The following is a 139,941-nucleotide window of genomic DNA, read 5'->3' as shown; positions in this document are numbered from 1 at the left end:
AGCAGGGAGCTGGATCGGAAGTGGAGCAGCTGGGATATGAACTGGCACCCAGATGGGATGCTGGCACTGAGGATGATGGCTTTACTGGCTATGCCACAACACACACACACACACACACACTTTTTTCACTTAAGACACTTCTGAGACCTTCGTGACAAGAAAGATGTTCCAGACCCTCAGGGGACTAAAGATCCTTCCAACAAACTCACGGTCTCAGCCTGAAACTGTCAAATCAAATCTTGAAAAAAGAAACTGAAACTTTATCATTATCCAGAACTGCTCCGGAGGTGTGGACGCAAACTCCAAACATTCAGGATGAGGCACATGTTCACTGGCTCCCAAGGGGGTGACATCCACAGGAACCCTCAAGGCCCCGTCCACACTGGAGAAGTCAGTGATGAGAGAAGGCACAGTTGCCAAGCCTCACTCCACCCTCACCCCAGCAATGCCTGTCAAACTGACAGCACAATGGCTGTTGTATCAGTTGGTGTATGTTTGCAGACACACTTCAACTCCTAGCTCTCTATAGCTCTCCATGCACCCCCACCCCCTTCTGGAACCACAAAGAAGAAATGTGGTGTCTGGATCACCACCCCCCCCTCCCCCTTGTGAGCTATTTGAGGCCAACACACCCAGTTATAAACTGAAGACCAGAAGAAACTCCACTCTCCCTCTGCATCTTGGCTTCCCTCGCTCCAACTCTACCCCGAGGATAAAAAACTTGGAAGTGCAAAGCAATGAACGTGCCTCAGAAGCACATCCACGGGTCTCAGTCATCCCCACCTTCCATGGCTCAGGCCAAGGTGGCTGCCTCTGTCTAGGGCAGGGGTGGACAGGGCCCGGAGCACTGTGCACATCACTCAGTGGCTGTTCTGGCACTGGTGGCTGCCATGGTTCCTTAACTCTAGGAGGTGAGCCCGAGCAGCAGAGAGAAGGCAGTCCCCATGCCACAATCCCTTCCTGCCCCCCACCCAGCTCCTTCCCCTCCCGCCATGCCGTGAATGTGTGTCTAGCAAGAGCACAGGAGACTCGCACTGCTCAGGTGCCAGGGCCGCCTCCAGGGAGCTTGGCCCACACCCCCACCCCTGGCAGCAATAAGCAAGGAGGGAGGCAGCACCACCCGTCCTGGTGCACCCCCGGGAGCAGGACCCAGTGCTCCGAGGAATTGACAATGTGCCATGGGGTCTCCAAGCACACATGGCAGTGACCAGTGCCATGGTCGTGCTTCTCTGTGGCCTGGGCTGCCTCCAGGCCACTTCCTGCTGGACCGATTGCACTTGGAGCCACACATCCTCGTGTATGGAGGACGCCACACCTCACTGTCTGAGCAGAGGGTCCTAGATCCTGTGGGGAAGGGTCCCCAGGCCTGGCTCAGGTGGGAGCATCCTCACCTCCCGGCCTCCAAAGCAACACGATTTCCTGGAGCTCCCGAGGCAGCCAAGGAAGCCACAGGAGTTTTCTGTTCGTTTCATTTCTGTAACAGACCTCCCCACCCCACATCAGCACAGAAACTTTCTCTCTAGCTGGCCAAACCTCCGAGGAGAGGAGGGAAGACGGACACCGGTGCCCTCACCGCCTCCCCTGGCAGTGCTAGTGCTGTTCCCAGCGAGCTCCTGTGCGGCCCTGCAGCTGTGGACTGCTGCTCCTCCCGCCCTTCTCGCTCTTGCCCGCAAAGAGGCCAGGACCTGGCCGAGCCACACAGCAGGGGCCATGGGGCACCCGCCAGAGAGACCCTGGGGCAGGGGCTGTGCACAGAGGAAGAGGCTCGCTGGGGCTCCAGGCCGCCCCTCACTCCCCCCACCCCCACACCCCCAGCGAGAAAGGACAGAACTTTACAGCGGAATTCTGAATCTAAGTCTCTCTAAATTTCCTTAGGAAAGCCGCGTTCTCCCAGACCTGGCGCTTCCACGGAGGCCCTGTTGCAGGACTCAGGGGAGAGGCTCCCGGCACTTCGCCATGCTGCCGGCCTCTCTGCGGCCCACACACAGCCAGGGCAGCCAGCGAGGTCAGGGAAAGTAGGGAAAAGCCACCTTCTTCCCAAGCGGTCACTCGCCCCGCACGCCGCCGCCTCGCAGTCCCCAGCTCCGCGCCCCGCACGCCGCCCCCGCACGCGCGACCTCGGCTCACAGATGATCTCGGAGACGCTCCGCGACGCGTGGCTGCGATGCCGGGAGACAGAGAACGCTCCCGTTCACTTCACGGTGCAGGATGCGCTCGGCGCTCCTGGGGAACCCGCGGCACAGTCCTGGACTGTGGAGAGCCGGGAGAGCCCGGCGACTGCGCCAGGCGCGGCAGCGGGAGTGGTCAGCATGCTAACTGTACGTAATCATGAACATAACAAGGATTTTAAACTCAAGTTTAGGGAAAAAAACAGAGACTCTATGAAAGAATGATTGGTAACATTTTCCATTGAAGAAAGAATTCAGGCAGAAACAAATGGCACCACGATGAACTGCAGTAAGGCGCTAACAGAGGTACCTTATTGCAACACATAGATGCACCTGTTTCATGGTTCCCATTTCCTTCGACTACAGAAAACTGCACTTCTTCTAGTTCATTGTATTGAACATTCAACTTACTTAACTGTACATAATGTTACTTAGTCTACATTTTATGAATATTTATAAATGTCACCTCGACTGTAAGATGACAAGTTTAAAAGGGCTTCATATCTCTTAAGACATTTGATTTACGCTAATGGTCCAGGAGTGTTTTAGATATAGAGGATATAGATACATGCATACATATTTCAACAAGCAAGAAGTGTAAAAGATTTTCAAAAAGAAATCACAGCACTCATAGCTGCTTTATATGTGAAGTACTTAGGATCATTTAGGCATCCAACCATTACACTTATATTTTTAAAAAGACTGACAGTGGCACACCAGAAAACGTACTGAGAACTTATTTCAAATCAAATGTGTTTGGACATCTTTATTGAAGAGATGATTTATTTAGAAATCCAAAACATCAACCATAAAAAAATTTATAATGTATCTTGAAATCTGGGGGAAAAAAAGAAGAGGATGATGTGGCCCTGCACCACTTGCCTGTGGTTGACACCTGGCTTCAGCTCCTGATCCAGCTGCCAGTGCAGACCTGGAGGCAGCAGCGACAGATGAAATTAGGTCCCTGCCACCTACATGGGAGACCTGCAGATTCCTGGCTCCCAGCTTGGACACAGCCCGGTGCTGGCCACTGGGCGAATTGGAGGGAGTGAACCAGTGGAGGAGAATCTTCCCATATTTTTCTCTCTCCACCTCAAAAACAAAGATTTTTTAAAGCTTTTTTTTCAGGGTGAGTATTGTGGTGATGACACCACCCCCATTCCATACTGGAGCGCCTGGGCTCTGGTCCACGTCTGCTTCCAATCCAGCTCCCTGCTAAGGCACCTGGCAGGCAGCAGGCTATGGCTCAACTACTTGGGTTTCTGACACCCACCTGGGAAATCCAGAAGGAAGTTCTGGCTCCTGGCTTTAGCCCTGCCCAGCCAAGGCTGTTGCTGGCATTTGGGGAGTGAACCAGCAGACAGAAAATCTCTGTCTGTCCCTCTGTCATGCTTTCAAACAAATAAATAAAACTTAAATGTCTTTTACCATAAAAGCAACATAGAAAATCTATAATCATATTGCTGTAAAGAAATGTGGTACTTAACAACACTTTCCACGATGAGCAAATACTTCTCCATATTGCTTCCAGTGGTAGATATTTTAATATTAGAAACCTCTGGCAGGGGCTGGCACTGTGGCACAGCAGGTTAAGCTGCCATCTGCAACGCTGGCATCCCATATGAGTGCCAGTCCAAGTACAGCTGCTCTACTTCTGATCCAGCTCCCTGCTAATGTGCCTGGGGAAGCAGCAGAGGATGGCCCAAGTGCTTCAGCCCCTGTGCACATGTGGGAGACCCAGATGAAGCTCCTGGCTCCTGGCTTCAACCTGGCCCAGCCCTGGTAGTTGTGGCCACCTGGAGAATGTACCAGCGGATGGAAGATCTCTCTCCTCTCTTTCTCTCTGTCTCTCCCTCTCTCGCTGTAACTCTATCAAATAAATAAATAAATCTTTAAAAAATTGAAAAAAAGATTTCAGGCCTTTTGGAAGCAGGACTTAACCGACTCCACTGCAGAGCCTGGTTCAATTGTTTCAGGTTTACACACCCCAGATGATGAAATTAAAGAGGCAGAGGAGCACGGCTTCGTTCTGCCACTCTTGGCACCTGGCCAGGAGGCTCTGAAGGCTGGCAGCCTTTTCTAACGCTGGTCTTGCATAATCGTGTGGTACAGGTTCCCTGGAAAACACATCAGCTGCCGTCATACGCAGACCCGGGTGAGAACACAGCAGCTGTGTGACCGGCTCACTATCACTTCGCTCCAGTCACTCTTGAGTTTACAGCCAGTGCCATAAATAAAGCTCTTCGCCAAGGCATCGTCACATCTAGCGTATCAGGCGCACATGGGCACGCAACGGTTCCTTGTGGAAGTGAACAGGTTTTCCCTGCTGTTCGTCCACATCATAAACGAGGCATCATCATCGGCTTTGAAACTTTCTCGGTTTTTCTGAAGAACGCATGTGTAAGAAGAAATACGCGTGTATAATCTTGTGCGTCACGAAACTGACTGGAAGGACGGCAGCCAACGTGGCGCCGCCAAACACTCACGAAGACAAGATAAATCCTGACGGATTGCACCGGTATAGACTAAACAATCCACTTCTGGATCAGACAGTGAAAGGCAGGTGAGCCGCAGGTGCCAACATCCTTGTTGTGAACGCCAAGGAGGACTGCCGGGCCAGCTGTCCTTAGCAGCCACTTGCAGAGTGACGCAAGGGGCTCACTGCTCTGGGTCTTGGTCTGCAGGGGCAGGCAGGACGCCTCAGGTCTCAGGGTGGGACGCATGAAATCCCGATTTATGCCAGCCTCCCGAGATGTCGGGAAAGCGGCCCTGGCGGATCCTGACAGCCTCTCATCCACAGGGCGCGCCCTCGGCCTCACACGGCAGGGATTCAGGCCCTTGCTCCCTGGTCTGTGTGGGAAGGTGCGAGGTTTCCGGGCACCACGGCAGGCAGACCCCCGCGCTTTGCTGTCTCCTCCTGTCTCCTCTGCTTGCTTCCCACACAGGTCGCTCTGGCTCTGGCCTGCTGAAGCAGGCGCTTGGAGAGCTGATCCTAGATCTTTCCTCTTCTGCTCTTGCTCAGTGAGATTCCACTGCTCCTGTCGGCTCCCACATTTTGTAACTCGTATTTTCACTTAAGTCAAAATATTGTTAAATTTCTCTTGAAACTTCTTTTATCCGTGTGCTTTAGAGGTGTGCTGTTTAACCTCCAAATATTTAGGATTTGCCAATTTTCCGGTGTTGATTTCCAATTTAGTGCCATTGTTGTCTGAGAACATTGTATAATTAGGAGGGTGCATGGGACAGACGCTGTGGTGCAGCAGGTCAACGCCCTGGCCTGAAGCACTGGCATCCCTTTGGGCGCGGGTTCGACACCCAGCTGCTCCACTTCCCATCCAGCTCTCTGCTGTGGCCTGGGATAGCAGAAGATGGCCCAAGTGCTTGGGCCCCTGCACCCGCGTGGGAGACTCAGAGAGGCTCCTGGCTTCGGATCTGCGCAGGTCCAGCCGTTGTGGCCAATTAGAGTGACCCATCAGATGGAAGACCATTCTGTCTCTCTGCCTCTCCTCTCTGTGTAACTCTTTCAAAAGTAAACAAATCTTTTTTAAAAAATTAGGAGAGTACTTCAAAAAGCTGAGACAAAAAAAGGAGATCCAAATTTCCAAATTTCAATTTTTTTTCACCAAAATAAACTTTTAATTGCTTTTTCCTGTCTCACGAGCTTTCTGAAGTGCCCTCCTAATTATACAACGTTCTCAGACAACAATGGCATTATTGGAAATCAATGATGGGAAGCTGGAAAATCCTAATATTGGAAGATCCGGAAGAAGCTCCTGGCTCCTGGTGGTGGCCATCTGGGACGTGAACCAGCTTGCTCGCTCGCTCCCTCTCCGTAGCTCATTCAAATAAATAATCTTTTTAAAAATTACGTATGGGGAGTGTTAGCGGTCGCGGAGGGGAGGGCGGTGGCCGGAGGGAGTCTCCTGGGTTCCTTTCCTCGGCTTAGTAGAGAATAAAAAGCCGGAAACAGTTTGCTAGAGGCAGGAATCCTCACTAGAAAAGACACTGCTATGCGATTGGCAGCGGCGGAGGAAGCTCCGGACCCAGAGGAGCCCAGGCGGGGCGCCCGCAGGGACGGCGGCTTCCAGCCAGCGCGGTTCCGAGGCGGGGCTGTGTGTTCACTGGCCATCCTACTGGGGCGCCCTGGACGGGGTCCCCATGTGTGCTGATGGCTTGGGGCTCTGCAGGTGGGGGTCCTGGAGATGGGGGGCTCACGGAGATGGGGGGCTCCTGATGGGGGGCTCCTGGAGTTGGGGGGTCACCTAGATTTGGGGGTGTCATGGAGATGGGGGTCTCCAGAAATGGGCGGCCCTAGAGTTGGGGGGGTCTCACGGAGATTGGGGTTCCTGCAGATGGGGGCTCCTAGTGACAGGGGGGTATCCAGAAGATGGGGAGTCTCCTGGAGATTTGGGGGGACTCACGGACATGGGGGGGTCTCCTGAGATGCGGGGGTCTCCAGAGATGGGGTCTCCTGGAGTTGGGGGGTCATTGGGATGGGGGGGTCTCCTAGATTTGGGGGAGTCATGGAGATGGGGTCTCCAGAAATGGGCGGCCCTAGAGTTGGGGGTTCTCACGGAGATGGGGGGCCCGAGTTGGGGGTCTCCTGAGATGGGGTCTCATGGAGATGGGGTCTCCTGGAGTTGGGGGGTCATTGGGATGGGGGTCTCCTAGATTTGGGGGGCTCCTGGAGATGGGGGTCTCCTGGGGGTCATTGGGATGGGGGGTCTCCTAGATTTGGGGGAGTCATGGAGATGGGGGTCTCCTAGATTTGGGGGAGTCATGGAGATGGGGTCTCTGGAAATGGGCGGCCCTAGAATTGGGGGTTCTCACGGAGATGGGGGCCCGAGTTGGGGGTCTCCTGAGATGGGGTCTCCTGGAGTTGGGGGGTCATTGGGATGGGGTCTCCTAGATTTGGGGGGCTCCTGGAGATGGGGTCTCCTGGGGGTCATTGGGATGGGGGGTCTCCTAGATTTGGGGGAGTCATGGAGATGGGGGTCTCTTGGAGTTGGGGGGTCTCCGGAGATGGGGTCTCCTGGAGTTGGGGGGTCATTGGGATGGGGTCTCCTAGATTTGGGGTCTCATGGAGATGGGGGTTCCTGGAGATGGGGGGTCTCAAGGAAATGGGGGGTCTCTTGAGATGCGGGGGAGTCATGGAGATGGGGTCTCCTGGGGTTGGGGGTCATTGGGATGGGGTCTCCTAGATTTTGGGGTCTCATGGAGATGGAGTCTCCTGGGGTTGGGGGTCTCCTATACACGGCCGGGCCCTCCTCTCCCGCTCCGGTCCCAAGGCTGCACCCACCCTGAGCTGTGATTTAAAGCCCCAGGTCACACGAGGTGGCCTGGACCCCGGAGCCTGTGCGGCCTCCCCAGGGCCCAGCCCCTCCCTGCCGGCTGAGTGGACGCCTGCCCCCACCTGAGGGGATTCAAAGCCGCTGGTCACACCCGCAGCACCCGGAGCTGGGGCGCCCGGCCCCGTGGCAGGGGCTCTGGCGGACACTGTCCGTGTCCGAGGGCCGCGGCCCCGCGCCCACCGGCCGCCCGAGCAGCCACGACCACCTCCGCCCAGGGAGGACCTGGAGAGCCCGAGTCCAGGATTCTCCGCCCGCACCGCCGCTCCGGGGCCAGGCCTGCGACAGCGGAGACCCGGGTGCGGAGTCCTGCACCGCCCAGGCCCACCCTGCCCGCGCCTCATGGTCCCGCGCGGGGAGAACGCGAGTGGGGAGCGAGGACGCCCCGCCCCCGCCCCGCCGCGGGCTGAGGGGCCCCTGACGCCCCCGGAGACCCCGACGTCGGGGTGGCCTCGCTGCGCTCGCGGACCGACGAGGCGACACCCTCCTCTGCACCCCTCAACCCCGCCGCCTGCCACCCCCCACTGTCAAACCGTTCCCGCGCCTGCGCACCGGCTGCCCCGGCGACCGGGCGCTGCCAGTGCGCATGCCCAGGCCCTGTTCTCGCGCCGCGGCGTTGGAGGCCGTTCCTGAGCGCCGCGGGAACGCGCATGCGCGGCGACGGCACCTGCTGGGCTCCCCCGCCGAGACCGGCGGCGGCTGCAGCCTGCAGCCGGACGAGCCGGAAGTCGCTCCGTCTCCTCGCTCCTCGGGCGGAAACCCAGCCCCGGCAGAGAGGTTCCGGGGCTAGGCTGGGCTAGCGGCGGCGGAATGGACGCCGGCAGCGAGGCCGGGGAGCCGGGCCGCCGCCCGACGCTGGCCGCCTCCTGGGATGCCGCCGGCGGAGTCCTGACCCAGAGCCTCGTCCTCGTGCGGGCTGGTGTGGGCGCCCGGGACCCGGACTGGGAGGAGCTGCTGGCGCCGCCGGCTCCGGGGTGCGCTGCGGCGGTGGGGCCGGGGCTCCGCGCTGCTGCGGGCGTCGTGCGGGGAGCCGGCGGCCGCGAGGGGAGAGGGTGCGGGCCCGGGGCGTGGGGCGGGAGTGGGCGACGCCGGGGCCTCCCCCGGCCGTGGTCGCCGGGCACCGGGGCTCGATCCGCCCGTCCGGCCCGAGGCCAGCGGACGTGGCCCGGCGTGGGCGGAGACGCGTGTTCGTCCCGGGCCGCGTCCTCCCCGGCCTCCGTGCGCGGCGGGAGCCCAGGAGACTGACGGGGTTAGCCGAGGGGCGGGTGCGGAGGGACCGGGAACCCGGAGCCTGCGGCCTCCGTGCCCCGGGCAGTGCGGGGCAGCAACGCCGGCCCTGCGGGCGCGGACGCCACTGGGAGCCGGGGCCGCGTCCCCGCCCGCTGCCCGGGCGGCTTCCTGCGCATGCGCGCCCCGGGCTCAGGTGCGGGCTGAGGGCTGGGGGCTCAGGTGCTGGGGTCCCTGCCTCCTACCTGGGAGACCAGAAGGAGCTCCAGGCTCTGGCTGCAGCCTGGCCCAGCCTTTGGAGAGGGAGCTAGGCGTGAGATTATTGCTACCTGTCATCCATCTACCTATCGTCTATCATCTATGTCTATCATCTTTCATCCATCCATCCATCATCTCTGTCGTCTGTCGTCTCTATCATCCATCCATCTATCAGTCATCTGTCATCTACTATCATCTATCATCTCTATCGTCCGTTATCTCTATCATCTGTCATCTCTATCATCTGTCGTCTCTATCATCTTTCATCCATCTATCAATCATCTCCGTCTGCCTGTCTATCCATCCATCTATATCGTCTATCTTCTATCTATCCCTCTATCATCATCTATCTACGTATCTATCATCTGTCATCTCTATCGTCTGCTATATCATCTCTATCCTGTCGATATCATCTATCCATCATCTATATCATCTATCATCTGTCATCCATCTATCTATATACCTATCTACCTGTCTACCTGTCTGTCCGTCCACCTCTCAAATAAAATGCAGTTCCCCGAGAGATGCCCGCGGCCTGTGAGCGGCAGGAGCAGTGCCCCAGCCCACGCTGAGCAGCGGCTTCCCGACTTTGTCCTCAGCCAGGGCCTGGTGCGTTTGGAGAGGAGCCCGGGCAGCCAGGACGAGGCCGCCTGCTTCCTGTACCTGCTGTGTGACCCCGAGGCCGGGGACGCCGTGGCAGCTGTCGGCGTCCTGAGTTCAGCGAGAAACATGGAGGTGTACCTGGGCCAGGAGTACTGTGGAACCAGTAGGGGCGAGAGCGTCGGTGCCGTCCCGAGGGGCAGGTTTGTGCCTTGTGCTTCTGGAATATTCTGAGCGATGGCTTAGTTTCCTCGCCCTTTGTGGAATGTGTGGATCCTCCTGACGCTGATGCTGGCCCGTGGTGGGGGGAGCGGAAGCCACAGCTGTGCACACAGAAGCGCAGGCCCTGGCATCTGGAGGGTAGATGGGCTTGGTCAGCTTTTAGGACCGTGGACATTTGGAGCTACAGAGAGGCGGTGATTCGGTAGCCGACACAGGGGTCCTTGGGATGCTGCCGGACGGTCAGCTTCAGTCAGGACTTGCCCGGGGAAAGTACAAGAGGCAGTAGGAAGACACGGTTCCCTCAGGAATCGGCCTCCCTGAAGACGCAGTTGGCTGTGGTTTTTAGAGCAAGAATGAGAATGTCCAAGACAGCGGGAGAGGAAGAGGAAGGCTCACCTGCTTGGTCGAGCCACACCTGCGTCATCGCTGCGTGTTCAGAAAAGGGTGGGGAAGTTAGTCTCAGTGAGGATCGCTGGGCGTGGGGGGGAAGGTGCTCAGGTGGGTCCTTGCATGTGTCTGTGGTGCTCTGACTTCTGTGAGCCCAGTGTCCTCTCAAAGACAAGTTCTGCAGAGGTGAGAGTCTCCGCCCAAGTCCCTGTGCCCCTGCCCTGCTGCTGCGCCCCTGCCCTGCTGCTGCGCCCTGGCCGGTCCCTGGTGCTGCTCCCTGCTCGGTCAGCTCGCCGTGGTTTGCTTTCCAGGAGTGATTTTGGCGATTAGTCTGGGTCTCTGAACACATTTTTGGGAAGGAAAACCATTACAGGTGGTGCCCACGCCCGTGCCCAGCAGCCTGCTTCATCCACAGTTCAACCCCTTATAGTTTGATATTTTCTCTGCGCTCTTAAGGAGTATTCTGTAATGAGCTCTCTTGAATATCACGCAAAATATGAGCCATTCCGTATTTCCACGTGAGAAGTAGTGGCCATTCATGGAGCTTTGCTGCATGCTGCGTGGTTTTTTGTGGATTATTTCACTCTCTCACAGAGTAGTAGCTGGCAGATCCAGTGTCAGTATCCAATCACTAGGATAGAGCCAATGGCCTTTGTCCCCTCCCAGGCACAGTGAATCTCAGGATTTAAGTAATGGCCTGGAAACTGTTGATTTTTAAATGTAAGTGCCCCAAAATAATAACCTATAAACGTGAAAACATCTTTAATTCTGTTTTGTTTTTAGCGAACAAGAAATTGTTTTCTACAAAAAATATTTAAAATTGGAATCGTCGGCTCGAGCTTGTAAAATAAAGGTAACTCAACAACAGATTTTAACTAATTTGACTTTGCAAGTGTTTTTGGATAAGAACTACTTATTTACTGTTACTTTCTTAAACCATTTAGTCCAACTCTGTCCCTTATCTCTGTGTATAAGACTATGATGACAAAATCAGATTTGGGGTTTAGCCACCTCTTATCAAGAAAAATAAGCCAGAACTTCAGACATTACAGTGTCTACACCGCAGACATTGAAGGGACTTGGATTGGAATCTTGACTATAAAAAATGTCGTTGAGATGAACTTTAGTGAGTGTAGACAGAGGACTGCGCTCGAAATCAGGCCAAAATATGGAATCCACCCTGTTGCTGACGAGCCGGTAACCTTGGGCAAACCTCTTCATCTCGTTGGTGAATAAGGGGTTGAAAAAAATCATTGCTTCATTTTACCTGCACATTACGTCCTGCAGGGTTAATCATTACAGCTGATTCGGACAGAAGGCACGGAGCTAACGTGGAGAGTGAATAGTTCTGAGACATTGTTTTAGGAAGCCCACTAATGCATTGACGGCCTCCCAGCAGCATGAAGGGCCTTCAAAGATAATGGGGAAATTGAATTAACAGATGGTTTCCCATAAACCCCTGAAGTCCCTCATGATCAGTAAGAATTGATCATGTTGCTTGTGGTGCAGTGGAGCAAGACAGAAAATACGCCGACTCAGCGAATAGAATTGTTCATTTGGTGGTGAGGGAGGCTGTGAGCTTAGAAGCAGAATATTGTAGCAAGCTGCAGTGTGCTAACGCCTCTCACTGGCCTTAGTTTACTTCAGCTCCTTGAGCAGGTGAACTTTACACTCTTTGTACCTTGAATGCATTGTTTTTAGCTTGAAAATGATACAGTTTTATATAAATTACTCTTCTGAACCGCATAATAAATTGGGAGTTCTGACTAATTTTAGAGAAAACGTAAAATGAAAATATATTTAAAGCTTGTAGTTGTTTTCCTGAATTTGATATTTAATGCACAGAAATGGCCTTGAATGGACATTGTTTAATAGAATTGATGTCCCTGAACTTCTGTTTTGTAACAGTTGCTGTCGTTGGGTGAGAAGCAGTGTGTGTTCCTCAGTAGAGTTGTGGTGCACGTGAGGTCGGTTCCGGCAAATTCCTCAACACGCTCTCCTGCTCTAGGGTCCAGGATAGACCTGGACAAGGTCCAAACCATGATGCAGTCCATGGGGTCCAAGTTATCGCCTGGTGCCCAGCAGCTGATGAATATGGTTCGGTTCCAGCAGCAGGTGAGCACAGGTGGATTTCTGTCCGCGCCTGTTAAAAATTCCCAAGCAGTGCCTTTAACAAGACCACGCGGTGACGTCACCTTCAGTCGTGACTCTGATGTAGGAGCTTCCCTCGTTTGCTCTCATAAATCCACACCTGGGGACTTGCCCTCCCACACCACATCTGGGCTACAGTCCTCGCCGTTCTGGGCTCCCGTCGTTGGTCTCGGCGGCGCTCCGTTAGCAGCCTCTCGTTGAGCAGGGCCTTGGAGGGGGCCAGAGTGACCAGTCAGTGTCCTGATGGGAGGATTTTCCAGTCCAGAGCTTGCACGTGGGGAAGGAGGAGGACGACTTGGGAAGACTCACTAAGGAGACGGAATTAGAGGAGTGGGATTAGGCAGGGAGGGGCCGGGAGGCAGAGCAGACACAGCAGACCTGGGCTCCAGCCTCCCGTGCGGGAGGACGTGGGTACAAGTTCATTTCCGAGTGAGGAAGTGACGGGGAGGCAGAAAGGATGGAGCGAGATCGTGAGAGCTTGAGTGCTGTCTGGATGTGCGCAGGTCTCCCTGTGGCTGGAGATCGGCTCCACTGAATGTGTCCGTGGAATCAGAAGACTGGGACTGCGAGAAGGGCACCCCCACGGCCCCTCCTGCAGGCGAGAGTCAGGGGCTGACCTGGGCTGTGCGTGGCAAGGACGACGCAGCGCTGGGCCTGGACCGCCTAGGACAGTCCCTGTGCGGGTTGTCTGCAGGACGGCCACACCGCTGATTTCTGGAGGGAGGGGGCGCCTGGAGAGAGGAGCTTCGTTGTGGGGACGTTGACTTTCAGGAGTGATGAGACGGTATTGCAAAGATTCGCAGGCATCTGGAGACACAGGGTGGGGTGGGAGTGAGCCCTTGCTGGCCAGAAGGGAGGTTTGAGAGGCGTGGCCGCAGGGACTGGGTGGGGAGAGACTGGGTGGGGGGAGCAGGTGGGAGGCCCCATGGAGAGCGCTGCCTTCCTCCAGGGGAAGAAAAGGGACCAAGGTGGAAGGGAGCAGCGGGAGGAGGGTTCCTGACCACACAGAGGGCTACAGCTGCTCCTGTCACACATTGGTCTGCGTCCTTGGGCGAGTGATTCTACTTTTTGTTTTTGTTTTTTAAGATTTAATTATTTGAGATACAGAGTTAGAGAGATTTTCCATCCGCTGGTTCATTTCCCAAATGGCTGCAATCTTGGAGCTGGGACGATCGAAGCCAGGAGCTTCTTCCAGGTCTCCCACGAGGGTGCAGAGGCCCACGCACTGGGCCGTGTTCCACTGCTTTTCCAGGTGCATTGGCTGGGAGCTGGATCAGAAATGGGGCAGCCAGGACTTGAACCTGTGCCCATATGAGATTTTGGCTCTGCAGGAGGTGGCTTTACCTACAGTGCCATGGCGCCGGCCACTGATTCTTACCTTTAAAAGGATGAATTCCCATCTATAAAACTTAAATAGTACTATAAAAATCACAGGATTATGTGAAAATTTAAACAATGAGCGTAAATATTGAGAGGTTTATAAATACTTGCTTGTTAACGCACTGGATTGTTGGCAGGGTTAGGAGCCCCAGGAGTGCCGTAGATCAGGAACCACAGGAGGGAGGGTCTCAGCCACGGTGGGGTCTGTGCCTCCCTCCTGGTCCACCATCGTCTCTGCTCAGCGCCACAGGGAGTTCTGACTGGGCCTCTGCCCCACCACGCTTCCTCTGCATGGCAGCCAGATTGACCCCACAGGGCCCCGGCCTTCGTCCTTGTGCTGGGTGAAGCCCCCGGCTGCTTCCTCTCACTGCAAACCAACTCGGGCTCCTTACCTTGACCTCCAGGACCTGGGCCACCTCAGCTCTGCCACATTTCCATAGCCCCAGGATCCCACTGTGTCTGGGTTTCCTTACTGACAGATCTCATCTGGACTGTTTCCTCCTCAGTGAGGACGTGAGCCCCCCGTTCAGTGGCCTGTGCCCACGTGTGTGCCAGTTGGCCGCTGTGCTGGTGTTGTGCGTGTGCTTGTTGCTGTGTGTGTGTGACGTGTGCGCTTCCTGGCAGTGAGGCTGGTCACGGGTGGGTGTCGACCTGCACTCAGGGCCTGGTTTGCAGTCCGTGTCTCCGTCGAGCGCCTGGTTTCACCCTGGACTCTGGCTGCTGCGTCGGTCTTCCCGCTAATGCAGACCCTGGGAGGCAGAGGCGACCACCCGGGTCACTGAGTCTGCTGCCCTCGTGGGAGGCCTGGACTGAGTTCCTGGCTCCCGACTTTGACCCCCCCCCCATCATTCCCGGTATTTGGGGAGTGAACAAGGGAGGGTTTCCCCATCCTTTCCCCGTTGTATACATTTGTCAGTGTTCTAGCATACATTTTTTGTTGTTGTTGGAGGTATCAGAGAGAAATAAATGAGTCTTTCCATTATGGCTGAATAAAGCCCCTAGAGGTAAAAGAAAGTTGTCTGACGTTCAAATCTTGTTAAGTTTAACAATAAATAATCTGTCTTCTCCAGGGGCATTTTAAAATGTATTCACAACTTGGTCAGTAGAACAAGATAAGTTGACAACAGGTTAACGTTTCTCAGGGGTCCAGCGTGTGGAGCAGTGAAGGGAGCTGGAGGATTCTCGACATTAGGGTCTTCCAGCCCCCACTGCCTTGGCCCTCACTGTTCCCTTTCCGTCCTTGTCTGTCCCTAATGCATTTCTCACCATCTTCATCCCTGTATTATATTTGTTTTTAAGATTTATTTTTTTATTTAAAAGACAGAAAGAGAGAGAGAGAAAGGATCTTCCATCTGCTGGTTCACTCCCCAAATGGCCAGGCTGAAGCCAGGAGCCAAGAGCTTCTTCCGGGTCTCCCACACAGGTGCAGGGCCTCAAGGACTTGGGCCATCTTCTACTGCTTTCCCAGGCCATAGCAGAGAGCTGGTTTGGAATTGGAGCAGCTGGGACTAGAACCGGCGCCCATATGGGATACTGGTATTGCAGGCAGCAGCTTTACCCACTACACCACTGCACTGGCCCCAGGGATATATTTTTAGAAGACATTCCAGTGAAGGGGTTAAAGAGCCCTGACCATGGCGTTAGGTGGCCTGAGGTCCGGTCCCCATCCTGTCACTTAGAAGCTGATTGCTGTGGCCGGGTCCCGTTGGCCTTGGTCTCCTCCCCTGAGAGCAGGAATTACTGTTGCTGCGCGGCCTGGCTTCCTGAGCAGTGCCTCCCCCGGGTGATCGCCCCAGAGCAGCTGCATAATTCTCACTGCTCGCCTTTCCTCCTTGTTCAGAACCGGATTCCCGTCGGGGAGCAGCTGCAGGTGGTCCTGGGGAGCCCTGGGTACCAGCACCTGGGTGCGCTGCAGTCTCCAGCGGCCGCAGGAGCCCCCGCCAAGTCGGCCTGCACACCTGTGCCGGTGGGGACTGCACTGGCGCCCGGCGACGCCACGGAAAGCACACAGGTGCACGGTGGAGAAAACACCGCAGCCCTGGACAGGTGCGGAACGGAGCCCCAGACCCGCCCCGCCCTCGCAAGTGAGCTGAGAACTGCGGTGTCGGAGAAAGCGGGCGAGGAGCCCGGCGTGCTGCCCTTCCTGCAGACCCTGTGTGGCCAGCTCAGCCGTGTCCGCGTGGCCGGAGCCACCGAGCGCCGGGAGGGCCGAGCGCCACTCGCGTAAGTCCTTTCTTAGGTGTGGAGGTGGAGCATTCGAGGACGCGAAGGCGGGTGTCTGAGCTCCGCTCCAGAATCGCGGGTGTGTGTTTCCGTCAGGACACAGCAGAGGGGCCTCAGAGCGGCACCTGCAGCTGGCACTGGCCGAGCTCAGGGAGCGGGGCCACGACACCGCGTGAGCCAGCAGATAGGGAGAAAAATGTCCACTCTCGTGATTTTTCCTCCCAGCCATCCTAACAGATTTCCGTGTAAATCTTGGCTGGCCTGGACTGATGTTGCAGTCATCAAAAACCTCCATCCCTAACTACTTACAGAGGGGATAGGGATCCGCAGCCCATGGGCCGTGTAGGCCGTGAAATCACTTGGCCTGGCCCTGCCAAGGCAGCCCTGGGCAGTACCTGAAATTCAGCACGTCTGCAGTCGGCTAATTTTTAAGTTGATAATTTTGTATGACCCGCAGGTGATTTTATAAATACCCAAATGACCCTCTGCAGAGAAAGGCTCCCTAGCCCTTAATTACAGTTTATAGGCCCTTATTCTGAGGTCTGATAGTTTGTGGCTGTCTTGGCTTGATTGCAAACTAGCTAAGTATTTTGTTTTTCCCCCATACTTTCCATCGCTGTAACGTGTTAAAACGTGGCCCTGTGCTAGAACTCAGGACTCCAACCACACTCCTGGCTTGTGTATTTTGCCTTACTGTGTACATCTTTTAGCTTAGTTTTTTTGTGTGTGTGTAAAGTGAGGTGCTTATATTTGTTGAATTTTTTTAAGTCTTCCATAGTGTTAAAATTTTAGAAATTTAGTAATCTGTTGAAAACAGGTCGTTCCTTCTCGCTCCAGACGTGGGAAGACAGCAGTAACTCTCGGTGGTGGGTGGGCAGCAGTGATGTGGTTGTCATGCAGATGGCAACAAAGAAGAAGAAAAAGAAAGCTTAACTGGGATTTAAAAACCACTGAGGACTCCTGGCCCAGCCAACGTGGACTATCCCCGTTCCTCGAGGTCTTCCTTATACGGTAAAAATCCCCAAACACAGCAAACTGCAAAGACTCTGAAAGGGAGAATGAAGAATCAGACAGCTTACGGGTCATGGGATTTGAAGCACAACAGAGTGGTGTTTGGCCTTCCGTGTACAGAGGAGTCAGCGCTGCAACCTGGGACAAGCAGTGGGCACAGAACGTAAAAGCCTGAACAAGTCCCATTCCTTCTAGCCCGAGATGTGGAAAAGGGAGTCCTGAGGAAGCGAGCCTTTCAGCAGCACCTGCTGAGTGACACAGGCCTGCGACCTCGCCCTCTCCCTGCTGGGTGGGAAAAGGCGGCGGTGCCTTGGTCAGCACGCTGGATGGGGAGGTGCTGTTCCATGTCGGCCACACTCTGGTTCCGCTGTGGGAGTGGTGTGAACAGAGCCGGGAAGCTGACCATCCACCCCTGCTCACCTGAAGCACGCGGGAGTGGTGTGGACAGAGCCGGGAAGCTGACCATCCACCCCTGCTCACCTGAAGCATGTGGGAGTGCTGTGGACAGAGCCGGGAAGCTGACCGTCCGCCCCTGCTCACCTGAAGCGCGCAGGAGTGGTGTGGACAGAGCCAGGAAGCTGACCATCCACCCCTGCTCGCCTGAAGCACGTGGGAGTGCTGTGGACAGAGCCGGGAAGCTGACCGTCCGCCCCTGCTTGCCTGAAGCACGCGGGAGTGGTGTGGACAGAGCCAGGAAGCTGACCATCCACCGCTGCTCACCTGAAGCATGTGGGAGTGCTGTGGACAGAGCCGGGAAGCTGACCGTCCGCCCCTGCTCGCCTGAAGCACGCGAGAGTGGTGTGGACAGAGCCAGGAAGCTGACCATCCACCGCTGCTCACCTGAAGCATGTGGGAGTGCTGTGGACAGAGCCGGGAAGCTGATCGTCCGCCCCTGCTCGCCTGAAGCACGCGGGAGTGGTGTGGACAGAGCCAGGAAGCTGACCATCCACTGCTGCTCACCTGAAGCACGCGGGAGTGGTGTGGACAGAGCCAGGAAGCTGACCATCCACCCCTGCTCACCTGAAGCATGTGGGAGTGCTGTGGACAGAGCCGGGAAGCTGACCGTCCGCCCCTGCTCACCTGAAGCACGCGGGAGTGGTGTGGACAGAGCCAGGAAGCTGACCGTCCACCCCTGCTCGCCTGAAGCACGCGGGAGTGGTGTGGACAGAGCCAGGAAGCTGACCGTCCGCCCCTGCTCGCCTGAAGCACGCGGGAGTGGTGTGGACAGAGCCAGGAAGCTGACCGTCCGCCCCTGCTCGCCTGAAGCACGCGGGAGTGGTGTGGACAGAGCCAGGAAGCTGACCGTCCGCCCCTGCTCGCCTGAAGCACGTGGGAGTGCTGTGGACAGAGCCGGGAAGCTGGCTGTCCGCCCCTGCTTGCCTGCACGTGGTGCTTGGGTTCTGAGTGGCGGATGTCACCCTTGCAGGGGAGGACAGCAGGCCTTTAATTCTGGGCCAATATCAGAGGGAGAGGAGGCGGTGTGTGGGGCTGCAAGGCTACTCGAAGCAGCCTTTTCCCAAAACTGATGAAAGGTTCAAGAAGCGGAATGAACTCTACTCAGGGTGAATCCAGAGCAATCTGTGCAGAACACGTGATATCCTGCCGAGAACTGAAGACTAAAAAGTCCTCCCAGAAACATGGGAATGCTTAAAGCTGACTTCTCATCTGAAGTGGATCCCAGGGAGAAGAGACACCTTTTCTAAGTACTGAAAGAAAAAGCTCAGTCGCAAATTCTATACCCAGCAAAGATATACTTTAGGAATGAAATAGACATCCTGGCATGAATGAAAACTAAGATTATAATTGTTTACCGCTGAAGGGTGGAGCCACAGTCAGATCCCATCGCTAGGGCGTTGTGGCACTGTGTGAGCGTCTCCGAGCACACCTGCACGGTGCTGTTGACACCCTGAGCAGAGCTGCACAGTCCTGGGTGGTAAAGGTAGTCGTGGAACATGGCCTCTTGGTGCACCAAGAGATGCAGTAAGCACAGGATATTTGAGGCCAATGCCAATGTAATGCGGCATACTATTTTACAATAAAAATTTTTAATAAGTAAAATGAATACACAGAAATAACAGAATACAGTGCATAGTCATTTATTATCAAGTGTTATATACTTGACGCAATTGCACGGCTGTACTTTTACACGGTTGACAGCAAAGATTGATCTCACCAGCATCACCGTGAACACAAGAGTGATGCGTCACACCGCAGTGTACGGTGACACAAAACAACAGTTTCAAAATACATAAAGCAAAAACTGATAGACCGAATAGGAGTAGATATTTCCACAATTGGAGTTCAACAGCCTGCTCTCAGAACGGAACAGTGCCATCAACCATCAGCACCTGGATGAAATTCATAGAACACTCAGCAACAGCAGATACACATTCTTCTCAAGTACCCACTGGTACAGACCACATCCTTGGTTATAAATCAAATCCCCACAAATTAAAAAGAATTTAAATCCAAACTCCAGCAAATTAAAAATAATCAAAATAGAATATCCTCTGACCATAAAATCAAATTAGAAGTCAGTAACCAAAAGACCACAAGAAAATTTCCAAACCCTTGTAAATTAAACAGCGTGTTCTAAATAACCCATGAATCAAAAAGGAGGCCTCAAGGGCAATGCAAATACGTAGAACTGAATGAAAATAAAATTACGGCACACGCAAATCTGTGTGATTGACCTGAATCGGTGCAGAGCAGGGTGGTGAAGGACGACCCCAGGAAGAGACCAGCAAGGTCGACAGCTAAACCTGCTCCTCCAGAAGTGGGAACAAAGCCACAAAAGATAGGAGAGGGTAAACCCTCGGATGCAATAGTGCAAGCTAAGGGAACAGAGGAAAGAGCAGTTGCAAGTGGCTGACGCAGGACTGACCTGCAAGAAACAGAAGCAGCAGAGAAACAAGCCAAGTCTGTTATCCTATAATGTCTTATCAGTAGCCCCACATCTCTTGCGTAATCCAGAAGATCAGTTAATAAATATTTATTTGAAAGGCAGAATGAGAGAGGAAGAAAAGTAGAGCTTCCATCCACTGCTTCACTCCCCAAATGGCTGCAGTAGTCAAGTCTGGGCCAGGCTGAAGCCAGGAGCCAGGAGCTCCATCTTGGTCTCCCACATAGCTAGCAGGGACCCAAGTACTTGGGCCAGGTGCTGTGGCAGCTCTCTGCTATGGCCTGGGAAAGCAGCAGCAGATGACCCACGTCCTTGGGCCCCTGCACCCATGTGGGCAACCTGGAAGAAGCTCCTGGCTCCTGGCTTCGGATCAGCGAAGCTCCAACCATTGTAACCATTGCAGGAGTAAACCAACAGATGGAAGACCTTTCTCTCTCTCTCTCTCTCCTCTTTGCCTCTGCCTCTCTGTAACTCTACCTTTCAAATAAATAAATAGATCTTAAAAGAAAAAACACTCGGGCATGTTACAGTGCTTTCCCAGGTGCATTATCAGGAAGTGAATCAGAAGCAAACCGGCTGGGACTGGAATCAGCCTCTGATGAGGAATGCAAGGATCTCAAGCTGTGGCTTTATCCATTAACTCACAACACCATTCCCCAAAGAATAGTTTTATTAACTGTTTTGCAAATGAAAATTTTTTCATCCAGTGTTTTAAGTTTACAAATGGAGAGGGAGAGAGAAAGGTGAATTCGTTAGCTGGCTGTGTATTTCTTGGGAGTCCTTGACTGTGTTGGGTGTCAGCTCAAGATTCCGTAGTGGGTGGGAGGTAGTTCTATATCCTGTATTTCAGATTGTACTCAATGGCAGTTTGGAATAATAGCCATGCGTTTAATCTGTTTTGAACACTTGAGATTCCTTCTATTCACACGTTTTTTTAGTAGAATTATTTCCTGAAGAAAACCACTCTTTTTTCTTTTTATTTGAGAGATAGAGTTATAGACAGTGAGAGAGACAGAGAGAAAGGTCTTCCTTCCGTTGGTTCACTCCCCAAATAGCCGCTACAGCCAGCGCTGCCCTGACCGGAAGCCAGGAGCCAGGTGCTTTCTCCCGGTGTCCCATGTGGGTGCAGGGCCCAAGCATTTGGGCCATCCTCCACTGCCTTCCCGGGCCACAGCAGAGAGCTGGACTGGAAGAGGAGCAGCCAGGACTAGAATCAGCGCCCATATGGGATGGCGACGCCGCAGGCAGAGGATTAACCAAGTTAGCCACGGCGCCAGCCCCAGAAAACCACTCTTGATCTTGCTCATTTCCCCATCAGAATTGTGTGTACTTTTCTAATAAGTTTGTCAGTATGAAAGATTTAAAACTTGACTGTGGAGTATATATAATATTGTGAGTTTTTAGGACTTCTGATGTAATAGCCTACACTTGAAAATATTGGGAGTTGGTATTCTCTTAAGGAGAATTTGCCTGCAAATTTTGAGCTAGAAAGTCACTGGAGGCCGGCGCCGTGGCTCAATAGGCTATTCCTCCACCTGCGGCGCTGGCACACCGGGTTCTAGTCCCGGTTTGGGCGCCAGATTCTGTCACAGTTGCCCCTCTTCCAGTCCAGCTCTCTGCTGTGGCCTGGGAGTGCAGTGGAGGATGGCCCAAGTGCTTGGGCCCTGCACCCCATGGGAGACCAGGATAAGCACTGGCTCCTGCCTTCGGATCAGCGCAGTGCGCCAGCTGCAGCATGTTGGCCGCGGCGGCCATTGGAGGGTGAACCAACGGTAAAGGAAGACCTTTCTCTCTGTTTCTCTCTCTCTCTCTCACTGTCCACTCTGCCTGTCCAAAAAAAAAAAGTCACTGGAATAACATGAGAAAACAATCCCAGTACGTGACTGCAGACTTTTGGTACAGACACTCAGAAAAATAGACAAATTGAAACATCTGTGTCCTCTTTATCCACTGCATCTCAGTTGTGGAAGAAGAATGATGAGAGCGTTGACCGCTGCAAGGGTGCAGGGAGGCTGGACCTCGCGGACGCTGCTGGCGAGGCTGTTAAACGCAGACTTAGCGCATACGGCAGAAGTCGCACTGCCCTGCTGGACGCTCACGACGTGAGACTCTGTCCACACGGAAGGCTGTGCCTGGTGGTTCATGGCGTTATCTGGAAAAGCCAGCAAGTGAGAAGAAACAACGCATCCCATATTTGTCCAACGGTGAAACAGAGCACGTACCAAGGAATAGTCCTCGCCCAGAAAACTGAACTGCTGATGCACGCAGCAGCTCGAGGGGATTATGCCAAGTGAAAAAAGCTCACAGAAGACATGCGCATGATTGCATTTCTGCAGCATTCCCCAGTTGGGGAAGAAGCCAGTGGCTGCCAGGGGTTGCGGAGGGGCCAGGTGGGGGTGTGCCTATAGAGCCGGAGCACAGGCAGAGCTTTGTGGTGAAGGATAGTTCTGTCGCTTGATGCTGACGGAGGCTGCCTGAATCTACACGGGAACATCTGGCTTAGCACCACAGCAGTCTCCCCCTCATCCCTGGCTTCACTTTAGTTACCCACAGTCAGCCATGGGCTGAGAATGCAGCTGGGAACGTTCCAGAAATAAACAGTTCACAAGTTTTCTGTTGCATGCCATTCTGAGTAGTGTGATGGGTCTCTTGTCATCCCCCTCTGTCCTGCCTGGAATATGAACCTGGCGTCTGGCGTCTGAGTGCGCGCAGCACCTGCCCATTCTCCCTCGGTAGCCGTGTTAGTCACCAGATCAGCTGTGGCTTGTGTGGCAGTGCAAGTTGTTTTACTTAATAATGACCCCAAACCCAAGAAGGGTGCAGCTGGCAGTGTGGATGTCCCAGGGAGAGCTGGACAGTGCAGAGGTCAAAGCTCTTGACTTAAGAAGGAATTCTTGGCTGGTGCCATGGCTCACTAGGCTAATCCTCCGCCTGAGGCGCCGGCACCCCGGGTTCTAGTCCTAGTTGCTCCTCTTCCAGTCCAGCTCTCTGCTGTGGCCCGGGAAGGCAGCAGAGGATGGCCTGGGTGCTTGGGTCCCTGCACCCGCATGGGAGACCGGGAGGAAGCACCTGGCTCCTGGCTTCAGATCGGCACGGCGTCAGCCGTGGTAGCCATTATGGGAGTGAACCAACGGAAGGAAGACCTTTCTCTCTGTCTCCCACTGTCTATAACTCTCTCTCTCTCTCTCACTCACTCACTCACTGGCTAACTCTGCCTGGAAAAAAAAAAAAAGAATTCCTAAAAAGCAGTATACTGAGGTTGCTTTTTGTTTTCTTTACAAGATTTATTTGAAAGGTAGAATTGGAGAGAGAAAGAGCGAGATCCTGCATCTGCTGGTTCACTCCCCAAGTGGCCACAACAGCTAGGGCTGGGCCAGGCCCAAGCGAGGACCCAGGAGCTTCTTCTGAATCTCCCACCTGAGTGGTAGGGGCCCAAACACGTGGGCCATCTTCCACTGCTTTCCCAGGGTGCATTATCAGGGAGTTGGCTCAGAAATGGAGCAGCCAGGACAGGAACCAGGGCCCGTATGGGATGCCCACTTTGCAGGCAGTGGCTTACCCACCATGCCACAACGCTGACCCGCCTACAGACATTTTTTTAAGGGTTCATCTTTAGTTGTGCACTTCGTAAATATTTAAAGAATTAAAGAAATCAATGTGTTAGGCATTCAAGACTATGATTACGTGTTGTGTGTGTGTGCGTGGTGGAGCCTGGACGGGTGTCACAAGGAGACAGAACAGTTGTGCAGGCAAATCTCAACTGTGTGTGTTGACTGCTTGTCCATATGGCCTGGGGTTTGTCACACACTTTTAGGCAAAATTGATTTTTTTAAATTTTATTTTTAGAATGGAAACACAACCTGTTTGCTCCTACTTGGAGAAGATTCTTTCCAAAAATATGGAGTTGATGGAAAAGAAACTCATGGACTACATTGATGAGCGGGTACACAGACTGCAGGAGCACGTGGACCGCCAGCTTGCCGTGGTGGTGGACCTGCTGCAGAATCCCAGCGCCCCGCCCGCCGGGCTGCCTCTGACGCGTTACGACTCTGGAGAAAGACTTTCCAATGGAGAGCGATGAGCGCTGTCCTACACGCCGTGTCCCGGGGGTATTTATTACGTATTTATTACAAAGTCAGACCCAGCGCTCTGAGAAGCAGGTGTTCAGTGTCCTTTGAAGGATCGTCATCTTGTCTAAAGTGACCTCAGTGTTCATCTGGGCCGTGCTCGTCACTGGGAATCCAGTTGTGTACACTACAAGTTCACACGATACGGTCATGAAGGAGGTTTGTCTGCAGTATTTCTCACTCTTACAGAAATTCACACATCTTCTGCGGTGTTTAAGTGTTCGAAGTGTCTGCAGGACTTCCGATGCAATACTTTAGTTTGTATTGTATGTTTGATTGAAGTACTATTTTAATTTATACAAAGACTTTATTTTAGAGTTTGAGAGTATGAAAAGAATACTTAAGAGAGTCTGATCAGTATTTTTTTTCCCATTTGATTGTTCTTGGAAAGTTGAGTACCTAGACCTGGAACCTTTCATGTCAGACATTAACTTCTCATATTGCTCTTTTCCATTAAAAAATGAGATGTTTTGCTTGTGTGAAATTAGTGTATATGGAGGCCCTCATGTGACATTGGAGTAGCAGGAAAGTGAACGTCACGCTGGCCTGTTCCTTGTTAGGATTGTAGCTTTGGATGTGGTGTTTACTAAACACCCCTTTCTGAGCCGACGGGTTCCCCTGTCCCTTTCTGGGCTGGTTCAGTGCGTGGCAGGCTGAAGCCCTGCGGTGAAGGACGGAGGCTGTGAGTCTGAGATCGGGGTTCTCTGTCAGGGTTCACATTCAGAGCTTACGGCTGCCATGTGTGTTGAAGGGTGATGTATTTTGCATCTATAAATAAAAACATGTATTCTGGAAACTACTTGTCTGAAGTAGGTATTTTTTCTTTCATTTTTTTTTAAGTTTTTATTTTTTATTTATTTGAAAGGCATAGAGACACAGAGATAGAGGGGTCTTCCTTTCTCTGATTCACTCCCCAAATGCCCACAATAGCTAGAGCTGGGCTAGGCTAAAGCCAAGGGTCCACAGCTCAGTGCGGGTCACCCCATGCATGGCAGGGATCCAGGTACTTGAGCCGTCACCTGCTGCCTTGCAGGTGGGCACTCGAGGCCAGAATCAGAGTGGAGCCAGTGCTCAAACCCAGGCACTGCGGTGGGAGGCAGGCTTCCCAAGCAGTGTCTTCATCGCTCCAGTAAACACCCATCTCTCATCTAATTTAAGATGTTTATTTTTATGAAAAAGGACATTTTATACTCATTTGATATTTTAGTGAATTTAGATCTTTAACAAGAGAACTAGCCTGTAGAGTTCATTTATGAACAGAGCTCTCCTTGGTCAGACTTCTGGGTTATTTCTGGGGATTATATTTATACTCAGCAGCGGGGAGCAGACGAAAGGCGTCTACACCACCTTCTCTGCACCTGGAGTCTCCTGTTTTAACTTCACTGTAAATGCCAGCTGGAACGCACTCCATCCATTGGCTGGACTTTAAGTCCCGTAAAATCATACAAACCTAAGTAGAATAGGCATCCTAGTCACCTTTTGTTTTTGTGACCCTTTTAGCTATAAAGTACGAACATCTTCCATGGTCACTGACTGTGTGCTTGGATCTTAATAAATGGCTCCATGTTCATCGTGTAACTAACACATAAAAATCTCCCCCACCTTCTGTAATGTTTAACTTTTAATTTGTAGCATCCCCACATTTTTGTGTCTCTTTTACATTGAACGCTTGCACCAGTGTTGGATTAGCAGCCAGACCCTGAGAATTACTGGAGGGAAATGAGAGCTGAGAAGGCGGAGATGTGGAATTGAACGACTCAACCCACTCTGTTCCGTGGGAGCTAAGAGACGTGGCCGCAGCAGAGAACTCAGAACTCTGTGAGGCAGGCGGCAGGAGAGCTGACGTCACACAGCCTGCAGCATGGAAGGCGAGTGAGTGCGCCCCACGGGGGTGGCACGAGACTGCGCTCCCAGAAGCCAGCGCTCGACTCTGGATCCCACTTCTTCCCAGCGGGACAACTAGAGCCTCCTTTCTCAAAGTACAGGGTTCAGAAATTCCTGATAGAATCTCCTGTCTCCTGAAGGTGTGTCCATAGGGTGGGGGGCTCTGGGGTGGGGGGTACTTGTTCTTATTTTGTTGGGTTTTTTTAGTGAAATGGTCTTAGTCCAGCTCTGGAGGGCTGAACTGTAGTAAATGTGCTTCGAGGGCGGGTTGTTGGTGCTCTCCTAGCTCACTGTTCAACTAAGGGAATGGCTGATTGCACGCAATTTGGATTTCCTGGAGGATTTTGTTAGGAGGAAGCACATCGCAAGGAGACCTGTGGGCTACTAGAAGGTCGGAACGAGGGACAAGAGGCTCCTCGAGGCTGGACTCTGGTCTGCCAAGGCCATTGCCCATCTGAACCTGGATAAGAGTTTGGCTGGAAGCTGGTGGATTCTCCTGAGAGCCGGTGCTGGCAGGACCCAGCTGTCAGTGGGAGAACTGATAACTTCCCAAAACCCAAGTCAGTTACAAAAAAAGGGTCAGCATATTCTCAGTATTCTTAACATTTTGGGGAAAAAAATGAAGTTCCTTAGTCTCATTTTTAAAAAAACATCCATTTGTTTATTTGAGAGGCAGATTTAGAGAGAGAGGGGGTCTTCCATCCACTGGTTTACTCCACAAATGGCTGCGATGGCCAGAGCTGGGCTGATTAGGAGCCAGGAGCTTCCTGTGAGTCTCCCACGTGGGTGCAGGGGCCCAAACACTTGGGCCATCTTCCACTGCTTTCCCAAGCCATTAGCAGGGAGCTGGATGGGAAGTGGAGCAGCCGGGACTAGAACTGGTGCCCATATGGGTGCTGGCACTGCAGACAGAGGCTTAACCTACTACACCGCAGCACAAGCCCCCATAGGCTCAGTAAGTATTTTTTTAAGATGTATTTACTTGAAAAGCAGCATGACAGAGACAGAGATCTTCCAATTGGCTGGCTCATTCCCCAAATGGCTGCAGTGGCCAGGGCTGGGGCAGACCAGAGCCAGAAGCCCGACCTCCATCTGGGTCTCCCACATTACCTGCTGGGGCCCAAGCTCGTGAGCCATCTTCTGCTGCTTTCCCAGGCTCATTAGCAGGGAGCTGGGTTGGGAGCGGAGCCGTGAACTGGTACTCAGGGTATTCTGACCTTGTGGTGCCAGCTTAGCCCACAGTGCTGCCTCCTGCCAACTCTCTGTTAGGTGTTGTTGAACTAATGTGACGAGTGATTTCTAATCCCCTCAGGAAATAAACTTCAGCAGGCCCGCTGGCTCCAGCGCAAGCCCGTTGCTGACAGTGCATGCCACTGCCCGTGGAAGGTAAAGGTTCTCCCCGTGTCTGTGCCACTGCTTCCTCCTTCCTGGACCCGCACTGCCATCCCTTGTCGTCCAGAAATGAAGCCCTTTACCCGCCCCTGGGGAGGCAGAGTCACAGCACAGGGCAGGGGGCTCTGTGGGACCCTTGGGGAGCACCCTGGGCTGCTTGTGGCTGCGTTCACTGTTGCCTGCCTCTCTGCCAGGTCGGGGAAAGATGTTTGACCTCAAGACCAAGGTGATGATCGGCATTGGCAGCAGCCTGCTGCTTGCCGCCGTGGTGCTGATAGGGGTTGTCATCGGCCTTTACATCAAAGTGTCCAACGCGCTGAAGTGAGTCACGTGGGTGGGAGTGGACAGCGCCTCCTCCCGGGGGGCCTGGGCTCGCTGCTTGGTCAGGGTCGCTGCTTGCTGCTCTGACCTCCCCCTGGCTGAGTGCACCAACAAGAGCAGGTTGGAGAGGCCAACGCAGGGCGGGTGGGGTCTCAGGTTGCTTCCCCCCTGACTTGGGCTCCTGAGCTCATCCATAGAGTGGTCCCCGCCGGGGCCGTGTCAAGTGCTGCTTTGCTGTCACCAGACCTCACTGGGTCTCTGTCAGGTGATGAACTCGGGCCGTGGCCGAGCCTCCCCCGTCCTGGGCGCTGTAGACCAAACCTTCCCTGGGGGATGCTGTGGGCGTGAGCCTCTGCTGCCTGTTCACGCAGGGGGTGGGCGAACTGACCTCTCGCCCCAGCTGGGAGCTCCCAGGGCATTCCTTGCTCACGGCCAGCGGTCCTGGGGATGGTGAGGTGGGCCCGTAAGGACAGACGCCCTACAGAGGATAGCCGGAGAGGTGGTAGGTCAGCTGAGAGATGTCCAGCGTTAGGGGAAAGGACCTTGCAGGCGTGGGCGACATTGGCTGTCGGAGCAGCCGTGTCCCGCTGCACAGAGCCAGGTGGTGAACCCCGGAGCCCGGGCAGAGCCGTCTGCAGCACCTTCCCCTCATCCCTGCGTCCTGAGCGTCTGCTCGCACAGCGGGCTGCCCCTGGCTTGCAACCTGCTCTCCCTTGCCTTCGGAACCTGAGTTTACCTGCACAGCATCGTAGGAGGGGAGGGGACAGAGGGGAACTTGGCACAGTGGCAGAGAGCTTTAACCTAGGACTGGTGTCGCCTGCTTGGCGGGCTGAAGCCCTGAGTTCCCTGCTGCCCCGAGAATTGTCAGAGAGACTGGGAGGATAGAAAAATTCTGACCCCGGCTTTGTGTTTGTCGTTTCCTAAGGGCTGCAAAGGAACCTCCTGTTTGTGGAACCAAGCATACAGCCAAGGTCTTCCCAGGAAAAACCAACCCCATGGATTCCTGTCGTGCCCTCCCATGCTGTGATGACAGTAGCGTGTATACAGATTTCGATCCCCTGCCACCTTGCTCCTGTGCAACCAATGAGGGACTCTGACTCGGGAAATTTGGGCACTAAAATCTTCATGAGCAATATTTCCCTCTTATTAGAATGTCTTACTATCCAATCCGGTTCTGTAGTATTTACATTACACGATTTCTGTACAATGTTATTTTATGTACTTTTGAGTAAATGTACGGTATTAAAAAGAACCTGTGTCTAGTGTTTTGCATTTGCTGTCAACATCCCTGTTCAAGAGTACGCGTTACCCACGAGGACCTGGAGCAAGGTGTTGGGGCCATTACACTGCCCTGAAGGAGAGCGTCCGGCTCCTCTCCACGCCCGCGAGGACAGTCCCTGTTGGTCTTGGGGCGTCTGAGCCCCGGCCAACTGTGCCAGGCTGGGGTGCAGCGCCAGGGTCCTGCTCCTCCCTGCAGACTGTGCTGCGTTGTCCTGAAGGGGGCGCCATGGGTTGGGCGAGACAGAGGTCAGGCAGGCAGGACATCTGGGGCTGAAAATGGTCTGCCCTCGTCCTGTGGGGCTGAGCTCAGCGTCCTCAAGAGAACTCAGAAGGCCTGCGACCCCTCCTGGTCACGCCTGCCTTCGCCCTGACGTGGGTCTGTGCTGACCTGGCCACCCGTGTCTGCAGTGTCACGGGGACCTCCAGCCCAAGGCCAAAGCCCAGGCTCCCTTGACCACAGCGTGGGCAGTGCTTCTGTTCTGCAGCCCCCGTGACCTGGCTCCTTCCGCGGAGCCTCCTGGAGCACACACTGGTCAGCAGGGACAGCTGGACTCCTCCTCCCCCTCCCGCTCAGGGTCAGCACCTGGCGGGGTGCCTGAGTGACCCGGCCGGACCCAGAGTGCCCGTGCCACCCCTGCCTCCCTGCCCTGCAGTCCTGGGGACTCGAATGGCTTCCATTCTTGGAGGACTGTGGAGGCCCAAGGAGTCAGCGTCGTCACTGTCCAGGCAAAGGCTCAGTCCCCCGAGCAATCTCCCAGGGCCTGCATGGGCCAGCTGCTGGGGGGTCCCCGTGCCGAGCTTTAGCTGGGCCCGGCGGCAGACCCTCCTGGGAGGGGTCAGGGACACAGACTGGCTGTTGGGGATTGTTGGTCACAGTCCAGTCTCCCAGCTGCTAGGTTCTCATGGAAGTTCGCACCTGGGTGGCTGGAGTGGACACGTCTCCCTGGACATGGCCAGGATCTTACCTGCCCAGGTTGATATGAAACTTGAATCTGCATAAAAACCGGAGGCCCCCCAGGCCTTTCAGGAGTGGAGGCTATGGGGAGGGCTCTGGCTCTTTTCATTTTTCCTAAAAGCAGATGGATTTTAGCTGCCCCAGTATACTCACACACCAATGATAGCAAGCTTGCAATGAAGGTACTGGAGTTGGCTTCCTAATTTTTGCAGGCTCAAATTCAGGCTTCAGAGAATGTTGCTATCTTGTAAAAAGAGCAGATGCAAAGGCTTAGCCACGTTAGTCTTAACTGAGGACTTAGTTTCTCTAAAAAATCTTTGGGGGGCCAGCACGGTGGTGCAGTAGGTTAATGCCCTGGCCTGCAGTGCCGGCATCCCATATGGGCGCTGGTTCGAGTCCCACTTACTCCTCTTCCAATCTAGCTCTCTTGTGGCCTGGGAAAGCAGTGGTGATGGCCCAAGCCCTTGGGACCCTGGACCCACATGGGAGACTCGGAAGAAGCTCCTGGCAGGACACTTGGCATCACCTCCTCAATATTGTTACAACTGAACTGAGACGTTCCCTTGGGCCCCTGGCCATAAGGAAGCTCCCAAAATCCCCAGGAAGAAATAAATCACTAGTGACAGAAAAGCCCCTAAGCCAGCATCACTGTGCCTCAGGTTTGTCTCCTAGACTGCAATCCACAGTTCTCAGCTAATACCTGGCCTCGCCACTGCTCCTCTGCAGTGACTTTATTTTTAAAAGATTTATTTAGGAGCCAGTGCTGTGGCATAGCAGGTTAAGCCAAGACTACGGCACTGGCATCCCGTGTGGGTGCCAGTTTGAGTCCCTGATGCCCCACTTCTGATCCAGCTCCCTGCTAATGGCCTGGGAAGTGCTTGGGCCCCTGCACCCACAAGGAAGACCCAGAAGAGGTTCCTGGCTCCTGGCTTTGGTCTGTCCCAGCCCTGGCTCTTGTGGCTAGCAATAAAAATAAATCTAAAAAACTTTTTTCAAAAAACTTTCCCAGCATATTTCTGGGCTGCAGTGCTACATTTCAATACCTATATACAATTGTATATACATATATACATATATATACATTGTATATACATATATACACATATACATACATGTATATACACATTGTATATACATGTATATAACGTGCCCTGATCAGACCAGGGTCATCAACATCTCCCCTTCGTTGACATTGCTTTGCGACTGCAGCCTTGACACCCTTTTTTCTATCTGCTCATAAAACAGGTTATTGTGAACTACTGTCACCCCACAAAGCTGTGTAGAACTGGGACCTTACTCCTTTGATCCATTATCCAGACTCCCTCTCGCCCTCCTGCCCCTCCCAGCCTCTGGTCGTCACTTCGAATACATTCACGAGACATGAAATTGTATCAGAGACACCTGCTCCACCATGCTTATTCCAGCACCGTTCACAACAGCCGAGATATGGGATCAATTAGATAACTGTACACAACCAGATGAATGGATAAAGGAAGTGTGGTACACACACAGGGGGATATTATGCATCCATAGAAAAGAATGAAATACTGTCACTTTCGGCAAAAGAGATAGAATCAGGAGACATGTTAAGTGAAACTGATGCCATTAAAATTAAGCCAGGGCTGTTCACCACTGGACAGCAGGTTCCCCAGAGGGAAGAGCGGAAGCAAGGAAACAGGTGTATTTGAAAGGCCAGCCGACTTGGAGAGAAGCAGATACTTCCTGCAGGGTCTTAGTCCACCCATACAGGATGGACTGGGCCTGAGGAAAGGTAAGTACGCCGCTCGCCCATTCCCCAGCCTCCCGATCCCGGAGACAATCAGATGCAGCGGGGAGCCAAGTCTAGCAAGAACTCATTTATTTCGCGCATAACAGAGCCTTTAATAGCACAAAACTGCAGAGTCATTGGGGCAGGGCATAAAGACAAACCAATCACTTAAAGGGTCATTTTACGGGGCAGTTTTCATAGGACTAGCCATATGTCTATACACTTGCTATCAGCTGTTGCCACTTCCCTTGATGTTGTGCAGTCAATTAGTTTTGGTGGTAAACAACGTTGAGTTCTGCCCACCTTACTTCCTCTGGGCACCATCTTTGAATTGCTTCGTGTAACTAATTTCCCTACAACTTCCAGTCTCAAAAGTACTTTTCCCAATTTGCGAGCTAGCAGGAGGGTTTTTAAAAGAAGAAGAGGGGATTGGGAGAGGCTAGGGAAGATGACGGGTTCAGCAGGTTCTCAGGGTTAGTGTCAGTACTCCTCTTGATGCCAACAGGTGGAGGCTCCTTTGACATAAGTCTGGCTGTTGGGCTGGCACTGGGGTACAGTGGGTTGAGCCACAACCTGAGCTGCTAGCATCTCATATCGGAGCACCGATTTGAATTCTGATTGCTCTGCTTCAGATCCGGCTCCCTGATAATGCGCCTGGGAAAGCAGCAGCAGATGGCCAAGTGCTTGGGCCTCTGCACCCACGTGGGACACCAGGATGGAGTTGTAGGTGAAAGCCAGGAGCCAGGAGCTTCATCTGGGTCTTCCACATGGGGGCAGGGACCCACAGACTTGGGCCATCTTCCACTGCCCTCCCACACACATTGGTAGGAAGCTGGATTGGAAATGCTGGCGCCACAGATAGAGGTCCAACCCCTGGAATTCTTAAGCAAGCCCCGTTGATCTGTTGAGCCAACCTTCTGATTAATGACAACATCAGCAGTTAGCTTTTGTTAACTAGGATGTGAAAAGCTGCAGGGGTCCGAGGAGTCCCAAGGTTAGAACCTAAAAGGGGAAGGAGGATGTATTCATTATGGGTTCAGAATATCCCAGACACACCGCACGTTCTTCCTCTGGCTGCTAAGCAACCTGAATGTAGCACAGCGGCTCCTCTTGAACGTTAACCTGTCTCGAGATCAGTGGTTTCCAAAGGCACAGCCAGCCTTACGTCTGTAGGAGAAATGCCTCATTCCTGCCAGAAGCAGACTGGGAGCTGTCAGGGCGCTGGGCCGGAAGTGGAGTAGCCAGGACAAGACCTGCGCCCCGGGATCAGGCACTGCAGGCAGCGGCTCTACCCCACAGCACAGCCCCAATCTCGCTTACTTTCAGAAAGTAGGGAACGTGAATCCCAAAGCGCAGGGAGGGTCAACTTGCTCAAGGGACGACTCCACATTGGCTCCTTTGAGTCATTTTCTCCTCCTGACCCGAGCCTCCGGTTGCAATGCGTGGCGCTTGATAGGTTTTTGAGGATAAGCCACAAGCAAATAAAACTCTTGATAGCAATGTATTAGGTGGAAATGATTCTGGTATAAAAGAAGTTCTGTGATCCTCGTCTTTATTGTTTGTATGATTAGGATTCTAGCTTGTAACACATTATTTCTATGGCAAAAACAAACACTAATAAATGAGCCATCAAGCCATGGAGGAAATGTAGTGCGCGCTAAGTGAGGGGAGTCAACCCGTAAAGGGGCGTTCGTGGAGTCGGGCTGCGCGGGCGTTCAGTGGGTCGGGCCGGGCTTCAGTGGGCTGGGCTGGGCTGAGCGTGGGCGTTCGCAGGGGTCGGGCTGTGCGCAGGTGGCAGCAAAGCTCATACAGGGACTCTGCACTATTCTCTCAATTTTACTGTGAACCTAAAACTGCTCTTTCTTTAAAGAAGCAAAAATTAGGGGGCGCAGCGGGTTAAGGCCCCAGCCTACTGCACTGGCATCCGATATGGACACTGGTTCGAGTCCCCACTGCTCCTCTTCCGATCCAGCTCCCTGCTAATGCACCTGGGAAAGCAGCAGAAGATGGCCCAAGAGCTTGGGGTCCTGCACCTGCGTGGGAGACATGGACAAAGCTCCTGGCTCCGGCTGTTGCAGCCATTTGGGGAGTGAACCAGCAAATGGAAGACCTCTCTCTCTGTCTCTACCTTTCTCTGTAACTCTTTCAAATAAATAAAATAAATCTTAAAAAAATAAAGAAAACAAAATTAAATTCCTATTTAATTTATATTTAATAAATTTATTATTTAATAATTATTCAATTTTATAAGCACATTCACTACAAAGGGTTATATGATGCAGTTGCAAATTTGAAAATTTGTGAGTGGATGTAATTATAGAAATACCACAGTGGAAAAGCATCTTCTTCCATGTCAAGGAGGAAATTTTCCCTATTGACGAAATACATTTTAACAACTACGGAAAATACCATTAAAAATTGGAAAAAGCCTTGCTATAATACTTGAATTTCACACCTTTTCTGTTTCACACCGGGGGACCAAACTAAACCAGCCATTTGAAATAGATACGCTTTTGGGGACATTTTGTCTTTGCTTTTTAGCACAAACACTAAACTAATCACGTTCTGTCTGCTGTGCTGGCATTGTTCTGAGTATTCAAATGCATGCAGTCCACAGATAGGTAGGGAAATCACAAAGTTACCAAACCTCATATTGCCAAATATTTCTTTTAGAAATGACAGTGCTTCCCAACTGTAGCATTTAAACATCGGACACAGCAAAAGAACTCCGGCTGGGTTGACAGTCTGTATTCACAGCCGTGTCTGTGGCTCGGGGAACAGGCCGCACCACTGGAAGCCGTGGGATTAGCTACCGGGTGAGCCTTCATCGAGACCACCTTGTCAATGACAAAGGAACGCCATACAGCTGTGTGCGTCACAACTGTCCCAGGAACAGTGGCTCGTCAAGGCCTGGCAGGGTGACCACAGTGGCTTCATGCCGATCACCTTTGTGGGACAAAAATGAACAAGCGGTATGCAAATTAGGCCTGGTTTTGAAAACAAACTTGCCAGAATATAATGTGTATGACATGCTTTTCTAAAAAATAAAACATTTTCAGCGAGAATTACCTGACAAGTAAGGCATACATGCATTTATTTTTCGACAAATATCTCACCTTCAACACACATGCAAGTCACAAGTTCTGAAAATGGAGTCTTCCAGGGAGAACTGCAAATTCCTTGAATCCTACAGCTTCTCCTCCCGCAGAGCCCGGCTGTCCCACTGAGAACACGGGAGAGGAGTCGAGAACCTGCCGCCTTCTCCTCCTGCAGAGCCCGGCCGTCCCACTGTGAACACGGGAGAGGAGTCGAGAACCTGCCGCCTCTGAGACTTCCTGATGCTGTTTGGGGTTATCAAGATCAAATGTGACGACTTCTGCATAACAACCCAAACCGCACGGAATTCCAACAAGGAGCAATCCTAGGAAGGAGTCAGTCCTGACTTTCACTTTCCTTTCCACAGTGACACTGCGAAAAAAGTATTAATGGCCCTGGCATGAAATAATTTTGCATGTTAAACAAGCTGCATCTTGGGGCCGGCGCCATGGCTCACTTGGTTAATCCTCCGCCTGCGGCGCCAGCATCCCATATGGCCGCCAAGTTCTAGTACCGGTTGCCCCTCTTCCAGTCCAGCTCTCTGCTGTGGCCCGGGAAGGCAGAGGAGGATGGCCCAAGAGCTTGGGCCCTGTACCCGCATAGGAGACCAGGAGGAAGCACCTGGCTCCTGGCTTCAGATGGCATAGCTCTGGCTGTAGCGGCCATTTGGGGGGTGAACCAACGGAAGGAAGACCTTTCTCTCTGTCTCTCTCACTGTCTAACTCTATCTGTCAAAAAAAAAAAAAACCTGCATCTTATTCATTATCTCAGATACACAATACAAAATTAAAGGTTCCAACTCTTACTTATCCAATTTTCCAAAAAACAATAAGAAAAAAAAATCAAACACTTTCAAGCTCTATTTTTCAGGTGGCTAAGACTATAAAGTAAGGTCTTTGTATAAATAAAAAATTTACTTTAATCAACACACATACAACGCAAACTAATGAATTACATTAGAAATCCTTAAACTCGTTAAACACTTAAACACCGCAGAAGATGTGTGAATTTCTGTAAGAGTGAGAAATACTGCAGACAAACCTCCTTCATGACCGTATCGTGTGAACTCGTAGTGTACAGTACTGGATTCCCAGTGACGAGCGCGGCCCAGATGAACACTGAGGTCACTTTAGACAAGACGACGATCCTTCAAAGGACACTGAACACCTGCTTCTCAGAGCGCTGGGTCTGACTTTGTAATAAATACGTAATAAATACCCCCGGGACACGGCGTGTAGGACAGCGCTCATCGCTCTCCATTGGAAAGTCTTTCTCCAGAGTCGTAACGCGTCAGAGGCAGCCCGGCGGGCGGGGCGCTGGGATTCTGCAGCAGGTCCACCACCACGGCAAGCTGGCGGTCCACGTGCTCCTGCAGTCTGTGTACCCGCTCATCAATGTAGTCCATGAGTTTCTTTTCCATCAACTCCATATTTTTGGAAAGAATCTTCTCCAAGTAGGAGCAAACAGGTTGTGTTTCCATTCTAAAAATAAAATTTAAAAAAATCAATTTTGCCTAAAAGTGTGTGACAAACCCCAGGCCATATGGACAAGCAGTCAACACACACGGTTGAGATTTGCCTGCACAACTGTTCTGTCTCCTTGTGACACCTGTCCAGGCTCCACCACGCACACACACAACACGTAATCATAGCCTCCAACATATTCTGATTTCTTCAATCGTTACCTATTAGAATACGACTGAAATGATAACATAAAAGTGCAGATGAACCGTTAGAGAATAGTCTTTACAAAGGGTCTTTCTGATTTTGAGCTCCAAATGAAAACTGGTCTTGGCCATTTTTGAAAACTCAGCCTGTGTAGTACTTCCCCAAGGAACCTTACAATTTGAAGTTTTTCTTTTCTCATATGAACATCCTTACTACATGGGCAAATTGAAATGATAACCAGAGGCAGACCATTTCTAAGTTCACTATGAGCACGGGACCAGTGCACCTCAGACTCAGTGAAGTCTAGAGTGGTTGTTACTTGGATACCACGGTGCTGCCTGACTTTTCAGACGCCCACTCCCATGACTGGCGTCTCCCACGAGGCTCCACCCTGTGTGTGGGCTGCTCTGACCACTGGCACAGTCTGCACTGTGTACTCTCCTCTGCTCCTAGGGTTTCCTAAGGCAGTAGGATTAGTGTAGACATACACCTTCCGAGGGATTAACTGTTTGTTCTCAGTATTTCTGTGTTCTGTATTTGACTACACATGCTGTAGTACAACAAATATGTACATCCAGCCAAAAGCTAACACAGATTTGCACAAAACAAAACCATTCTCATTAACCTTTTTGTTAGCTTATTAGGTTGTTCATAAACCATCATGTATGTTGGCCAGCGTCGCGGCTCACTAGGCTAATCCTCCGCCTGCGGCGCCGGCACACTGGGTTCTAGTCCTGGTCGGGGTGCCGGATTCTGTCCCGGTGCTGGCCCGGGAGTGCAGTGGAGGATGGCCCAAGTGCTTGGGCCCTGCACCCGCATGGGAGACCAGGAGAAGCTCCTGGCTCCTGGCTTCGGATCAGCACGATGCGCCAGCTGCAGTGCTCTGGCCACAGCCACCATTGGGGTTGTGAACCAACGGCAAAGGAAGACCTTTCTCTCTGTCTCTCTCTCTCACTGTCCACTCTGCCTGTCAAAAAAAAAAAAAAAAAAAAAACCATCATGTATGTTAATATGTAATGGACTTGTTATTTTTAAACCAATATTTTTATGTTGTCTATATAAATAGAAGTGTTTGCAGTCCCCAATTATTTTCTGTTAAAGATTTTATTTTATTTATTTTAGATGTAGAGTTAGAGACAGAGAGGTCTTCCATCCGCTGGTTCACTCCCCAAATGGCCACTCAGCTGAAGCTGGACCGATTCCTAGGAGCCAGGAGGTTCTTCTAGGTCTCCCACACAGGTGCAGGGGCCCAAGGACTTGGATCATCTTCCATTGCTTTTCCAGGCCATCAGCAGGCAGCTGGATCAGAAGTGGAGCAGCAGACGTGAACTGGAGCCTGTAGGGGATGCCAGCACCGCAGGCGGAGGCTTAGCTGCCACGCTGGACCCCCAGCCCCAGCCCCAGCCGTTTTGAAGAATGTAAAGACTATCGAGACCAGGCCACTGAAGTTAGTGCAACACGTGTGGACAGCTCAGCGCCACGTCATTACACGTATACACAGAAATGCAAACACCACCACAGTTAAGCGCGAGAACTAATCCCTCATGACAAAAATCTCCTTCCTGCTACCCCTTTATTATCACAAACAATTCCCCAACACCCTCTCCCTCCAACACTGGGCAGCACCAGTCACTCTCCGTCTCCGAAGCTTCTGTCCTTCGAGAATGTTATGCAAATGGAATCACACGGTGGGTGAAACTGGAGGTCCTCTTTGCACACTGAGCGGAATTTGCTTGACAGCTGAGGCCGTCCAGGGGGGTGGGGGTCTGTGGGGCCCTCAGACACAAGCAGGCCCCAGCTGTGGCTGGAAAGCCTGTCTCCAAAGTGGCGTGCATCTCCCCCACATTTTGTGCTGCATGTGTAAATCACATCGTCAGGGTGGCTGCAATCTTCACCCAGAGCTGGCAGAGGAGGGGGCTGGTTGTCTCTAAGAGACCCCTCCATCTGCATGAGCCCCAAGCCAACCAGCATACATATGTGAAACCCCCGTCCAATGGGCACCCCCAATAGGATGACCCAATGAACAGACAATAAAGCCTTAAAAACCCGGACCCTTCCTCGGGCACTCCACCTGGTCTCCTCTCGGACCAGACACTTTTCTATCAAATAAAAGTTTCTGCCTTGGGGCCGGCACTGTGGCGCAGCAGGTAAAGCTGCCGCCTGCAGTGCCAGAATCCCATATGGGCGCCAGTTCGAGTCCTGGCTACTCCACTTCTGATCCAGCTCTCTGCTATGGCCTGGGAAGGCAGTAGAGGATGGACCAAGTGCTTGGGCCCCTGCATCCACGTGGGAGACCCAGAAGAAGCTCCTGGCTTCAGATGGGTGCAGCTCCGGCTGTTGCGGCCAACTGGAGAGTGAACCAAGCGGATGGAAGACCTCTCTCTCTCTCTCTCTCTGCCTCTCCTTCTCTCTTTGTATAACTCATTCAGATAAATAAATAAACTTTCTTTTGACAGGCAGAGTTAGACAGTGAGATAGAGAAAGACAGAAAGGTCTTCCTTTTTCTGTTGGTTCACCCCCAAAGTGGCCCGCTACGGCCGGCCGGCACACTGCGCCGATCCGAAGTCAGGAGCCAGGTGCTTCTCCTGGTCTCCCAGGCGGGTACAGGGCCCAAGGACCTGGGCCATCCTCCACTGCCTTCCCGGGCTATAGCAGAGAGCTGGACTGGAAGAGGAGCAACCAGGACAGAATCCGGTGCCCCAACCGGGACTAGAACCCGGTGTGCCAGCGCCGCAGGTGGAGGATTAGCCTAGTGAGCTGTGGCACCAGCCAATAAATAATTTTTTTTAATATTATATTTGAAAGACAGAGTTAGAGAGGTAGAGACAGAGAGGTCTTCCAACCGCTGGTTCACTCCCCAGATGGCTGCAACCAATCTGAAGCCAGGAGCTAGGAACTTCTTCTGGGTCTCCTTTATGAGTGCAGGGGCCTAAGCACTTGGGCCACCTTCCACTGCTTTCCCAACATTGGCAGGAAGCTAGATCAGCAGTGGAGTAGCTGGGACTCGAACCACTGACCATGTGGGATGACAGAGTCGCACTCAGCGGTTTCACTTCCCTTGCACAACACCAACACCAGGTTTCCAATTTTTATGGTGTCCAATATATCAATTTTTCATTTTGTAGGTCGTGCTTTTGGTGTTATGTCTAAGAACGCTTGTCCTGGTCCTAAGTCTCTAATAAGAGTCTCTTCCATGTATTAGTAGAAATGTTTCACAGTTCAGTAGTTTACATTCTAGTCTGTAACCCATTTAGGGTTAAGGATGTGAGATTTAGGTCGTGGTTGCTTTTGCCTGTGGATATCTAATTACTCTAGCATCACATGTGAAGACTCTAATCCTTCCTCACCCAATTACATTTGTCAAAAACCAGGAGGTGTTCTTGTGCAGGGCTATTTCTGTGCCCTCTGTTCTATTCTACTGATCTCCAAGTCTATACCTCTGCCAGTGCCACAGCCATGAATACCGTAGCTGTGTCTTAAAACCACGCAGCAGGGCTGCTGTCTGACCTGGCGGTTAAGATGCCTGCATCCCTTTTTGGAGTGTGTACCTGCTGGTCGCAATTCGCACCCAATCCCAGCCTCCTGTAGAGGCAGCAGGTAAGAGCCAAGTACTCAGTTACCGACATCCACACGAGGCCAGGATTGGGTTCCTGGGTCCTCGCTTCAGCTTGCCCCAGCCCTGGCTGTTGCAGGCATTTAGGGAATGAACTAGAGAAACAGACAATCTCTTCCTGCCTTTCAAATAAATGAAAAAACCTACATACTCATATCAATTTGAGGGAATTGACATTTTTATTATGTTGGGTCTTTAATTTCATGCACAGTTTATTTCTGCACTGTTTGAATGTCTTCTTTGATTCTGTTCATCAGTGTTTTATAATTCCCAGTCCATACATCCTGTAGTAAACTTATATACTTTATTTAATAATTTATACACTTCATAATTATTTCTATAGGCTTGCATATTTTACACATATTTTTATGTACTTCAATTTCTTTAGGGTAGTCTTGTTCTGGTATCAAATACTGGCTTCCTAAAGTGAGGTCAAGAGTAGAGATTTGGCATAGTGGTGAAAAAGCCACTTAGGATTCCTGTATTCCAACCTGGAGTAGCTGGGTTGAAGGCTGGCTTCCTGCTAACGTGCACCCCGGAGGCAGGAGATGCCTATGGTAGCTGGGTCCCTGCCATCTGGGTGGGAGACCCAGATGTGAGCCCCCAGCACCTGTTGTCTGGTCCATCCTCACAGACACCTGGGGGAGTAACCAGCAGACAGCAGAGCTCTGTCTTTGCTTTTCAAGTAAAATGAATAATAATGATGAACAAATAAATAAAATAAACTGGGAAGACTTCCCTCTTATTTTTTGGAAGTTTGGAAAACTGGCGCTTTTAAAATGTTTGGTGGAATTCTCCAGTGAAGTCGTCTGGGCCTGGATAGTTCTTTGTCACAAGCTTTCTAAATATAAATCGAGTGTTTCCAGTGGTTATGACTATTCCAGTACTCTTTCATGTTGGCTGTTTGATAACTGGTAATTCTCCAGAAATCAATTCATTTCCTCTAATCTGTCAAACTTATGAGCATTAAATTGCTTGGAATAATCCCTTATCTTTAATTTTTTTTTTTGACAGGCAGTGAGAGAGAGAGAGAGAGAGAGAGAGAGAGAGAGAGAGAGAAAGGTCTTCCTTTTTCTGTTGGTTCACCCTCCAATGGCCGCCATGGCCGGCCACACCACACTGATGCGAAGCCAGGAGCCAGGTGCTTCTCCTGGTCTCCCATGCGGGTGCAGGGCCCAAGCACTTGGGCCATTCTCCACTGCCTTCCCGGGCCACAGCAGAGAGCTGGAGTGGAAGAGGGGCAACTGGGACAGAATTCGGCGTCCTAACCGGGACTAGAACCCGGGGTGCCAACGCCGCAGGCAGAGGATTAGCCTATTGAGCCGCGGCACCGGTTATCTTTATTTTTTTTTAAATTTACTTATTTGAAAGCAGAGAACAGACACAGAGACAGCTTCCATCCAGTTTCTCTCCCAAGTGCCCACGGTAGCTGGGGCTAATTCAGGGCAAATCCAGGAGCCCAGAACTCAATCCAGGTTCCCTACGTGGCTGGCCGAGTGCTGGCCAAGTCCCGGCCGAGTCCCAGCCGAGTCCCCACTGGCTCCCAGGGTGCACATAAAGAGGAAGGGGAATTGGAAGCGGAGCTGGACTCAAACTCCACACTCCGACGTGGTGTGGACATCCCAGCGGCGCTCGGCCACGGTGCCTGACCCTGACCCACCCCCACTTACCAGCCTTTCCGTGGCCTCACGCTCAGCGAGCGCGGGGATATCCCGCGCGCATGCCCAATGCTGCTAATCTGCATCTCTTTTCTCTTCCCAGTCTTGCTGGGAGACTACCAGTGTTTTAATTTTCACTTTCCCAGTGAGTTTTTAAGTCAAGTCACGATTCAGGTTCCTGGGGTCTCAGCTTCTACAGGTCCCTCTCAGAGGACAGAGCTGAGCCCGGGGCGGGTCCACTTCAGATCCTCGCGGGAAACGCGCCTCTGTCTCACGGTCAGCCCAGCTGCAGACCCAGGATATGTGGCAGCGGGACAAACGTGCCAGGACCACATGCACAGGGAGCTGCCCCCCCACCCCATCGTGGCCACGCCTCCTCGCAGCACCGGGAGTCCAGGAGTCCAGTGGGCAGTTCTTGCTCTGGTTCTGGCTGTAAAATGGGCAGCTGTGCAGTTCTCAATCTCCATCCTGTGTCTTCTGCCACGGTGCCGACGCCCAAGATGCGCCTGAAGCACCGTGCAGCTCAGGGAGAGCCTCGGCAAAGACATCAGTGTCAGACACAGAAAGGCATCAGTTTGGGCCGGCGCTGTGGTGCAGCAGTAAAGCCTCCGCCTGTGGGCGCCGGTTCTAGTCCTGGCAGCTCCACTTCGGATCTAGCTCTCTGCTACGGCCTGGGAAAGCAGTAGAAGATGGTCCAAGTCCTTGGGCCCCTGAACTCGCATGGGAGACCCAAAAGAAGCTCCTGGCTCCTGGTTTCAGATTGCCCCAGCTCCAGTTGTTGTGGCCATGAAGGAAGTGAGCCAGTGGATGGAAGACCTCTCTCTCTCTCTCTGTATCCCTTTCTCTGTCTATAACTCTATCTCTCAAATAAATAGATCTTAAAAAAAAAAAAAAAAAAAAAAGGTAGGACTTACGCGAGCTGTGCTCCGCCTTTCTGGGGCATGGGAGAGCCCTCCCGGCGCTCGGTGGCTCCGGCCACGCGGACACGGCTGAGCTGGCCACACAGGGTCTGCAGGAAGGGCAGCACGCCGGGCTCCTCGCCCGCTTTCTCCGACACCGCAGTTCTCAGCTCACTTGCGAGGGCGGGGCGGGTCTGGGGCTCCGTTCCGCACCCGTCCAGGGCTGCGGTGTTTTCTCCACCGTGCACCTGTGTGCTTTCCGTGGCGTCGCCGGGCGCCAGTGCAGTCCCCACCGGCACAGGTGTGCAGGCCGACTTGGCGGGGGCTCCTGCGGCCGCTGGAGACTGCAGCGCACCCAGGTGCTGGTACCCAGGGCTCCCCAGGACCGCCTGCAGCTGCTCCCCGATGGGAATCCGGTTCTGAACAAGGAGGAAAGGCGAGCAGTGAGAATTATGCAGCTGCTCTGGGGCGATCACCCGGGGGAGGCACTGCTCAGGAAGCCAGGCCGCGCAGCAACAGTAATTCCTGCTCTCAGGGGAGGAGACCAAGGCCAACGGGACCCGGCCACAGCAATCAGCTTCTAAGTGACAGGACGGGGACCGGACCTCAGGCCACCTAACGCCATGGTCAGGGCTCTTTAACCCCTTCACTGGAATGTCTTCTAAAAATATATCCCTGGGGCCAGTGCAGTGGTGTGGCAGGTAAAGCCGCCTTTGAAATGCCAGCATACAATATAGGCGCTGGTTTGAGACTTGGCTGTTCAACTTGCAATACACCTCCCTGCTAATGACGTGGGAGAGCAGTAGAAGATGGACCAAGTCCCTGGACCCCTGGACCCATGTGGGAGACCCAGAATCAGTCCCTGGCTCCTGGCCTCCAATCAGTGCAGCTCCAGCCGTTGCGGCCTTTTGGGGAGTGAACCATCAGATAGAAGACCTCTCTCTCTGCCTCTCATTCTCTCTCTGTGTAACTCTGCCTTTGAAATAAATAAATAAAACTTAAAATGATTAATATTTAAAAACCTCTCAATATTTACTGCATTGTTTAAATTTTTACATAATCATGTGATTTTTATGGTATTATTTAGATTTGGTACATGGAAATATATCCTTTTAAAATTAAGAATCAGTGGCCGGCGCCATGGCAATGTAGGTAAAGCCACCTCCTGCAGAGCCAAAATCCCATATGGGCACAGGTTCGAGTCCCAGCTGCTCCACTTCTGATCCAGCTCCCGGCAATGCACCTGGAAAAGCAGTAGAAGATGGTCCACTGCTTGGGCCTCTGCACCCTCGTGGGAGACCTGGAAGAAGCTCCTGGCTTCCGATCGGCCCAGTTCCAAGATTGCAGCCATTTGGGAAATGAACCAGTGGATGGAAAATCTCTCTCTCTCTCTATCTCTCTGTAGCCCTGCCTCTCAAACAATCAAATCTTAAAAAAAAAAAAACAAAAAACAAACAAACAAAAAAAGTAGCATCCCCTGCCTGAGGACGCAGACCAGTGCGTGCCAGCAGCAGCTGCAGCCCTACGTGTGGTCAGGAACCCTCCTCCTGCTGCTCCATCACGCTGCTCCCTTCCGCCCTGGTCCCTTTTCTTCCCCTGGAGGAAGGCAGCGCTCTCCACAGGGCCTCCCACCCTGCTGTCAGCCCCCCCCCCCCTCCAGCCCAGTCCCTGCGGCCACGCCTCTCAAACCTCCCTTCCGGCCAGCAAGGGCTCACTCCCACCCCACCCTGTGTCTCCAGATGCCTGCGAATCTTTGCAATACCGTCTCATCACTCCTGAAAGTCAACGTCCCCACAATGAAGCTCCTCTCTCCAGGCGCCCCCTCCCTCCAGAAATCAGCGGTGTGGCCATCCTGCAGACATCCCGCACAGGGACTGTCCTAGGCGGTCCAGGCCCAGCGCTGCGTCCTCCTTGCCACGCACAGCCCAGGTCAGCCCCTGACTCTCGCCTGCAGGAGGGGCCGTGGGGGTGCCCTTCTCGCAGTCCCAGTCTTCTGATTCCACGGACACATTCAGTGGAGCCGATCTCCAGCCACAGGGAGACCTGCGCACATCCAGACAGCACTCAAGCTCTCACGATCTCGCTCCATCCTTTCTGCCTCCCCGTCACTTCCTCACTCGGAAATGAACTTGTACCCACGTCCTCCCGCACGGGAGGCTAGAGCCCCGGTCTGCTGTGTCTGCTCCGCCTCCCGGCCCCTCCCTGCCTAATCCCACTCCTCTAATTCCGTCTCCTTAGTGAGTCTTCCCAAGTCGTCCTCCTCCTTCCCCACGTGCAAGCTCTGGACTGGAAAATCCTCCCATCAGGACACTGACTGGTCACTCTGGCCCCCTCCAAGGCCCTGCTCAACGAGAGGCTGCTAACGGAGCGCCGCCGAGACCAACGACGGGAGCCCAGAACGGCGAGGACTGTAGCCCAGATGTGGTGTGGGAGGGCAAGTCCCCAGGTGTGGATTTATGAGAGCAAACGAGGGAAGCTCCTACATCAGAGTCACGACTGAAGGTGACGTCACCGCGTGGTCTTGTTAAAGGCACTGCTTGGGAATTTTTAACAGGCGCAGACAGAAATCCACCTGTGCTCACCTGCTGCTGGAACCGAACCATATTCATCAGCTGCTGGGCACCAGGCGATAACTTGGACCCCATGGACTGCATCATGGTTTGGACCTTGTCCAGGTCTATCCTGGACCCTAGAGCAGGAGAGCGTGTTGAGGAATTTGCCGGAACCGACCTCACGTGCACCACAACTCTACTGAGGAACACACACTGCTTCTCATGCAACGACAGCAACTGTTACAAAACAGAAATGTTCCCCCGAACAGTAAGACATTAGAACTATCATCATTTGCAGTTATTTCTCTAATTACCTTAGAAAAGTACATTAATCTAAAAACTTTTAAGAATTTTAGAGGGGCTGGCGCTGTGGCATAGCAGGTAAAGCTGCCGCCTGCAGTGCCAGCATCCCACATGGGTGCTGGTTTGAGTCCTGGCTGCTCCACTTCTGATCTAGCTCTGTGCTATGGCCTGGGAAAGCAGTAGAAGATGGCCCAAGTCCTTGGGCCCCTGCACCCATGTGGAAGACCCGGAAGAAGCTAATGGCTCCTGGCTTCGGACTGGCGCAGCTCCGACCATTGCGGCCATCTGGGGAGTGAACCAGCGGATGGAAGACCTCTCTCTCTCTCTCTTTCTCTACCTTTCCTTCTCTGTGTAACTCTAACCTTCAAATAAATAATTTTTTTTTTTGGACAGGCAGAGTGGACAGCGAGAATGAGAGACAGAGAGAAAGGTCTTCCTTTACTGTTGGTTCACCCTCTAATGGCCACCGCGCTGACGCGCTGCGGCCGGCGCACTGCGCTGATCTGAAGCCAGGAACCAGGTGCTTCTCCTGGTCTCCCATGCGGGTGCAGGGCCCAAGCACTTGGGCCATCCTCCACTGCCTTCCCGGGCCATAGCAGAGAGCTGGCCTGGAAGAGGGGCAACTGGAACAGAATCTGGCACCCCGACCAGGACTAGAACCCAGTGTGCCGGTGCCGCAGGCAGAGGTTAGCCTATTGAGCCGCAGCGCTGGCCCAAATAAATAAATCTTTACCAAAAAAAAAAAGAGACTATCCGTAGTAATGAAGACAACACCCCATTACATACCCTCCTCCCCACCTCCCACTGTGCCCTTCCTTTGTAATCCCCAAGTCAGCACCAACTATGGCGCACATCTGATGATAAGTCTGGTACCGTCACACTTGATCCACTAGAGGACAAGCCGTGAGGGCAGAACTTTCATCTGACTTCATCAGGGTGAATTCCTACAAGCCTAGGATGGTATTTGACCTCAATAGGCACTCAAACACTTGTTGAATGAATGAAGCGCTTTATTCAAATGGCTTTAGAAGCTATCTGCATGTGAGACTTAAAATAACATTAGATCTGTGAGACTGCTATCTGAAATCACTTATTTTTTCTTATTCTAAAAATGTCTGATAGAGGCTGGTATTGCGGTGTGGCAGGTTAAGCTGCTGCTATGATGCCAGCATCCCAGATGGGTGCCAGCTCGAGTCCTGGCTCTCTACTTCCGGTCCAGCTTCCTGCTACTGCACCTAAGAAGGCAGAAGATGGCCCAAATCCTTGGGTCCCTGCACCCACACAGAAAACCTGGGTGAAGCTCCTGGCTCTGGCCCGGCCCCAGCCCTGGCCACTGTAGCCATTGGGGAGTGTACCAGCAGACGGAAAATCTCACTCTCCTTCCGTCTCTGTAACTCTGCCTTCTCAAATAAATAAAAACGTTTCATAATCTTACATAATTAACAAGCACAGAATTTTAGAGGTACAAAGAATTCAGTAATTTATTTTGTCTAGTCCCCTAATTTTACCCATGAGGTTGTTCCACACAGGTGTAAAAACTCGCCCAATGCTGGTCTATCAGCAACAGAGCAGAGAGAGTGACTATTCAGAGCTGAGTGTTTCTCCGAGCATCCCACCCCCGGTTCCTGACATCACTCATTTCACCTGCACAATCTTTCTCATGCTAAGCACAGTTTCCCAGATCCCTTTAACATTTTGGTTCCTTGTCTTTCTCAATAAATGGAGCCAAAATTGTTTATGGTTTTTTCTTTTGGCAGGGGGAGGGAGGAGCAACAAAATTTTAGATAAAGATTTTTGTTAAATGTTTTTAACCTCAGTTTCTAAGGCTTCAAAAATATACTACTTAAAATACATTTCCCCTAGCATCTAAAAGGAGAAATTTAAAAAGAACTCACTATTAAAAAGTGTTAATTTAGAAAAATAATTTATTATGTTTAGATGTATTAAAATTAGGGACCATCTTGGATGACTTATATTACCAAACCAATGAAAAATACGTACATATAGTACAGAAACCAACTTAGCTGTCAAATGACTTAAAGTTTAGCAATGACCTACCTTTATCTTACAAGCCTGTGTGCACGACTCCAATTTTAGATAGTTTTTGTACAAAATAATCTTTTCATGTTCACTACAAACAAAAAAAATGAACTTTTTAAAAATTTCTTACATTACCACTTTTAACAGTCACATTTTGAAAATAAATATTCCCAGGTCAATGCTGGGTTCTGGGATCGACCCCCTGGAGGCCTGGCCCTGGCCCTGGCCAGCTACAGAGAATCTGATCACATGACACAGGTTCAATCCCGGAACACAGAGCTTAGGTTAAAGCTCAATAAACACAGCTGTCACTTCCCACAGGTATGGGATACAACAGAGCTCAGAGTCTGTGCAAGAGAGACTGATCCGAACCTAAGAGAGCAGAAAAAAAAAAAAAAAAAAACACCAAAGGACAGGCGTGGCAGTCGGATTCCTGCGCCATCTGTAACTGGCTTCCTGGGAGCAAAGGTGTTCAAAGCCCAAATACTGAGGAATTAATATTTGGGCAACAGATGCCTGGGAGTCTGAATTCCATCGCAATGAAACTACACAGCAGCTATGACACACGTCCTCCATTAGCTCAAAATTCCTACATTCAGGGGCCGGTGTTGTGGTGCAGCAGGTACAGTCACCACCTGCAGCATCCCGAGTCAGAGAGGGCCCGTGTCCCTGCTGTCCCATTCCGATCCACTCCCTGCAAAGGCCTGGGAGAGCAGTGGAAGATGGTCCAAATGCTACGGCCCCTGCACCACATGGGAGACCTGGAGAAGCTCCTGGCTCGGGCCTGGTCCACCCCTGGCCGTTGGGGCCACCTGGGAAGACCTCTGCCTCTATCTGTCCCTATCTGAGACTCTATCAAATAAATACATGAATCTTTTTAAAAAAAATGTCCACGGTCCTAAAAGCTGACCAAGCCCATCTACCCTCCAGATGCCAGGGCCTGCGCTTCTGTGTGCACAGCTGTGGCTTCCGCTCCCCCCACCACGGGCCAGCATCAGCGTCAGGAGGATCCACACATTCCACAAAGGGCGAGGAAACTAAGCCATCGCTCAGAATATTCCAGAAGCACAAGGCACAAACCTGCCCCTCGGGACGGCACCGACGCTCTCGCCCCTACTGGTTCCACAGTACTCCTGGCCCAGGTACACCTCCATGTTTCTCGCTGAACTCAGGACGCCGACAGCTGCCACGGCGTCCCCGGCCTCGGGGTCACACAGCAGGTACAGGAAGCAGGCGGCCTCGTCCTGGCTGCCCGGGCTCCTCTCCAAACGCACCAGGCCCTGGCTGAGGACAAAGTCGGGAAGCCGCTGCTCAGCGTGGGCTGGGGCACTGCTCCCGCCGCTCACAGGCCGCGGGCATCTCTCGGGGAACTGCATTTTATTTGAGAGGTGGACGGACAGACAGGTAGGTGGAGAGGACAGACAGATAAATAGGATGGATGACAGGCCGCGCCGCGGCTCACTGGGCTGATCCTCCGACTGCGGCGCCGGCACACCAGGTTCTAGTCCCGGCCTGGGCACCGGTCCTGTCCCGGTTGCCCCTCTTCCAGGCCAACTCTCTGCTGTGGCCCGGGAGTGCAGTGGAGGATGGCCCAGGTCCTTGGGCCCTGCACCCCATGGGAGACCAGGAGAAGCACCTGGCTCCTGCCATCGGAACAGCGCGGTGCGCCGGCCGCAATGGCCACTGGAGGGAGAACCAACGGCAAAGGAAGAGCTTTCTGTCTAACTCTGCCTGTCAAAAAAATATAAATATCTATAGATATGACAGACAGATGTCAGACAACAGAGATGTGAGACGAAGGGTACATGGATGACAGATGAGAGACAGACAGGACAGCGGACCTGACGGGCGGATCGAGCCCCGGTGCCGGGCGACCACGGCCGGGGGAGGCCCCGGCGTCGCCCACTCCCGCCCCACGCCCCGGGCCCGCACCCTCTCCCCTCGCGGCCGCCGGCTCCCCGCATGACGCCCGCAGCAGCGCGGAGCCCCGGCCCCACCGCCGCAGCGCACCCCGGAGCCGGCGGCGCCAGCAGCTCCTCCCAGTCCGGGTCCCGGGCGTCCACACCAGCCCGCACGAGGACGAGGCTCTGGGTCAGGACTCCGCCGGCGGCATCCCAGGAGGCGGCCAGCGTCGGGCGGCGGCCCGGCTCCCCGGCCTCGCTGCCGGCGTCCATTCCGCCGCCGCTAGCCCAGCCTAGCCCCGGAACCTCTCTGCCGGGGCTGGGTTTCCGCCCGAGGAGCGAGGAGACGGAGCGACTTCCGGCTCGTCCGGCTGCAGGCTGCAGCCCGCCAGCCGCCGCCGGTCTCGGCGGGGGAGCCCAGCAGGTGCCGTCGCCGCGCATGCGCGTTCCCGCGGCGCTCAGGAACGGCCTCCAACGCCGCGGCGCGAGAACAGGGCCTGGGCATGCGCACTGGCAGCGCCCGGTCGCCAGGGCAGCCGGTGCGCAGGCGCGGGAACGGTTTGGCAGTGGGGGGTGGCAGGCGGCGGGGTTGAGGGGTGCAGAGGAGCGTGTCGCCTCGTCGGTCCGCGAGCGCAGCGAGGCCACCCCGACGTCGGGGTCTCCGGGGGCGTCAGGGGCCCCTCAGCCCGCGGCGGGGCGGGGGCGGGGCGTCCTCGCTCCCCACTCGCGTTCTCCCCGCGCGGGGCCATGAGGCGCGGGCAGGCTGGGCCTGGGCGGTGCAGGACTCCGCACCCGGGTCTCCGCTGTCGCAGGCCTGGCCCCGGAGCGGCGGTGCGGGCGGAGAATCCTGGACTCGGGCTCTCCAGGTCCTCCCTGGGCGGAGGTGGTCGTGGCTGCTCGGGCGGCCGGTAGGCGCGGGGCCGCGGCCCTCGGACACGGACAGTGTCCGCCAGAGCCCCTGCCACGGGGCCGGGCGCCCCAGCTCCGGGTGCTGCGGGTGTGACCAGCGGCTTTGAATCCCCTCAGGTGGGGGCAGGCGTCCACTCAGCCGGCAGGGAGGGGCTGGGCCCTGGGGAGGCCGCACAGGCTCCGGGGTCCAGGCCACCTCGTGTGACCTGGGGCTTTAAATCACAGCTCAGGGTGGGTGCAGCCTTGGGACCGGAGCGGGAGAGGAGGGCCCGGCCGTGTATAGGAGACCCCCAACCCCAGGAGACCCCATCTCCATGAGACCCCAAATCTAGGAGACCCCATCCCAATAACCCCCCAACTCCAGGAGACCCCATCTCCATGACACCCCCAAATCTAGGAGACCTCCCATCCCAGTGACCCCCCAACCCCAGGAGACCCCATCTCCATGAGACCCCCCATCCCAATGATCCCCCATCTCCAGGAACCCCATCTCCATGAAACCCCCAAATCTAGGAGACCCCCATCCCAATGACCCCCCAGGAGACCCCATCTCCAGGAGCCCCAATCTCCGTGAGACCCCCCCCAACTCTAGGGCCGCCCATTTCTGGAGACCCCCATCTCCATGACACGCCCAAATCTAGGTGACCCCCCAACTCCAGGAGCCCCCATCAGGAGCCCCCCATCTCCGTGAGCCCCCCATCTCCAGGACCCCCACCTGCAGAGCCCCAAGCCATCAGCACACATGGGGACCCCGTCCAGGGCGCCCCAGTAGGATGGCCAGTGAACACACAGCCCCGCCTTGGAACCCGCGCTGGCTGGAAGCCGCCGTCCCTGCGGGCGCCCCGCCTGGGCTCCTCTGGGTCCGGAGCTTCCTCCGCCGCTGCCAATCGCATAGCAGTGTCTTTTCTAGTGAGGATTCCTGCCTCTAGCAAACTGTTTCCGGCTTTTTATTGTCTACTAAGCCGAGGAAAGGAACCCAGGAGACTCCCTCCGGCCACCGCCCTCCCCTCCGCGACCGCTAACACTCCCCATACGTAATTTTTAAAAAGATTATTTATTTGAATGAGCTACGGAGAGGGAGCGAGCGAGCAAGCTGGTTCACGTCCCAGATGGCCACCACCAGGAGCCAGGAGCTTCTTCCGGATCTTCCAATATTAGGATTTTCCAGCTTCCCATCATTGATTTCCAATAATGCCATTGTTGTCTGAGAACGTTGTATAATTAGGAGGGCACTTCAAAAAGCTCGTGAGACAGGAAAAAGCAATTAAAAGTTTATTTTGGTGAAAAAAAAAATTGAAATTTGGAAATTTGGATCTCCTTTTTTTGTCTCAGCTTTTTGAAGTACTCTCCTATTTTTAAAAAAGATTTGTTTACTTTTGAAAGAGTTACACAGAGAGGAGAGGCAGAGAGACAGAATGGTCTTCCATCTGATGGGTCACTCTAATTGGCCACAACGGCTGGACCTGCGCAGATCCGAAGCCAGGAGCCTCTCTGAGTCTCCCACGCGGGTGCAGGGGCCCAAGCACTTGGGCCATCTTCTACTGCTATCCCAGGCCACAGCAGAGAGCTGGATGGGAAGTGGAGCAGCTGGGTGTCGAACCCGCGCCCAAAGGGATGCCAGTGCTTCAGGCCAGGGCGTTGACCTGCTGCACCACAGCGTCTGTCCCATGCACCCTCCTAATTATACAATGTTCTCAGACAACAATGGCACTAAATTGGAAATCAACGCCGGAAAATTGGCAAATCCTAAATATTTGGAGGTTAAACAGCACACCTCTAAAGCACACGGATAAAAGAAGTTTCAAGAGAAATTTAACAATATTTTGACTTAAGTGAAAATACGAGTTACAAAATGTGGGAGCCGGCAGGAGCAGTGGAATCTCACTGAGCAAGAGCAGAAGAGGAAAGATCTAGGATCAGCTCTCCAAGCGCCTGCTTCAGCAGGCCAGAGCCAGAGCGACCTGTGTGGGAAGCAAGCAGAGGAGACAGGAGGAGACAGCAAGCGCGGGGGTCTGCCTGCCGTGGTGCCCGGAAACCTCGCACCTTCCCACACAGACCAGGGAGCAAGGGCCTGAATCCCTGCCGTGTGAGGCCGAGGGCGCGCCCTGTGGAGGAGAGGCTGTCAGGATCCGCCAGGGCCGCTTTCCCGACGTCTCGGGAGGCTGGCATAAATCGGGATTTCATGCGTCCCACCCTGAGACCTGAGGCGTCCTGCCTGCCCCTGCAGACCAAGACCCAGAGCAGTGAGCCCCTTAGCGTCACTCTGCAAGTGGCTGCTAAGGACAGCTGGCCCGGCAGTCCTCCTTGGCGTTCACAACAAGGATGTTGGCACCTGCGGCTCACCTGCCTTTCACTGTCTGATCCAGAAGTGGATTGTTTAGTCTATACCGGTGCAATCCGTCAGGATTTATCTTGTCTTCGTGAGTGTTTGGCGGCGCCACGTTGGCTGCCGTCCTTCCAGTCAGTTTTGTGACGCACAAGATTGTATATGCGTATTTCTTCTTACACGTGCGTTCTTCAGAAAAACCGAGAAAGTTTCAAAGCCGATGATGATGCCTCGTTTATGATGTGGACGAACAGCAGGGAAAACCTGTTCACTTCCACAAGGAACCGTTGCGTGCCCATGTGCGCCTGATACGCTAGATGTGACGATGCCTTGGCGAAGAGCTTTATTTATGGCACTGGCTGTAAACTCGAGAGTGACTGGAGCGAAGTGATAGTGAGCCGGTCACACAGCTGCTGTGTTCTCACCCGGGTCTGCGTATGACGGCAGCTGATGTGTTTTCCAGGAAACCTGTACCACACGATTATGCAAGACCAGCGTTAGAAAAGGCTGCCAGCCTTCAGAGCCTCCTGGCCAGGTGCCAAGAGTGGCAGAACGAAGCCGTGCTCCTCTGCCTCTTTGAATTTCATCATCTGGGGTGTGTAAACCTGAAACAATTGAACCAGGCTCTGCAGTGGAGTCGGTTAAGTCCTGCTTCCAAAAGGCCTGAAATCTTTTTTTCAATTTTTTAAAGATTTATTTATTTATCTGATAGAGTTACAGCGAGAGAGGGAGAGACAGAGAGAAAGAGAGGAGAGAGATCTTCCATCCGCTGGTACATTCTCCAGGTGGCCACAACAACCGGGGCTGGGCCAGGCCGGAGCCAGGAGCTTATCTGGGTCTCCCACATGTGTGCAGGGGCTGAAGCACTTGGGCCATCCTCTGCTGCTTCCCCAGGCACATTAGCGGGGAGCTGGATCAGAAGTAGAGCAGCTGGGACTTGAACTGGCACCCACATGGGATGACAGCTTACCCTGAACTCTGCAGCCCGGTCTCAGCTGTTGCAGGCTTGGCCCCGGGAGAACACAGAGACCCAGGTCGAATGTGCCTGGAGACAGGAAGCTGCGGGTACACAGATAGCATGGGGGACGTGGCCGCATGCGGGACTGGGTGAGCCTGCAGAGTGGTGTCCTGCATGTCCGTCGTGGATGCTGAACTCAGACTTGAAGGTCTTTCAAGCTCACTTGGCTAATCCTCCACCTGTGGCGCCGGAATCCCATATGGGTGCCAGGTTCTAGTCCCAGTTACTCCTCTTCAGTCCAGCTCTCTGCTGTGGCCCGGGAGTGCAGTGGAGGATGGCCCAAGTGCTTGGGCCCTGCACCCGCATGGGAGACCAGGAGGAAGCACCTGGCTCCTGGCTTTGGATTGGCGCAGTGCACCGGCCATAGCGGCCATTTGGAGGGTGAACCAGTGGAAGGAAGACCTTTCTCTCTGTCCCTTTCACTGTCTGTAACTCTACCTGTTAAATAAATAAACAAAAATATAAATAAATAAAAAAAGCTTGAATGAGAAGTGGGGGCGAGCACGTGGAACAGCTCCCACCCTCTAGAAAAGTGGGATGTCCAAGTTCCTAAGTTGTGTTTAAGGTGGAACCAGTTTTAGTAAATTAAAGTTTCTGCTAACTTATAATCCATGTTTCTGAAAAGGTTTGTTTATTTGAAATGCAGAGAGAGGGAGACAAAGGGAGAGCTCCCATCCAGTAGTTCACTCTCTCAAAGACCACAACAGCCTGGTCTGGGCCATGAACCATTTCCCCTAGCCTGGTCTCCCCCATGGCGGCTGGGGCCCAGGCACATTAGCAGGAAGCTGGGTCTGAAGCAGAGCAGCCATGATCCTAACAGCAGCCGTGGGATGTGGGATGTGGGATGTGGATGTGGGATGTGGATGTGGGATGTGGATGTGGGATGTGGATGTGGGATGTGGATGTGGATGTGGGATGTGGATGTGGGATGTGGGATGTGGATATGGGATGTTGATGTGAGATGCGGGATGCAGGGTGTGGATGTGGGATGTGGGATATGGGATGTGGATGTGGGATATGGGATGTGGATGTGGGATGCGGGGTGTGGATGTGGGATGTGGGATGTGGGATGCGGGATGCGGGATGTGGGATGAAGATGTGGGATGTGGATGTGGGATGCGGGGTGTGGATTTCGGTTGTGGGATGCGGGATGCCAGCACACAAGTAGCAGCTTAACTGTAAGGTTAGAAGAGCAACCAGAGCAGACAGAACCCAGAAGCTCCCAGCCGGCTCAGGTTTAGAGAGAAATGAGAGGGGTCACTCCCAGCGGCCACACATCCGCCAGCCAGGGGCTTATACAGCGTACTGCAGTTGGAGGGTCTGGGCTAACCGGCTGGCAGGGTCGAGCTGGTGGGGGAATGATGCAGCTATTTTGCATCCCCTGGGGTCTGCTCCCAGTCACCAGACAAGGAACTAAAATAGAAATGAGGCTTTTGTCCATCCACCATCACTAACCCTTTGCACCACAACGCTGGCCTCACATAGAATTACTTTTGTCTCAGAATTTTCTATTCTGAGTTCATGGTTCATTGCAAATGACTTTTAACTGTTTTAGCTTAAATTTTCATTTAATTTCATGTATTAGGACACATGCTATAGCTAAAAATGACAGCAATGACCTGTGCTGCTGTTTGCCTGTGTTCTGGGCAAGAGGACGATCACATGTATGGTACAGTAAACACCAGAATGCATGACGGGTGAATTCTCCAAGATTGAAAAAGACCCCCCCCCCCATCTAATATGTACAGAAAATAAGAAATTCCTCCATTGTTAAGCTCCTAGTTGGCAGATTTTTAGCTCATTTCGGTTCTATATTTCTCGCTTCCTCTGTCTTGTTAGTGTTGATCCACTTTAACTTATGTGGACGGTCCAAAGGCAACTGGCTCTCCTGAGACGGTGACTTCACGAGCAAGCTCAACCATCTGGATTTTGACTTCCTTAAAGAAGGGTGAATTTCTAGGAAACCAGAAAACTAGACCCTTGTGGCTGCCTCTCCCTTCATTCCCACACAGCCAGTAAATCACCTCACCACCGTTTCTCTGTATTAGAGATTCCTTTGTCTGCGTTTTAGTGAGCCAGAAAAATGGCCACAAACGTCTGCATGGGGCTGGGTTGCTTTGTGGGTCATTCGCTGTGTCCTGTAATAATTGGGAGTGACAGCAAAGATCAGGCCAGTCTAAACACGGGCACCAGTAGCCAACTGGGCAAAAAAAGTTTGAGTTCTTTCCCTTCCCAAAGTTCCCCAAAATACCCAGGTTTTTCCTCAAAGCTGCTGGACACTGGGGTAAAGGGAGCTTGGAGCCAGCGATGCCAGCAGGGGGCCTTTCTCACTGACCCTTCAGAGTTTCCCGCAGGTGCCTGCCCAGGTTCACCAATGCATTTACCCCTGGCCCAAGTTCTGTATCCACATTGCTGTGTGACAGGGTGGCTTTAAGTTTGAAATTTTCCCACAGGACACAGCCTGCCCGGGTGGTTGTAGGCTATCTTGCTTGGTTGATTCGGAGCAGAGACTGTTCAGTACCCGGCATAGTTCTGGCTTCTGGACCTCTGCTTGCTTGCTTGATAACGGCCAAGGCCACCAAAATGTAGTTTCTGCCTTATCGCCCCCCAACCCCCCGGCGACTCGGGGCTGTCTTCTCCAGACCTGCTCTGTGAGAGGGCTGTCGCCAGCTGGCTAACACAGACTCCTAACTGGGACCTCAAAGTCTCGCTATGTTTTTAACCCATGCGCCCCACAACAGCTGTCCCTACCTGAGCTCCGGGTGTCTAAGACTGGACAGCTACAGCACACTGTCAGCTGTGGAAGGAGCTGGCTGCCCCCCAGCAGGAGCAGTGCCCCGGCACCGTAGGGTAGCTGGTTTGCATCCTGCCGCTCACGGCTCAGCCTCTAGAGATGACCACTAAGACCCTCTGGGTCTGCTACTCCCAGCCACTCACCACATGGACAAGAGCCTTTGCTTACAGATGCTAGGGGCTCTCTTCATACCCCTGACCTGGACCACAGGGAGCTTTTGTTCTTCCTTTCCTGGAAGGAAAGCAACGGACTCTCTCTGTGTATAAGGTCTGAGATGTTACTGTGGTTACAAATGCCGGCAAGGAAGCAGGGCAACACTGTTTGCAGGTGGGGATGCAAAATGCCACAGCCACTGTGGAGACCGATTAGCCGCTGCTTATAAAAACACTCTGACCACATGGTCAAGTAGTCATGCTCGACGGTGTTTACCCAAATGAGCTGACAATGTCACGTTCATAATTCGTTTGTTATAATCACTTCCCAACAGTCAACACTTGGAGGCAACCAAGATGCTCTGCAGGGGGTTAACGGAAAACTAAGCTGGTACACTCACACACTGGGACATGTCCCCTGCTAGTGGTACACCCACACACTGGGACGTGTCCCCCTGCTAGTGGTACACTCACACACTGGGCCATGTCCCCCTGCTAGTGGTACACTCACACACTGGGCCATTTCCTGCTAGTGGTACACTCACACACGGGGCCATGTCCCCTGCTAGTGGTACACTCACACACTGGGCCATGTCCCCCTGCTAGTGGTACACTCACACACTGGGCCATGTCCCCCTGCTAGTGGTACACTCACACATGGGGCCATGTCCCCTGCTAGTGATACACTCAGACACTGGGACATGTCCCCTGCTAGTGATACACTCACACACTGGGACATGTCCCCTGCTAGTGGTACACCCACACACTGGGCCATGTCCCCTGCTAGTGGTACACTCAGACACTGGGACATGTCCCCTGCTAGTGGTACACTCACACACTGGGGCCATGTCCCCCTGCTAGTGGTACACTCACACACTGGGACATGTCCCCTGCTAGTGGTACACTCAGACACTGGGACATGTCCCCTGCTAGTGATACACTCACACACTGGGACATGTCCCCTGCTAGTGGTACACTCACACATGGGGCCATGTCCCCCTGCTAGTGGTACACTCACACACTGGGCCATGTCCCCCTGCTAGTGGTACACTCACACACTGGGCCATGTCCCCTGCTAGTGGTACACTCACACACTGGGCCATGTCCCCTGCTAGTGGTACACTCACACACTGGGCCATGTCCCCCTGCTAGTGGTACACTCACACATGGGGCCATGTCCCCTGCTAGTGGTACACTCACACATGGGGCCATGTCCCCTGCTAGTGATACACTCAGACACTGGGACATGTCCCCTGCTAGTGATACACTCACACACTGGGACATGTCCCCTGCTAGTGGTACACTCACACACGGGGCCATGTCCCCTGCTAGTGGTACACTCACACACTGGGACATTTCCTGGTAGTGGGTACACTCACACACTGGGCCATGTCCCCTGCTAGTGGTACACTCACACACTGGGACATTTCCTGGTAGTGGGTACACTCACACACTGGGCCATGTCCCCCTGCTAGTGGTACACTCACACACTGGGCCATGTCCCCCTGCTAGTGGTACACTCACACACTGGGCCATGTCCCCTGCTAGTGGTACACTCACACACTGGGCCATGTCCCCCTGCTAGTGGTACACTCAGACACTGGGCCGTGTCCCCCTGCTAGTGGTACACTCACACACGGGGCCATGTCCCCTGCTAGTGGTACACTCACACACAGGGCCATGTCCCCCTGATAGTGGTACACTCACACACTGGGCCATGTCCCCCTGCTAGTGGTACACTCACACACTGGGCCATGTCTCCCTGATAGTGGTACACTCACACACTGGGCCATGTCCCCTGCTAGTGGTACACTCACACACTGGGCCATGTCCCCCTGCTAGTGGTACACTCACACACTGGGACATGTCCCCTGCTAGTGATACACTCAGACACTGGGATGTGTCCCCCTGCTAGCGGTACACTCAGACACTGGGCCATGTCCCCTGCTAGTGATACACTCAGACACTGGGCCATGTCCTCCTGCTAGTGGTACACTCACACACTGGGCCATGTCCCCCTGCTAGTGGTACACTCAGACACTGGGCCATGTCCCCCTGCTAGTGGTACACTCACACACTGGGCCATGTCCCCCTGCTAGTGGTACACTCACACACTGGGCCATGTCCCCCTGCTAGTGGTACACTCACACACTGGGACATGTCCCCCTGCTAGTGATACACTCACACACTGGGCCATGTCCCCCTGCTAGTGGTACACTCACACACTGGGCCATGTCCCCCTGCTAGTGGTACACTCAGACACTGGGCCATGTCCCCCTGCTAGTGGTACACTCACACACTGGGACATGTCCCCCTGCTAGTGGTACACTCACACACTGGGCCATGTCCCCCTGCTAGTGATACACTCACACACTGGGCCATGTCCTCCTGCTAGTGGTACACTCACACACTGGGCCATGTCCCCTGCTAGTGGTACACTCACACACTGGGCCATGTCCCCCTGCTAGTGGTACACTCACACACGGGGCCATGTCCCCCTGCTAGTGGTACACCCACACACTGGGCCATGTCCCCCTGATAGTGGTACACCCACACACTGGGCCATGTGCCCCTGATAGTGGTACACTCACACACTGGGATACTTCTCCCTTCTAGAGACAGCTACCAAGCCATGAAGCGACATGGCAGACACTGAAGTTCGTGTTACTAAGTGAATGGAGCAAATCTAACAGGGCTAGATGACCCGTTACACGATATGGAGAGGGAAAAAGCAGTGTCAGGGATAGAGAAGCAGGAATCGGTAGGGGATTTTAAGGGCCTTGACGTATTCCACCCATCCCATCTTCGACACCGTAACGGTGGATCCATGTCACCTTAGACTGTCACAACCCCGGCTGCACGACCCTGACACTGAGCCCAGGATCGACCGTGGACTCGGTGACATCAACACAGGTCCTTTAACAGACGCACCACTCTGGGAGGGAATGAGGACTCTATTTCTGCCCAATCTCATGAATCGAAACTTCTAAGAAATAAAATTAAAAACAACCAAAGGAAACCATCGGATCAGCGCGGTACGCCAGCCGCGGCGGCCATTGGAGGGTGAACCAACGGCAAAAGGAAGACCTTTCTCTCTGTCTCTCTCTCTCTGTCCACTCTGTCAAAAAAAAAAAAAATTAAAAAAAAAAAAAAAAAAGGAAACCATATTAAAAAGATGCTCCGCTTCCCAGCCAGCTCCCTGCTGTGGCCTGGGGAAGCAGTAGAAGACGGCCCAAAACTCCGGGCCCCTGCACCCGTGTAGGGGACCCAGAAGCAGCTCCCGGTTCCCGGCTTCAGCTGGGCCCGACCCTGGCCGTTGCAGCCACCTGGGGAGTGAGCCAGTGACAGAGCTGGTGCGTGCTCGCTCTAACTCTCCCAAATAAAAGAAGTGGCCTGGTGGGGGCAGGAGGAAGGGGAGTGGGTGTGGACGGGCCGCGGTGCCCGGAGTCCCGCACCCAGGGCGAGGCCGCCTCGGGCTCCTCCCGCTCCGCCCGCGGCCCTCGCCCTGGCCACACCACTTACCCGCTGTCACCAGGAATTTTATTCTACTTCCCACTCTGATTTACCCGCAGACTTCCAGCGACATGGCGGTGATACATCCTCCAGCCCTCACGCAATCACCCCGCGGCCGAGGGGTCTGCAGCCCGAGGATGCCCGCCGCCGCCCCGCTCAGCCCCGCGCCGCCCGCACCCGGCGAGGCCGGGGGTTCGCGTCCCAGTCAGGGAGCCCCGGGGAAGCGGCTCCCGGCTCTCCCCCGGCTGTCCTCTCCGAGCCGCGGCGTGTTCCCGGCAGGAAGGCCGGTGCCCTCAGGCCGTCAGTCGTGGCTCCGGGACGCCGCGGACACGGGGACGCCGCTCGGCGGCCACAGCTCGGGGGACCCGGGGCCGCCACCTCGGACGCGGCCGACACGGAGGCGCTTCCGGCCCTCCGCCGCCAGGCGGCGCCGCGGGCGCGGGGCAGGCGCTGCGCGTGCGCAGTCAGCGGCGCCGGCCGCGGTCGCGCACCCCGGGCAGCATGAAGGCTGCTGCGGACGTCCGGGGCGCCGGGAGCCAGGGGCCGCGGAAGCGAGCGCTCTGCGTTCTCTGCGGTTTGCCCGCAGCAGGCAAATCGACTTTGGCGCGCGCCCTCGGCCAGCGGCTGCGGCGGGAGCGCGGCTGGGCCGTGGGCGTCGTCTCCTACGACGACGTCATGCCAGGCTTCCCCGCCGGGGCGGGCGCGCAGCCGTCGGTCAGTGCGGAAGGGGCGGGGCCTGGAGCGGGGGCGGGCCGGAAGGGGCGGGCCCAGGGGGTGTGGCGTTGGGGGCTGGCCGGAAGGGGCGTGTCCACGGGGCGCCGGAAGGGGAGGGTCCATGGGGGGCGCCGGAAGAGCCGGGTCCACGGGTGCGCCGTGGGTGTGGCGTGGGTTCCTGGAGTCCGGCGCCCGCTGGGCTTGGGGCGATGCTTGGACTGAGGCCGCGAGCGGGGCCCGGGAGCCCGGGGAACGGGGGACGGCTGCCGTCTGGGGCTCCCGGGCCGCCCTGGCGGCCGCAGCCGGCCGCGAGCCGCGGTCCTGACTCGCGGGCCTTCCGTAGCCGCCGCGGTGGAGATCGCTGCGCCGGGAGCTGCTGGGGCACCTGGAGCGCTTCCTGGGGGCGGTGGCGGGCGGCCGGCCGCTGTCCGCCCCGGCCGACGGCGCGGCCCTGTGGGCAGCGTTCGCCGCCTGCCTGGAGGCCCAGGGGCTCCTGCTGCCCGCGGCCCCGGACGCGCAGGCCCCGCGCCCGCTGACCGAGAGCGCCGTGGCCGGGCCGCTGCTGCTGCTGCTGGATGACAACTTCTACTATCGGAGCATGCGATACGAGGTCTACCAGCTGGCTCGGAAACGTAACTAGAACTCGGTTTTGTCGGGGTCGCTGCCGCCCGGGGCGCGAATGCGGGCGGATCCAGGGGTTACGTGGCTTAATGAAAGTGAGAAGCTGGGTGCGCGGGCTTTGTTGCTGCTGCAGAATTTGCCCTGTGCGGGTGTTTGTTCTGGGGGAGTGGCACGCGGTGATTCGTGGTTTTCACCTGCCCGCAGACGCCCTGGGCTTTTGCCAGCTCTTCTTAGACTGCCCCCTCGAGACCTGCCTGCGGCGGAATGGCCGGCGGCCGCAGGCCCTGCCGTCCGAGACGATCCGCCTGATGGAGACGAGGCTGGAAAGACCCGACCCTGGGAACCACGCCTGGGAGCGCCGCAGCCTCACCGTGGAAGGGCCAGCCTGCTCTGCCGAGGCCAGGTAGCCCCGCCGAGGGCCACCTCCCGGCCAGGCTTTGTGCGACGCAAACGGAAACGAGAAATTTCTGTTTGTCCAGAGGCCCTGAGCCTGCGATAGCAAATTTGTTTGCAAATGTTCGCTTTTTTCTCTTTTTAGATTGCAGAGTTAGAAGGAGAGAGAGAGGTGATTGATCTTCCATTTGCTGGGTCACTCCCCAAATGGCCGCAGAGGCTGCAGATGGGTCAGGCCAAACCCAGGACCTTCCGCCAGGCCTCCCACGCAGGTGCGGGGGCCCAAGCACTCAGGCCATGCTCTGCTGCTTTCCCAGACCATTGGCCAGGAGCTGAATGGGAAGTGGAGCAGCCAGGACCTGAACTGGCACCCATATGGGATGCCGGTAGTGCAGGCGGCAGCTTAACTTTTCTTTTTTTTTTTAGATTTATTTATTTGTTTGAAAGAGTTACACAGAGAGAAGGAGAGGCAGAGAGAGAGAGAGAGGTCTTCCATCCATTGGTTCACTCCCTAATTGACCGTAATGGCTGGAGCTGCACCGATGCAAAGCCTGCAGCCAGGAGCTTCCTCCTGGTCTCCCACACGGGTGCAGGGGCCCAAGGACTTGGGCCGTCTTTCACTGATTTCCTAGGCCACAGCAGAGAGCTGGATTGGAAATGGAGCAGTCGGGACCTGAACCAGCGCCCACATGGGATGCCGGCACTGCAGGTGGCAGCTTTACCCACTACGCCACAGCACTGGCCCTAAGGAGGCTTAGCCTATTCCACATCACTGGCCCCAAGTGTCCACTCTTAACTGTAGGATTACCCAGTATTGCAGAGGTCACAGCAGGGAATTCAGAGTGGAGGCACATCTCTGATGCACGTGCTGACACAGCGTAAGTGGATGGGTGGCAAAGAGTGCAGGAGTGCTGCGGCCTGTGTCGGAGCTCGCCCCTGCGGGCCAGGGTGCTCGTGTGTCCGGGAGGCTCACGTTTGGCGCCTGCTGCTTCCTGTCTGTGATGTGTGTGCGGCACTTTCTGGCAGTGACGTCCCTGATGACGGATATGTTCCGTATTTGCACTTTACTGTAGCTAGCCGCGTGCACCTGTTGAGCACTTAATTGTAGCGAGTGCAGCTGAACACCTGAGGTTTTAACTGCTTTACTTCTTATTTATTCAAGAGACAGAGCTCCCATCTGCTGGTTCACTCCCCAGATGTCCACAGCAGCCTAGGCTGGGCCAGGGCTCGATCCAGGGCTCCTGCGCAGTGGACAGGAGCTCGGCTGCCTGCCAGCGTCTGAGTTGTAGGAAGCTGGGAATCGAAGGCAGAGCCAGGCGTTGAGCTACTCCACAGTGAACACAGGCGTCATAATTGGCACCCTCAACACTGGCCAGAGGCCCACTCCTCATCTCGATGTTCATTCATTGAAACTTTGTCTACTGCAGCTGGCGCCGTTGTATTGCACACTGCAGTTCTACAGCCCACCTTCCTTACGGCCTGCTTGTTGTCCATGGAGAACAGCAGCTTTTCAAAGGCTGATTTTTCAAACTCATTTCTCGAAACATTTGTTCCCAGGATAGTTTCCCTGCATTTTGTAAAACTGGCCTACTGGAGGCCCGCATTGTGGCCAAGCAGGTAAAGCCACCGCCAGCAGCACCAGCGTCCCAAATGAGCACCAGCTTGAGACCTGACTGTTCCGCTTCCAGTCCAGCTCCCTGCTAATGCGCCGGAGAAAGCAAAGATGGTCCAAGAGCTTGGGCCCTGCCAGCCACGTGGGACACCTGGATGGAGCTCCAGGCTCCTAGGTTCAACCTGGCCAAGCGTGGCTCTTGCAGCCATTTGGAGAGTAAATCAGCAGACAGAAGGTCTCTCTGTAACTTTTTAAACTAAATAAATATTAAAAACAAAGCAAAAAAGGAAACACAAAAACACCCCAAACAAAAATTGGATTTAATTGACCATTTTTTGTATGGGAAGTAGGCTGCTGGTGAAGTTCCCAATTTTAATGTCATGATTTCCTGTCTGAGGGAGCACATCCCAGTTGCTGCTCTCTCGAGTCCTTAACTCTGCTCCTTTGCAAGTAAAAGGCTGGTGCAGGTACGGTGGGGTCCCACAAGAGCAGCCGGAGGTTTCTCGTTACTGCTGTGAGGTCTCTGAGACCCTGTCTCGGCTGGAAGCAAGGAGATGGGAGTGTCTCCAGGGTCTCTACCAACCGTCACCTCATTCTGCAATCCTGTCTCGGGCCTTAGGAACCTGGTCGCCTGTGCTCATACTCAGAGCAGTCCCAGCATAGCTGAGGGCTGTGCGGAGGCTGGGGCCTGTGCTGGAAGCTGGATGATGATCTTGATCAGTGTAACTTTCCCCGGCTCATAAACACTTCATCTGTGGTGTCTTGGTCCTTCCTCAGAACAACTATTTGAAGGTATACACTGTTATCCTCATTTTATAGACTAGATAACTGAGGCCCAGGTAGGTAAAGTAAGTGGCAGAGTTGAGATTTGGACCCAGTGCTGTCTCACTTCAGAAACTGGGCTTATTCCCCAAATGGCCACAACAGCCAGGGCTGGGTCAGGCCAAAGCGTGGCAGAGGCCCAAGTACTTGGGCCATCTTCCATTGCCTTCCCAGGTGCATTAGAAGCTGGATTGGAGGTTTTTGCTTTGTGATGTATTTGGAACTTCTGCATTTGGGTTTTTGTTTTTTAAAGATTTATTTATTTGAGAAGTAGAATAACAGAGAGAGTGAACCATCTGCTGGCTTACTCTCCAAATGGCCTCAACAGCCAGAGCTGGCCCGATCTGAAGCCAGGAGCTTCTTCTGTGTCTCCCACCTGAGTGTAGTGGCCCAAGCACTTGGTCCACCTTCCACTGCTTTCCCAGGCCATTAGCAGGGAGCTGGATTGGAAGTAGAGCAGCCAGGACTCGAACTGGCACCTATATGGGATGCTCGTATCGTAGGCGGAGGCTTAACCTACTATGCCACTGTGCCAGCCCCTGCATTTGGGTTTTGAAATGGAAGGTAGCTTCCAAATTACTAAGTTTGCCTTTTCTTAAAGGATCCTGGATTATAGCAGTTTTATTCCTCTAGAATTCACTACAGTATCGATAAGTACAAGTTCTTTAGAAACAGAGATGTTCCATAGGAGGATTTACTGTATTTTATCTCACTTTCTCCATAGCCTGGAAGTGACTGATTTATTGCTTACTGCATTGGAAAATCCAGTAAAATATGTTGAGGAAAACATGGAACAAAAGGTAAGTCCTGCAGTAGAGATTTAGCCTAAATGAGAGGGAACAGTTTTTCTGAGTTTTTTTTTTTTTAAAGCTTTATTTATTTGAAAGGCAGAGTTACAGAGAGAGATGTTCCATCTGCTGGTTCACTCCCCAAATGGCTGCAAAGGCTGGAACTGGGCTGATTCTGTTGTACCTGAGCGAGTGCACACAGAGGAGCACCACACACTGATACAATCTGATGGTCCTCTGTTGCCGGCGGTGGAGAGTAGGCTCATGCCCTAAAGAACTCTTGACCCCGAAGCCCAAAGCAACAGGGTTTATAAAGGCAAAAACCACAAAATCGGGAGGGGAATACATGGTTACTGGGGTCAAGCTGACCTAAAAGTATGCGAAACTAGTATCAATTATAATCTTGACAATACCAGTTACAATCTTAACAATTTTAATTTATAATCTTGACATTAATCCAGGTATTGTCTGGATTAATTAACGTAGGACATAGACAAATTACATTTTCATCATTAACCCAGGTGCAGCCTATCCACTTCCAAGCTTGAGCAATCATGCTAGGGGGTTCCTGTGCTCTGCCAGGTGTGATGCAGTGGACTGCTGTTGTCTGAGTGCTTTAGATCATAGTTTCAGACCAGAGTCTCTCAGTGTATGTGTGGAGGGGTGCTTTGTCAAGATGGAGTCTCAGGTGCTCCAAAATGGAGTCCCTACTGTCAAGGTGTTACTTCAGTTCGAAGCCAGGAGCTTCTTCCAGGTCTCCCACATGGGTGCCAGAGCCCAAAGACTTGGGCCATCCTCTACTGCTTTCCCAGGCCATAGCAGGGCGCTGGATCAGAAGTGGAGCAGCTGGGACTAGAACCAGCGCCCATATGGGACGCCCCAGGTGGCAGCTTTACTCACTCTGCCACAGCACCACACCAGCCCCATTAGCTTTCAGTCACAATTCCAACCATGTTTTCCGTTTATTCAGTTTGGTTAAATCTAACAAATTCCTTCCCCTCAGAAGATCTTTGCTGGGTCACGGGCTGGCCTTTCACCAGCATTCAGCTCCTGCCCCTGGAGGCAGCGTGCACGGCAGGACTGTGAGGCCCGGGGCATCATGGTGGTAGCTGGAAACGCGCAAGGAGGGGAACACCTGCCCCACGGAAGCTGACACGACCACAGGCAGATCTGGGTCTTCTCCCTGTGTTCTTCCAGAGGACAGTCACTGGACAGATTCCCTGCAGCATGCCCCGGCCTAGGGGGGTGTCAGTTCACGTGGGCCTCCCCAGGCAAGGATGGCGAGCAGAAAAGCTGCCCTATCTTTCAGCCTCTTCAAATAAGAGTCACTTAAACTTTAGCCATTTCTTTTATAGAGCTATATAGTCAGGGGCTGGCACTGGTTCGAGTCCCAGCTGCTCCACTTCTGATCCAGCCCTCTGCTATGGCCTGGGAAAGCAGTGGATGATGGCCCAAGTACTTGGGCCCCTGCACCAACCTGGGAGACTTGGATGAAGCTCCTGGCTTTGGATCAGCTCAGCTCTGGCCATTGCAGCCATCTAGGGAGTGAACCGTCGAATGGAAGACCCCTCTGTCTCTGTGTCTACCTCTTTCTATATAACTTTTTCAAATATTTTTTTAAAACTACATAATTGTTCTGATAACTGTGTGTGTATTACACAGGAAGCAGACAGGATTATTTGTTCAGCTAATGTCCTTCATAGAGCTGATCAGACACTACGGAGAATTGTCTCTCTGACGATGAAGGAAGCAAAAGGTACGTGGAGCAGCTGCCTGTGCCTGCCCTAGAGCTGATGTGATTTGACTCTGGTGGGTTCCTTGCCACTCAGGTATTAGCTTTTTTTTTTTTTTTGAAGATTTATTTAGGTGAGAGGCAGAGTAACAGAAAGGGAGAAGACTGGAAGAGAGATTATCCACTGGTTCACTCCTCAAATGGCCAGGAGCCTGGAACTCCATCTGGGTCTCCCATGGGGATGGCAGAGGCCTAAGTACTTGGGCTGTCATCTGTTGCCTCCCAGGTGCGTCAGCAGCAAGCTGGACCAGCAGGGGCAGCTAGGAATGGCGCTCAGATATGGGAGGCCAGCGCTGCAGCAGGGGGTCAGCAGGGGCAACTGGGACTGGTGCTCAGGTACGGGAGGCCAGCGCTGCAGCAGGGGGTCAGCAGGGGCAACTGGGACTGGCGCTCAGATACGGGAGGCCAGCGCTGCAGCAGGGGGTCAGCAGGGGCAACTGGGACTGGCGCTCAGATACGGGAGGCCAGCGCTGCAGGCAGGGGGTCAGCAGGGGCAGCTGGGACTGGCGCTCAGATACGGGAGGCCAGCGCTGCAGCAGGGGGTCAGCAGGGGCAGCTGGGACTGGCGCTCAGATACGGGAGGCCAGCGCTGCAGCAGGGGTCAGCAGGGGCAGCTGGGACTGGCGCTCAGATACGGGAGGCCAGCGCTGCAGGCAGGGGGTCAGCAGGGGCAGCTGGGACTGGTGCTCAGATATGGGAGGCCAGCGCTGCAGCAGGGGCCTAACCAGCTGCACCACACCAGCCCCATTAGCTTTCAGTCAACAATTCTACCATGTTTTCCGTTTGTTCAGTTTGGTTAAATCTAACCCATTCCCCAGGAACTAGATATCTTACCCATTTACCCGTCCAGTGCATTTTTACTGAGTGCCTACTCTGTACTAGGCCTTATTCTAGATGCTGGGAGGCAGCAGGATTCAGAACATTCTGGCAAGGAGACGAAACATTATATGAATACACGTCAGTGCTCTGAAGAAGATTAGGGGGAGGCAGTGTAGTGTCAGGAGAACTTGTTTCAAAGGGTGGTCAGGAAGGCTCCCCAGCAGGGACGTTTGGACAAAGGAGGGAAACAACGGGAAGGAGAAGCCATGCAGGCGTCAGGGTCTTTCTAGGCAGTGAGTGCATCGAATGCCAGAGCCCAGAGGTGAAGTTATTTACAGTGGCTTAGAACAGAAAGTGGGGCCCAACGTGAAGAGAAGGGCAAGGCCTAAGAGTAGCACAGAGTCTGGACAGGGAGGACAAACTGTAGATCTGCACGCATAAGGTAGGTGAAGTACGTAATAGCTGCAGCTTTAGAATAGTGGATTTTGAACAGTGAAGTCTTTGGTGTATTTAAAATGCCACAGCTACCATTGCTTTACTTCCTTTTATGTGCTAAGTGCTTTAAAAACAATTGTTTCCAATCCTTACAGCATTGTAAGGGAACGTGTAAAGTGCGTGTTACTCATTGTCAAGTATGTGTAACTTTACAAAGGAGGAAATGGAGCTTGCCAAGTCTGACTGCTCTCCTGCATGGCTCACATTTATCCCTGCCTTGACAGACCTCAGGCAAGGCTGGTGGTGTGATGCAGCAGGTTACGCCACTGCCTGCAAGGTTGGCCTCCCTTACTGCACCAGTCTGTGGCCTGATCCAGCTCCCTGCTAATGGGTCAAGATGGCCCAAGTCCTTAAGCCCCTGCACCCACATGGGAGACCCAGCGTGGCCCAGCCTTGGCCATGGCAGCCATTTGGGGAGTGAACCAGCACATGGAAGATTTCTCTCTCTCTCTCCCCATCTCTAACTCTGCCTTACAAAAAAAAAAAAAAAAAAAAAAAAAAAAAAGCGTAAGAAGCCCAATTTAGGTAGTATATAGTTACCTTTTCCAATGCCCAAAGCTTTTGCTTCTTTCCCCGAAAGGTTTTAGTTGAGGGTCTCCCACATGGGTAGCGGAGGCCTAACACTTGGGCCATCTTCCACTGCTTTTCCCAGGCCATTAGCAGGGAGCTGGATTGAAGTGGAACAGCTGGGACACGAACTGTTGCCCCTAAGGGAAGCCAGCATTGCAGGTGGTGGCTCTAACCACTACGCCACAAGGCAGGCCTCAAACTTTACATGACTCCTGAGACGCCTTTCCATCGCAGTGCAGTTTGTCACCCAGGGCACAAAACTCCTCATCTGTGTGTGGAGAGAAGTTCCATGATACCTCACTTGTTTAATAAACTACCATGTCCTGTTTTAGAAAAACACTGGTTGGCAGTCACTGACAGGTTAGAACCCAAAGGTTGAAAATCAAGACTGGAGGAGAAAGGGCAGTGTCACTGGAGAGCAAAAACAGTTCCAGGAATTCCGCCAGACACCTGCCATTCTTCAGTTCTGTCCATAACGTGAAGGGAAGAAGGGAACAGGGTTATGCGTAGAGCCCTCAGTTCATTTCCCTCCCATTTAAGAACAACACATTTTAGAGGGTAGGGGGAGGAAGGTTCTAGGTCTGTGCTTACATAAACTTAAAAATTCAGTTCCTCCCTGCCATCAAGAGAGTAAAAAACACAACCAGGGGGGAGGACTTGTTTCCGCTCAGTGCTATACAACCCAGTTTTCAATAGAGACAATCAGGGTAGGCATTTGCCTGCCAGTTAAGATGCCCTTGGGGTGTCTGAACCCCATATTGGAGTTCCTGGGTTCAGGTTCTGACTTCCTCCCCAGGACCAGCTTCTTGCTAGTGCAGACCCTGGGAGGCAGCAGGTCGTGGCTCGAGTGGTTGGGTCCCTGCCACTGCACGGGAGATATTCATAAAAGCAGTAGGTGGAAACAACTCCAATGTCCATAAAGCAAAAAACAGGAACACAAAATGTTTATGCCATCGGTGCAGTATCACCTGCCGGTGGAGACATGAAGTCCTGCGACACGCTGCCACGTGAAGAACCTCGACATGAACAGCGGAAGCCGGCCACAAAGACCACAGACACGGGAGACTGCTGGTCCCTAGGTCAGGCACAGGGACAGAGCAAGGAGGACAGTGACAGCTAAAGGGCTTTGGAGAAGACACAAATATTTAAAAATTGACTGGGAATGGACATATATGGAAGTATACTAAAAACTAAAAATTGTATTTGTGTAATTTAGATGAGTTAGCTGTATGTCATAGGAATTATCACACAATAAAGTTGTTCAACAAAAGATATCTCACTTCTTCAGCAGCACCACTATGGCCGCTCTGAACAGAGCGGATACAGAACGTTCATCAGCGCGCACAGCTGACTCTAACTGTTCCAGAACCACTGTCCTGTTCCGCCTGTTAGTTCAGGGAGTAACTCCACTGTCCTGGCGCTTGTCAAGAACCCCTTCTCACAGTTTCTGCTCACATTTCATAGCAAGTTAGTCTGTGTCAGTGCCTGACTGCACGGTCACTCACGTGGCCTCTAGTCTGTCTCCACAACGGTTTCTCATAGGAATATGGTTTGTCTTGATGCAGTTCCATCAATTTCCTGTTGCCCAGACTGATTCGATTTCTACAAATAATTTAAACATGTCTTTGTTTTAGATGAACAAGTTCTTCCCTCCAGCATGAAGCTTCTAGCAGAAGAACTTAACAAGCTCAAAGCAGAGTTTCTGGAAGACCTACGACAAGGAAACAAAAAATACCTATGCTTTCACCAAACCACTGACTTATCAGATGTCATTTCTGATTTTCATTATGAGAAAGATAACATTGTACAGAAGTATTTCTCAAAGCCACATTAAATTTTCTGAATTCCCAATCAAATGTCTGCTGTTGACAAAATTTTTCATTGGTTAAAGCAATTTTGTATACTGGGCATTTTCTAGGCCAATCATGTCAATTGGCAAAGATCATTCTTTAAAAAAGAAAAGCAGTCCACTCTAAAAGATCCCATTTTTCATAACAGAAATCACTCTGTCACTTGTCAGCTGTACGGATGACGACGCGCGGGAAGCAGCCATCCTCACTGAGGGCAGAACCCTGGGGGCAGGGCTGGGAGGACAGCAGCCACCTCAAATGGATCCTGACCAAAGAAGGGGGACCTGGACGGAGACAAGCTGCCGATACTGGAGCTCATTTGTAATAGATCTTTTCATGGGAAAAGCATTCTAGACATTCAAGCCAGCAGGGCTATAAAATCTCTTATTAACATTGTACATACTGGACAGTAAATAAAATAAAAAGGTCCTAAATTAAAAAAAGAAAAATCAAGGTCATTAGAAAGTGTTATTCTTTTATTCATATATTACAAAAGCAAAGCTCATTCCCAATATGAACTACATACTAGATATAATTATTTTAGCATTAAACTGCTTTCTGGAATCCCTAAACAATATAGTGTATTTAACAATAATGCAAGTTTTAATTTTGCATACAAAATATGTTCTTTACATCAAAGTCCTTATTAACACAAACAAGTTCTAGAAAGCTTACACCCTCTAAGACAAAGGAAAAGTCTTTAGCAGGGAATCATCTTTAACAACACATTCATTTGATAAATATTTTTATAGAACTTAAAATGAGGTTTATGTCTGAGTTTTTTTTCTAGTAATATTCCCTTTGTCAAACAACTCTGCAGACAAATGGCAAAACACTTATTTCTAAAATGAAACAGTACTAGAAACATAAAATGGAATTTTTTCAAAGTAAAAGTCTTGCCTTTACTTTAATCTGAAGTGGTAGCTACATACATTAGTAAAATCTGAAATAAAATTATTCCCTGTTAATCTCTTCACAGTTTCTTAAAAAAATATCAGTGAAGATAAATTATCTACCAACTTTAAAAATCTAAACTTATGTTCACTGAACAAAAATAAATTTAGTTTCACAACATTGCCTTTTAATGGCAAAGTACTATAAATAGTGCATGTTAAACTTTTCCCAACAACTCATTTCTATAAAATATTGGATTAAAAATAAAATGAGAGAAACATTCAATATGTAAGGGAAGGTACTAACATCTTTCCAAATACAGAATTTAACTCAAGGAAAATTTAAATAAAACTCTTCAAAAAGTACAATACCAAAAAAGTTTAAGGTAGATTTCCTTCGAAGTTTCAGTGCATTTACAATTGTAGCTTTTCAGAATTGATACCTTTGGAATACTAACTGTGCTCTCTCAGTAACAGGAGATTACATTCTAGTTTATAATTATGAAAGAAAATTTCCATATTTAAGTTAAAAAACACTCAGAACATCCATCATCAGTTGTTAGGGAAAAAAAAAATGCTTTTGTCACTGTCTGGCCCAAAACGTATAGTCAATATGTCGGCTTTACTGAGAGTTTTCCTCTTCACTTAATGAAATTTTTTTTTCTGTTTTGGAGTACTGCTTTTATTTGAATAAAACAGAAGAAAGCAAGCTTCCAAATGACAACTTGTTTCTTTCTGGCAACCAATAAATACTAGAGCCAAGTTACACATGTGGAAACTGAGGCACCAAAACGGATCTGAGCTGTGATTTTAAACCACAGGGCAAGACAACTATAAATTTTAGATTCACAAGGTTTGGCAGGGAAGGGAGTTCCAGTTTGGAGAAAGCGTCCTCGATGCTGCTCTTCCAACCTTCGCCGAGAACACAGGAGCTCGTCGGATGGCTTTCCAGCACTTGGGAAGGGGGTGGAGGATCATTATCTTGGCACTTGGGGTTTTATGGGCATATACCGTCAATATTTCCTGTAACAGTAGAGGTCCTTTTTGGTTAATAAATGCTTAACAGTTGGGATTCTCTTTAAGAAGCCAATTACTATTTTCAAGATATGAGTCAAATTTAAAACAGGACTTTTGCAAAGTACACAGAAGCCAACAGTTAATAACAGTTATTTTATTTGACCAACTTTCAAAGTAAGCTAGTTATTATACAATATAAAAACAATAGCCTCCTACTCAAAATGAGTTACCCTAGATTTATTAGGAAGTCTTATTTTTATAAACAAATTGAATACCATGTTTAAATAAATTTTATATCCACTTTCACAACTTTTTATCCTTTCCTACTAAGGCTACAATTCCGTTTCCACACAGCACTGTCACTGCACATGAAGAGTGGTAAAGCTGCAAGTAAGAATCGGTGTGGATTCAGAGAGCATTTTCAACGCTAACTGAAGGAGAGATGGGGACCCACGGTGCACACTTGTTCTCCTTTCTATACGTACGACTTCTCCACACTTTGCCATGCATTTCCACATCCAGCTTTTCTTGAAAATTATGACAACAAACGGATAGAAGGTAGAGAAAGGAAACTTTAGAGTTTTTTTTTAGGAAGGACTGCATTTAATAAGATGGTGACTTCCACTGTACCTCTTTGGTCATCAAAGAAACAGAATAACAGATTCTCACTATAGTTATTAACCTCACCTGAACTAAGATGTCAGAATGAAGGATGAAATGGAAGGTTCAAACCGAAAGGAAAAAGGCATCTAGCACTCTCATGTATTTACCTGTTGTTTTTAAGAATAAACTGTTAGTATTAAAAAAAAAAAAAAAGAATAACGCCCGTGTGGTTAAACTAGAATTTGAATAAATACCATTTTCAACTTAAAGTCTTGAGTTTTTCCTTGTAGAACTTTTGTGCCATAGTTTTATATTTCCTGCTGTAGAAAAAAAGATTTACTACACTGAAATAGCTTTATTATCAGTTGAAATGAAACTACTGATTCAACTTAAGGTTTGTGAACCAAAAAGCATTTCAGTTAGGAGCAACCTTATTAAGGGCAATTTCTCTATTAAATACTGAAATAAACTGTAACAGATCTTGTAAGAGAAAATAACTTATTCTCTAAATTTTGAAATATGGCAGAAATAGCATTTTAGCTGCAATTATATACTGAAATATCAAGAGTATGAATAAGCCTAGAGTCTTTATGGATCAGAAATGTAGGAAATTTAAATGAACACCTAATAAGGTTATGACTGCACTCCAATTCTTATGTCTAAACAAAAGGAAAAAACAGACATCAATGTACTGTGCTAACACATAAATGACCAAACCAGATTTCTATGGAAAAAAAATCAGGGAAAATTTTTCCATTGTCAAATTTATATTTTCTATAAATATAATGTATGAACCTTAAATCAGCAGACATCTTATTAGAAATGACCGAACAAAACAAAAACAACCAAGGTACAAAAGACAAAAAGGCAAAACCCAATAAAACATAATGCGCTAATGTTCCAATCAGTGTTGGTTATGTTGCCCTCTTGCAAAATGGCAGGCAAAATCATACTTGTTTTTGCATTTGCATCCACATATGTTGCACTGGAACGGGTTTTCATAGCCATGACACCCCATGTGGATGGTGTAAAGGATGTTGTCTGCGAAGTACATGTCACAGTGCTGGCAGTGGTGCAGAAGCTGAGGGTCCTGGACCGGCAGGGTTGGGGCTGGAGTGCTTGGCTGGCTGTTTCCTATGCTGGGAGTACTCGTGTGGGCACTTGGTTCGCTGCTTGGACCGGCCACTGGGCTGTAGTTCCTTTGACTGTGGGATGGCCGCGGTTCAGGGCTTGTGGGAGAGGAGCTCTGGGGAATGCCTGCTGCCACAGCAGAAACTGCCGCCTGCGCAGAGGGCTGCTGCACCAGGAACGGCTTCTCGTCGGGGCAGGGGACGACGTCCGGGGACTCCGGGGTTTGGTTTTCCGGTGGCAAGCTGGACAACTGTCCCGCTAGCGTCGAGAGCTGATTCAGAGGGTTATCGACCAGGAGCTCCTGGGGGTCCCTTGGGAGGCCACCAGCTGGTGTGGTTTTCGCCATACTTTCATAGGAGTCAGTCTGGATATTTGGGATTTCGTGGGTAAAGTCGTTAAGGTAGTCTGGTTTCTGAACCACCATGGAAGGTGGACTTAAGTTGATTAGTGCTCTTCTGCTGTACCCCAGATTGCCTGTTTTCTTCTGTAAAACCCCCCACATCTTCTTGCTGGTTAAGGAAGACCTCGTACCTTTAATTGGTACCATTTTATGCTTGCGCCTTCGGTGATGGGACAGGTTACTTCGATCGCTGCAGCGGAAGGAACACAATTCACATTTGTATGGTTTTTCTCCAGTATGGGAACGCATATGGGCTTCCAGATGACGCTCATAAGCAGAAGCAAATGGACATAAGTGACATCTATGAGGTTTCTCACCTGTGTAAAAAGAAAGATGGGGAGAAATTGCAGCAGTGGCTCATTTATGGCAAGCTTCATATTTGTCCATTCATTAGATTTGGAATCAAAAATGCTTTTCAAAAATTCACACTGCATAAGATTATTAAAATTTGTAAAGAAACCTACAAACTAAAATAAAGGTTAAGAACTCACTAGCAACAATTTTTTAAAAAATTTATTTATTTGAGAGGTAGAGTTACAGACAGTGAGGGGGAGAGACAGAGAGAGGGGTCTTTCCTCTGTTGGTTCACTCCCCAGACAGCCACAACGGCCAGAGCTATGCCCAGCCAAAGCCAGGAGCCAGGTGCTTCCTCCGGTCTCCCATGTGGGCGCAGGGGCCCAAGGACTTGGGTCATCCTCCACTGCTTTCCCAGGCCACAGCAGAGAGCCGGATTAGCAGAGAGCTGGATTAGAAGAGGAGCATCCGGGACTCGAACCAGCGCCCACATGGGATGCCGGCACCGCAGGCGGAGGATTACCCACTACGCCACGGCGCCGGCCCCACTAACAACAATTTGAAATGCAAATATATATTCTATTAGCCAATATTGTATGAAAATTGTTGGAGCCGGTGTTGTGACCTAATAGGTTAAACCACTACCTCCAGTGCCTGCATCCCACATGGGCACCAGTTCAAGTCCTGGGTGCTCCACTTTCAATCCAGCTCCCTGTTAGTGAACCTGGGAAAGCAGTAGAAGATGGCCCAAGTCTTTGGAGCCCTGCACCCACATGGGAGACCCAGATGAAGCTCACAGCTCCTGGCTTTGGCTTGATCCAGCCTTGGCTGTTTTGCAGCCATTTGAAGAGTGAACCAGAGGATGGAAAATTCTGTGTCTCTGTGTGTGTGTGTGTGTGTAACTTTCAAATAAATTTCTAAAAAAGAAAACTGCTATGGCTTCAACTGGCATTTGGGAAAAGAAATAGTATAACTGACAGTAATACTCTATAATAATCCATATACTCCTACTGTAGGTGATATTCCCTACATATAAATGATTTTATCAGGGGCCAGCACTGGGATGCAGTGTTAAGCTGCCAGTGCAATGTCAGCACCCCACATGGGCACTGGTTCAAGTCCTGACTGCTCTACTTCCAATCCAGCTTCCTGCAAATGGCCTGGGAAAGCAGCAAAGGATGACCTAAGTGTCTGAGCAGCTGCCACCCACGTGGGAGACCAAGATGGAGTTCCAGGCTTCTCCCTTTGGCCCGGCCCAGCCCCAGCGGTTGCAGCCACTTGAGGGGTGAAACAATGTAAGGTGTGTTTATGTCTTCCCTCTCTGTAACTCTGCTTGTCAAGTAAATAAATCAATCTTAATAATTATTTTTATCAACAGTATGTCTCAGAGTAACTCAACCATGTAAACATTTACATATAAACTCTTTTCCATACATATTCAGAGAAACAAATACGTATACCCTGTCCTCAGGGAAAAAAAATAAAAGTTCTAATATGAAATAGAAAACTCAAAAATCGAAATGGGCCTCCTCATCCAAGTATGAATGATGCGAAGTGTTCCTTCAAAACCGCCAACACTTCCACACCTTGCAGCTCCTCAGCTGCCAGAACCAACAATGTTAGTTATCAGCACTGTAGCTGAAGAGTCCCAGGCATGTTCAACATGAGGTTTGGAGTCACTCAAGAGTGCCTGATGCCCTGTGAAGCTCTGGGGGCACAACGCTGGCCTCGCCACAGTCCCTGTCCCTGAGAGGCGCTCAGGCCACCACCACTGTGTGATGTGTGAGCACGGGGTGCATGGGCACAGAGGATGACCCCTGGCCTGCTCTTGGGTGGGGCCGGGACGAGAGTCAGGGAGGTTTCTCAGAAGAGGGGACAGCTCTGGTGAGAACTGAGATTAGCAGCAGTCTGCCACTGTACAGAACGTTCTCCCCTTTCCGCAACTGGAACAAGCTGGTGAGGATAAAGATAAAAACGTGATCCCTTCACACTGCCTTCAGCCTTTGCCTCTCCAAATGATGGGGAGAAGTTATCTGGATCGAGCCGGAGATTGGCTGAGGCGAGGAAAGCTCTCCAAGGGCCTCACTCTCTCCCACCTGTCTGCTGCCATTCCACACTTCACAACAAACACACCAACCTGCCCTCCCTGGCCCCTCTCCAGCCCTAAAGCAATGCCTCTCCAGTAGTTTCTCCATTACCTGTGTGGATTCTAATATGTTCGATGAGCCGGGCTGTTCCTTTGCTGGCATAGTTGCAGTACCGACACTTGAGCTTCCCATCAAACGTCCTTTCAAACCCGTCTACTAACATTCCTGAGTTTTCATCCAGAGAGACTTCGACAGACGGGTGATCAAGTCCATTTTGATCACCCTCTGTTCCAGCTATAAACAAGTGAGCAGAAGAAATTATGCATCTCAGAGTCAACTCAATTTAGCATTTTAGTCTTAAGTTGCTGAAAATCTTTGATAAACTGACAGTTCACTTCCCACAAAACGTCAGTTCATAAAGTATCACACACTTTCTGAGCTGAGGCTAATTTTGTACAAAAGCAGAATTGTAGAACCTTGTACAGGGGAATCTCCAATTACCTCTACATAAATCCTATCAGTTTTCAACATGCTTTTGAAGAAAACAGGTGAGGAGACAGACAGGAATAGAGTCTCATTAGGAGTGATGGTCACACACAAGGCTGGGGACTCTAGCCATCCCTACAATTAATAACTGGCAGTCATAATCCCCCTGAAGCCCTAACTCAGTTTACTGTAGTCTAGAGTGATTCGTTTTTTCACTCCTCCACTGCACTACATTTAGAATGTTAAAATTCTAATTAAGCTAAAAAGAAAAACATTGTGCATGAACATTAGGATTCTAAGTTCAGAGCTTCTTAGAGCCTGGTTGTTTACTTTTAATCTAATGTGGCAACATCTTCATACAGAGAAACTGAAAGGGCAGGTGCTCTAAAAGAGTCAAAGTTGTGGGGGACACCTCTGACCTCTTGAAGCCCACTCAAGGCACCCGTACACTTGGCATTAGGAAGGAAATTTTTATTCCTACAGCTTCCTGGGAAAAGGACCTCTACTTCAACCCAGGAGGCAGCAGTACTGTCCCATATAATTCAAGTCCGGCTCCATTGTTTCATCTACCCCTCCCCAAAAGAAGACAAGTGATTCTGTTGGTTGGGTAAGTCCAATATCCAACTAGGCCACTGTACTGGCAGGACAAGGCTCCTTCCTCTCATTGCTTTCCCAAGCCAAATGAGTCTCAAGTTTTGATTATGTATGAATTATTAGAGTTATGAGGATCTTATTAAAATTGATTCTGATCCACTAGATCTAGGGTGGGCCTGGTGTTCTGCACTTCTAACAGGCTCCTAGGTGATGCCTGGTCCCTATTGTCAGGGATCAGCAAGCTTCTTCTACAGAGGTGAGAAACTAAACACTTCTGGCTTTGTGTGCCGTCTGGTTTCTATAACAACTACTCAGCTCTGCTGTTGTGGCATAAAAGCAGGCACAGAAAATATGTAAACAAACAAGTATGCTGTATTCCAATAAACTTCACTGATGGACACTTTAGTTAAATTTCAATTTTCATATGTAATGGCATTATTCTTGATTTTTTTTTCAGGCATTTTAAGATACCAAAACCATTCTTAGCTTGTAGAAAACAGCAGTCCAGATGAGGCTCACAGGCTGTAGGCTGCAGTTTGCTGATCTCTGAGCCAGGTTTAAAAATATATTCCCAATCTGTGGGTGATAAGCAAACCAGACAAACGTTACCCCGCAGGCTCAAACAAGCTGCTGTTTTCTCTAGCCTAGTTTCTCTCCTTAGATGGATGTGCACGGTTAGCCCTTTCTTCATTTTAGAGAACAGAAACTCCTAGTTTGGTGTCGGGTCTGGTCCACATTTCCTAACGGCTGAATCCTTTGTGTCATGAGGCTGCTGTTTGATCTCTTCTGGGTTCCTTGAGCTCCCTGTTAGCGGAGAACCTGGAGGACAGGGAACCTCGACTTAGAACCCCTGATCTGCCAGCAAGCCCGGCACCCAGGGCTGGACCACGTCAGTCTCTCCTCCAGTCAAAAATCAACAACAGGTTTAAAGAAGGAGGCGGGGGGATGCCTGTACCTCTCTAGGGAAAAACAGAACAGAATGACTGCCATTAGTGAACGGTCTCCACCCTATGGATAACTAACTACACACAGCATAAGAACATGTAGAAAATGTAGACGAGAAGGGTTTAATAGTATCAAGATCAGTCTACCTCCCTGAAGAGCCTCGGCGTCTTTGTCCCCACTGACTGATCCAGAGATCATGTTCACGTGGTGGGTCTGCTGTGTCAGGTACTCCTGGAAGTCCTTCACAAAGTCCAGCGGCTCTGGTTTCTTCTCACCCATCTTTGCTCGCTTGTTTTTTTTTTTTTTTTTTCAAGTTTACAGTTTGTTATACCTAGAAAATAAACTGAAATAATTTTATGCTATTTAGGGAGATGTAGTACATAACAAAAACAATAGCAACAGTAACAAAAACTATTTTGTGCAAGGCATTATACAGAGAAACAGAAAACACCAATTCCTTTAAATATCTTATAATCTTCCTGGTAAACTGATGAAGACACAGAATGGGAGAAAGTAAACACATTTAATAATTAAACTTAGGCATAGAGGATGGAAACAAATTAGAGAGAGAGAAAATGAGCCTAGATGAAAGAAATGAGTGTATACAGTGAAGGAAACAGTAAAGAAACCCCACAGCTGGTGCCGCGGCTCAATAGGCTAATCCTCCACCTTACGGTGCCGGCACACCGGGTTCTAGTCCCGGTCGGGGCACCGGATTCTGTCCCGGTTGCCCCTCTTCCAGGCCAGCTCTCTGCTGTGGCCCAGGAAGGCAGTGGAGGATGGCCCAAGTGCTTGGGCCCTGCACCCGCATGGGAGACCAGGAGAAGCACCTGGCTCCTGGCTTCGGATCAGCGTGGTGCGCCGGCCGCAGCGGCCATTGGGGGGTGAACCAACGGCAAAGGAAGACCTTTCTCTCTGTCTCTCACTGTCCACTCTGCCTGTCAAAATAATAAAAAAAAAAAAAAAAAAGAAAGAAACCCCAACCCCACAGCTCAGTCAGGGAGATCTTCCCCGATGATGCACACGCTGCCCATCATGGCTGCTACTTGCCACATGCAGCTACTGTGCACTTGAAAAGTGGCTTTTACAAATGATTTTCAATTTTTTCCTCTTGGTTAATTAAGTTGGAATAGCCACATACAGTTAGCGACTACCAGCAAAAGCTCTTAGCTCTCAGTGCTCACACAAATGAGCCAGCAGTCTAGAAACAGGTGGTCTAACAAGCGGGAGAGGCAACATTTTCCTCAAGGGCCAGAGGGTAAATGCTTGAGGCTCTGCTGACAGAGCCTGTCTCTGCTGCAGTGACACTTTTTCAACTTGACAATGGTGCAAAAGGCACATGTGTTCAGCAGAAGGCACATGTGTTCAGTAGGAGGCACATTTCAAGTTCTGAGGCTGGACCTTTCCCCAGGCCACTGCTATCACTGTGAGGGTCCCTCCTGATGCTGGGTAGGGCAGGGACGACATTCCCAGAGCCCCCTGATCACCAGGGGAATCGACCAATTGTCTGCAATGTGCCGCGTTGCAAAGCCAGGAGGCTCGGTTGGCTACATGGATTAAATGCATTTTTAACTTACTGTATTTTCAATTTACAGTGAGTTTCCTGACCCAATACCATCACAAGTCAAGAAGCATTTGTGGCCATTTTCAATAAAATTATCTTTTCAAAAACAGGCAGATTTGGCCTGCAACCCATTGTGTCCTAACCCCTGCTCTAGAAATATCCAAATCATTGTTTCTACTATCAATTATCCTACACACTCAAACTGGAAGGGGAAAAAGGAGAAAAAAAATCTCTGATACTGGTGTAGAGGGGAAAAGTCCCTTGTGAGATTTTGTAATCACACATGGTCCTCATGTAGGTTTCTGGTCCAAAATCACAAATCAAATAAACAAAGTTCTCCACTAAGAACAAGATGAAGGAATCTATACCTGGGGGACAAAGATCTTTTCTTCCAGTAAAAATATCTTATGCAAATGAATATGATTCTCCTTAATTATATACTATGCTAAAATTTTCTATTTAATGAGTCATTTTCCATTTTAAAAAATTCATCTTTATAGCCAATAATAGTCACCTAAAGTTAATTATTACACTCTTCTCAACACATATGTTTAACTTTTCTTTTAAATTTAGCATATGTCCAAAAAAAGCACATTAAGGGTGGCGCTCAATGAGTCATCACAAAGTGAACACGTCCTTGGAGTCGGCCCCATGTGTGCCCTTCCAGTTCCAGCCCCTGCTGCCCTGCCAAGGGTTATCACCAACCTGCTTCTGACATTTGATCAGTTTTGTCCATTCTTCAACTTTATGCAAATGGAATTGTACACTACAAACCTTTGGCTTCTGTCATTCAACATTTTGACGGTGAGATTCATCCACATTGTTACATGCAGCTGAAATTTGTTCATTTTCATTTCACTGAAGTATGCATGACCGTGCTACAGTTAATAGCACTAACTTATCCAGCTGTACTGCTCCAGAATCCCTGAACTCATCCGGCTGTTGTGAGTAAAGTTTCTATAAACCACACGTCTCCTGGTTAACTACGCACACATTTCTGTTGGTTGTGCAGGAATGAAATGAAATTGTTGGGTCAAAGGGTACACATATATTTAGCATTAAATAATGCCAACTAATTTCTGAGTACACCAATTTATACTCCCACGGTGGTGAACAGGAGTTCTGCTGTTCCATATCCTCATCAGTACTTGGGTATTTTTTGCCCTTTTGATTTTAGTCATTCTAGCAGGTGAGTGTTGGAATTACACCAGTGATAATTTGTTGGTTTCTTTTTTTTATTATTTATTTATTTATTTTTTGACAGGCAGAGTGGACAGTGAGAGACAGAGAGAAAGGTCTTCCTCTGCCGTTGGTTCACCCCCCAATGGCCGCCGTGGTTGGCGCACTGTGGCCGGCGCACCGCGCTGATCCGAAGCCAGGAGCCAGGTGCTTATCCTGGTCTCCCATGCGGGTGCAGGGCCCAAGCACTTGGGCCATCCTCCACTGCACTCCCTGGCCACAGCAGAGAGCTGGCCTGGAAGAGGGGCAACCGGGACAGAATTCGGTGCCCCGACCGGGACTAGAACCCGGTGTGCTGGCACCGCAAGGTGGAGGATTAGCCTAGTGAGCCACGGCGCCGGCCTAGTTTCTTGATTAATGAAGTTGTATAGTCTTTAATATGTTAGTAAGTCATTTAGACAACCTCTTTTTTAGTAACAACTGCTTAATTTTATCTTTTTCTGTTGGGTTGTCTTTTTCTAACATGTAAGAGTTCTTTATGATATTCTTGGATATGAGTTCTTTAATAGATATGTGTGTTTTAAGCATTTTCAGTATCTTCTTCCACTCTGTGGTTGCCTTTTCATTCTCTTAATTTTAACTTTTGATGAACAGAAGTTCTTAATATAGTTCAATCTACCCACTTTTTCTTTATATTTAGAGTTGTGACCTAATTAAGGAATCCTTGAAGATGTTCTGTATTTTCTTTTGAAAAGTTTCAGTATTTTTTTCACCTTCCATATTTTTATGTGGAATTCAGTTTTGTGTATGATGTGAGATGGAGACAAAACATATTTTTTCCAATGAGATTTCCAACTCCCAACAATGTGCATGTAACAGACAAGCCTTTCTCTACTGGCTCTGTGTCACCTTTTGAAATCAGGTGGTTAGACCCGTAGCTCTATTCTGAAAGCTCTGCTATTGCCTATTCTTGCAGCCATACTATACAGTTTTAACAGTAAGTCTTCCTATCTCAGTAACTTAACTCCATCCGTGTTTTCTTTTCTTGTTCAAGCATGTCTCAACTACTCTGGGTCCTTCTCAGCCCAAGCGTGTAAGTGGCAGGACTGGGGCCTGAGGAATGAGGAGTTTCCACAAAAGCACATGTCCCAGTTCACAAACACTTGATCAACTTTTAAGGAATCAAAACTTCTACTTTGACTTAACCGGAAGTCCTCTGCAGACAGACCACCTTTGATTCCGTGGGACACCCTCGAGAACAGTGAGGAACGCTGCTGTTCGTCGTTTTCTGGTCCCAGACTGGTGTGTCTGGTTTCTTCTTGTCCTCCTCTCTCCTGACACCCAATCAGTTCTCTGTCCTGAACACATTCAGGCAAGTAAGGACCTTGGCTAAATCCTCACCTTAATACAGCTCTTTGTGAATAGTTCTTTACTCCCTTGAGAAGCCATCCAGGGGTTTTTGGAAATTATCATTATGACTGCCGCTGTCACTATTTTCTAGAAAGCTGAGACTACTGAAGTCCGTCCTGTGGGTAAACAGAATATCGCGGTGTGAGGCCAAGCTCACCAACTTGAAGTTTCGGAACAGGAAAGGACTGCTCTCAATCTTAGTTTCCCATTTTGTAAAATGAGATACTAAGGAAAGCAGCGGAAGATGGTCCAGGTACTTCACCCCTGCACCCACATGGAGACCCGGGTAAAGCTCCTGGCTCCTGGCTTCAGCTTGGCCCAGCCTTTTGAGGACTGTTGTGGCCATTTGGGGAATGAACTAGCTAATGGAAGAGCTCTCTCCCTCTCCCTCTCTCCCTGTAACTCTGCCTTTAGAATAAATAAATAAACAAATCAGTTGTTTTTTTTAAATGGGATACTACTACCTACTGTCAATGCTATCTTACGTTTTACAGGTAAGGGTATGTAAAGTATCTCTCAACATGAATAGCATATGGTAGGCTCTCAGACAATAATTATTTTTCTGATAATTATTTTTGCAGCAAAAAAAAAAGGTTATACTTCGGATTGAGGAATCCTTCAATGTCTCAAAGTATTTTTTCTTGTTCTATCAGTTCCTCAGCTTGGCTGCAAAATATTCTGCGCTTCTACTTGTCCCTGTGTTACAATGAAACCATCTAAATCTCATTAACTCCTACACCCCAATTAGCAATTTCTTAAACTTGTCTCTTTTTCACTTTTAGGCCAACCCTGTAAATCCCTGCTTTTGCTTTTGTATGGCAGACCTTTCTCAATTTGATGGTTACCGTTAGCTTTGGCTCAGTCTGTCTCAGCCACCCCCTCCATCTCCTGATCTTAATCTGTTTTCTTGCTGAGTACCACAGACTGGGTAATTCATAAGGCACAGACGTTAATGAGCATTCAGTTCTGGAGGTGAGACAGCCAAGAGCACCTGCTGAAGGCCTTCTCACTGCAGCAGAACGAGGGCTTGGGTGCCCCAAGGCCAGAGCAGGCCAGAGCAGGCCGCTCGCTCAAGTCTCCCTTCTCACAAAACCACTAAGACCATCACTGGGCCCACCCTCAGGACCTCAGACCACTCCAATGGCCTCCCAGGGGGCTGCCTCCAAACATCATTAACACATGCATGGGGGATGAAGTTTCCAACACAGGCATTTTCGGGGGGACTCATTAAAAACCACAAAACACACATTCTGTTTCTTAATCATTGTACTCTTGTGTTGTGTGCCTATAGTTGACTCTGCTGATTACTTGTTCTTTAAATTTTGCTCTTTGGTTAGAAAACAAACTAGTCAGCTCCAATGGAAAAGAATAAAAACCAGGAAATTATTTTTTAAATTGTAAGGTCCTACAGATTGCCTATGTTCTGATTATAAAAATTAAGAAAGAAACCACAAGACATACACTGCGACTCAGCATCACTTCGTCCCTGTCAATCCATATAGAAACTCATCTGTTCCCACTGAATGTACTTGACAGGCCTCAATAAGCAAAAACCTTACCACATCTTGATTAGAAAGACTTCACGCTGCTACAGTACATGTGACAGTGCAGCAAATACACAAGATTGTCAGTAAGCAAGCAGAAGAAAGTGGTATTTTTACACATTCATCGCAAGTTTAAGAACACAAATGAGCCTAATTACAGACACTGGCTGGCATATTTTGACAGTTTTGACTATTATCACATTGTCACACTATGAACTGCACTGTGTTCCCTGCCATAAATTGTATGCTGGTTTTCAGGCATAGTGCATGATGGACTTGGGAAGAAAAAAAGGATACCAAAGAGAGAGAGTCACATCGTAAACACGAAGGAGGCTCAAACCAGACACTGAAGCTGCCGACCTAGCGGACTGTCTTGAGGCACAACCTTGGGTGTCATTTCCTCTGCAAGCGTTCTACGTGGCCGCTGACCTCTCCCGCTGCGTCACATCTGCCCACACACAGCAAGCACACGGCCCGGCAGAGCTGCAGGAGGGACGGAGCCACGGAATTCAAAGGAGCGGAAGTCTACATGGGTGCTTCATCTGAAAACATAGCCTTCTCCATCTCAAGTCAAAATCTGAAAGCAAATACATGGGAAAAGAACAACACATCTGAGCTGGCACCATGGTGCGGTGCGGTAGGCCTCCATCTGAGCAACTCATAGGCGTGCCGGCTCCAGCCCCGGCTGCTCCACGTCCCATCCAGCTCCCTGCTAATGTGCCTGGGAAAGCAACAGGCCCAAGCGCTTGGGGCCCTGCCACCAATATGGGAGACCAGGATGGAGGTCCAGGTTGCTTTCAGCCTGGCCCAGGCCCGGTCCCTGCAGCCATTTGGGGAGTGAACCAGCAGATGAAAGATCTTACTCCCCCTGTCTCCATGACTCTGCCTTTCAAATAAATAAATAAATCTTAAAAAAAAAAAAAATACTAATTCTGAAACTACAGAAGACTTCTTGTTATAAAAAGGTCTTCTGTTCAAACCATTTTCCTGTCTTAGTACAGTCTCAGGACTGAAGGCTAAATCTAAGAACTCCACAAATGAACTGATATCCAAAGTTTCTCAAAGCCACTGATGAAGCCTGGAACCCTTGTGAACACAGCATAATTATCTACTTTAGGAAATCAGCAAACCACATTTTTTTTTCTCTAGTGATATTATTCTAGCCATGAATGCAATACCTTGCAGCTTGTTAGTCAAAAATTACTTACACAAAATTTCAGTGTGCAAAATCGTGTCATCAGAAAAGAAACTAGCATTCTCCAATGTCACTACAGATCTGGGGGTATATTCCAAGCCGGATCCACTCCTTCCTGGACTAAATGTCTGTGTCCCCCAAAATGTGTATGTTGAAATCCTAACCCCCAACATAATGGTATTGGAGTGGGGTGGAGCCCTCTGCATGGGCTAAGTGCCCCTATAAGAACAAACACAGAGAACCTGTTTCCTCTCTGCCAGGGAAGATACAATCAGGAAGCCAGCACTGACAGACACTGCCAGGGTCCTACACCTCCCAGTCCCAGAACCATGGGAAGATACAACCAGGAAGCCGGTGCTGACACTGCCAGGGTCCTACACCTCCCAGTCCCAAAACCACGGGAAGATACAACCAGGAAGCTGGCGCTGACAGACACTGCCAGGGTCCTACACCTCCCAGTCCCAGAACCACGGGAAGATACAACCAGGAAGCCGGTGCTGACACTGCCAGGGTCCTACACCTCCCAGTCCCAGAACCACGGGAAGATACAACCAGGAAGCTGGCGCTGACAGACACTGCCAGGGTCCTACACCTCCCCGTCCCAGAACCACGGGAAATGCTGGTTCACGCCACCCAGCCTACAGTAATTTGTTACAGCAGCCTGAATCAGGACAGACACCCAATCGTCTCAACCAGAGAAGCGTTACTCCCAGACTTGATGATCATCAGTCTTTCTGGTGGGTACTTTTACTACATTAGGCTGAGTCTAGCATGGACCTCCAGGGGTTCAGGTTAAAGAGAAACTGGCTAGAGTATGCCTAAGTTATTTTATGCCAATAGCTCCCCCCAAACTATCCATCTGAACCTCAAAAACCATGCCTTTATAAAACAACCAGTGGCTACCAGAGGAAAAAAAGACGAGAATTAAGCTTTGATAGCCCAAAAGAACATGAAAACCTCTATACATTCAAGCAGTAATTTGAGCTACTCTCTGACCTTGCTTAGTTTCTGATAAAGGATTTATCCTGTAGGAAGTCTTCTGATTTTTCTTTAGTCTCAAATTATAAATGGGAAGCTGTCGATCAATACATGCGTGTACACACACACAGAGTCTTCTTAACCAGGAGCTAATTTGCTTAGAACAGAGGCAGCCAGACGTGCACTAGAGGGCAACCACAACTATGAAAGAGAACACAACAGGGAACCGGAGAGGAGGTTTTCAATCTACCCTCCGCCCACCATCTACTTGTTAATAAACTATGGGAGAATTCTGAAAACACTGTGATGAGGAAACAGCAGACTGTGTTTCACTGACTTCGCTTTCCTTGGAAAAGTGTTTAATGGTTACTACGCATGAGGAATACTCAGCGGCCACTTACACAACGACTTAATGTGGGCTGAGGCAGGCCTGCACCTAGAACGTGATCACAGTTCAAGAGCTGCGCTGCTTCTACAGGCAACAGTTACAGTCACTGCCACAAATACTGTGAACAGGTGAGGCCTCATCTGGACGGAGTACCATGGGCCTTTGCCCGATTTCACGAGTGTCAAAAGCTCTCTGGAGATAGGAATATTATGCGACTTTGAGAACATAATGCAAAACAGAAATAAAATCATGTTGGAAGAAATCTAAAAGAGGAGTTATACAATCTAACCTTTTCACCCCAAATCAGTTCCTTTTTCTTGCCACTCCAACATTGATGAAATTGAAATTTACTCTGGAGATACACCAAGGGACTACAAAAGGCCATGGAGGGAATTTGAACTAAAATTGAAAAGCCACACAGAGGTCTGCAAAGAAAAGCACACCACAAATCAAAAATGTTGAAACAAAAACTTAATTAGCATGCAGGTCTAATAAGACAATAAAATCACGTGCCAACCTTACCAGTGCTATTAGCCGAAGCTGACAGATAGCAAAGAGCAAAGCCACAGCTACACAGGATCACTCAAGACAGTTACCACCCCTCCACTGATGGCCGCCTTAGCATTTCATTCTTGGGGCTGGGGCCGTGGCGTAGCGGGTAAAGCCGCCGCCTGCAGTGCCGGCATCCCACTGGGCGCCGGTTCAAGTCTCGGCTGCTCCACTTCCGATCCTTCTCCCTGCAAAGGTGCCTGGGAAAGCAGTAGAAGATGGCCCAAGCCCTTGGGCCCCTGCACCCACGTGGGAGACCCAGAAGAAGCTCCTGGCTTCAGATGGGCGCAGTTCTGGCCGCTGTGGCCAACTGGGGAGTGAACCAGCAGATGGAACACTTCTCTCTCTGTCTCTTTCTCTCTCTCTCTTTGCCTCTGTCTCTCTGGAACTCTGCCCTTCAAATAAATAAATAAATCTTTAAAAAAAAATCTTATTCTTGGCAAATTTTTCACGTCTTTCTGAATTCACGCATTTGTTCACAGTACTTATAAAAGGGTCAAGCCGAGCACTGCTGACCAGCCACAGTGGCATAAAAGCAATGCATTAGATTTGCACGGGAAAATATCTGTAGGAGATGGTTAAAATAAAAACCCACCATGCACACCCAACGGCACGCAGGGTTCTGGTCTTTAGTATATTCTACCTTAACGCGAAACAGGTTTTCGGGTTAACACTCGACCGCTAGGGGGTAAGAACACCTAACGCCTCAATTCAGCTCTCAGGAATATCTTAATTTCTGTCTGTGATGGAGACTCGGCAGTCATCGAAATGAAATGGAATTTAGAACTTGTTAGTCCAGATGTTCTTTTAAAAAAAAACATTTTAGGAAAGTTTTGTTTGTCTTAAACCCAATTTTCTGAGCTCTCACAATCTAGTGGCTTCTCTTTCCGGCTCTGGTCAGCACGTTAGGAGGACACGAGAGGGGCCGAGAGGTTCGTGCCAGCTAGCACGGCCAGCGCAGACCCACGCTCCCCACGGGCCTCCCCAAACTTCACGTCGCCCGGCTCAGCGCGCGGTGCAGCAGCAGCGAACCCGGACCGGGGCGCGGGACGAAGGGCGAGTCCTCCCAGGCGGCAGCCCGGCCCCGTCGGGCGGCGTCCCCGCCAGGGTTCGGGACCCGCACAACCACCTGTGGGAGCCGACGGGCAGCCCCCGGAGCCCCCGAGCTGCTGCCCGACCAGGCCCCGGCGCCGCGGCCGCGAACCGCCCGGGTCGTGACCCTGCCCCAGGACGGACCACGCCCGCCCCTCGCCGGCTCGGCTGAGGCTCGGGCGGGGTCGGCCGGCCCGCCGCGAACCCGGCTCTCTCGCATCCCGCCGCGCCTTCTCCTCCGCCCCGCTCAGCCGCGGCGCCGCCGTCCGGGCCGCAGCCAGCTACTCACCTCCTGACCACCACACCGAGTAACCCCCAGACCCTCGGTCAACGCCGCCGCCGCCGCCCCCGCCGTCGCCGCCGTCTTCGTCACCGTCGCCGCCATGTTTGTTGTGTCTCCGGTTCCCTTCCCGCCCCCCTGCGCTGCTCAAGTCTCGCGTGAGCCCGGCGTAGGGCGAAGCGGAGGAGGGCGCGGTGTGACTCTCTGGGAGCGCCGTAGGCGATGGGGGCGGGGCCTACGAGGGTGTGTGAGGGGCAGGCGCGCGGGGCGGGGCGGGGCGGGCTGGAGCCCCGCCCCCAGGCTCTGCGGCGAGGCCCCGAGGCGCTGACGAGCGGAGGCCGGGCAGTCGTGCGGCGGCGATGGAGGGGTTGGCGGTGCGGCTGCTTCGCGGCAGCAGGCTGGTGAGTGCGTTCGGCGACTGGCGCCCTGCGGGCCCGGGCGACGGGGGCGCCCTGCTGAGGCCCGGCTCCTCAGACCTCTGCCCCGCGGGTGACCCCGAGCGGGCCTCCAGCGGAGCTGGGCTCTGCTGTCTGCATTTTTTTTTTTTTTTTTTTTTGGGAGGGCTGGGGGAGGCGGCTGGAGGCGAGAGGGCCGGGGCTCTGGTCCGGAGGCTTCTTTGCAAGCGCTGTGCGTGGGCTCGGAGCAGCACGGCGGCGAGCTGACCTTTGCAGGCCCCTGGGCCCGGGAGCCCCGGGTCCCTGGAGACGTCTGGCAGGGCTGTCACCTCCCGGACGCCCGAGCCCATGGCGCCCTGGCTGCAGGCCCCGGGCCCCTCCTCCCCGACCTCCCGCCAGCCAGGGAGTGGGCTCTGCCCGTCGGTGGTGGGGGGCTCCCGCGGCCCATCCGGCGCCGCCGCCTCGAACCCGCGCCGCGCGGGGCAGCCTTGCGCGGGGGCCGCCGTGGCCGCCTGCGCGTCCCCTGCTCCCCGGCCCTCCCTGGTCTCTGCCATCCGGCTGGGTCTCCCTGGCCGGGCCCAGCGCCTGCCCCTGTGTCTGCCCGGAGGAGTTCGGAGCGCTGGAGGCAGGACCCTACCTCTTTGGCCCGGAGGTAACTGGTGTCACCTGTTCTATGGGCCCGGCGTGTTCAGAAAATCGGTAAATCAGGTCAGCGTGTTGTTGCGAGGGAGCCGAAGTGAGTTCTTGCAGAGGCTGTGTAGTGCGGCTTTGGAATTGTTGGTGAATAGATCAGCAAAGGAAACTTCCCGAGTTTCACAGGTCGGCGTCCTGGAGCCGCGGGGATCGATCCCGCGCTGTGCGGCCGGCGCGCTCCCTTGCTTTCCACACCATCCTGACAAGTGCAGGACACGGGGTGACCGGAGCGAGCTCAAGTGAGCAGGAGGGTGGCAGTGTTCACCCCCCTGCCCTTTGCTTCCCCTCCCTCGGAGATGCGGGGGCCTCTTTCCCTTGGACTTGTTGGTTTTCTGGTGGCTCGTCATTGCGCTAGTCTCTGTCCCGCTGTCACAACGAAGTGACCAAAGGGAGGCTACTTTACAAGCAAGAGTTTTGTCTTGGCTCCTGGCTCTGGAGACCCGAGCTGCGGGGAACTCACCTGATGGCGGCATTCCTGCTGGCCGAGTCCCAGGAGCACACAGACCCACACACGTGTGCGTATGTGATGTGTGTCTCTGCCTCTTAACGAAACCACTAGGGCTTGGTCATGGGCTCTGCCCTGCTGACTGTAATCCCAATCATTTCCCAAAGGCCCAACCTCTGAATGCCGTTACTGGATGAATGTCCACCCTGCTAATACCACACAATAGTTTCTACTCTCTTAATATTGTACAATGGGGATTAAATTTCAACACATGAAGCCTTGGTGGATACTCAAACCATAGCACCATTCCTTTATGTTTTTTTTTTTAAGATTTTTTATTTATTTATTTGACAGGTAGAGTTACAGACAGTGAGAGGAAGAGACAAGAAAGGTCTTCCTTCTGTTGGTTCATTCCCCAAATGGCTGCAATGGCTGGAGCTGCGCCGATCCGAAGCCAGGAGCCAGGAGCTTCTTCTGGGTCTCCCATGCAAGTGCAGGAGCCCAAGCACTTGGGCCATCTTCTGCTGCTTTCAAAACAGGCCATAGCAGAGAGCTGGATAGGAAGTGGAGCAGCTGGGACTAGAACTGGCACCTATATGGGATGCCGGCGCTGCAGGTGGAGGATTAACCTACTGTGCCAGGGCGCCGGCCCCTCCTTTATGGTTTTTAAAGCTCTTATGTAATTAGCTGGCATAACTGAGTGAATGCTGACTGTAGTACATTGGTTGTGAATATAGGTTCTGCAGCCACTTCCTAGAAACATAACTGTGCGGGTTGCTTAACCCTCTTTGAATCTTAGTTTCCTGATATGGAAAATGGAAAAATAATACCTACTGCTTGGAGCCAGCATTTTGACACTTGATGGTTGCAACACTAACATCCCATATCAGAGTTGGAGTCTTGCCTGCCCCAATTCCAATCTAGCTCCCTGCTAATGTGCCTTGAGGTGACTCAAGTCCTTGGGTCCCTGCCATCCCCATGGGAGATCCAGGCTTCTGGCTTCAGCCTGGCCCACCCCCAGCCACTGTGGCAGTTTCGGGAGTGAACCATTGCATGGAAGACCTCTTTTTCTCTCTGTCACTCCCTTTCTTTCTCTGTCACTCTGCCTTTCAAATAAATAAAAATCTAAACAACAGAAATGGGGCCAACATTGTGACATAGCATATTAAGCTGCCACCTGCAACCTAGCATCCTATATGAGCATGCTTTCCAGTCCTGGCTGCTCCACTTCTAGTCCAGCTCCCTGCTAATGTGCCTAGGAAAGCAATAGAAGATGGGCCAAGTACTTAGGCCCCTGCACCCATATGGGAGACCCAGAAGAAGCTCCTGGCTTCAGCTTGGCCCAGCCTTGGCTATTGCGGCCATTTGGGGAATGAATCAGCAGGTGGAAGACCTCTCTCTCTCTCTCTCCCTTTCAAATAAATAAAATAAACCTTAAAAAAAAAAAAAAAAACTAAAGTGGGGTATGTGGTACTTCAATCACATCTTCAAATGGATATTCTAAATTTAGAATTAAGTAAACTGTTTAGAAGATTCAGAATCCTTTAACTGTTTAGAAATGGAGAAGGAAATATTGCATAATTTGCTGAACAGTAGTTCTCCCTACCCCGGTAATTGGGGGAGGGGATGTATTCCAAGACCCCCAGGGAATGCCTGAAGCCAGATAGTACTAAGCTCTCTCTATATACAGTTTTTTCTTATGCATCCATACCTATGACAAACTCTTGCCTTTTCACTTGTAGGGAGCACTTTAGAGCTTTTCTTCCGCAACCCTAAATTGCCAGCATCGGGACTCTTGCACGTTGAGAACCATTATTAAAGAAAATGCGGGTTACCTGAAGCATTAAGGTACAGCCGCAGTTTATCTGATTACCAGGATAGGCAACAGTGTGTTCTGTGCTAAAGATTCTATCAGCCCCGAGGATAAGCAGCATTAACAACAAATCCTCATTGTTCACCTAGTGCAGGCTTCTGAACAGACAATGCTACTTCCTTGAAAGGCCTCTGCCAAGCTCACACAACCAGAGGCTTTTGGATAAAGTGTTCTCAGTGTGATTGTGATGGGCCGTTTCTGCCAAATCCCAATCCTGGATTCAGTATTGTCCCTTAAACCTGTACAGCTGCCCATGTCTTTATATGATCCTCATGCAGTTGTAAGAAGAAAACCAGAGAGATCCTGCATACTCTTCATCCAGTTAACTCCAATGGTTAACACCTTTACCAAACAGTATCACAACCAGGAAGTTGACATGGTTATAATCTGCCAATCTTTTTCAGATAGCCCCAGTTTTGAGTGTATATTTGTGTGTATTCTGTGCAGTTTTTTTAAAAAAGATTTTGTTTATTTATTTGAGAGGTATAGTTACAGACAGTGAGAGGGAGAGACAGAGAGAAAGGTCTTCCTTCTGTTGGTTCACTCCCCAAATGGCCGCAATGGCCGGAGCTGCGCTGATCTGAAGCCAGGAGCCAGGTGCTTCTTCCTGGTCTCCCATGCGGGTGCAGGAGCCCAAGCACTTGGGCCATCTTCTACTGCTTTCAAAACAGGCCATGGCAGACAGCTGGATAGGAAGAGGAGCAGCTGGGAATAGAACCAGTGCCCATATGGTATGCCGGCACCGCAGGTGGAGGATTAACCTACTGCGCCACGGCGTGGTGGAATGAGAAGGCCATGCCAAGATGGCCGCTGGCAAGCAAATGTCAATTACTCAGAAATGGCTTCCAAACCCACCAGGCAACGGAGCCTGCCTGGCAGCAGGCTGTGATTGGGCATAAACCGCCCCTTGACCGCATTGGCTGCCTCGGCTACATAAGCTGCAGTACCAACTGAAATAGAGTTTGCCGGCTGCTCACCTCTGGCCCCCTTTGACCCGACTCGGGTCTGTGTGGTGACTCCGTGCCTCTTGCCCCCACTGCGCTCCTCCTCTCAGAACAAATCCATAGCAACAACACAGTAATTCTCTTTTTGCTAAATAGTAAGGGGCGGGGAATCTTGTCCTTTCCTTGTTAGGTTTAGTGGTTGGAGCATGGTAATTAAGTGACAAAAGACAAATTAGCAGTAGTAGGAGGTTTATTTGCTCTATCTATCTAGGGTTTATTAAATGATTAAAGTTAAAGGCTTATACAGTGTTCCCTCTTATCTGTGGTTTTGTTTTCCATGGTTTCAGCTACCTGCAGTCAACCATAGTCCAAAAATCTTAAGTGGAAAATTCCAGAAATAAACAATTCACAGGTTTGGGGGCAGGCATTTTGTGTGGTGATTAAGACATTGCTTGGGATGCCCACTTCCCATATCTGAGTGTCTGCGATCCAGACCTGACTCCACTTCCAATTCTAACTTCTTGTTCATGCGTACTCTGGGAAGCAGCAATGATAGCCCAGTATTTTGGTCCCTGCCACCCACGAGGGAGACCCGGGTTGGATTCCAGGCCCCTAGCTGTTGCAGGCATATGGGAAGTGACCCAGCAGATGGAAGATCTCTGCCTTTCAAATAAATAAAAATAAATTGCACACCATTCTGAGAAACACACCTTCCTGCTCCCACCCCCTGGACTTGGGTCACCCTTACCCAGCATATCCACATAGTATATCCTCTTGCCTGTCTGTCATTTAGTAGCTCTCTCCATTATCTGGTCAGCTGTCCTGGTGTCAGACAGGACCAGTGCTTCTGGTCAAGTAACCCTTATTTCGTTAAGTAGTGGTCCCGAAGCAAAGAATAGTGATGTGAAAGAGGCACCAGGGCGTAAACCACGTTGGGAAGGACATATCACCTCTGGTACCACCAGGCAATCCAGCAGGGCCTGCAAGGAAAACAGCTCCTGTGTGGGGTTTGCAGCCATCCTCGGGGTCAGGATATCTCCTACAGGTAAGGGGGCAGCTGGGGCTTGGGGGGGTGAGGAGGCATGGAAGACTACTGTTTACCTAATTTAGGGAAAAAGAGGAAGAAAGGACCATTTATGGGAAACACAGGTAGATTTCTTTAGGGAAAGACAGGTGGGTTTGGGAAGTCCAGGTGGTAAGAAAGTGTGATGATGTTTGCCTATATTAGCGTGAGCGGTTTTTTCCACCTTCAGGGCCATAAAACTCTCCCAAAGAGGGGATTTATGGCAGCCACATCTCCCAGAGGTTGCTGCTTTTAGTTGGGTAATGGAAACTCCTAGAAGAGTTTTTTTCTCTCCAATGTCTTCAACTTAAAAGAATCATTATGTCAACTCTGGGATGCCAAGCAGGCCCCCACACCATAGGAGGGTTGACTCATGAGGACAACTGGATTGTTTGCAGTTTCTGACTGTTGTGAACAAAGCTGCTATGAATATTTATGTGTAGGTTTTGAAGTTAAGTTTTTATTTGTCTCAGATAGATATATCCAAATGCACAACCACTTGATCATATATATGGTAATTACACAGTAGTAAGAAATGCTGAACTGCTTTTCAGAGTGGCTGCACCGTCAGCAGGGTATGAGATCCAGTTTCTCATCACCCTTCCCAGTATTTGATATCCATAGTTTTTTGCTGTAGCTGTTCTGACAGTGTATAAATATAGCTCACTGTGTTAATTGGCTTTGTAGATATTCTTTCATTTCCAGCAAGGGTAGAAAAAATATTCTGGCTAGTTGATAATTAAAAAGTCTTTCTTTTAGATGTTATACACATTCACTTGTGTTATAAAATAAAATTATTTCACCTTTCTTTCATCTGTAATATTGAATCAATGCAAGAGGACATAGTATTTTTTTAAAAAAAGTTTATTTTATTTATTTGAAAGGCAGAGTTATAGAGAGAGATTTACATCTATCTACTGGTTCACTCCTCAGATGTCCACATGGCCAGGCTGGGCCAGTATGAAACCAGTAGCCTAGACTCCATGTAAGTCTCTCACGTGGATGGCAGGGGTTCAAGGATTTGGGCTGTCTTCCACTGCCTTCCTAGGCTCAGTAACAGAGAGCTGGATGAGAAGTAGAACAGCCAGGACACAAACTGGCACCCACATTGGATACCAGCGTTGCAGATAGCAGCCAAACCGAAAGTGCCTGAGTGCCAGCACCAGGATGTGATTTTTTTTAAAGATTTATTTAGGCCGGCGCCACGGCTCAATAGGCTAATCCTCCGCCTGCGGCGCCGGCACACCAGGTTCTAGTCCTGGTCGGAGCGCCAGATTCTGTCCCGGTTGCCCCTCTTCCAGGCCAGCTCTCTGCTGTGGCCCGGGAGTGCAGTGGAGGATGGCCCAAGTGCTTGGGCCCTGCACCCCATGGGAGACCAGGAGAAGCACCTGGCTCCTGGCTTCGGATCAGCAAGATGTGCCAGCTGCAGCGGCCATTGGAGGGTGAACCAACAGCAAAAAGGAAGACCTTTCTCTCTGTCTCTCTCTCTCACTGTCCACTCTGCCTGTCAAAAAAAAAAAAAAGAAAGAAAAGAAAAGAAAAAAAAGATTTATTTACTTATTTGAAAGAGTTACAGAGAAGGAGAAATAGAGGAATCTTCCATCTGCTGGTTCACTTCCCAGATGGCTGCCACAGCCAGGCCTGGGCCAGACCAAAAGCAGGAGCTTGGAGCTTGATTTGGATCTCCCGTGGGGGAGACAGGAACACTTGGGCCGTCCTCTGCTGGTTTTCCCAGGCCCTTAACAGGGAGCAGGCAGCAGTTTTACCCGTAACGCCACAATACCGGCCAGGTTGTCGTATTTTTATATCATCAAAATATACTTCCCAAGGATAAGCATTCTAATATCCAGCTCTGGAATCTTAGCGTGAAATTTGCAGACCCTGAGTCATAAAAGAATTGAGAAAAAAATTAAATTTGTTCTTGGCATCCATTATCTTTTGCCAGTATAAAAATGCACATTAAATGTAAGAGATGAATAATAAAAGTACTAGAAATAGATGAGCAAGTTCCCTTGTTAGAATAAGAAAGGCCATTCTAATTAAAAGCTTGGATGCCCTCTCCTGAAGAAAGATTAATAATTTTGACAAAACAAAAGTAGATTTCAGCTTGGCAAAACAAAACTATAAGGAAAATAAAAAAGACAAATGACAAACTGGCCAAAAGAAATTGCAATTCCTGTCAGCAAAGAGCTAATTTATTTCATTTATATAGCTTCTGGAAATCAATAGGAAAGAAAAAAAATTTAATAGGAAAATAGTCACAGGACATGAATAAACAGTAAGCAAAAGGTTCAAGTGATCTTTCAACATGGGAAAAGGTGCTTAAAATCCTGAGAGATGTACAGACATATCACCTATGATATTTGTGCAGAAACCCCAAAATTGGCCAGCATGGTGTTCTGGCAAGGCTTGGGGGAAATACTAACAAGTCACCAAAGAGACATGGAAATCGTAGAAAACATGGGCAGTCAGTAGCTACAGGCAGAAGCACTAACGTCACACCGGGCCTCCTAAGACACAAAGCTTGTCCTGCCTCCTGTCCATCTGGGTTGTCAGGTAGCTCACAGCCCCTGCACTGCCACCGCCATTTCTCTACCCTGGGAGATACTCATGTGAACACTTCTGTGCCATTTTGACAGTTGTAGATTCTGTGTAACCACCACAATCAAGATGTCTCCAAAATCTCTCTTGTTTTAACGTGATTTATCATGTTTTTGAAAGGACTTCTGTTCTACCAGCTCCATCTCACGTTCTCCCACCAGTCTCACAAACTGTGACCTCTATTAGCTTTCTGTAGTAAATCCTGAAGTGCAGGCTGGTTAGCAAAAGCTGCCACATTGACGACGCGAAAATATCAGAGGCGAGAGGGATTTTTTTTTTTTTTTTTTTTTTTTTTGACAGGCAGAGTTAGTGAGAGAGAGACATAGAGAGAAAGGTCTTCCTTCTGTTGGTTCACTCCCCAAATGGCCACAACGGCCGGCGCGCTGCGCCGATCCAAAGCCAGGAGCCAGGTGCTTCCTCCTGGTCTCCCATGAGGGTGCAGGGCCCAAGGACCTGGGCCATCCTCCACTGCCCTCCCGGGCCGCAGCAGAGAGCTGGACTGGAAAGAGGGGCAACCAGGACAGAATCCGGCGCCCCAACCGGGACTAGAACCCGAAGTGTCGGCGCCGCAGTCGGAGGATTAGCTAAGTGGCGCCGGCCCAACGAGGGGGATTTTTGATGAAGACAGGCCAGGTGAGCACCTGAGGGGCGGTGGGCCTGAGCAGAGTGAGGATGACGGCTCTCTACAAGCACTTAGGTGGGTGTAGGAGAAGATTCCGGAGCCTGACTAAAGGTTGGCCAAGCAAAGAATCTTTGTCAGTAAGCCACAGACTCCAGCCCACGCTGTACATTAGGATCACCTGGGGGAGCTTTGTAGCAACAAGGAAGTCCAGGCCCAAGTCTCTTGAATAATAATCCAAACAGCAGAGCTAAGAGAACTCTTTTTTGTTTTAAGCTCCTCAGATGACAGGGGTATACATCCAGAAATGATAACCCCTCATGTAATCCCCAGGGGCACTTATTTCACGAACACTAACAGTGCTTAGTAAATGTTCCCAGCATAAACCAGTTTCTTTAATTACGTGTAACTCTTCAGCAGTTAGTTTCTTAAGAAATCCATAAATTGTTCTGTAGTATCATGCTGAGTACAGTACCTAAAACCTACTTCTAGCATTTTAAAACCGAGTTCACTTTGAAATCCCAAAGCATACATGTTTCTGGCAATTAAACATACTTTTAAAAATCAATTTGAAAGATATCTGTATAATTTCCAGAAAAGTATAGGAACTGATATAACTGGCATCCATATTTACACACCTTATTTTTGCTACAGATTTTTTTAACCACAATCCTGAAGCTGCTGTGAATGCTTTTTGTTCATTCATTTTTTAAGACTTATACTACAACTGTGTGTACGCGTTAGAAAATATACTATCATTTGGTGTAGTTTTAGTTGACATAAATACTACTGTTCTGAACAAGGAAGACCTTTTGCAAATTGCTTTCTTTATTATTTTGTTTTGAAGATTCATTTTTATTGGTACATGTAGTTCCCTAGTTCACTGTAACTGCGTAAAATACTCTGTGGAATCAATATACCACAACGTACGCATCCCTTTGTTGATAGACAATTGGATTTGGAATGTGTTACCTTTACAGACATCACGGCATCCTTTGCATGTGTCTTTGTGTGCGTGTGAATTCAAGTAGCATTGCTGGTCCTTAGTGTAAATTGACAGTCCATCTTGTGCTCCTATAACAGAATACCCTAGTATGGGTAATTGTAAAGAACCAAAATTTGTTTCTCATGTTCTGGATGCTGGAAAGTTCGAGTTCAAGGCGCTGGTGGACGTGGTGTCTGGTGAGGGCTTGAGGATTGCCGTATGCTCACATGGCAGACCCCAAGAGGGCAAGCAAACTGAATGTTTCCTGAAGCCTCTTCTATAAGGGCATTCATCCCATTCTTGAGGGGGGAGCGCTCCGGGCTTAATCACCTCTTAGAGGCTCTCTCTCTTCATGCTGTTACATTAACCATTAAGTGTCCACACCTGACTGGAGGGTACACATTCAAACCGTAGCATTTGTCTCCATCGTTACCGTCAGTCATGTGTACACTCAAACTCTGGACTATAAGAGAGTCTCCTCTCCCCTGTCCCTTTCCTAACCCATATGAGTTAAGCCGTAGCAGCAAAGCCACAGCCTGAGAAAGACTGAGCTGGAAAGAATGGGAGGAAAGCAAGAGCGAAGCAAAGTCATGGGATTTGGGAATAAGAGCGTTTGGAGGTAGGAGGATGTGCTGGACCGAAGGAAAGCTGCCCAGGGCAAGTCAGCCGAAGCCTGGAAAGCACAGAGATGCCTGCTGGCGGTACTGGGAGAGAGAGTGCTAACGGTGAGGGGAAAGTCGTCTTGGGTGGGCTGAGGAGTGGATGAGGGGATGAAGGTGCAGGTACAGCAGGTAAGACCACTCTTAGGCGGGGTCTGGCTGCAGAGGGAAGGAGGGGAAAGGTGGCAGCTGGAGGCGGAAGCGAGGTGAGAGATGGTTCGCCCAGCAGAGTCAGAGCTTATGAGAAGCCTGAGGGAGAAAAGGACAATGCTGAGAGAGCAGCAGTGGTGGCTGCAGTCACCAGGGCAGAGGGGAACGATGGGTGCAAATTCACGATGATTCACGGCTTCGGTGCAAAAAGGTTGAGGTGTTCTATTTGTTGGTGCTTGTTTTCCCTTTACAGGAGAGGCCATCCCTGGCAGTGAGGGATGGGCGTTTAGGAGAATATGGGGCCATCCCTGGCAGTGAGGGATGGGCGTGTAGGAGAATATGGGGCCATCCCTGGCAGTGAGGGATGGGCGTTTAGGAGAATATGGGGCCATCCCTGGCAGTTAGGGATGGGCGTTTAGGAGAATATGGGGTTTGAGGTGATCGTTTCAGAGCGTGGGAAAGGGACAGACTACGGAACTCGAATGCCAGACATCTGCGCACCAGGTTGGGTCAGCGGCTGTGAATCTGTAGTTGTGCAAGACTCGCTCTGTGTGAGGTCACGGTGATGACTGAATGACGGTTACTCTCATGTAAGGTGCTGACCATCAGGGAAGCTAGGTGAGGGGTCCGTGGGAATTCCTGTTACTTTTACAACTCTTCTGTAAGGTGAATATCTCAGCATAAAAAATTCAAAAGAAGAAACCTGGCTAAGACTGTTTGGGATACTGTGATATGAATGCTTGGGAGGAGCACCCACGGAACCCAAGTGGATCTGGCAGTAATGGAAGCAGGGAGTCTGAGGGGGAGACAGGAACTGGAGGCTTGAAGGTGCGGGAAAACTGGTAGTGTCTGCAACAAGTGAATGACGCTTCAGTGGGCAAACCAGGCATGTGTCCTGAGGAAGAGCCATCTGATGCAGACTTGGCTACGGAGGAATGACTTGGGGTGGATGACCCGTCGAACCGTATGGCCCTGGAGAAAGTCACTGGAGCGGAGGGTCCAAGCCCGGTGTTGCCTGAGCTGCTCTCCTGGACTCTGAACTCCGCTGGGAACTGGGGAAGGTGTTTGTGAGCGAGGTCCAGTAAATACTGGACAGGAGGAACTGGCAGGAGGGCAGGAGAGCCAGCCACCAAGTGTGGGGAAGGGTGTGACTGAAAGCCGGCCTGAGCCTCCAGGGAAATGGGATGTTTTTGAAGCTTCACTGTGGAGTCAGGAGTCAATGGACCCTAGTTCCTCACTCTCAGCAGGTTTATTGAGAAAGAGGAAACAGTTTGTACTCAGGAGAACCTCGGGGAAAGTATGAACTCTGAGGAAAGCAAAGTTGGCGTTCAGGAAAGGGGAAGCCATGTTCTAAGATGTTGAGGAGGAGGGAGCCTTGGGCTGGGTTCTGTGATGATGAGCGTCCTGACCAGCAATCAGCAGCCGGGATACGCAGGAGCTTCTGGAACCATCTCAGAGGAAAGCGCGGGAGGACACAGCTGGGTGGGAAGCAGTGACTAGGGAGTCAGGGTGAGGCGCTGTTCTTGCGGGGCAGCGCGAGGGCTCTGATGCATCTCCCTTAGCCTTTCAGACTGGGAAAGCCTCAGATAGGAAGCACCTGACGAATATTTGGACCAAGAACCTGGCACATAATGTAGAAGGGGTGATAACCAAAGTAGTGGCTACACTTAATGAGTTTAGCAAAAGATTTACTAGAACATTCTGCAGTCCGGGGTTCTTAAGTTTGTGCCATAAATGAAGTATATACAGACATGAAGTTTATAGACCTTTTCTCAAAATGTTTAAAATGCATAAAGTATAGAGACTCATGAAGAAAATCAATAATAAAATAGCGATAAAGTGTTTTTCATATTGTGATGCAGTGTTATGTGCTTCTTACTCAAATAAGATCTGGCAGTGGTTCTGGTCACTGCTATAATTTTGAAGTAGTGATGAGCACAAACAATATTTGAAGATATTCACACCAACTCAGTGTGCTTTAAAAATATCTGTGATCTCTTTTTGTGACAGAGTTACAGATACTGCTCATTCTACTGTAACTTATTGCCCACCTTTATAATCAAAAGGAATTTTAGCAAGAAGTTAATGAAGTAGAGATGTCATTTCCTCCTGTCGAGGTTCATGGACTTGATTGTTCTGTTCACAGGGCTGTGTGGGCCTCAGGTTTAACCACTGGCACTTCTGAGTTTAGCAGAACTCTGGTCAGTGTGTAGGAAACAGATCAGACTTGAGCTCTGAAAAGTATTTGGCAAGGCATAAATAACCATTATTCCATTCAAGAAGCAATTGCTGCTCTGTACAAAAAAATGTGATGATGTGGTGCAATGGGTTATAACTGTGGGAAATCATTTTGATGGCGTGGACAGCACCGGAGAGCAGGCGATGTTAGAAAATCAGCATCGATACCAGGGCTGCACAGTTAAAGGCAAGGAAGACCAAGCTTCCGTGATTAAAAAAACCAGCACGGCAAGTGAAAGCTCTTCCTGCCAAAAGGTAATACCTCAGTGCTTTGGCTAGGACTGGATTCCATTCAGCACTTAGCGTCTATTAGCTGTGTTTTACCAGGAGCCTTCTCATTAATCTCACCCTGCGACTGTGCACCATTTTCAAAAGTTCATTTGCCTCTGCTGTCTGTGACTCTAAAATAGTGGCTGTGTGTAGAACGCTCCTGTGCTTTGTCATGCCTTGTCATGGGCTCACGGTGGCGTCAGCGGGAAAAGCAGGTCTCATTGGAAGAGCTGCTGGCTTCTGAAGTGTCTCAGCAGTGGGCTTTCTTAAAAAGATAATCTCGGGTATCAAGGTGATGTATTGACTGAGATTCACAGAGAGTTCTGTAGTGGGCTTCATTAATGATGAAAACAGTCTCTGCCAGAAATAAGAAATGTGGGCCGTGTGGCGCCGATTGGAAACAAGGCAGCTTCCTGAGCGTGTTGTGAGAAGACTAGTTGGCTCCCTCTTTGACATCATCCGTGACAACCCCCAGCGCTGTGCAAGGTGGTCCCCCATACTTGCCTCTCCTCCTTCTCCCCAGCTGCTACCACTCCCTCTGCTCAGCCTTCCTCCCCGCTTTGAGCCCCTGTGCGCTCCAGCTCTTACCTGCCCTCCCCTAATGCTGCTTTGTCATTCTTCCTGGCTCAGTGGACCTCATGTGTCTCCCTTCCCCCTTTCTAGTCCAGAGTATTCCTGTCCTACTCTTAAAGGGTGAAAGGTGTTCCCTACAGCCTTGCCCTGAATTATCTAATCCTGAAAACAAACAAAAAATGTACTGACGCCTACAGTTTTCTTCCGGCTGTCCAGTGTCCTTTTTCTGAAGAGTTATGCCTGCTCCTAGGCACATGCTGCAAAGATGGGTTGATATGCAGCAAAGATGAACAGCTATTGTTTCTTTCTTCTCTTTTTCTCAGCTTTCCAGTGTATGATCTAAACTATTGGGAAAACACATGTCAGTGTGTTACCCACATTTGTTAAAGGATTTGGGACACACTGTTAGCAACAAATAAGAGCTGACAGTGTGACCCTGTTATTACTACTGTGTCTCTTATGATCATTGCTGGTTCTTAGAAGTTGTAATCGAGATAGTCAGTAACATTGATTGAGCCCGGGGCCAGCACTGTGGCTCACTTGGTTAATCCTCTGCTTGCAGTACCGGCATCCCATATGGGCGCCGGGTTCTAGTCCCAGTTGCTCCTCTTCCAGTCTAGCTCTCTCTTGTGGCCCGGGGAGGGGGGGGGGGGGGAGGGGCAGTGGAGGATGGCCCAAGTGCTTGGGCCTCTGCACCCGCATGGGAGACCCGGAAGAAGCACCTGGCTCCTGGCTTTGGATTGGTGTAGCTCTGGCCTTAGCGGCCATTTGGGGAGTGAACCAACAGAAGGAAGACCTTTCTCTCTGTCTCTCTCTCTCACTGTCTATAACGCTACCTGTCAAAAAAAAAAAAAAAAAAAAGAAAGATTGATTGATTGAGCCCTTGTTATTTGGTAGGTACTATGCTAAACTCTTTATATTATTATATTATTTATATTATATATTATATTATATATACTCTATATATTATTATTGTTTCAATAATCCTCAAAAAAACTCCAAGAGGTTTTATTATCTGCCTTTTACAGGTTAGGAAACATTCTGGGAGGTTTAAATGAGAGGTTAAAAGTCACTTGCCAGGGCCGGCACGGTGCCATAGCGGGTAAAGCTGCTGCCTGCAGTGCCGGCATCCTATATGGGTGCTGGTTTGAGTCCTGGCTGCTCCACTTCTGATCCAGATCTCTGCTATGGCCTGGGAAAGTAGAAAATGGCCCAAGTCCTTGGGTCCCTGCACCCGCGTGGAAGACCCAGAAGAAGCTCCTGGCTCCTGGCTTCAGATTGGCCCAGCTTTGGCTGTTGCAGCCATATGGAGAGTGAACCAGTGGATGGAAGACTTTCTCACTCTCTCTGCCTCTCTGTAGATCTGCCTTTCAAATAAATAAATCTTTAAAAAGGAGGAAAAAAAATATGAAAGAAAGAAAAGAAAGAGCTGAGACTGGAACCCAGGCACTCTGATGTGGGATGTGGCAACCTAAGCAGTGTCTTTAAAAAAAAAAAAAAAAAATCTCTTGCCCAAGATCACACAGCCATTAAATATCAGAGCTAGAATTTGAAATTACTTCTTCCAGACTCCAGAGTCCATTTTTCTTCAACCCTGTACTGCACTATCTCACTAGTGAGAGACTAAAAAAACAAAGCAAAAAACAAAGCCATTCATGGAAACCACAGAAGTTCAGCCTCTGGGGCCACCAAGGGCAGGGCACTAGCCCTGCTCCCCTGTGCTGCCTGTGTGCCCTCGGGAGAGGAAGTTCATGATGGGGGTCAATTGTAGACGGGACCAGTGTTATATTCTGGTTTCTCCAGCTAAGAAGTCAATGAAGTATAAAATACACTTTTAAAAGGATTTTATTTTTATTTGTTTGAGAGGTAGATTTACAGACAGTGAAAAGGAAAGACAGAGAGAGAGATCTTCCATTTGCTGGTTCACTCCTCAAATGGCCGCACTGGCTGGAGCTGAGCTGATTGACCCGAAGCCATTAACCAGGAGCCGGGATCTTCTTCCAGGTCTCCTACACAGGTGCAGGGGCCCAAGGACTTGGGCCATTTTCTACTGCTTTCTCAGGCCATAGCAGAGAGCTGGATCAGAAGAGGAGCAGCTGGGACTAGAACCTGTGTCCATGTGGGAGGCTGGCACCACAGATGGGGGATTAACCTACTGCACCACAGCACTGGCCCCTAAAATACATTTGGAGAGTGAGTTCCATCTAGAAAGTTCTGTTTCCTGGCAAAAGTTAATTATCTGGGAAATTTATTTATTTAGAACAACTCATTGCTAAATATAAGGATATATATATATACATATATATATGTGTGTATATATACATATACATATATATGTGTGTGTGTGTATATATATATATATATATATAAACTAATTTGTGTTCAAAAGGCAGTGAGTTTAAATGTGCTAGGTTAAGGTCTCTAGTTTTGGTGTTAGGTCATCCCTCAGTATCCTTGGGGGACTGGTTCCCTGACCCCCCTCAAATACCAAAGCTTACAGATGCTCAATTCCCTGATGTAAAAAGGTATATTATTTGTTTAACCCATGTACATCCTACTAGGTACTTTCAGTGGTCTTCAGACTTATCCTAACACAATGTAAATGCTGCGAGGTTGCTGTTCTGAGAACAATGACAGGAATAATGTTCACTGCAGACTCTTTGTTTTTCCACTATTTTTGATCTGTGATTGGCTGAGTCCACAGACGGGGCACCTGTGGGTACTGAGGGCCGCCTGCGTGAGGACAGATTATGAAGTCATTCCCAACGCCACTGACACTCTCTGCTCTTAATGTGTGTTCCTTCTTGAATGGGCTGTTCCCGCAGCTGAGAAGAAACTTCCCAAGTTGCCTGTCTTCTTGGAAAATCCCGCCTCATGTCCTCAAGTCCTCCCAGTCAGAAGCTCTGCTTGATACGACACATAATGGACTACCCTTTGCTCCACTGCAAACATTTACAGAAGAAGAAATGATGATCAGGAGCTCAGGTGTGTGACTTTCTCACCTCATCCTGTTATCCTCTGGCGATAGGACCTCTTTTGACATGATTCGGGAGGTTTGCTCAGCTCAGGTTGCCAATGGAGGGGCTTCTGGTGTAAAAAAAGTTTTTGAAAAAAAAGTAATAGATATCTAAGATTTTAAAAACAGCAGCAGAACAAAAGACTGTGGTTAAAAGATAAGTCTTTGCCACTCCTGTTCTCTGGCTCCCTACTTTTCAGAAGCCATCTTGTTAGCAGTTTCTCATGTAGACTTGCAGAGTTAGAAGTGCATGTATGGGGCAGGTGTCATGGCATAGCAAGTAAATCTGCTACCTGCTGCCCTGGCATCCCATATGGGCACCAGTTCGAGTCCTGGCTGCTCCACTTCTGATCCAGCTCCCTGCTAATGTGCCTGAGCAAGCAGCAGAAGATAGCTCAAGTCTTTGAAACCCTGCCCCCATGGTCAGGGACCCAGAGGAAGCTCCTGGATCCTGGCTTTGGACCAGTCCAGCTCTGGCCATTGTGGCCATATGGGTAGTGAATCAGCAGATGGAAGATCTCTCTCTCTCTCTCTCGCTCTCTCTCTCTGTCTCCCTCCCTTTTCCTCCAGACACCCCATAAACTCTGCCTTTCAAGTAAATAAGTAAACCTTTAAAAAAAAAAGTCCATGTATTTTCCACTTTTTTTAGATAGTGGGGTTTTCATGCTCTAAATGGAATTTAAGATGTACCTTTATCTGTGAAATGCCTGTGGTGGGAACTGGGTGTCTGAATCAAGACGCAGAAATTGTTTGCCATTATACCTTTCATCAGTTTACCTTCATTTATTTATGTGAATGGATTTGTGTGTGTGTGTGTGATTCAGATATACCTGAGACTCTGTGGCACCATATCAGAACTGTGGTTCCTAGGGCCTATGAGTAGTGAATGTACTAGTTCTCTTTTGCTGTGTAACAAAGTACACAAAGTTGGTGGGTTAAAACAATATTTAGTAGTTCCCAGTTCTGTAGGTTCGAAGTCCAGGAGTTCAGGGTCTCACGGGGCTGACCTCAGTGTGTCAGCCAGGCAGTGTTTCCACCCGGAGCTGAGTCCTCACACAGTGGTGTTAGGATTCAGTCCCTCACAGCTATAGGCCTGAGGTCTGATTGCGTCTTAGCTGCTGTCAGCCTGGGTTGCTCTTAGCCTCTCACGGCCTCTTTTTGCTGCCACATGGTACCCTCCATGTTCAAAGTCAACAGTAACTCCCTCACATCAGTTCCCTCTTATGCTTAAAATCTGTCTCATCGGGAGAAGCCTCGCGCTTTCTAAGGGCTCACCTATTGAGGCCAGGCCCACCACAGCCATCTGCCTGTTTTCAGGTCGGCTGACTTGGGGCCTTAATGTTACCTGTAAAACTCTTCACAGTAGCACTTAGGTTTGTGTCTGAATAATCAAAGACACGACGTGTACCTCGGGGCTAGGAATCTGGAGACCATCTTAGAATTCTGCCTGCCACAGTAAGTAAATTTCTTTTTCTTTATTCCCCTCAGCTTCTAGTATGATCACTGAGGGAGGCGAGTTTCAAATAGTAGGGGAGAAACAGGGTAAGAGGTCAAATGTTGTATATAAGTCAAGAGAATTTGCGTTCAGTACCTTGATTCTCCACCCTTGATCACTCGTGTATTTAGCACCGAGCTTGTCTGCCCACAGAAGCAACAAAGCTAGGTAGGAAACACACCACGATTTTCAAAGGACTTGAAGTCCACTGGCAAAGACAGTCAAGTGAAACAGAGATTTCAAGACCCTAGGATAAATGTCATTGAAAAAAGTAGAGAGCATTTAGGGAGTGGAGCAGAGAGCACCTCAAATTTACCAGGAGTGGCAGGAAGTAGGGTAGGAAAACAGTCAGCAGAAGCTTCTAGAGAGCACAGTGCATAAGCTGAACCTGGAAACATGAAGGGAAGTTTGCCCACTGGACAAGGGAGGGCAGGGAGGAGTAGACAGAGGGAAGACTTGTGTAGAAACGAGGGAATGTGGACGAGCAAGCCGACACGCGGTGAACACGGTGAACTCCAGCTCAGCCTGGTTGTCTCCTCTGCCCACCGCAGCACTTGGTGTTATGAGGGCAGTAAAGTTAACAAGGCATTTTCATGCCAGTGAATTCCAGATGTGTGGAGGACGTAAGCATAAAAAATGAAACCTAAAAGGTTTGGAAACATGGTTTTCAACTGGTAGCAAGACATTTTTGGTTGTCACAAATCAGGGGCTGGGGGTGCTGCTGGCATCTGGCAGGTAGAGGCCAAGGATGCTGCTAAATAGGCTAGGTGTGTAGAACAGCCCCCTTAAACACCTGCCCCCAAACGTCCCCGGTGCCAGGGTGGAGAAACACCGTCTGTGTGACAGCGCTGGTATTAAAGGGACCGCGTGAGACAGGATCGGCTGGCGTACAAGGAGAAGTAGGAGAGGAGAAACAAGGCACAGTTAACTGTATTTGGTGATTCCTTTGTGTAAATATATACATGCACACATATAATGTATGCGTCTATTTAGGTAGACATTGATTTTCAAAGAAAATTTTCAGAAAAAATGCATAATAAAATTAGGTACCTTCAGGGAGAGAAACTGGGGCCAGTATAGGAAGCAAGGGTTTCATTTTCCATTTTATGCTTTCTACATTGTTTTTATTTTTTGAACCATATGTATATATTATTCATTTTTAATGACCTAAAAGATTATCAAGGGAGGTGGGGAATCTATACTTTCTGTAATAAAAAATAACTTAAATTCTGTTTTAAAAGAATAAGTGTACTAGTGTGTATTTTAATTTTTAAAAAAGAGTTACTTACATATTTTAAAGAATGAGGGTGTGAGAGAGAGATTTTCCACCCACTGGTTCACTCCCCAAATAGCTGTAATGGCTAGGGCTGAGCCAGGCCAAAGCCAGGAACCCATGGCTCTATCCAGGTCTCTCCTGTGGGTGGCAGGGACCCAGGCACCTAGACAATCTTCCACTGCTTTCCCAAGCACAGTGGCCTGGAGCAGGATCAGAGCAGAGCAGCTGGGACTCAAATCAGTGTTTTGATGTGGGATGTTGACATTGCAAGTGGCAGCTTAGCTCACTGTGCCACAATGCTAGCCCCTATTTTAATGTATTTTTAAAAAGATTTTATTTTTATTTATTTGAGAGATAGAATTATAGACAGTGAGAGGGAGAGACAGAGAGGTCTTCCGTCCGTTGGTTCATTCCCCAAATGGACGCAACAGCCAAAGCTGCGCCGATCTGAAGCCAGGAGCCAGGAGCCTCTTCCAGTCTCCCACGTGGGTGCAGGGGCCCAAATAGCTGGGCCGTCTTCTACTGCTTTCCCAGGCCATAGCAGAGAGCTGGATCGGAAGAGGAGCAGCCGGGACTAGAACCGGCGCACATATGGGATGCCGCCGCCGCCGCAGGCGGAGGATTAACCTACCGTGCCACCGTGCCGGCCCCTTAATGTATTTTAAAAGTAAAAGTTTTGTCATCAAACTATGCTATAAATGAACCGTTATAATCTTTATTAATATGAGTGCCACTTGAAAATACCCTTATCACTAATTCGTTTTTTTCTGCAGTTAAAAAATTTGCAGAAGAACAGATTGCTCCTTTGGTTTCCAGCATGGATGAAAATGCAAAAATGGAGAATTCAGTAATACAAGGATTATTTCAACAAGGGGTATGTATTTCATAATTCTTCAAGTTTCAAACTTCTGTAAATATATCCCATATTAAAATGCATACACACATTTTGGGACTTTAATGATAGCATAATGAACTCTTCATTTCCTGGTCAAAATTATCTGTGTTCTCTTTTAGGTTGAGGTCTTAGTTAATATTTATTTACTTAAAGTTTTCTTTAAATTAACATGATATTAGAAATTGGAAATACTGGGCTTTTATTTATCTTTTTTTTTTTTAAAGAAAAGGTTAGAAGTGAGAGTAGGATGTCTAGACCAGTGGTTCTCACTCAGGGCCATTTGGCCCTCCAGGGGATACGTGGCACCATCTGGAGACATTTTGGTGGGCGCAGTGGGGGCATGCTGCTGAGTTCCAGTGGAGAAGCAGCAAGGGGTGCAGGGGATGACGACCACAACGAGGAATCACGCAGCCCCTAATGCTGTAAAGGGACCTGCTGTACATCACACACTCCAGTGCAGTCTCTTCTCTTCCTGAATCTCTAGGTATTTGGTAAACTTAGAAGCAGAGGTGAAATCTAAATTCCACTTTGACCAGGGCAACAGATTTCCAACTTCTTCTGTCCTGTAGTCTTGTGCTGGAAGTATAACATATAAAATAGAAAAAAGTAGAACTACCCTGCCTGTGGGTGGGAGAAGAGGCTAGCAGTGTGGGGCCACCAAGGAGAAAGATGTAAAGTCACTGTGCTCACTTTCATTTTTCTCTTCTCCTTAAGTATGAAGTGATTTTTTTTTTAATTTAAAATTTATTTATTGGGACTGGTGCTGTGGTGTAGCAGGTAAAGCCATCACCTGCAGTGCCAGCATCCCATAGGGGCGCCAGTTTGAGTCCTGGCTGTGCCACTTCTGTTCCAGCTCTCTGCTGTGGCCTGGGAAAGCAATAGAAGGTAGCCCAGGTCCTTGGGCCCCTGCACCCACGTGGGAGACTTGGAGATGGCTCCTGGCTCCTGGCTTTGGATCAGCCCAGCTCCAGCCGTTGCAGCTACTTGGGAAGTGAACCAGCGGATGGAAGACCTCTCTCTCTCTCTCTCTCTCTCTCTCTTTCCTCTGCCTCTCTGTAACTCTGCATTTCAAATTAATAAATAAATATTTTAAAATATATTTATTTACTTATTTGGAAGACAGAGAGACAAAACAAAAACAGAGGTCTCCCGTCTTCTGGTTTACTTCCCAAATGCCTGCCACAGCCACTGGAGGGCCGGGCCGAAGCCAGGAGCTCAGAACTCCATCCAGGCTCCCACGTGGGGGCAGGGACCGGAGAACCTGAGCAGTCACTGCTGCCTCCCGGGGTGCAGGTCAACAGGGAGCCGGAACGGAGGGCGGAGCTGGAATGGAGGGTGGAGCTGGAATGGAGGGTGGAGCTGGAACGGAGGGCGGAGCCAGAATGGAGGGCGGAGCTGGAACGGAGGGCGGAGCCGGAATGGAGGGTGGAGCTAGAATGGAGGGTGGAGCCGGAATGGAGGGCGGAGCTGGAACGGAGGGCGGAACCGGAATGGAGGGCGGAGCTGGAAGGAGGGCGGAGCTGGAAATCTAGCCCTATACTCGGATCTGAGATGTAGACTGCCCCCAGACCCCCACACACACGTTCCAGATGCACATCCCAGAAATCTGTTCCTTTTAGTTTTAAATATTTAGGACACCCCGGAACTGGTGACTGTTATTCAGAACCATTGGCTGCAATTCATCTGTCATCCTGTTTGAAAAATGACCTCTGCCACTCATTTTACTTCTTCCTATTCTAAGATCATTTTACTTCTTCCTATTCTAAGATGGCCAGCTTTTCTTATGCCATGTATAAGGTGATTTTCCCAACTTTTTTTTTTTCTTTTGATGATGAAACTGTTGGGCAAGGGGAATCTTCTGTGGAGCCACATTGGATCAAACAGAAGTCCAGTGTGTAAGTTTAGACTCGAGTCCGTTCCCCAGCCACGTTTCACTGTCGTTGTTTCCAGGCCCTATAGACTCTGAGAAGACTTGTGATCTCCTAAGACAGGAAGCAGTAGTTCTCGCAGTCAGGGCTGTTGGCAGGGGATTCCTGCCTGCACCTGCTACCCATCTCCATAAGCTGCTCTTGCTTAGAGTAGCCCCCTGCCCCCATTACCCCAACTCTTTGGTCACCTGCCATAGCAGCTAATACAAGTGACTCTAGAACAATGACTGTTTTAGAGAAGCAGTGGCTCCGCCTAGTGTTCAGGATGTTAGAGCAGATAGTTATCAAGCTGTCCTTGGTCTTCAGACAAGCCCACGTCCTTCAGTTCTTTCTCACTGGGCATCAGTTCTGGTCTCACTGGCTGGATCCTCCCACTTTGTGGTTCTGCCATCACACTAGCTGCATTTTCCTTCAGCTTAGAATACCACATCCACGACTGGCTTCCACGTGGTGAGGATTCCAAGAGTGTGTGGAGGGAGGAGGCACATTGTCCTTTTACTGCCAACAGCTGTGGGTCCTGAGTTCCTTGTACATAAATTTTCTGGCATGAAGACAGTTAGACATGGAGGCCTGGAGAGGTCTGTGCTCCAGTGCTGTGGAGATTTCATGCCTGACTGTGCAGCAGCTACTGAACTTGCTCAGGGTTGCTGAAGAGTCTTGGCCAACGTTTAGTCGTGTTGCTCAGGTACCTCACTGTGCCTTTTCTAGTGTGGCAGTAGTCAATGCCACAAAGGATGCATACTGACAATCCTGGACTCGGTAAAATGGCCCAAAGAGATGCCCGTCCAGTGACTATGCCAGCTGAAAAATTCAAGATGGAGAGCCTGATTGTGCCAGATGACACTGGACATCCACACAGAGCTTCCACGTTGCATGCAAGCCGGTGTTGAGGGGACCATGCTGGAAAACCAGAGCACTATCCCCGGTGTCGGGCAGGCCGCATTCTCAGCAGGCAGGGCAGCAGAGTATATTTATAGTGTGTGTTTTTTCCATCCCATTCAATTACCCTTCGAAGCAGTTTACCACTCTTATTTTCTTTCTTTGAATCCAAAAGAAAACAAATAATAGCATGTAATTTCACCCTCTTCAAATATTTATAGTTTCCATTATAGGCTTTTTTTGATACTTATAGCAAAATAACCACACAAAATTAAAATATACATGCAAAATTTTGAAAATAGGAAAACATAAGATTATAATTTATTTGTATTTTTGAACTTCTAAGAGATTTCTCCTTGTAAAAGTAGCTTTCTTAATCTGTGTTTCCTTCTTCCTCTAGTTGATGGGTATTGAAGTGGACGCAAAGTATGGAGGAACAGGAGCTTCATTTTTTTCCACGGTCCTAGTGATTGAGGAGTTGGCCAAAGTTGATGCCTCTGTGGCTATCGTGTGTGACATCCAGAACACGATCATTAACAAGCTGATTAAAAAACATGGGACAGAAGAACAAAAGGCCACCTATTTTCCCAAGCTGATTACGGAAAAAGTGAGTGGATCTGATGTTTTCCAAGTTTGCAATATAAGTAGCTACAAAGCAGACTTTACTATCCAAAACCTCAATGCAGCTCCATTAATTAAGCAAAACTCAATAAATTAAGAAGAATGCACTCTGCCTGTCGCCTGTCACCTACCATTTGGTGATGTGGAGACTAACCATTAGACAATAAAATTATTTCATTTTTGTTCCAATTATGTTTTCCAATACCTTTGTTGATGGTTTCATTAACTTGAGAAGCCTTTCTATTATAATTATTAGAATCAGTTTAAAGAAACTTAAGTACGCATTCTTAAGTTTTTAAATTTGTCTGAGATAAATGTGTTTTGGAAAATACTGCCAGAATACCATTTCTATTTTGATCAGTACGGGCTTTAAAGAATAGCTAAAGGTGTGATTTACCAATGTTTATTTTACCATATTTATAATACAGAATATAAGTATTAATCTGGATTTCTGTTTTCTCGTGTGTGCAGTTAGGAAGCTTCTGCCTTTCAGAGGCCGGAGCCGGCAGTGACTCGTTTTCTTTGAAGACCACAGCTGAGAAGAAGGGAAATTACTATGTCCTCAACGGGTCCAAGATGTGGATCAGCAATGCGGGACATGCAGACCTCTTCCTGGTGATGGCCAATGTGGACCCTGCCCTCGTAAGTTTCCCTGTTCACATCCACCTTTTTCTTTCTTTTCCTCCTTTCATTTCCTTTTTAGGACTTCATCTTAAATTATTTCTTCTCCTTGGTTCTGGAATTGAACTATCTTTTCACCCTCTTTTTATTAATCTCCTAAAATAAATATTGTTCACACATGTTAATTGCATGGAGGACCATTTATTACTTATTTACTAATATGTTATTTAGGAAGCTAATCTTTAATTTTGTAGCAAGTTCAAGTTTTCTGTTTAATAAAGAAGAATTTAAATATCTATTTAGAACATCTGGTTTAAAGAATATTTTAATCAGATGTAAAATAGACACATGATGGTACTTCAAAAAATTTGTGGAAGATGGAATTATAATTTTATTCTGGTGCAAAAAAAAAACTTTGAAATCCATGAATATAAGGGCCCTTCAGAAAATTCATTTTAAAAAGTTAATGAAAATGCAGATTGTAAAAAAGTTATGCATGAATTTCAAATTTTTGCATCAAAGTAGCTATCTTTTAACTGCATTTTTCTGCATACTTTTTGAAGCACCCTCATGTAGCAAAATGGGCATATATTTTATCTTTGGTCTTTCCATTGATGTACACTTATTTAAATTAAGTTGTAAAAATTTAAAGTGCTTAGTAAAACTAAATTCAAAAACATGGAATTCTCAAGATCATATAACACCTTAATACGACAGCAATCTTAATACCTGGGATGCTTCATGAGAAAATAAAAGGGCCAAGTTCTTGACTTGGGGCCTAGTGTCCTCTAATCATTTTTGTTTCATAATGTACGTGTTTAGTAGTTACTATTAAAGTTCATTTTTAGTTTTTTTTTTTTTTTAATTGGGACTCTGGAGGCAAAGGTTTTAATAAATAGGAAGTAATTACATTTTAAATCTTCTTTTTAGGGATATAAAGGAATCACCTCCTTCTTAGTGGATCGTGACACTGAAGGCTTTCACATAGGAAAACCAGAAAATAAACTGGGGCTAAGGGCTTCTTCCACCTGCCCATTAACATTTGAAAATGTCAAGGTGGGTGTGTTGGTGTTATCGGTAGAAGACTGATGTGAACTAAGCTTTGCTTGGAGCCATGGATGATATGCAAAAGAAGTGTCAACTATTAAGAGGATTTGAGTATTACGAAACTCATGAGCAGGGAGTGCCCTTGGGTGGCATCACAACTCGAACAGGAGTTTAGGCTGACTGGGAGCCCTCCTGCCCAGCGCTGCCTCAGGAGCAAATACCAACAATTAACTTCCATCACATGGGATAACTCAGATACTTCTGAACCAGTTTGTGCTTTTGAAGCGCAGTTCTTCAGGTGGAAGCCTGGTGTCAGTATCCCAAAGGCCACAAGATGGGGATATTGCTCAGCGAGCGCAGCAAACCAGCCGGCGGCTCCCCGCAGTTAAGAGCCTGTGTTTGGGCATTGGAGCTTTGCGAGGTAGGACAGGTGCTGATGGCCTTTCTACCACTCTTTAAAAAAAATTATTTATTTGAAAGGCAGAGTTACAGAGAGGCGGAAGCAGAGACACAGAGGAAGAGAGAGAGATCTTCCATCCGCTGTTTCACTCCCAGATGGCCGCAGTGGCCAGAGATGCGCTGATCCAAAGCCAGGAGCCAGGAGCTTCTTCCGGGTCTCCCAGCAGCCATCTTCCGCTGCTTTCCCAGGCTGTAGCAGAGAGCTGGATTAGAAGTGGAGCAGCCGGGGGCTGGTGCTGTAGTACAGTAGGTTAATCCTCTGCCTGCAGTGCCAGCATCCCAAATGGGTGCTGGTTCTAGTCCCGACTGCTCCTCTTCCAGTCCAGCTCTGTGCTGTGGCCTGGGAGAGCAGTAGAAGATGGCCCAAGTCCTTGGGCCCCTTCACCCACTTGGGAGACCAGGAAGAAGCACCTGGCTCCTGGCTTCAGATCGGTGCAGCCCTGGCTGTAGCGGCCATTTGGGGAGTGAACCAACAGAAGGAAGACCTTTCTGTCTCTCCCTCTCACTGTCTGTAACTCTACCTCTCAAATAAATACATAAAATCTTTAAAAAAAAAAAAAAAAGAAGAAGAAGAAGAAGAAGAAGTGGAGCAGCCAGACTTGAACCGGCGCCCATATGGGATGCCAGCACTGCAGGCGGCAGATTTACCCGCTACACAACGGTGCCGGCTCCTTTCTACCACTCTTGTCAGAGCTTGATCTTGTGTGTGGCTGGCGGTGGGGGCTGGAGGATGCCTGCACAGACGTCATTCTTCCTACCCATCCTCCTCCCTTCTCCTCTCCCTTCTCTGTCTTCCGTCTCCCCTGCCCCGTCCTAACTGTCCACCTTGTAAACTAACTGTATTTTGTGTTGTTCCTAGTGTTAATTTTTTTTATTATAAAGAAGTATTTAGTCTGTTTCACTCTTGTGCAGACATAGACACACACAGTTGATCATTGTGTGGATGACTACTCTTGCTTTTGCGGATACTTGCATATTTTTGTAGTTCCTAATGTGTTATCTCACACTCAAGCATACACATAAGAATCTGGGAAATTCTCATTCATTCATTCATTCAATAGATTGTGCTAGGCTCTGGAAGATGCTCTGGACGGGGGAAACATGAGAGGAGTCAGCAGAGTCTCATGGGAGTTTGAGTCTTGTGATAGAGTGACATACCACACAAACTGAGTGGGCATTTTAAAACATATACTCAAAGTGAACTGTGTCAAATTGAGAAGTAAATGTACTTATGTATTTGCAGGTCCCAGAAACTAATATCTTGGGACAAGTTGGACATGGCTATAAGTACGCCATAGGGATTCTTAATGAAGGTAGAATAGGAATTGCTGCACAGGTAAGTCAAATGTTTGCTCTCCATAATGTGAGTCAATTAAAATAGAAAAAGGAAAAAAATGCGCTAAGACCAAGGAGTATTTGGAAGTTTGTGAACACAAGATGGCACCCTTCCCTTACCCGAGGTGAAAGATTGGCTTCCCATTATTTCTTTCCCATCCCACTTTGATCAATTATGTAAGTGTCTAGAAAACCAAACAAGGCTTGGCGGTAAGTTTTTCTGCTTTGAGAACATTAGAGTATCATCCAATACTTGGGACTGATGACTTGGAAAATGTGTTGTAACTTAAATATGGCGTTTTATTAAAAGCAGCTTTGTAGAGCATGAAATTCATTCTGGAAGAAAATTCTTAAATCAAAAATAGGTAATATTCTACTATATCGTAAAGGTCTCTAATCTGTAGATAATAAAGTATTTACTCATGTTTTGCATGGGATTTTCTGGCCACCTGTGTGTGTGTGTGTGTGTGTGTGGCACCTGAAATAAAATAACCACAATGAAATGGATGGATGAGATGAGAACTATTTTATACCCTTAAAATGCATATTACATTTTTATATTAAGTGATAGCCTTATTTTTTGGATTGACAGAATGAATCAGATCTTTGGCTTTACCATAAATAATGTCATTTTTGTAGAGTGCATTTGTTTGTTTTTAATCAGTGAGTATCCACAATTCAAGAATTCACATCCTTTAGACTTTGAAGAGACTGCATATATATTAGCTATTGAACAGTTAAGTTTTGGGTTCTCACTCTAGACTTTTTTGCTGCTGCTGCCGCTCTGCTATCTATTCTTAGATTCTAAACTTAACCCAGGTTTCCCGCAAACTAGACAATAGGTGACTAAAGAGAATCGGCTCATCTCTTCCTTTTAAAGTTTTTCTGTGACTTAACTTTGTCACTTTGGCATTCAAAACTACAGTTCTGCATCTCGCAGTTCCCAGACACATAAATAATATAGGTCTTCCGGCCGTAAAGCACGAGGCCTAGGCTGCCATCTAATTACCGCAAGTTATCTTATAACCTAATTAAAAGTTAAGGTCAGGTAGTTATTATGCCTCGGTGGAAGCCTCTTAAAGGAAAAGGCGCGTAGCAGAACGGGAACTGAAGGCATCGTTCTGGAAACTCTGCACTGGGGAGAGTTCAGCTCCTCTGGAAGCATCTTCCCGAGCTAGGAAAGGCTCTGGTGGACAGCTGACAATTTCTACACAGGACGCTGTTTACATGCTTCCGCCTTCAGTCGTGAGGCTACAGTGACACCATCTTTCAGCCCAAAGTGCATTGAACCTGCTGCCTCACTTTCATTTTGGAGTTTGTGGGGTTTTGTCCCTTTAATTTTTAATACCAGATTCTATTTTCCAGAGAGTCAAAAATAAAAGGCTAAAAGAAAATGTGAATGAACGCTAATGAAATATTGATAAGCTCACGGGCGTTTCCCCCCAAGCTTTACCTATTGACTTTTCTCCTCTTTGTAAAGCCTACACAGTTTGACATAATTAGATAGTGATTTAATGGCTGCCTAATGCTGAAATTTAGAAACCATTTCTGAGTTTGAATTGTTCAATACATATGGAAATTGGTTAGCAATGAGGCAGTTCAGCTGAAATTGTCACCATGTCCCGATGCGTCCTTGTAAATTCACATTTTTGCTGGGTACTGTCAGTTGTTCTCAATCCTAGCTGTGCATTATTCCTCCTAAAGGGTTTTGAAGAGGACGGCACGTGGGCCGAGACTGGGATATAATCGTTAGTCCTCAGTATCGGGGTTTTTTTTAACTAAGTTCCCCAGACGACTGTGACGTGCAGCCAGGGCTCAGGATCCCTGCTCTGTCATGTTCCTGTGCCTCTTCTGCTGAAGGCTTGTGAGTCCTAATCAGGCGCAAAGTGGGCAGGAAAACAGACAGCTAGGAAGTGCTTTCCACGTCTGACTTCTGCCAAGACTGCAGGGAACTTCCATACAAGCTGCGAGGCCAGTGCTGAGCAAAACTTGTGTGGCTCTCGCTACAGCTGGAGAACGAGAGCTTAAAGGAAGAGATCTCTGTAAGCAGCCTGGTTGTGTGAACGCTGCACCCCGGGATGGCTCCTTCAGTGCTGCACCCCGGGATGGCTCCCTCAGTGCTGCACCCCGGGATGGCTCCCTCAGTGCTGGACCCCGGGATGGCTCCCTCAGTGCTGCACCCCGGGATGGCTCCCTCAGTGCTGGACCCCGGGATGGCTCCTTCAGTGCTGGACCCCGGGATGGCTCCCTCAGTGCTGGACCCGCACCCCGGGATGGCTCCCTCAGTGCTGCACCCCGGGGTGGCACCCTCAGCGCTGGACCCCGGGATGGCTCCTTCAGTGCTGGACCCCGGGATGGCTCCCTCAGTGCTGGACCCCGGGATGGCTCCTCAGCACTGCACCCCGGGATGGCTCCTCAGTGCTGGACCCCGGGATGGCTCCTTCAGTGCTGCACCCCAGGGTGGCTCCCTCAGCGCTGGACCCCGGGATGGCTCCCTCAGTGCTGGAAGGAAATGTACTGCCATGCGCATGAAGTCACTCAAACTTCTCCCCCGGTACTGGAAGTTCAGTTCTGCAAACACTGTTGGTAAAGATGCGTGATTAACACACACCTTGCAGCTCCAGTTCTTTCCCTGGCCCAGTGACTCAGTTTGGCTTAAAAGGAATTTATAGGGCCGGTGTTGGGGCAGGGTAAGCCACGGCCTGCTATCCCAGCATCCTTTAACAGAGAGCTGGTTCAAGCCCCAGTTGCTCCACTTCCCATCTCATGCCCTGCTAATCACCTGGGAAAGCAGCAGAAGATGGGCCAAAAGTTTGAGCCCTGCCACTCATGTGAGAGACCAGGATGGGGTTCCTGGATCCTGGCTTCAGCCTGGCCCAGCTCCAGCTAGTGTGGTCATCAATAAATAAGTCTTAAATTTTTGTCTTGTTTTGTTTTAAAAAGGAATTTCAACTGGGATGACTGAAAGCATTAATTTGTAATAGAATAAGAATGTTTTTTTTTTTGTTTTTTTTTTAACAGATGTTGGGACTGGCCCAGGGATGTTTTGACTACACTATTCCGTATATCAAAGAAAGGATGCAGTTTGGCAAAAGACTTTTTGATTTTCAGGTATATGATTATCAGGCTCTTCCTACTGGCCTGGGCTCTCCATCTTCCTGTTAATGAAGAGCTGTGTCAAAAGCCACAGAGGGACTTCCTCATAAATGGGAGGGGGCAGGAGCAGGAGGACTAGGCCTCAGGGAGTGCACTGGTGAGCATTCGTCTTTTCTAAGGGCAGAACCATAGTCCTTGAGGCCTGGCTGTGGCGTCACTCGGGATGTCTCTGTGAGCAACATAGTGTTGTCACCTAAAAGTTGCAAGTCTGGAGTCAGACTTTTGGGTTTAAGTCCTGATTCTCCCACTTCTTAGTTTGTGGGCAAGTTATCTTACTTCTCTAAGGCTTATCTATCAAATAAGGACAAGACTGTGTACTCTATTTTAAGTTAAAATGTGTAGAAAGTGTTTAGCATGGCTTAAAAACTCCAGTGAATGGTAACATCTGTCATGAGACCCTGTTCAGACCAGGCCCAGGTGCTGACGCCCAGAGGAGCTCTGACACATACATCTCGTAGAAGATAACACGTGGCTGCAGTAAACACAGACGAGACTCTTGGCCCAGACTCTGGTGCCTGTTCCAAGGAGTGGCTTCTCAGAGCTCCCTAGTCAGGGGACTCCCTGTAGCCACGGTATTCTTCCTGTTCTCACTGAGGTCTTGCCAGAGTGGGGACAGCCTGGAGGAGCAGCACACTGAGCCTTTCGGACAGCCTGCACCGTATCACCTAAAATTCCAGGACAGTTAAATGATTGCCAAGCCTCCCTGTAAGCAGCTCTGGGCTCCTAGTACGCTACCAGCTTCACCAGGCCGCGTTGTCTCCAGGTTTTTAACAATGGACAGACATCATGTATACTCACTCACACTGCATGTGTATAGAGATAAACCAGGCTATGAGCAGGTGCAGTCATTCTAAGACCCAGAAGGACCAAGCACATGGGTCTGCCCAGCACCTGCCACAGCCTGTGGTATCCCCGTTCTCTACACAGAAGACTGAGCCATGTGGAAGGTGAGCTCCCAAGGACAGACAGCTGGTGTGGGGCCAATATTAGACTTTTGTCTTGACTCCTGGTCTAATTTTCATTTCATTATACTGGAGTAATGTCTCAGAGCCACCTGCCAATTGGATTCTAACAAAAGGGATGGAAAAAGAAGACAGGTTTGATCTCTGTCCATAGGAAAAACTGTTCCCATGTAAAGAGGGGGAAGAGATCAGGTCTAGTAATAGTACGATGATAATGGATGTTTTCAGAGAAGCCTGGTCTGGATGGTTCAAGGAAAACTTAGAAACTGGATCTTAAAAAGTAACATCATTAACTATGTGCTTAAAGCTAGTAGGGTTTTTTTAGCTGCTTTATCTCATTGGAATGATTTATTTTTTGCTTTACGTGTGTCAGGACTGTAAGATCCTTGAGGGTAGGGACCAGGCCTGTTCAATCTTATTTCTCTGAATTGTTCATTGCGTCGAGATTGACTGAGCAGGACTGCCTGGCCTTCCATCTGCAGTAGTCAGAGAAGCAGTACTCGGCTGGGGTGAGTTCTTGTGGGGCAAGAAGCAGGCCACAGTCACGTGTCTGAGTCCCATTGTACCCAGTGGTGAGTGGTGACTGTGGGTTAATTTATCTGGATGCACTTGACAGAAGCAATCAATCTGATTAAAAAGACGTAAAACATTTCTAGAACAGTGATGTGCATGTAGAAATGGACACATAAGCTGATGCATAGGCCTATGCCTGTATACAACGTTGACGGATGTTGGAGGTGGCATTGCAGATCACTGAGTAAGGATACTCTTTCCATGTGGAAAAAATAAAACTATTCCTACCTCACACCGTACACAGAAACTAGATTTCAGATGTAGTAAAGAGACAGGGTAGGAAGCAAAACCTTAAAACTTTTAAGAAAACGCCTAGGAGAGTATCTTTATGACCTGACTTATGGCAGGGAAGGATTTTGCAAGAAGACACAGAAAGAGCTATAAAGATAAGAATTGGTAAGTGTGACTACCAAATTTCATTGCCTCAAAAGATGCCATAGAGCAGAAATCATGAAGGGGAAGATACTGGCCCTGTACGTGGGTTTGAGAATGCTCAGTTATTATCATACCACACAAAGTACATACAAGGTCACTTCAAAAAGTTCATGAAAATTTGAATTAAAAGATTATTTGGGCACAAAAAGTGTCTGAAATCTACACATTTTTTAATAGTACTCATTTTCCATGAACTTTGTGAAGACCCCTCATATAGGCGGCATCGTCTTTTTGTGTGCATATCAAATATCGCAGACAGAGAAGCATCAGGAGCGTGGTTGCCAACAGTGTTGATTTTCTCCAGCTTAACCCTCCTGTTGGTTTGGGAAAGGCCATTCCTGGCATTATTAATTGCCTTAATTAAGGGTTTCTGTCTCAACATCCACCACACTTTATGGAATTCTTTGTCCTTCTTGCTGGACTACACAAATCATGAGAGCCAGGAGCTCTAACCTCAGCGTTGATGCGATGCCTCCATTGCTCAGTGCAATGCTTGCATGTGGTGGACGCCCAGTGAATATCTGGGCGGCTGCACTGGATAAGAAGAAACATTTCAGTCTGTAAGAACCATCTGTGCCTGTATTTTCAGGAAATTGTAGCTATGTATATATTCAGATTCAGATTATCACTCGCTCACTAAGTCACTCATTTCTTTCCTTGAAAGAATTGAATGTGGGCTTAACACCCTTTAAAATTTCAGAATAGTAGTAATTTCTTTAGGGTGGCCTTTAAGCAGTTCCCTTTCTGTTTTCTGTAGCCTTAAAGGAACTGATACCTGTTCGTGGATACTGTGGTGAAGTCGTGTTAGGAACGTTACTTGAAAGATGAAAATTGGTGCTGCCAGTGTCCCTTCATTCCCTTGCGGCTAACAACTTCTAATGTGCTGAGGCCGTATGCAAAATTAGAAGTTTCTTAATTCAAGCAAATAAAGAATATATATATTCAAAGTTTTTCTGACCTAGGATTTAGTTTAAGCTCAATTTTGATCACACAAAAGATTGGAAATAAGTATTAAATATAACAGTCAAGTTCTTAAACCTAACTTTATGGTAATTTCTGAATGTTTAAATCTTGACAACTGTAAAGAATTCTATGAACTTTGAAAGTTTTCTGTAGAAGAGAAGATTTAACAATACTTACAGTATCATTTTATTTTAGATAGCACGTTTTAAACTGAAAGAAATGCATGTGAATGTCCTTTGGGTGTATTTTGAATCTGTCAGTGTTGCGTATCCAGGCAAGACTGTGAGGATGTGTTGTGTGTTCAGCTGTCCTCATTCTCTAACGTGGGTCTGGATATTACAGGGGCTCCAACACCAAGTGGCTCATGTGGCCACCCAGCTGGAAGCTGCAAGGTTGCTAACATACAACGCTGCCAGGCTTTTAGAAGCTGGAAGGCCATTCATAAAGGAAGCATCTATGGCCAAATACTATGCATCCGAGGTAAAGGGGGAAGAAATAGTATTTCAGCCTTGTCCTCTGTTTTTAAAGATAAGAGCTTATTAACCTTTCATTTAGGACTGTTGACTGTTAGACGACACAGAACTCCCAGTTCCTACAATAGAAAAGCAAAAGAAGTGTAGCTGCCATTGGGACACAGTTTAATTCTGTGGAGTCTTGGTGCTTTCCTCATAGCCCAGTTCAGGCAGACCTCCTGCCGTAGGTCAGCGGATGACCTCCCTCCGAGTGGGGGTGTCCTGCCCATGGTTTCCAGCTGTGCCAGAGTGGATGCCATGGACGAGAATTCATGATATGAACACCAAGACAAGACTGTGTCTTCTGTACTTTCTGCTCATGCATATGCATCGTCTATTTAACACGTGAGACTTCGGCCACAGAATTGAGCGAATCATCGGACAGCTGTTTCCTAGCCTCAGTAGTACGTCTTGCTCATTCCGTAGTGTTAAATACTCAGTTAACTTCTGCAGCCCCTAAATTTGATCTCCTACCTCATCCTCCCTTCTGAATCCGAGCCACTTCTGCCTGACCTGTCCCCCCAGGCACCAGCCAGAAACCTCCATGTCTTTCCCTTGCCCCCCACGTCAACTCCATCATCAGTCCCTGTGGATTCTGTCCTCAAAAGATTTCTTGAAATTCTGTTTCTCCTGCCTTCCCACTGCCACCTGTCTGGGCCAAGCAGTGGCATTTCTCGACCAAAGTCACCTCCCTGGTCTCTTGGAGCTGTTGCTCCAAGCCCGTGTTTCTCCCTCCTCAAGTGTCCATGAGGTTGTGTCACACTCCAGCTTTGCACCTTTCTGTGGCCTCTCATGGCGAATGGGCAACATTTAACACCAGTTTACAACCACTGCTGTCCCAAGTTATCAACGTGGAGTGGCCTAAAACAGTGCAGCTTTGTAACCTCTCACTTCTGGAGGTCAGAAGTCTGACGCAGGTCTCGCTGGGATGAAGTCAAGGTGTCGGCAGGGGAGACTCCATGTCCACCTTCCGGACATGGCTCACCCGCTGTCACTCACAGCCCCTTCCTCCATCTTCGCTGCAGATCCTTCTAAGCTGCTTCCTGTCTCCAGGCTCACATCGCCCCCCGTGGCTGGCTCTCCTTCCCTCCTTTCCTTGTAAAGACCCTGCGATGACATCAGACCCCCCTGTAATGCAGGGCTCTCTCCCCATTCCCAAGATCCTTAACTTACATCTGCAGCATCCCTGTCACCATGTAGGGGACATACTCACAGTTCCTGGGGATGAGGATGTGGACATCTTTGAGGCGCCATCGCACTGTTCAAACTGACCGTCCTGCAAGGCCCCTCTTCCCCTCCGCTCTCTTCCCAGGTCCACCCTGATCCTAGGCTCCCAGGTCCCTGAGGTTGACAAGCCCATTCTCCCCTCGAGCCTCTCTCCACGTTGGCCTCTAATTCATCCAGTCTCAGCGTCCAAGCAAGCTTGAACTTTGCCCCACGCAGTTTCTCGGTTTCTGTGCTTGTTGGTGTAATGTCTGTCTCTAGAGACCAGCCAGGACCAACAGGGCCGTGACAGTCCACCCCCACCGCTGTGTGTTGGGCTGGCACAGCGTGCAGAGTGAAGGCCCTCTGTAAACACCTGCTGGACCTGCCGGGGCCTGTTGGCAAGCACGAGTGTGACCAATCCTCTGACGCTCTCAGGAAAAAGCAGCAGTTCTGCGCATTCAGAGGATGTCTTAGAGGAATGATCTGGAGAGTGGGACTGGAGAGACAAGACCAGTTTATGACTTCAGTCCTTCCAGTTGCCAGTAACAGGAAGTCTTTGCTGCTAAAAACACCACCCAGAAGTGTTTGTAGTGCGTCATCTGTGCGATGCTTTGTTCTGGCAGATTGCAGGGTTCACCACCAGTAAATGTATCGAGTGGATGGGAGGAGTGGGCTACACCAAAGATTACCCTGTGGAAAAATACTTCCGAGATTCAAAGATTGGTAAGTAGGCTGTTTTGGATTTTGTTTTGTGGTGTTTGCCTCTGTAGGTGTGTGGGCTATTGTATTTCTTGATTTACATTACTGGTCCCCAGGCAAAGGCAATTTTAATCTCTTCACTATATAACTCTCTTGATTTCTTGTAGCTGGGTGTTTTTCTACCTCTTCCTAAAAAAAAGATGTATATTTGTAGACATCAGGTTGCTTTTTAAAATGACTTAACAGGTTTTAGTCAAATTGCCAACAAAATGCATGGTGTTAATAGTTCTTTCACTAGAAACGTTAACACTATTTCTGATGACCGTAGTTCCAGGCTGTCTTTGAAGCCTCACTGTAATTGCATGAGCTAAGGTGTAATCGCGGCTGCACAGTCCAGCGCTCCTCCACCTCAGAGGAAAACGAACACTGCGGCTTCCCAAGAGCCACCCGAGCCTGGCGTCGAGAGTCCAGGAGCCGAATCTGCTGTTTAAAACTGATTCTGGGCATCTAAACCAAAGGAAAAATCGCTCTCTCCTAGAACTGCTTTGTCCAGTCGTGCCGTGGTCGGGGGGCGGGGGGCTCCAGTACCAGTTTTATGGCAAACGCAGCGGTCATGTTTGCAGAACTGTCTCTTGTGCGGATTCCTAACTGTGGGTCCACTCTAGTTGTTGCTTTTGCTCCCTGTCGTTTCAGGTGTGATCTATGAAGGAGCTTCCAATATCCAGCTGAACACCATCGCCAAGGTCATCGACACAGAGTACTGACCTCGGGAGTGGGCCCTCCGGTGCCGCTGGTAATCCGCTGTGCCTTCCGGGGGAGCAAACCTCCCGGCGACTGCGTGCTTTACTGAGGTCCCCACCCGAGGCCTGCGCGAGGCCTGTTCTCTTCCAGGCTGCTTAATTTAGGCACAGGGGACCGTTTTTTAAATTGGAAATAAATGCACTCATATTTTCTCTGAAACTGTTTTTAAAGTTCTATACATATTTATATTATCATTCCGGTTTCAGAATATACAGAGGTTTTACTCCATCCGCATTTGCCAAAAACAGACATTTAAAGTATCACTTCTAGAAATGGTTACTTTATATTCCCAGTAAATCTTTATCTTGTGGCATCAATCAGAGAAACGTTGCTTTAGCTGGCAATTTTTAATGAATACTTTATAGTTTCAGTTCTAAATTGCCAAGTGAGATAGAAACTTATAAAAAAAATTTTTGTTTAGAAGAGTCTAAGAATTCTACTTCTAAATATCTGGGAATGAGTGGAAAATAGGGGTATAACTTTGTAGGCTATCTAGTTAGAGAAAGAACTATTTTAAGAACGTAAAGCAATGTAATTTGCAACTCTAAAAGATGTGTTTCCTGGTGGTTTCTTCAGATCATTTTAAAAACAAGTCTCTGCATTAGTTTTCAAGGATAAAGTTTGAATAGTTGGAATAATAATCAGAAAATACTCAATATTTTAATATTCTTTTCATCTTTCACTATTTCTCAGTAGCACAATTTTTTTTTTTTTTTTTTTTTTTTTTTTGCTGAATTTTAATTGAATGTGGTTTCCTTAAACTTGGTTACAGAACTTTATCCTGAATAGAAATTCAGAAATTGGATTTTGGTTGAGAGATTCTCAAGAGAGAGATCATGGACCCATGAAGGATGTATCAACATCTCATAGGAATGGGAAGCAGAGGAGGGCTATGGAGCTGGAACAAGCGTATTTGGTGTCAGTGTTAGGATAATTAAATATTTGTGAAGGCAAAAGTAGATCTATTGCTTTACAGTACAGATTATCGCCAGGCAGAGCTCCACCGAAGAGATGGCCGTGATAACACCTCCTCAGTGTTAGGGTGCCCGGCCAGCAGCAGAGACCCCCAAGTACAGATTTCGAGTTCCGGGGGAAGGCAGACAACAGAGGAGAGCTTCATGTTTTCTAAGGAAAAAAGCTCATACGGTTGCTTAAAATAATCATTACTGTAAGGGGCAGCATTTTAGCACTTAATGAAAAGTTAATGTTTATTAAGAAAGCCTGACATTTTCAATTTTGCTCTGCACATTCATGTTTATTTAAATGAATTAGTTTCTACCATGCAAAATCATAGCTAAACATTCAAATTGTATAAATAAAATTGAGATAGGAATTACATTAAAATATTAGGGAGAAATAAGGGCAAATTTAGACCTTGAATCCAAAGAGATAAAGTGTACTTTCAAATAGGAAGGTGATGAAAACCCTCTAAGAACAATGGCAACGAAAACTCACTTTCAGAACAAACTGATCTGTCAGGAAAAATAGAGGCTGGAAAGGGGGCTCAGACATCTTTAGTTTCTATGACTATGTCAAAGAGGCGGACTTTACAAATAATAGAGTCGACGCCAAAATTAGTAAAAAAAAAAAAGAAGAAGAAGAAGAAGAAGAAGAAGAAGAAGAAGAAGAAGAAGAAAAATCCCAGCTTCTCCCTGTAGAGGTACAAGCAGTGGAAGGATGAGAACCCCCAGGTTCAAGTCTGCAGCCTCAGCGGCCCCCACTACGTCTCGACCTTGACTGTGCACTTGGTGTTGATAAAGTTCTGGTAGGTGTGTGTATTCTGTGCATGCTCACAAACACAGTAATTGTGTTATATGTGACAGTTCATATGTGTACTGCCCTTCTTCTGTTAGCAAATCATTGTGTTGTTTCACCTAGCGAGCTGTCGTAGGTTTTCCCTGAAGTTCTTCCGTTATAGCTTCTCTTCTGATGGCCGTCGCTTGGGGGGGGGGGGGCGTTTCTCTAAAACCCCTGAGTGTGTGTCTGGTAGGGAATCAGCTCTTCAGCTCCTGAAGCGGTCAGTGTTTATTGTCTGTTAATTTGAGACTGGGCTGCCACGGAGCTCAGAGGTATGTAACTGACCAGACTTGTGGGGGCAGAGCTGGACGCAGACCGATTGCCAAGTTAGTGTTGTTAGAGATTTCATTTTACAGTGCAAAAATGAATCTGTCAAGGATTTTAGAATCATGGAAAGTTAAAAAGTGAAGGATTCATAGCCTAGATTACTTTCCCAGGCCATGCATCCAGCGTTAAAAATCCAAATGTACTAGCTCCCAATCCACTGTTCTTCCTGTTGTTAAACGTTATCTCAAACAAATTTTGGATTCATCCTTGTTATATTTTATTGATTTATTTTAGGCTTGGCTGATAATGAACACTTAAAAAATACTGTGATTGATTGGTGTCATTGCTTACCTGTATCATCATTTGCCAAAGACATTGGCTTTTGGCGAGCTCTCTCTGACAGTAGCTGGCGCATCAGATTTATCGTGTGTGATCATTTCGTTTAATTTTTAAGGGGAATTCTGGTAAATGCACTGGTTGTATCCTTGCTGGTGTATTTTTGCTGATTTTCCATAAAGTGAAAGTTGTTTTAATGGTGTATATCAGCCTGTATTCTGTGTTACAAAATCAATATTTTATGGAGAATGAAACAATAAAGTGCTAAATTAACTGGTGACGTTGGCTGCTCTGAGAAAGCAGGACTGCGAACCGCGGGCAGATGAAGTCAGGAAGCAAGGCCATCGCCTGCAGGACAGACACAGCCCCTCCGCCCAGCTGCCCCGTGCTTCCATGGGAGAGGTCTTGTAACACAGACCACGTTTAAATCCACAGTGCTAAAGAAAATGGCACCAGACGGCTCTTTTCCCCACTGGCAGAATGCACAGCTCCTCACACATAGCACATCCTCGCACACAGGTGTTTCCTGGGCTGTGTGCGCCTGCGCGATAGGATTCCCTGTGGGGCTTCGACTTCTGCACTTTCACTAGCGACACGCTGAGCCTAAAGCCACCGCGATTTCAGCTGATCTCTGCCCCACTACTCCCTGCGTTATTTTAGAAATCTGACTATCAGTCTCTCTTTTTCCCTTTGTTGATCGGCAGCATGGACTGCGTGGTTGCTGCAGCCCCTTGGTTAGAGGCGCGCCCATCCAGGTGTCTGCTTTCGTTTGTGGATCCTCACAAAAGACTGAAGACATCAAGCTCAACCTCTGAAAGTATTTCTTCAGATTGAAACACGGCGGTGGGTGCTGACGTCTCAAGCTCTTACCACATTCTAGTCACTGCGCTGTGCTCCTCATGCCGGTTAATTCACAACAACCCGATGGGGGCGGGGGTGAGCTTGTTGTCCCATTTTACAGCACGGAGATGGAGAGGTTAAATGTGATCCTGTGGTGCGTGGCAGAGGTGAAGTCACACCCAGGGTCTGGCTGGTCGAGGCCCTCCCTGGTCCGTCCTCTGGGTCTTTCAGGCTCCTTCATCTGCAGGAGTCTCCAGGACAATGCCACCCCATGTATTAGCTGATTACGCTTGGATGAGTTTCAGATCTTTTCAAGCAGACAAGCCAGCTGAGGACAGGACCTAGGAGACCAATCAGAGTGGTGGGAGCTTCAGTGTTCCGGGAGAAAGAACTGGGGTGGGGGTCGGTGGACAGGGCTGCAACAAGATGCGGCTAGAGGGAGGAGGAGAATATGGAAAAGGCGGCCAATGAAACAAGGAGCCCTCTCCTGCAGAAGTCCACACGCTGGGACGCACTGTGCACCACCTTTGACTCTCATCTGCAGAAGCCTAAGGAAGTAACTAAAATCTACCCTGGGCTGGGGAGAAGGACGAAGCATGGCAAAACGTGGTGGTGGCCACAGGGTGTCCCATTTGTAATGAATTATTTGTATAGTTGCCCGCAATCAAAGAAAAAAGCCTAATTTTACACTTTTAGAAGATTTATTTATTTATTTATTTGAAAGGCAGAGTTACAGAGAGGCAGAGTCAGAGAGAGAGAGAGGGAGAGGTCTTCCATCCACTGGCTCACTCCCCAAATGGCCGCAACAGCTGGAGCTGGGCCGATTTGAAGCCAAGAGTCAGAAGCTTTCTCCAGGTCTTCCATGTGGGTGCAGGGGCCCAAGGACTTGGGCCATCTTCTACTGCTCTCCCAGGCCATAGCAGAGAGCTGGATCGGAAGTGGAGCAGCCAGGACTCAAACCAGTGCCCACATGGGATGCCGGCAGCAGCTTTACCTGCTAAGCCACAGCATTGGCTACATTTTTAAAAAAACCTTAATAAATGCAAAACAAATAAAAGTAGGAACATGGCCAAACAGTTGTACCTGCAGATGGGTTAAATTTATCTATTCAAAATAAAGTGTTCAAATGAGGCAAAAGAAAAATGGATATCCCAGGTGCAGAAAATCGGGAACACCTGACACAAAACAGCACAGGAAAGTTGGAAAACGCCGTGCAAGTTCTACCAAGAAGAAAGTAGGAGTAACTGTGTTAACATCTAACAAGGCTGAATTAAAGAGTGAAATAAAGACCATCTCATAAAAAGGAAGAGTTCCCCAAGAAGATGCAACAAAACTTTATGTCCCTAACAACATACCTGGGAATGATACGGAACAAAGCAAATAGAAATACAATGAAAACAATTGACAGAACCATAATCATAATTGCCAACTTAGAAATCATCCGAACAGGAAAAAGTAAGAACAGATACTACAGAGGATTTGGAAAACATAATTAACAAGTTTGATACAGAGAACTTTGTTTCTTTTCTTTTCTTTTTTTTTTTGACAGGCAGAGTGGACAGTCAGAGAGAGACAGAGAGAAAGGTCTTCCTTTTGCCGTTGGTTCACCCTCCAATGGCCGCCACGGTAGGCGCGCTGCGGCCGGCGCACCGTGCTGATCCGATGGCAGGAGCCAGGTGCTTCTCCTGGTCTCCCATGGGGTGCAGGGCCCAAGCACTTGAGCCATCCTCCACTGCACTCCCTGGCTACAGCAGAGAGCTGGCCTGGAAGAGGGGCAACCAGGACAGGATCGGTGCCCTGACCGGGACTAGAACCCAGTGTGCCGGCACCGCAAGGCGGAGGATTAGCCTAGTGAGCCGTGGCGCCGGCGAGAACTTTCTTTCCAAAGGCTATTCATTAGAACTTTCCTGAAGAAATTTTTACAAATTCCAGAAAGAACGCTACAGGCAGTATTCACTACATACAAGAAGTAATAAATGGGGCCGGCGCAGTGGGTGAAAGCCCTGGCTGCGGTGCCGGCATCCCACATGGGCGCCAGTTCGAGTCCCGGCTGCTCCGCTTCCAGTGCAGCTCTCTGCTAAGATGCCTGGGAAAGCAGCGGAGTTTGGCCCGAGAGCTTGGTCCCCTGCACCTGTGTGGGAGAGTGCTTCGGATTGGCTCAGCTCCAGCCGTTGCAGCCATTTGGGGAGTGAACCAGTGGATGGAAGACCTCTGTCTGTCTCTACCTCTCTCTCTAACTCTTTCAAATAAATAAAATGAATCTTTAAAAAATTAAGTAACAAATAAACAAAAAGATAGGATGTAGACAGTCAACCGTAACTTTAACCTGGATCAGTTAGAACACACAGACGGTTGAGACGGTGGGCAGTCAGTCTGGGTGTCATACTCAAGAGAGCCTCCCCTCGGGCCTTGGGCCATTATTCCTCACGATTTCTTCTGCAGCCTCTCAAGCCCTATTGCCTCCCCCACCCCCTTCAGCCTGTGCGGGTTCTTCAAAAAGTTCATAGAAAAAGGGAATAATTAAAAGATTAAGTTGCCTCCTACGGCAGTGGCACCCCACCGTGGAGCGCCTATTCCAGGATCCAGCTCCCTGCTGCTGCTGCACCTGGAAAAGCTGTAGAAGATGGCCAAGTGCTCGGGGCCCTGCCAGCCTTGTGGGAGACCCGGATGGAGTGTCTGGCTCCTGGCTTCAGTGTGGCCAATGTGGTCCACTGGGGGAGTGAACCAGAAGATGGAATGGCTCTCTTTCTGTAACTTCCTTCCAAATGAATATTTTTTAAAAAATAAAAGATAAATTCAGGGTGGACATTTGAGCTAGTGGTTAAGACACCCAGGTTCCATGTCGGTGTCTGGGTTCTCCGCCTGCTCTAGCTGCTGACTGCAGCTGCCCCCTAGTGCAGACAGCTGGGGGAGTGGCGAGGGCTCAGGCCGCCAGGTTCCTGCCACCCACGTGGGAGACCTGGCTTGTGTTCCCTGCTTCTGGCTTGGCCATGGCCCCGCTGTGGCCCCGGCTGTGGCAGGCATTTGGGAATCAGCCATCAGATGGCATCTGTCTCTCTGTCTCACAAATAAATTAAGAAAAAAGATGTTTATTGTGACACACAAAAAATTTGAAACCTAATTTTTTTCAGTTAGCTATTTGCATGAACTTTTGGAAGACCCGTTATATTTGTGAAATTCAAAAATTTTGCACCAAAATATTTTAAATCCACTTTTCATGTGTTTTAATTTTTTTTTATAATTTTGTTTATCTGAGAGGCAGAGAGAGAGACACACACGTAGAAATAGGTCCCATCTGCCGGCTGACTCGCCAAATTCCCACAGCTAATGGGGCTGGGCTGGACCAGAGCTGGGAGCCGGGAGTGCAGTCCAGGTCTCCCACGTGGATGGCAGGACACAGTTACTTGAGCCTTTCCGTGCTGTCCCCTAAGGTCTGCATTAGTTGGAAGCTGGGGTCAGGAGCCAGAGGCCGAGTGTTGAGCCCAGGCTCTGCCGTGTGGGCACAGGAGTCTTAACCTCTGGGCGAACACCTGCACTGCCATAGACTTGCTGAATACATCCACACCTTCCCATCCTTAAAAAAATGTCTCCCGGGAGCCTCTGCTCCGAGTGACGGGAGGATGGACACCGTTGCTGTCACTCAGCCGTCCGAAGCCTCCAGGCCGCTGCTTGCTGTTCACCTTTGATGGGGGATTTAAGCAATGTTCTCGAAAGTCATCTTTCCCATTTAACGGTGGCTTCAGACACCTCTCTTCTTCCTGGGGCTCTTTGCTTCTTTGACAAAGCACTTCCTCTTTTTGATTGACTCGTTCTTGCTCTCTTTTTCCTTAATGTTTATTTATTTATTTATTTACTTATTTTTATTTTTTTGACAGGCAGAGTTAGTGAGAGAGAGAGACCGAGAGAAAGGTCTTTCTTTTCCGTTGGTTCACCCCCCAAATGGCTGCCACGGCCAGTGCACTGCGCTGATCCGAAGCCAGGAGCCAGGTGCTTCCTCCTTGTCTCAACTTTTCCTTCATGTTTATCTAGATTCTTCCATGCTACCTGTTCCATTGTCTCAACCAGCGGTTCTCAAACTTCTGTGCTTTAGAGTAACTTGGAGAGCCCGACAGGCACAGGCTGTGAAATGCCTTCCTAGAGGTGTCCTAGCCCTCAGGTGGAGGGTTTATTTTCCATTCGGTCCGCACAGGGTGTGCTGGAGGATTTGGGAGGCTACGTCTGAGGGGCTGGGAGAGGATTAGGGTGAGAGGTAAATTCGGGAGTCTTACCTGGCCACGGCATGAAGTCAGATGAAGTCGCCAGGCAGAGGGGAACGATGGGCTGTCTCCTGGGCTTTCTGTCCCCAGATGACCCAGGGCCCTTCCTCATTTCCTGACCTACACGTCTTGCCTGGAACCTGGGAATCTGAGTGGGGAAGTTCCTTCCCCAACGTCCATGTTCTTTTTCAACTTCTCCCTAGCTCCCCAAGACCAAGCACGAATGCCCTAGAGCTCCCTGAAGCCCCACCTGTGCTGGGTAGGGACGAAGTAGAAGGAGGAGCAGGCTGGTGGGTTCCCCTTCACCCCTCAGAGTTGAGCTCCAGTACAGATCCCCCATTCATGCTTCTAACGTGCTGCTGGGGAGCCGGAGCCCAAGGCAGTTGAGTCACCCCCACCCCAAACAGGAGCCCCAATGGGGCTTGCGGTAATAAAATGTCGACCTGCATTAGCCAGACAGTTAATGAAGAAACTGCTGATAAAATAAATCACCTTGGGATCAGTATTTTTCAGTCTGACCATGGAATTATTTTCCTTTTGGAGATGCCGACTAATGAAGTGGCACCGGGCTTGTAAGGTTTTGCAGCCGTTGGGGGCCAGGGAGTCTGAAAGGAGCCGTGAGTTGAGTGGCCAGCCCGTGGAGCTCGCCTTATGTGACAGTCATGTAACAGAAGCCCAGTGTTGCAGTGTATGGACAGTTCCTTCACACGGTAATACTCCATCTGTCCAGGCCAATTAATTTTTTTTTAGATTTATTTTAATTACTTGAAAGGCAGAGTTACAGAGACAGAGAGGGAGAGAGATACAGAGAGGGAGATCTTCCGTCTGCTGGTTCGTTCTCAAAAAGGCTGCAACCACTGGGGCTGGGCCAGCCAGGAGCCAGGAGCTTCTTCCAGGTCTCCCATGTGGGTGCAGGGGCCCAAGGACTTGGGCTATCTTCCAATGCTTTCCCAGGCGATAGCAGAGAGCTGGATCAGAAGTGGAGCAGCAGGGACTCGAACCGGTGCTCATATGGGATGCCGAGGCTGCAGGCTTCGGATCGGCCCAACTCCAACTGTTGTCATTTTGGGGAGTGAACCAGCAGATGGAAGATCTCTCTCTCTCTCTTTCTCTCTGCCTCTCCTCTCTCTATGTAACTCTGACTTTCAAATAAATAAATAAATTTTTTAAAAAAGAAGGAATGGTCTCAATGCTGTGTCTGTTACGACTAGGCTGTATAGATAATGGAATTTAAGAGTGATGTGCACCTGTAACTCAGCAAGTGTTGCTCGGCCACCACGTGAAGCTGCTTTCCAACACTGGGACGTGGTGGGAGCCTCTGGAACCGCCCGCTGGAGAAGCCAGGGGGCAGAAAAGGGGAGCTCGGGGCTGTGGGAAGTGATCGTTGGCTTTGCAAGAATCCTGTCTGAGAGGAAGGGTTTGACACGTCTGTCAATTGGTCTCCTGCCGAAGCAAGTCCTCCGCACCTCCAGGTCAGCACCTCTCTCTGACCTTGTCTTTCCTTGATAACGGCCACATTTAGGGGTAAGGCTCCTTGTGTACCACACACTCAGGGCAAGGGAGAAGGACCAGGCTCCCATGGCTTGAAAGGTGTGAGTAGCGAGAGGGGCCGCTGTGCCAGCAGAGTGGCGGATGTCAGGGAATCCCCCTGTTACTGTGTGTGTGCGACACAAGTCCCGAGGCAGCCTGAGGCCTGGATTCTCACCCAGGTGCAAGGACAGTGCTATCGTGGAGAACAGCTGGGTGAAACACTTGGGGAGACGTATGCTTCACCCTCCCCAGACAGTAAATGGAGCATAGGCCTAATTGTACCACGTGGAACCATAATGCCTCTAGAGGACAACATAGTGTAGGCCCAGATGGCCTTGGGTTTGCTGATGGAGTTTAGATATGAGACCAAAGGCATGCCCCTGCCATGACAAATTGGTAAGCCGGGCTTTCGCTCTGCACACCACAGAACGGGAGACAGCATTTGCGAGGGGAAACCCAAGCCTGCCGTAGAGAATGAGGCTTGAGCAGAGATGTCCCCCAGCTGAAGGGCGACCCCTCCGGGCTGGAGGGGAGAGAGGCCTTGAGGAGCAGCTAAGGGGAAGGAGGGTGGGCTCTGTGAGGCCGCGGGAGGCTGCGCCCTGGCAGAGCTCCAGCCTTGAGGATGCTGGAGCCGACTCGAGCACATCCCAGACGCCAGCCCCGGGGTCGGGAGAGTGCAGCTGTCCCAGGGAGGTGAGGGGCGCAGCAGACGACCAGGACTCGGAGGGCCACCTTTACACCTGGGCTCTGGGGAAAGCCCCAGAACACAGCGGAACCGCCGAGGAGAGGAGCCCCACGTGGAGTGGAAGATCCGGGCAGCGGCTGGGCTGGGCTCGGCGCTGACTGCGTGCCAGGGCTGCTGTGAGAGGACGCAGGGGGTGGCCTCGCCCCTGTGCAGGACCACAGCTGCTTGTGGATTCACTGAGGGCCGGAAGTCTCAGTGTGCCTGGACAGCCCCAGCGCGCTGTCCCAGGGGCTCACTGGCTCCCCCTTATCTTAGGCGGAGGGGATCTGAGCCTGGAGCAGCCAAGGCCCTGGCTCCCAAATTCCCACCACAGAAGACCCAGATCCTTGACTTGGTACCCAACAGCTAGAGCTCGCACATCCACACCGCCTGGGGTGCGTGTCGGGGTGCGCGCAGGCGTCCGTAACAGGTACCTGAGACAGACACAGCTCTGGATGCCGGGAAGCCCGGGACCAGGGCGCTGGGCGATTCGGTGTCCGGCGAGGGCTCAGCTTTCCACTGCGTGCTGCTCCATGGCCGAAGGGGCCAGCAAGGTCCCTCAGGCGTCCCTTCTAAGGGAACCCCTCCCACCCATGAGGGACCCGACGACCTCCCAGAGGCCCCTGCTGACCCCACGCTGGGAATTCTGGGGAGACTCAGACCTGCGGCCCGCAGAGTGTGCCATGTTGCTGCTAACACCTGCCTGGAAGACGCTGTGAGGAGCGAGTCACATGACGCGTGCAAACCCCCAGCAGGGCACCAAGCATCCGGCAAGCCATTCAGGGAACGCTGGCTCCCCCGGCCAGCGGGGACCACGAGCTGGGGCCCCAGGTCCCTGGTCCGGTGCTCTTGTCTCACAAAGCCAAGCCAACCACTCACCACAGGGGAGAAAGTAACGTGCAGAGACTTCCGAAATCCTGCGTTTTCTCCATGTGCAGCCGTCCCTTGGGGAGCAACGTGCCCTGGCCGCCTGGTTTGAGGCTGGCCATCAAGGCCGCTGCGGTGCCCAGGGTGCCGCCAGCAGCAGGGCGGGGCCTGTTCAAGCTCCATGGCTCCCACTCCAAGACGGTCCACGAGGCATTTGGGTCAATCGATCTGAAGATAATGATGGCTGCTGCCGAGCTGTGCACGTCCAGGCACGGAGAGTAGGGGTCCCCGATCGATTCTCGTGGACTGCACTCATTTTCTCGGAAAGCTTTTCGGGTCAAAATCGGCAGCAGCCAGGGTGCTGATCGGAGGTGGCATGTTTCCGGCCCCTCTGCCCAGGCGTGTCCAGCTCTCATCATGCTCTGCTGAACAAACGGGGACCATCGAGCCCTTCGAGCCACTGCAAGGACATTTATGAAACAGGACTTTCAATCCCCGGGGGGAGAAACCAGAGCGTCTACCTGCAGGAGACACACACGTGTGTGCACATGCGTGCTCACACACACACACAGGCATGCAGGCACGTATGTTTGTCTTTTCCAGAATAAATTGCTCATGGCCACACAGTCAGATTCCGGAATCTGGGTCCAGGAAGCGGGGCTGTGCTTTGGTGTCGATGCTAGGTGCCGCTTGCCGGACAACCACCCGCAGCCCACGTCGGAGAGCCTGGGTTCCGGTCCCAGCTCCAGCTTCTTGCTAATGAGCACCCTGAGGGGGGGGGGGGAACAAGTCCTTGAGTCACTGCCGCCCACCTGGGAGCCCTGGGTGGGGTCCAGCTCCTGGCTTCCGGCAGGAAGTAAACCAGCGGATGGGAGAGATTTCTTCCTCTGTCTCTGTTTATCAAATAAATACAAATAAATGAATAAATAAATGTGAGCCAAAAAACTCTGTGGGGCTCTTTTCTGTGCTACTTTTCTGTCTCGACCCATGGACGTCATTTACGCCATCCAGAATATTACAGTATAAGGAAGTGGAAGGGTAACTATAATCAGGCAACTGGCCTTGTTTCTTTCCCAAACTGGTTGATTTATGCCTTGTTGTGCTTTTTTTTTTTTTTTTTGACAACACAAAACTATTAATTTATGTGTGAAAAGAACAGTGAATTAATCCCAAAGGGCCCAGCAGCCTTTAAAGACCTGAATCCTATGTTGAGCTTGTTTAAAACTTGCATAGGAAATCCAGGCAGAATAAAGCCCTTTAATTTGAAAAGCGCATCTATAGCATCCCTAGGATGTCTGCGGGGTCATCATTCCGAAAGGTTAAGGAGGACTTTATTTTTTTATATTCACGACGTATTTCCCAGTTACAGCTCACCACGGTGCATTTCAACTTATAAAGAGAAGGAGATAAAAAGGGGGGAGGGGAGCTTTTATTCACTTTCCACTTAATTTCCTTGCCGCCACGCCAGTCCCAGCTTAATGAATGTAATTGCTACCTTTGATGAAAATACTATTATCAAGATCACACATTACATTGGAAAACAGTTTTTCTTTAAACACAGCTACTGCAGCCTCTAATTATGCATGTAACAAGTGTCTCGAACAAAGGAGCATGTTGTCTACAATTGCTAGGAATTGGAGCAAGGCAAATTCGAACAAAGGACAGATTAGATTTGCTCCTCGCTCCACAAAGCCCATCCCTCTGATTAATTTCCTGCAAAAACTAAAACAATTCTCTCAAAAGGCGCTCACCCCCTTTTCCAGAATGATCCATATGCCATTTGGGTCTTTCTATAGGATGATAATGGCCCCTGGTTTGAACCCTTGTTAGAAAATAAGAAAGGGCTTTTATGAATTTCCTTTTTCATATGCAAATGAGCGACACAAGATCTTGAGGGATAATGAGCCCCCCAAAAAGTGACTTCTCAGTGGCTATGAAAGAGCTCAGGGGTGGGGGGAGTCTGCAGTGAGCATGATCAACCCAATTATTTTATTAGCTTCAGGAAACGAGGCGTCCTGGAAAACACCTCCGTGCCGCCAGGGGCGGCCTTTGGTAAGAGACACCGTCCTGACTTCTGCGTGCAGGTTGTCAGCTGGGCTCGTGCTCAGAGCACACTTGGCAAGCGTCTAGCAGAACACGGGTTCCAGTTGCCTGCGGCTGCTGACGGGCAGGCTGCAGTGGGCAGTTCTTGGCGAGAGCTGCCTGGTCTCCACTTCATCACTTCCCGCGTGTGGGAGTGGGGCTGAATGAGCCCGAACACGCGGCTGCTCCACGGCTCTCTGCCACGCCAGAGGAGGAAGTCACCTCTGCCTGTGCGATCCAGGTTCCGCTGTGAGCACGCGGTGCGGTCGGCTGCGAGTTCAAATCCCCGCTCGCAGTGTGTCTCGGACGAAGGCTGTCCTGTGTCTTTATCTCCCCAATGTTAGAATGAGGGCACACGAAGGGTAGTAAGAACGGAACGATGTTTGGGAAATGTTCACAGTAAGGCCTGGCACGTGGTGAGCACTCGGAATTGTTCTCAGCGCTGGTATCAAGGAAGACCCGGAAGACTGCTGGGTGCCCCTGTGTCCTGGGGAAATGGCGACCTCACAGGCTGAACCTGACTCCTGTCCAGAGGTGAGACGGCCACCAGAAACCAACTTGAGGAGGGCACGGTTAGGTCTGGCGCCCTTTCTGGTGGCGCTCTGCGTGTCCTGCCTCAGGACAGATCTCCCGGGTACGGTCCAGAAAGGACCAGCAGACATCACAGAACAACGCCCACATCTTCCCCGCTCTGCCTGGCGGGAGGAAGACCTGGGTACCGAGGAGAGCCGCCACGCTCGCAGCCCCTCGTCTCCCCGGGACTCACTACCTGTGTCCTCCAGTCCCCGGCGTGGGAAGCGCAAGGCATCACAACGTGGTGTTCGCAGAACAACGGACGTCTTTGGGTAGCAGCAGCCCCTGGACCTCAGCTGGATGCTGGCCTCTCTGACTGCGCCATTCCACCGTCTGCATCGTCTGTCTCATGCGTGGTCGGACGCCCCCAACGACGTGCTGCAAAGCCCGTGTTAGCGGCCTGCGGGATAGACCTGCAGCTTGTGCCACGGTTGCAGGATTTCGGGGCACTGGGAAAGTGATGCAGGAGAATTTGAATTCCATGCAAACCCATGGGCAAATGGGGAACTGACCGTCCTGGAGTTGAACCAAAAACAATGGGCCAGGGGGATGACACAGGAGACACTCAGAACGATTCGGGTGTCACGGATTAAAGACGCTGTCCGGACAATGCAGGAAGCCCCTGGACACTTCCGCCAAAACGGCACTCTCCGAACCACGCTGTGCAAATCACCCACAAAGACTGGCCCACGGCGTGCGCCATCACGCAATCTTTGCAGAAAAACGCACACCCCAGGTTACTGCTCCGTTCAGCCCTTGCTGGGTCCAAGATGACAGGTGCAGTGACAGCCTTAATGTGAAAGTAAATTGGCCGCCATTCACTTGAGGAGGAACTGCAAGGGGTTTTTTGAACTTGCAGTTTTAAGACAAATTCTGCAGCAAGCCTCTTTCGTTGCCACCTTTTTTTAGGAAAGAGGGTCCCTGTTTTAAACAGATCTGTTTAAAGGGGATTTTTTTTTTCAGCATCAATTCTGCAGGGTGACCTTGTGACCTCCGGGTGGAGGTATCCCTGGGCATCCCCAGGACGCGGTCCATACATTCTTATATCTGTGGCTCGGCACCATAGAGCGCAGTCACTTACGGGACCTTCAGCCGGCATGAGTGGGAGACACACACACGCACATGCACACA

The 139,941-nt window shown here is 50.0% G+C and overlaps 6 protein-coding genes across 12 annotated transcripts; 4 read left to right on the top strand and 2 right to left on the bottom strand.

Annotated features, from left to right (window-relative positions):
- Positions 1 to 8,225: 8,225 nt before the first annotated feature.
- Positions 8,226 to 24,795, top strand: LOC133775902 (ATPase PAAT-like). Of its 2 annotated transcripts, none has more exons than XM_062214435.1 (6): positions 8,226 to 8,490; positions 9,601 to 9,804; positions 10,994 to 11,063; positions 12,119 to 12,325; positions 15,582 to 15,964; positions 23,724 to 24,795. In XM_062214435.1, the coding sequence occupies exons 1-6, from the start codon at positions 8,327 to 8,329 to the stop codon at positions 23,956 to 23,958; spliced, it is 1,263 nt and encodes a 420-aa protein (XP_062070419.1). In that variant the 5' UTR covers positions 8,226 to 8,326; the 3' UTR covers positions 23,959 to 24,795. The 2 variants fall into 2 exon arrangements, with proteins under 2 accessions (XP_062070419.1, XP_062070420.1); XM_062214436.1 differs by lacking the exon at positions 23,724 to 24,795 and adding an exon at positions 16,782 to 19,055.
- A 2,690-nt stretch (positions 24,796 to 27,485) lies between these two features.
- On the top strand, positions 27,486 to 28,780 carry FAM24A (family with sequence similarity 24 member A). Its single transcript, XM_062214994.1, has 2 exons — positions 27,486 to 27,601; positions 28,527 to 28,780. The coding sequence occupies exons 1-2, from the start codon at positions 27,486 to 27,488 to the stop codon at positions 28,696 to 28,698; spliced, it is 288 nt and encodes a 95-aa protein (XP_062070978.1). The 3' UTR covers positions 28,699 to 28,780.
- A 5,056-nt stretch (positions 28,781 to 33,836) lies between these two features.
- On the bottom strand, positions 33,837 to 49,695 carry LOC133775604 (ATPase PAAT-like). 4 transcript variants are annotated; one of them, XR_009868287.1, is made up of 7 exons: positions 49,444 to 49,695; positions 48,514 to 48,717; positions 47,452 to 47,524; positions 45,121 to 45,327; positions 42,554 to 42,957; positions 34,722 to 36,182; positions 33,837 to 34,551 (listed from the first exon to the last, which is right to left on the bottom strand). XR_009868287.1 is itself a non-coding variant. In XM_062213945.1 (6 exons), the coding sequence occupies exons 1-6, from the start codon at positions 49,605 to 49,607 to the stop codon at positions 35,948 to 35,950; spliced, it is 1,287 nt and encodes a 428-aa protein (XP_062069929.1). In that variant the 5' UTR covers positions 49,608 to 49,695; the 3' UTR covers positions 33,837 to 35,947. The 4 variants fall into 4 exon arrangements, 1 of the variants encoding a protein (XP_062069929.1); XR_009868288.1 differs by having other exon boundaries at positions 33,837 to 34,946; positions 35,743 to 36,182; XR_009868289.1 differs by having other exon boundaries at positions 33,837 to 34,893; positions 35,743 to 36,182.
- Positions 49,696 to 60,536: 10,841 nt separating this feature from the next.
- On the top strand, positions 60,537 to 70,993 carry PSTK (phosphoseryl-tRNA kinase). The gene is made up of 6 exons (XM_062214891.1): positions 60,537 to 60,760; positions 61,104 to 61,392; positions 61,586 to 61,784; positions 64,933 to 65,008; positions 66,659 to 66,752; positions 70,307 to 70,993. The coding sequence occupies exons 1-6, from the start codon at positions 60,548 to 60,550 to the stop codon at positions 70,504 to 70,506; spliced, it is 1,071 nt and encodes a 356-aa protein (XP_062070875.1). The 5' UTR covers positions 60,537 to 60,547; the 3' UTR covers positions 70,507 to 70,993.
- A 288-nt stretch (positions 70,994 to 71,281) lies between these two features.
- On the bottom strand, positions 71,282 to 89,281 carry IKZF5 (IKAROS family zinc finger 5). Of its 3 annotated transcripts, XM_062214888.1 has the most exons (5): positions 89,161 to 89,281; positions 87,520 to 87,655; positions 79,119 to 79,315; positions 77,059 to 77,241; positions 71,282 to 74,883 (listed from the first exon to the last, which is right to left on the bottom strand). In XM_062214888.1, exons 3-5 carry the CDS (start codon positions 79,249 to 79,251, stop codon positions 73,940 to 73,942), a joined length of 1,260 nt encoding a protein of 419 aa, XP_062070872.1. In that variant the 5' UTR covers positions 79,252 to 79,315; positions 87,520 to 87,655; positions 89,161 to 89,281; the 3' UTR covers positions 71,282 to 73,939. The 3 variants fall into 3 exon arrangements, with proteins under 3 accessions (XP_062070872.1, XP_062070871.1, XP_062070873.1); XM_062214887.1 differs by lacking the exon at positions 87,520 to 87,655; XM_062214889.1 differs by lacking the exon at positions 87,520 to 87,655 and having other exon boundaries at positions 79,119 to 79,303.
- Positions 89,282 to 89,453: 172 nt separating this feature from the next.
- ACADSB (acyl-CoA dehydrogenase short/branched chain) lies at positions 89,454 to 128,211 on the top strand. Its single transcript, XM_062213946.1, has 11 exons — positions 89,454 to 89,552; positions 105,485 to 105,644; positions 109,220 to 109,320; positions 112,549 to 112,755; positions 113,241 to 113,411; positions 114,321 to 114,446; positions 116,140 to 116,232; positions 119,253 to 119,342; positions 122,663 to 122,800; positions 124,662 to 124,761; positions 125,431 to 128,211. Exons 1-11 carry the CDS (start codon positions 89,511 to 89,513, stop codon positions 125,499 to 125,501), a joined length of 1,299 nt encoding a protein of 432 aa, XP_062069930.1. The 5' UTR covers positions 89,454 to 89,510; the 3' UTR covers positions 125,502 to 128,211.
- Positions 128,212 to 139,941: the final 11,730 nt, after the last annotated feature.

This window comes from Lepus europaeus, chromosome 17 (genome assembly GCF_033115175.1).
Source record: "Lepus europaeus isolate LE1 chromosome 17, mLepTim1.pri, whole genome shotgun sequence".
Classification (NCBI taxonomy): Eukaryota; Metazoa; Chordata; class Mammalia; order Lagomorpha; family Leporidae; genus Lepus; species Lepus europaeus.
Note: the sequence above shows the minus strand (reverse complement) of the source record. Positions and strands in the feature narration are given on the sequence as shown.

Bases quoted from the DNA above. Each gene is read 5' to 3' on its own strand.
- LOC133775902 (XM_062214435.1), top strand. From the start codon at position 8,327: ATGGACGCCGGCAGCGAGGCCGGGGAGCCGGGCCGCCGCCCGACGCTG. The intron at 8,491-9,600 runs GTGCGCTGCGGC...CTTTGTCCTCAG, and splicing joins CTGGCGCCGCCGGCTCCGGG to CCAGGGCCTGGTGCGTTTGG. The intron at 15,965-23,723 runs GTAAGTCCTTTC...TTTTATTTTTAG, and splicing joins GAGGGCCGAGCGCCACTCGC to AATGGAAACACAACCTGTTT.
- FAM24A (XM_062214994.1), top strand. From the start codon at position 27,486: ATGTTTGACCTCAAGACCAAGGTGATGATCGGCATTGGCAGCAGCCTG. The intron at 27,602-28,526 runs GTGAGTCACGTG...TCGTTTCCTAAG, and splicing joins AAAGTGTCCAACGCGCTGAA to GGCTGCAAAGGAACCTCCTG.
- LOC133775604 (XM_062213945.1), bottom strand. From the start codon at position 49,607: ATGGACGCCGGCAGCGAGGCCGGGGAGCCGGGCCGCCGCCCGACGCTG. The intron at 47,525-48,513 runs GTTTGTGCCTTG...TTTTGTTTGTAG, and splicing joins GGTGCCGTCCCGAGGGGCAG to TGAACATGAAAAGATTATTT. The intron at 42,958-45,120 runs GTGAGCACAGGT...CTCCTTGTTCAG, and splicing joins TGGTTCGGTTCCAGCAGCAG to AACCGGATTCCCATCGGGGA.
- PSTK (XM_062214891.1), top strand. From the start codon at position 60,548: ATGAAGGCTGCTGCGGACGTCCGGGGCGCCGGGAGCCAGGGGCCGCGG. The intron at 65,009-66,658 runs GTAAGTCCTGCA...TGTATTACACAG, and splicing joins AGGAAAACATGGAACAAAAG to GAAGCAGACAGGATTATTTG. The intron at 66,753-70,306 runs GTACGTGGAGCA...TCTTTGTTTTAG, and splicing joins GACGATGAAGGAAGCAAAAG to ATGAACAAGTTCTTCCCTCC.
- IKZF5 (XM_062214888.1), bottom strand. From the start codon at position 79,251: ATGGGTGAGAAGAAACCAGAGCCGCTGGACTTTGTGAAGGACTTCCAG. The intron at 77,242-79,118 runs GTAGACTGATCT...ACTTGTTTATAG, and splicing joins CGCCGAGGCTCTTCAGGGAG to CTGGAACAGAGGGTGATCAA. The intron at 74,884-77,058 runs GTAATGGAGAAA...CTTTTTACACAG, and splicing joins ACATATTAGAATCCACACAG to GTGAGAAACCTCATAGATGT.
- ACADSB (XM_062213946.1), top strand. From the start codon at position 89,511: ATGGAGGGGTTGGCGGTGCGGCTGCTTCGCGGCAGCAGGCTG. The intron at 114,447-116,139 runs GTGGGTGTGTTG...ATGTATTTGCAG, and splicing joins TAACATTTGAAAATGTCAAG to GTCCCAGAAACTAATATCTT. The intron at 122,801-124,661 runs GTAAAGGGGGAA...TTGTTCTGGCAG, and splicing joins CCAAATACTATGCATCCGAG to ATTGCAGGGTTCACCACCAG.